This window comes from Gouania willdenowi, chromosome 13 (assembly GCF_900634775.1).
Source record: "Gouania willdenowi chromosome 13, fGouWil2.1, whole genome shotgun sequence".
Lineage (NCBI taxonomy): Eukaryota > Metazoa > Chordata > Actinopteri > Blenniiformes > Gobiesocidae > Gouania > Gouania willdenowi.
In genome coordinates, this window is record NC_041056.1 from 20748641 (window position 1) to 20892819 (window position 144179).

Genomic DNA, 144179 nt, shown 5'->3' on the forward strand with positions numbered 1-144179 from the left:
AGACTCTCTACTAACTCCCTCTAATTTTTTTTAATTTTTTTTTTTATATATACAGGTAAAAGCCAGTAAATTAGAATATTTAGAAAAACTTGATTTATTTCAGTAATTGCATTCAAAAGGTGTAACTTGTACATTATATTTATTCATTGCACACAGACTGATGCATTCAAATGTTTATTTCATTTAATTTTGATGATTTGAAGTGGCAACAAATGAAAATCCAAAATTCCGTGTGTCACAAAATTAGAATATTACTTAAGGCTGATACAAAAAAGGGATTTTTAGAAATGTTGGCCAACTGAAAAGTATGAAAATGAAAAATATGAGCATGTACAATACTCAATACTTGGTTGGAGCTCCTTTTGCCTCAATTACTGCGTTAATGCGGCGTGGCATGGAGTCCATGAGTTTCTGGCACTGCTCGGGTGTTATGAGAGCCCAGGTTGCCCTGATAGTGGCCTTCAACTCTTCTGCGTTTTTGGGTCTGGCATTCTGCATCTTCCTTTTCACAATACCCCACAGATTTTCTATGGGGCTAAGGTCAGGGGAGTTGGCTGGCCAATTTAGAACAGAAATACCATGGTCCGTAAACCAGGCACGGGTAGATTTTGCGCTGTGTGCAGGCGCCAAGTCCTGTTGGAACTTGAAATCTCCATCTCCATAGAGCAGGTCAGCAGCAGGAAGCATGAAGTGCTCTAAAACTTGCTGGTATACGGCTGCGTTGACCCTGGATCTCAGGAAACAGAGTGGACCGACACCAGCAGATGACATGGCACCCCAAACCATCACTGATGGTGGAAACTTTACACTAGACTTCAGGCAACGTGGATCCTGTGCCTCTCCTGTCCTCCTCCAGACTCTGGGACCTCGATTTCCAAAGGAAATGCAAAATTTGCTTTCGTCAGAAAACATGACTTTGGACCACTCAGCAGCAGTCCAGCTCTTTTTTTCCTTAGCCCAGGTGAGACGCTTTTCGCGCTGTTTCTTGGTCAACAGTGGCTTGACACGAGGTATGCGGCAGTTGAAACCCATGTCTTTCAAGCGTCTCTTGGTGGTGGATCTTGAAGCACTGACTCCAGCAGCTGTCCACTCCTTGTGAATCTCCCCCACATTCTTGAATGGGTTTTTTTTCACAATCCTGACCAGGGCGCGGTGATCCCTATTGCTTGTACACTTTTTCTGACCACAGTTGTTCCTTCCCTTTGCCTCTCCATTAATGTGTTTGGACACAGAGCTCTGAGAACAGCCAGCCTCTTCAGCAATAACCTTTTGTGTCTTTCCCTCCTTGTGCAATGTGTCGATGGTCGCCTTTTGGACAGCTGTCAAATCTGAAGTCTTCCCCATGTTTGTGTAGGCTTCAGAACTGGACTGAGAGACCATTTAAAGCCCTTTGCAGGTGTTTTGAGTTAATCAGCTGATTAGTTTGTGGCACCAGGTATCTTCAAAATTTAACCCTAACACAATATTCTACTTTTGTGACACACGGAATTTTGGATTTTCATTTGTTGCCACTTCAAATCATCAAAATTAAATGAAATAAACATTTGAATGCATCAGTCTGTGTGCAATGAATAAATATAATGTACAAGTTACACCTTTTGAATGCAATTACTGAAATAAATCAAGTTTTTCTAAATATTCTAATTTACTGGCTTTTACCTGTATATAGCTTGTTTTGTTCTTCCGTAATCAGCAGTTGAATAGAGGCAAGTTTCACCCAAATCTCCAGTTTGTGACAAAAAGCTGAGATAAATGCCTTTTTCTGAAAGAAAAAAAAAAAAAAAAAACTGTCACTGAATTTGAAGCAACTTGCTTTAGGGACACCTTAAGAATGGTTTCCTTCTATAAAACTACAAAAAAAACAAAGCTGAGATCGGGCTTTTGATGGCAAAATTGTTATTATTTTGCTATCTGTGTCAGAACTGAATGGATTTCTTACTGTATTTTGATGTTCCTCCAAGTCTCTCCCCCGTCATTCTCCACACACGCAACTTCCTCCTTCTCCCGGACATGCCGACTCTCACCGCTTGCCTTGTGTTTCTGATAGTTTTCTCTCACCATCGCCACACTCTCAATAGTCCACTTGTGTTCCACACATGCTCTGGTCGGGTGTGTGCTGCTGTGAGCTGCTGAGAACTTTAGCATCAACTCTCGTCGCGCCATTTTGTGTCTTGTAAACTTCTTTCCTCTTCTTCTGAGCTCTGCCCATTGTGGGTGATCTCTCATCTAAAGGTGCTCTGCTGCCATCTAATGGCACCAGTTGGTCACTACACCATGGTAGCTTGATATTCACAGGAGACCTTTGAGAGTCTTTGGCAGTCAACGTTACTCAACCAAATGACATCTTTAGACGTCAATGGCAGTCAATGAGTTAATATCAAAAGACAAATGAAAATATTGAACAAAATGTGTTATAGAGTAAAGTAAGAGAGGGCATGAAGTAAATAGGTGTAATGTTGGGCAATTCATGAATGGATAAAATGTTTTTTTAACTGCCTTTTAAAGAGTAAGTATATATGGATCTTATCGTGAGGAGGCAAACTATTCCAAAGCAGAGGGCCTCTATAGGATATGTTTAATTGGTGGAGTGATTTACTCGTTCATTCCGTCATTATGATCTATAGTTGTTTTTTCATAGAATTCTGAGCATGACGATGTAATCAAACAAAGGGGCGTCTTGGATTCAAAAATAAGAAAAAGTGGCTACTTGAGCCAAAACAGTTTGAGAACAACGGGTGTAATGTAGAACTTTCTTCAATGAGAAACTGTGGCTAACAAATTGTATAAACGCACTGCCGTACAGTCTCTAACTGACAAAAGCCCAAGTGACGGCAAAGGTTTTGCCCGACGTTGCCTGAATAACTAAATTACATAATTATTTTATCACAGATGAGCTTATATTAGGCCTGGGCAAAAAAATTATTTAATCAATTAATTGAATTTGTAGATAAAAACTATTTTTATTTTGCAAATTGGAGTTTAAAAAAAAAAAACATTTATTTATCTATTTATTTATTTCCGCGATGTGAGCCAGCCCCCTCTTTGTTTACACGTGTTTACCCTTTGAGTAGGATTGTTCTACACATTTTAATTCTTGAGGACAATCACAGCAATAAAGTTGCACTTTTGACAATATATCTGATGTCTGCAGTCATTTTAGGTGCATTAAAAAGGATAATATTCTAATTTTTCTTTAAAAAATCGGACATTTTTTTTGGGCAAAATCGCCCAGCCCTACGTTGAATATGAAATTAGTCACAAAAATACAACAAAGACCCTATGTGCTGCCTTAGCGTGTGTATCATCCATACAGTGTTTGTGTGTGACTGTGTAAGCATGTCTTGATGATCCATGGTTTGTCTGAGAGCTCACAGACAGGCCATGCACAGAAATCTGCTCACCCATAACCACGTTGATTTGCAGGTTCAGAGAAACCATAAACATCAGCACCGAGTGTGTGTGCGTGTGTGTGTGTGTGTGTGTGTGTGTGTGTATATAAATTTGAAGGGCATCCCTGCTGCAGATGAGGGCAGACTTTGATGATTGGCCGATGATCCATAGGGTCATTAATCTACAGTGCTCCATTGGCTGCTTGGGCCGAGGGGAGGGGTTAGTGCAGCTGGTCAGTTAACTGCTGTCAGCTTTCTAATCTGGAACATTCTTCATTATTAGGAGGGGTTCATAATTACGAACTGGAAACATTTGAAGTGCTGCATTTCTCTATTATGGCCGTTGTTTTGACATATCATTAAGGAGAACTGTTTACTGAATAATAATTGGTTTAATGGACTTTAATATTCATTATGTAAATCCAAAAGTCCAAAGGTCCAGCACTAAAACAACAAAAATAAATATCTAAAAATGCTATTTGATTTTTTTCAGCAGTAGAATTAAGATGAGGCACACATGACGTTATGGACGATCACTGTAACAATAAAGTGTTTATTACAAACCATTTGTCGCCTCATAATAGAACCAGCTTTATACAAATTGTCTATTATGTAAAATCATTAAGGGGAAAGCAGATTTTTGACAGGCTGAGGTCATCTTGGCCGACTTCCATGATGTTAGCAAGTTCTTCTTAAATGTGTATGTGGTCATTTAAGGTCCTACAAAAAAGATGTAGTAAATTTAAATTAAAAAGTGCCTAGCACACCATCTAAATCAGGCATGGGCAACTGGAGGCCCAGGGGCCATATACAGCCTTTGGTCTAATTTTGTGCGGTAACCAAAGTAAAGGCACAAAAAGTCTGCAGAAACACACAAAAATGACTACAAAAACTCAAAGATCCACAAAATGAGTGAAAAATGTATACTAAATGACAACAAAAATACACAAAACAACAACAAAAGACAAGTATTATTAATGCTCACATTTGTCTTTGTTCTAACTGCTGACATGAATATTGATAAAGTGGCCCTCAGATCGGACAATCACATTTCTGTGGCTCTCGCTGTGATAAAAGTGGCCCCCCGTCTATCGTTTAAGTAACGATAAGGGTGGGGCTAAAAATTAATTGTAGGAATGTGAGTCATGGTTCTTGGTAACGTGTACTAAAGAAAAATCCATGCATTGATCTTCAACGGAGTATGAACATCATGAACGTTAAATGCTATACTAGGGTTTGCTTTGTTTAACATCGTATCTTTGAGGAGGGGATTGGTTGACATCAGGGTGAACCAATCCAACCACAACAAATGTAAAACTAAAAGAAAAAAAATATTTTACGAACGATGCCTCCATGTATTTTTGTAAAGAAGGTAGTAGAGACACTGTGGACTTAACATTTGAGAGATACAATGAAATAAACAGCAATCCAGGTGTTAGTAGAGAAACATATTGCTGCCAAATTAGGATTTGGATTATAGGAAAAGGAAAGACGATCTGTGGATGAGCAAAATTAGGGCCTGATCGACCCAGAAACTAATAAAAACTGTTCTCTGATAACCTAGAGAGTAGATACCTTAGTAGAGAGTATTTACTCAGGAACCATAAAGGTAAGAAAAAGACTCAGAGTAAAGGAGAGAAATCACACACATGCACCAACACATAAGCTATTGTATGGTATACTGTGAAGAACATATGCCCACTCCCACTATTTATCTCACACATTTTTCATACTCAGAAACCAAATCACAAACTACCATCCTGTTCAATGAAAAAACAGTGTTTTTGTGAAGCAAGTCTGTCTGTGTGTGTGTTTATATCTGTATGTAACTCCCACTGTGCATCTTAGCTAACATCCTTAGCTATAAAACCTAAGTCTTGTCAACTTGGTCCTAATCAGTCTTCTGAGGCCTTTACAAGCATCATACTTTCTGTGCATCAGACATACCGCTCTGGGTACTTTAAATTAAACATTCTGGCTTTAAAAGGGTCGGCTCAGTGAAGCGCTTAAAAGCTGGACAAAAAGTCTGTACTCAGGGTCAACTTATCCCGAGCCGGGCCACCCTTACAGTGGATGATTTTATGACACAACTGTTTCATAAATGCCATTAATAATGAATAAGTAACGCACGTGTTAAAAGTCTGTTTTCACAGAAATGGAAAATAATCGCGTGAATATTCCAGATGTGACCTCAGCCTTTAACACTGTCCAGCATACAAGAGCAAGAAATGCCTCTTGTACAAAATCATTGTTTTTTTTATCGTTATTCTAATACATTATTGAGAGGAAGGCCTTTAGAAATGCTCAGCCCTTCCCACTGTAGGTGAAAATGATTTACTGCTATAATAATGGTCATCCAGGACCATTCCATGTTATCAGCTATAGTACGACTCTTATTATGATCTAAAATAAATCAGTCCTTTGCCGTATATTGTATTGCCAAAATTATGTCTTTAGCAGCTCTATTGAGACCTGGAACCACATATAAAGACATTTCAGACATTACTGGTTAGATGAAAATGCTTTAACTTGTGCAAAATAGTGCTTAAATATATATTACAGTTTTTTTCAGAACATCTGTGTACAATGACGTGAAAAAGTTTGAATATCTCACAAAAACAACCCAAGTCAATATAACATGCAGTTGCTAAATAATAGTTTTATTTATCAAGGGGTGGGGTGGATCCAAAGTCATCTGACACCCCCTTAGTTTCACTGGCCACGCCCAGGCTTGATTATAGATTGTTGAATCAAGAAATGACTTAAATAAAACCTGTTAGAAAAATTGAAGTAGGTTACAAGATCTTAAAATAAGACAGGATCCAATGAAGTTTAAGTACAAATGAGAAATCTTTCTGGAAAAGGTTCTAAAGTCATTTCCAAGGCTTTGGGACCACAGCCAATCACGTTTGGAGCCATTATCCACAATTGGAGAAAACTGGGAGCAGTGGTGAACCTTCACAGGAGTGGTCGACCAACAAACAATAATCCAGGAGTGCAATGACAACTTATCCAGGAGGTCACAAATGATCCCTGAACGACGTCGAAAGAACTGAAGGCCTCACTGGGCTCAGTTTAGTTCAGTGTCATGACTCAACCATAAGAAACACACTGGGAAAAAATGGATCCATGGGAGAGTTCCAAGGTGAAAACCACTGCTGGCAAAAAAGAACACAAAGGCTCACCTCACATTAGCCAAGAAACATCTTGATGATCCCCAAGACTTTTGGAGAAATATCCTGTGGACCGATGACACAAAAATGTAACTTTTCCATTACAGCTGGGATAAAAATAAGAGCATTTGAGAAAAAGACCATCATACCAACAGTCAAGCATGATGGTGGTGGCAGTGTGGTTATCTGGGGCTGCTTCACTACTTGAGGACCGAGACGACTTGCTGTGATTGATAAAACGATGAATATCAATTTGTGCCTTAAAGCTTAAGCACTCTTAGGTTGTGCAGCAGAACAATGAACCAAATCATACAAGCAAATTCACCTCTAGATGCTGAATGACTCAAGAAGAACCAAAGGAAGTTATTGGAGTGGCCACGTCAAAGTCTGGATTTCTATCGAATCGAGATGCAGTAACGTGACATTACAGACAGTTAATGCTCAAAAACCCTCAAATAGGCTGAGTTAAAACCATTCTGCAACAAAGAGTAGGCCAAATTTCATTCACTGCGATGTAAAATACTTGTCATCAAGTATTGAAAATGCTCAATTTCAGTTATTGTTGCAAAAGGAGGACATCACAAGCTATTAGGTTCAGGAGGCGATTACTTTTTGACATCGGTCCAGATGGGTTTGGATCCCCCCCTTGATAAATAAAATCATCATTTATTTACTTTGGTTGTCTTTGTGAGACATTAAAATTGGTTTCTCTGTGACCTGTTCATCTTTTAAGCTTGTGAAGCATAAAGTCAGTGTGATAGGGAATGGGGAACATAAGCTTTAGATTCAAGCTTCACCCTTTCAGTCACTAGAGACATTTAAATTTGTTGCTTCGTTTTATTTTTGATGACTACCAAAATAAACTCATTCAACACTTTCCCACTAATGCATTCTGCAGCTTTACAGGAAACAAAAAATAAAAGTCACCTGTCAATGCAGTGGCTCCTCATCAGAATTTACTCTCACCGTAAATGATGGAAGAAAAGCCCATTAGAGTAGGACGGTATCACCAATCACGTCAAAGACATTCGTTAGCACAGCTGTACGTCCCCTGGGAAGGAGAGAGATCAATTCTTTGTCTAGAAATAGTGACACAACAATAAAATAAATCCAGGAGAAAGAACAAACACTGTGTGTCTAGATTACAGTGAATATTAGGCAGCAAGACTGAAATGTTCCTCTATTGCAGTGGTTTCCAACCTTTTTTGAATTTTGACCCCATTTCGACATCACAATTTTCAGATGATCCCAAAGACATTTTGTTAGTGTTACAAACATCTATAGGATTAGTGACAAATAGCACCAGCTCAGAAATGTTTACTGTATTTTATTTTAACTAGATTTATTTTTGACAGGGTGAAAGTATTGAATACAATTGTTTAAAATTGTGTCGTGTTTTAATAAATGATAATCAATCAATCAATCAATCTTTTATTTGTATAGCGCCAAATCAAAACCAATGGTATCTCAAGACACTTTACAGTAGAGCAGTCTTAAGGACGGACTCTTCATTTTATGGATACACACATATGCATATATACATATACATTTGTACATATAATCATAATTTGTTATTATTATTAATATTTTGCTATCAAAGGTCAACACTACATGAAGTGCAATCTTTTTACGGCAGCAATGCATGTTTTGTTATTGCAATTAAATAAAATGATGTATTTTATTGCATAATTGTGACCATCACCAGCCCTCCCTAAGGAAGGTTAAGAAATACTTTATTAAAGGGAGGATATAAAAAGAGAGGCAGTGTTACACCTAGGTGAGGGGGAAGGGAACAGGGAAGATGGAGTCAGGGTAGGAATATGGAAGGGGTGGGGAGGAGTCGACTGTTTTCAGGTGGGAGTTAGATGGGATGTTGTAGTTGTGCATATTGTGCTTATTGTGTTGTGTAATCAGTTAAGGCGACCCCATTTAAATTCCAGGAGACCCCACATGGGGTCAAAAACAGTGTTCTATTGTGTGAAAAATGATATATATATAAATAGTTTTTTAACTGTATGTTTAAACATAATTAACACTATAAAATTTTTGTATATTGAGATTCTTTGGGCTACAAAATAATCATGTGTAAATAAAAACCTTGTAGATCTTTAAGTGATGCCATAAGAGAAAAAAATCCTTTCCACACTCAACGTTTCAGTCTGACAGTCTCATAGTATGTAAATCTAAGACAAATGTATAAACATGGATCTTTCATGATCCCGTCTTCCTGCTCACTGAGTTCTTTGATTCTTCTGGATTGAATGTTGATCCCAGTTATCCTCGACACATTTCCCTCTCCTCTCTCTCAACACCAACCTCCATTCTTTCCTCCTGTAGCACATTTATTTCTCCTACTATAAATGCTTTAACAATTTTCCCTCACTGCACACCCTCTGCTGTGATGGCACACAGCCGCTTCTTCTATGATCCAGGTGTTTATGGGCCAAACAGCCAGAGGGGATACAAGTCAAAGCTGAAACCCCAGAGAGTTTATATAAATTCAATCTGAATAGAGCATTATCGAACAACTACTCTGATGTACTTTAAACAGACACTGTATGAAATACATCTAAAACCCAATCTGTTGACAGTTGTTTTCTATTCTGACTCAAGAAAAGTACAAAAATAATGTATTTTTCTAGCATGTTAAGTGCTCCATTAACAATACGGCTATGTACTTTTTAATAGGTCAACACAGCTGTCCAAAAATCATTATGTCTTGTATGGCATTTAGGGCTACAAATGGATTTCAATTGTGTTTAATTGATGTGAGGATTATGAGGGGGTCCTGGAAATGTTTTCTCCTCTTTGAAGATTTTCTATATCCACAAAGAAACTGTGAAAACGAATGTGGCAAATAATTTATTATTTATATTTTGTTATTTTATTCTTAACAGAGGGGTTCCTTCTTGGCATTTGTTTATCTTAATATAAATGTAGATAAGGTGGTTGCCCTCATTAATCATATTTTTTTTTTTTTTTTAAGTTAAGACTGCTGGATTGGATTTGAAAGAGAGAAACATAACAATTTTAAAGTGAAAAAATGATACTCCAGTCTTAGATGTGGAATAACAAGAGAGGGAGGAAACAACTTTTTCAACTTTGGACCTCTGAATGAGGCAAAATACTTAATATTATTATTATTATTAATAAGTACAAAACTCTGTGTTTGGATTACACACAACGGCTTTACATTGCACTCAACTGTGTAATTTGAACTATCCAGAAGCCAAAAATCAGTGAAAGGTGAAAACTAGACAAATATTTTGTTGTTGTTTTGTTAATGTAACTATTTTACTTATAATGCTGCAGTGAAGCACTTAGACAGTGCTGAGGTAGACATCTGAAACTGAATCAGAATCACTTTGATCACAATAGTCATTCTAACACGGTGAGCCAGTGTGTGATGAAAAAACAACTCATTTTGTAAATACTTTCTATTGAAAACAAGCATTTAGCAAAGTGATTCCTGCTCCTGCAGCGCTGGTATTAATGTCCAACCTCTACCTATGAAATTAGAAAACATTTAAATGTATCGGACTGCTGTAAAAATGCTCAGCTTTTGGGGAATTCTAAAACATTATTTGGGCAACAAAATTATTCTTTTAAGTTGCAGGTGTGAATGTATTACTGAAGTGCAGAAAGAAACACAAAATATTCTCTTTTTCCTCCTTTTTCATTTCGTGCAGGTTTAAGTGCATTTGTCGAGCTCTTCCCAGTCGCCTGTATCCCTCCTCTCTCTACATCCATCCACAGTCGATCTATCTTTTTTTGACCCAGAGGGCTGCGCTTCGCCTAAATCCAATCCTCTCTTTGTCAAATCTGCTGTTCCATTTCGCTCCATTTTTGTCACACTGCAGTACACACAAAACACCCACTCCTCCTTCATTTCAACTCGTCTTCACTGACACACAATTTCCAAGAGTTGCACCCATTCATACACTCACGCAAACTGACACACACTTGCACAAGTGCATAAACACACCTATTTAGAGGTGAGGGGTTGAAAAATACCATTAATTAACTCATCAATCACTTTTGGTGCTCCAGGTTGGAGTGATACACAAACACACACATACACACACCTTTCAGGGCTCTTTAAAGTGACAGTGAGAACATCCATCACAGCCTCAGTGACTCTACCCAAGCCGACCCAGAGAGGCTATAGATTAGATTGACTTGTGCATATTGTGCTTCAGAGAAGGAGGGGTTGCATGTGCTCCGGGATCACACGCTGAGCTGCCTCATGCCTCCAAACATAGATTTAGTAAAACTGACTGAAGCAGTAAACTCAGGCCTGTAATATCTGTCGACGATGCGTGGTTCTGAAAAAAAAAAAACAAGGAATAGATAACTTGCACTATAAAATGCATTTTATTGCATTTATTCAAAACTACAATTGAAAAAGGAAAGGAAGTGTCTTTAGCTTTATTTTAGTTTCTTTTTCTATTGCCACCAAGCAATCGCTTTTCATTGCTTTCACACAAAATGCATTCAGTGACCAAAATTACAGGATTTAAAATAACTTTTTTCCTCAGTCACTTGTTCACCAACACTAAACTTTTTTCAAATGCTAATGCTTCTCAAAACAATTAAAAACACAATCCAAACAGAAAGATGGGAAAAAACTTTGGGAATGTCTGTTGCAGCCACATTACAGTAAAATATATTGAAAATTATATCAAACATATTGACAATAAAATAAATAAAATAATGATGCAATTCCAAACACGGACCACATTCTGATTTCTGAGATTCTGCATTTTTCTGTTTACAGTAATATTTATATTTTTTGAAAGGTCCTGAAGTACTTTTGCAAAAGCGCAAATGTTCTTGATTACTGAAAGTTGCTGCATTCCTGATTCAGTCTTGTTGCAATATATCACAGCATATACAATAATTTAGAACCAGCAACGTGCAAATGACTTATTTTATGCTAAAAAACTGATTTACCTGACAAAAATCATTCAAACTTGAAAGATAAGATGTATTTCATATAATGCTCTTGGTTGTTAATATTTTGTAGTTCAGTGTGCTCAGAGTGACACTGTGTGTTTTGTTAATGAGATACACTTTTGGGTGTGACAGTAACTGTTGAGCTGAGATCATGACGGACATGCAGATTGTGTTAAGAGTTTTGAACATGCGACTTCAGTTTTGACCAATGCTTGTTAGCATAGAATAACTACTGATGCATTCTGACCTCTAATCCCTGCAAATGTACTGTAACAAAGACTCCATTGCAGTATGAAATAAGCAACTTACTACATATTAGAATAATATAGTCTAGTATAGTCATCATATGCTTTTCCAGCCCAATGGACAATCTTACAACCTTTTTTTTTTGCAGTCAATTAAAAAAAGAGAAGATGCTAAGTTATTCCAGAAGAGTTGTGACAAACGTCCAGACTGAGATGAGGTTGGTGAGCTGTGCTTCAGTGTTGTTTCAAGAAGAGCGCAGCACCACTCTGTATCCACTGGTCGGGGTTTGCTCCACAGGGCAGAGAAACATGCGTGACAACATTTACTCTCTCGGAATTCGTGTAGAGAGGCAACCAGATGCTGTCGTCTGATGCAGTGGAGTCTGCAGCAGAATTCTGCACAAAAAAAAAAAAACAACCTCAAAATAAGTATAATGATGCACAGCAAGGGAAAAAAGGTAACATTTTCTGCAGCCTTAAAAGTTAATGGCACAAACGCTACGATTAAATCAAAGTTAATGATGTAATCAAATTTTCCTTAATCTTAACCCAAATAAATCGTTAGCAAAATCCTCTACCTGTGGCACCCAGGCCATGTGACATGGAGGGACAGCCGACACACTTGGAGAATCATGTTGATTCTCACAAAGGTGGACACCATCAAAACTGCAACCCTCCAACTGGAGACCACCAACCTGCAGACATGAAGGAGGAACAGCTTCAGGTTTCAGGCCTCGTTGGCGCAGTAGGCAGCGCGTCAGTCTCATAATCTGAAGGTCGTGAGTTCAAGCCTCACACGGGGCAGTTATTTTTGGACAGGTTATAGTGCAATGAGAATAATGAAGCAACAAAATGTCAAAGTGTTGCACCAGTACAAAGTCCATTGGTTGACTGATAACAATTCACTTTAATACCATGACCAGAGTTTTGTTCTTCAAACAGTTCCAGTTTGTAGAATGCTCTAACAAAATACATTTATAATGTAGTCATATCTATGCAAGTTCATTGGTTCATGTCCTCAGGCCTTGTTATAGCAGCAGGCAGTGTGTCTGTCTCATTGTCTGAAGCCTGAAAGTTCAATCCTTAATCCTGTTTCAGGGTAAACTAGTTTAATGAGAACAGACAAGGCACACATTTGGTTGATGGATAAGAACTGATCAGTATTGGTGTTGTACCTACAAACGTGACGCTTTTTGGTTTACATGGTTCTATAAAGGTTAACCCACAAACTCAAAATACAGAAAGTGTCTAAAAAAGAAGTATGAATGCAACTTTCATGTGATTATGTCTTTTGTAACCAATTATTGTCTCTTAGAAGTGTGATTAAATTGTTTGTGGTACATTTTTCCAAAAAATTGCCAAACAAGGAACTAGGAAAGTTTTTCTAATATTTATTAAATTGACTGATAAATGTTTTTGAGTACCCCCTGTAATGTGCTCCTGTAACCCTAGGTGTATTTGTACGGTACCCTTGCCCGGTAGCAAAAGCAAAATGTTACACCTACAGGCTTGGGTAGTGCAGCAGGCAGTGTGTCAGTCTCACAATCTAAAGGTTTTGAGTTGAAGTTTCACATGTGGCAGTTTCTTTTTGTTGGTAGTTGTTAGTGGGGGTATAAAAATCTTCAGTGAGGACTACGTCTAAAACACCAACCTTCACAAGGATCGGATGTTTTCATGTGATTTACCATGAATATAATCAGAGATTAATCGTAATTAACCTGAAAAGAGAAAATTTTGTATTTTGTAAACCTTGGCCAAACAGTCCAACTACAAGCCTCGTTGGCGCAGTAGGCAGCGCGTCAGTCTCATAATCTGAAGGTCGTGAGTTCGACCCTCACACGGGGCAGTTGTTTTAGTGTAATCTGTAGTACAATGAGAAAGAACATCATTGCACATATTTGGTGGGTGGAGAATAACTCAATTATGGTGGTTTTAGAGGAATACAACCCTCGACTGCATAAATAAATCCCCTTGAAAAGTAGAAGGCATGTGAAATAAAATAGATTTACATGCAGTACAATTTTAACGGCACATAAGGCACATATCACCATAATCAGTACACTCTGATTGACTGAAATATCCACAAATAGAGAGCTCCATCGCATTGGCCGCATTCTCAACAACAACAGAGCCCAAATGGTCCGCTTAGATCTTATTCATATTGTTTTAATAGTTCTACTAGTTTTATGTGTGATCATTAACAGTTTTTAAAAGTAACCAGTAGAGCCAAAACACAAGTACTAGTATCACAAACAACTCCAGAATGCAATATCACCAAAATGTTTCATTAAGAACCAAACAACAGCAAAACAGCAGCCCTACAGGCCTCATTGGCGCAGTAGGCAGCGCGTCAGTCTCATAATCTGAAGGTCGTGAGTTCGACCCTCACATGGGGCAGTTGTTTTAGTGTAATCTGTGGTACAATGACTGATATGTGATTACAGAATCTCTACTGGTCAGTTCTGGTCAGACTGCCCTAAGCAGGCCAGATACTATTGTACTGATAACATTTAACAAGGTCTTTCACAGAGACTCTGTAATTGTTAAGCTTAGCGCTATCAGCAACATAAAAAAACCCTGAGAGCACAGAACAACTACAGATTCATGGCACGCTCACACTGAAACTTCTGAATCCCAAGCTGGTCTGCCCCCAAAACCCTTTGACTAAATAAATCTTGTGTCAGCATTTGACTTTCAACCCTTCAACTTGACTCTGTCTTATTTCATTAAAAACTGCCACAACAGTTGGGGGCTCATCCAGGATCTAAATAAATCAGATAATGACGTAAGTGCAGAAGTTTCCTTTTTAACATTTCAGATGGAAATCTGTGCCCTGCCTGTTAAATGATTGACTCGATAAAGAACTTGTTAAAATCTTAATTTGCGGTGGTGAAATAGTGGGAAAATTTAAGAATGTTCCCGCCTAAAACAAAAGGGACGTGAAGCACTCAATCATGAAGGGTCTGTAAAAATACAGACTGTGTTGCTGGAACACATAGTCGGTATTTTTTACTATAAATCTTAAAATCCGCACAAAATGAGTGATTCCAACATTGGGCACTGATTACAGCATATGGGAGAGGAGCCTGTGTGGTACAGGTAGAAGACGGGTCCAAAACACAAGTACTCGTATCTCAATGAACTACAAAATGCAAAGGTATGAAGAAGCAATAGTACCAAAATGTTTCATTAAGAACCGAACCAACAGCTAAACATCAGACCTACAGGCCTCGTTGGCGCAGTAGGCAGCGTGTCAGTCTCATAATCTGAAGGTCGTGAGTTCGATCCTCACACGGGGCAGTTGTTTTAGTGTAAACTGTAGTACAACGACAATGAACATCATTGCACATATTTGGTTGACGGAGGTAAACTCATCTATCGCGGTGTTGCATGTACGAATGTGAACCTATTGAGTTTAAAGATGAAAAATCAATTGACACCATGGATGGTAAATTTATCAGTTTGTGTTACAGAGCCCAAATGTTCTGGTAGATCACATTGTCATTGACTGACCCTCACACAGGGCAGTCGTTTTAGTGTAATCTGTAGTACAATGACAACAAACATCATAACACACATACAGTTGACGGGGGAGATCTAATCTATAGAGGTTTTAGAGAAATACAACCCTCGGCTGCAAAAATAAAAAAAAAGTTAAAAAAAAGCTGAATTTATTTTTAAATTTTTGGCCCAGAAAAAGGATGGGAAAATAGGTCCATGGAATAAATTTACATGCAGTTAGATTTTAATGATACGGTATTTTCTTTGAACAGACATTGCTGTTAAGCGATTAACACGCATGTTGTGTACAAAGTACATGAAGGATTCAGTGTTGATGTGAGGGAATTCAGTCGGGTGACTAAATTCAGACAATAAAAGGAAGCCTGGCATCAATTCAGACAGAACCAGAAAAATACAAAATCACCATAATCAGTGCAAAAGTCACAGTCATGTGTTGCTACACAACAATTATCTTATTTCTCCTCCACTGTCACTCTAAGAACAGTATCTCCTTTCCCTCCCTGCAGCTACAGCCTCTTTCCATGCACCATCAACCTACCTGTCTCCTTTATATACTGTACCAATTTCTGTCAGCATGATTTAACTGAAACTATTGTTTGAATATAAATTAATATAAATAAAAACAACTAAAAAAAAAAACTATATCGCCAGAGCAGTTTCAGTTTGATGAGGTTTTGCCCATGACGTGTAAAATAAGCACAGTGGTTTTACGATGTCTATTGAAAGCACAATATCTATGTTTATCTATCAATGATCTATTTTTCTCTTTTTTTGCAGCTTTCATAGTCATCTGTTGTTTCATACATGAAAAAGTAAAATAAAACAGAGTTAAAAAAAAATAAATAAATAAAATGAACTATACTATTACTTGATATTTACCTTGACTTGTAGCTTTACTTGTGAAATTGGGCTCCTCCATGATGAGACAAATACCAAACTATCCATAGAACATCCCATGGACCTAAAAGCCAGAAAACAATCTTATTTTTCACCATGTTTTCCCTTTCAATCACACAAATCCACCCACTGAGAGTGTTACCTGGCAGTTTCTTGTCTCAGAGCATTAAGGAAGGTATCAGGATGGAAGAGCTCTGATAAGTCCAGGATGTTTGACAGAAGAGCATCTCTTCCTGCACGCTCCACCCAGCCCTAAAGAAAAGGTTTATGACACATTTAAGATGATTCAGAGATAATTAAGATGAAAAATAAAGAAGATTACAAGAAAAAAATGTTGACAATCTGACTCAAACTCGTTGTATAATTTAGGGAATAGTGAAAATATCGCAAATGTTAAAACAAAATATGATACAAATAAACTGTAGAGTTAAACACTAGGATTCATTTTATATTTTCACTGTGAACACCAGTATCAGAAAAACTAAAATAAATATAGCTTTTTTTTATCTTAAGCACCACTCATCTTTAAAGAAGCTGATACAACTGGAGCCCTAATTACAAAGTAATGGTAGCATCTGCTCACACACAGAAGCACAAACATAAAGTCCCATCTGAACAACCTTATATTCACAAACGTGTTTCAATGCACTCCGGAGAGGATTTGACCAAGGACACAAACAGATGACAACTACTTAACTCTGATAAAAAGACTTAAGTATAACAGGAAGGGTCAGAGATAGAGCCACTAAGCCTTACATAGCACTAGAATTTATATGCCTTCCTCAGCATCTGCTACTTTGATCGCATGAGCAACCTATAGTTTTGTCACTGCCAGTGATTTTACTTTGCACAAGCACATCTTAGAATCCCTAACATCCTGGATTGAAGTGTTTATGGTTAATGTTTGGAGAAATAGTAGAGTATAAATGTATGGTAGTTTTTTTTTAAAGGTACGACAGTTAAGATGCTTAATTGACACATTGTAGGCTACAGTGACCCTGCAGGATAAAGCTGTTATTTATTGTGAATAAATTAATGGAAAAAAAATGTGACAAAGAACAAAATGTTAACCTGTTATGTTAATAAGTACCGATAGATGCTCCGGTGGCTTTTACCTGAAAAAAACTATGACAAAACTCTTCTTCTGCTTAAAAAATAAGTGTGTTTTATAAACTCCTGTAAAAGTAAAAAGATCCAGTATAAGACACAGTCCACAGACGACTGATTGTCCGTGAGCACCCCCTAATGCATGATGATTTGTCATGTTTTGAAAAATTTCTTAAATTGATTTTGAACATTTGGATGTTTATTTTATATTAAGACGTCAACTCGTAAAAATAAAAACAATTTACTATTGTGCAGAATCTCTACAGTTAGATGGTCTATAAGTGTTGAGTAGACAAATAAGTGGAACCTTTTGGAAAATACAGATACAAGATAACTATAGAATATGTAAAAAATGTCAACATTTAGAATATCAACCAATCTGAGCAATAATACAGGAATGAACAGAGGGTGTGTGTGTTTTTGTTGTTATTTTGTTGACCAATCAATGGAGAGAACTGGCAGAGCGTCTTCACAAGAGGAACAGCTTATGATCTTAAACATAATAATATAAATCCATGATGACAGGGAAGAGCAACAGTAGTGCAGGAAGCGGAGCTTTTATACTCGCTAAGTTTAAATATTTGAAGAATTAAAATTAATAATTCAGACCAAAAAGTTATTAATGCAGGCATTGATGAGTGTTAATGTTTACATTTGTGAGATTATAAACAAAGAATAAACAGACATTCTGATAAGTTTCACTTTCTCTTTTCTTTTTAACGTGTCTACTGTGGCTGTGATCCTGCATTCATACAGATCAGCCTACATCATAAGGTGGAATATATTTATATTATCTACAGGACAAAGGCTCTAAGCATTACCTCAGATTACATGAATTAATTAATTAATTTATTGGTGTGAAAGCGCCTGATGCACGCAGGTGACTTATTTTATCAGTTCACGAGATATGAATCTTATTTTTCCTATAGGATGTCATCGGTAAATGAAAAGATTGCATCTCTCATGCTATCAAAAGTATCTGTTTGTAAAGGAGGGAGAAGACGGATGTTCTTCCCCCGTGTGGAGTCGTAAAAAGAGTTCGTACTGAATATTTCAAAGAGTTGGGTCAGTCTTTTCGGCTACGGTATTGGGTTCAAAGGCCGCATAGTGGGGTTAGCTATGCACCTCAAAGTTGCGGGGGCAGTTATTGTGTAAACAGTTTGTGATAAAGAAACAGGCTCCTTGGTTAATTCCTGCTAGGAAGAGGGTCTTTAGGCTTGATGTGGTTTGGTTCCCTACATCCTTTTGTGTATACTTCTGTAATTCTGTATGTTTTATTCTTTAACTTATTTCGTCATTTAGACAAAATTAAATCAAAGGCCACATGTGGCCCCCAGGCCGCCAGCTGCTTATGTCTGCTATACATTTTTTTGCTAACACTAATGCTATGCTTCTTAAAGGTTTTGCAAATCCTTATATAATGGGTGGCAGCCACCCTGCAGTCACCAGAGCCCAGTTTTAGAAACAGTGCTAAAAGCTTTTCTTTAAATAACCTTTAAAACTACTGGAGAAAAAGGTAACTGAAAAAAAATAAGATCTCATATCTATTTTTTCTTTTTTTGCACAATGTCTGCAGAATACAACTGATGCTTACATTCACATCGGTTTCCATGCTCACACAAGATCATATAAAGGCTGCATCAAGTTCTTTGCACATCTCTGCTTAGGTGTGTACACTATTCATTCTGCTTAGGTATGTAAACTCATCATTCTGCTTAGGTGTGTACACTATTCATTCTGCTTAGGTATGTAAACTCATCATTCTGCTTAGGTGTGTACACTATTCATTCTGCTTAGGTATGTAAACTCATCACTGTGCTTAGGTGCGTACACTCATCATTCTGCTTAGGCGTGTACACTATTCATTCTGCTTAGGTGTGTACACTCTTCATTCTGCTTAGGTGTGTACACTCTTCATTCTGCTTAGGTGTGTACACTCTTCATTCTGCTTAGGTGTGTACACTTTGAATTGGTTTGTAAGCATTTGAAGGTTTTCAAGGTCACTGTGCATTTGGGTGCTCTGCCAGGCTGTAAGCTCTTTATTCTTCAGCCGCAACAACTCCACCCAGCAGCTGCACCCAACGACTTCAGCTGTATTAGTCTGATGAACACAGAGCCACTGCTAACAGTGATATCACTCAGTGCTGATGGGCAGAATTCGACAGTTAAGGACAGTGCAGCCTCAAGACAGACACACATAAAAGCAGTTGGAATGCAGGTAAGACAGGAAGACAACAGAGGCAAACAAGTATGAGGCGCAAACAAACACACACACACACACACACAAATAGACAGATGGGGAGGCATGTCTGCAAGCCAAGACACAGACCACAGTCAGTGAGGCCAAATGGATAATGAAATGCATCCACACAAAACTTCACACCAAAATAAATAAATGTGGATGTGCGAGCGAAAATGTGAATTTTAGTATGCTGAAGCATATTGCGGTGGGCGTTCAGTCGGACACAGTTGAACGGATGCAGACAGGAGTGTCCGCCAGAATCCTTATTTGTTGCAGAAGATCCTTATGCTTTCTTGAATATTAACAGTCTTTAATCCATCAAATGTATTGTTTTTTTTTTAGGCTTGGGTTTCTTCATTACATATAGTTGATATGTTTTACCAGTTACTAAAGGAGATCTATGAAATATTTTGTAATAAAATTGTGAGAATTAAGTACTACAGTTATTTGTTTGCAGCCATTTAATGAATATAAATCTAGTTGTTACCTGTATGGCATAAGCCCTTGTGACTACAGCCCTGAGGTACTGCATTGGATCTTCAGGTCCCTCCCATTTATTCTGCCATGTCAACGGACACTGAGGAAGAAGACAAACAGTTTAGTCAAGGCAAGACAGCTTTATTTGAAGAGCAAATTTGATACACAAGGCAACTCAATGTGCTTTGAAGTAAGCGTGTCCCTTTTAAGCAGGCGTGTCAAGCTCCAAACTCCTGGAGCGCCACTCCTGAACTGAATGTTTTAGATGCATCTCTCCTTTACCTCACCTGATTGTCATGATCCAGCTCTGCAGAAAACCGAATAACAAGTCTCGCCTTTCAATCAGGCGTGGAGAGAGACATAAAAAATGCAAGACAAGTTGGCTCTACAGGACAAGTATTCGACAGCCCTTCCTCATGCTACTCTCGATGGGAAGGTTTTTTTGTCCTTTTGAAACTTTGGGGATCATGCTGGCTGTCACTCACTAGACTGAATCTGCTTCCTCCTTATTCATCAAAAAGTTTATTTAGCATGAGGGTAGTTAAATTGCCTGAAAGTTTTGGGAAGTTGTCTACACATTCTTTGAAACAACTAGTCCAAGACACAGAAGTGTAACATCGTATTCAGCAAGTAGATAGTTTTAAATATAATTAGACACATCCCCATTCTTCACTCAAACTTGTTTACATCCTGCTACTGTGATACCTTTGATATTTGCTTGTATATGCATGTGTCTGTTATTTACATTTTTTTAGAAGGGCTTATTAGGGGACTCTCTACGTAATTTATCTATTTACATGTTCACATGAGTACGATTGACAATTAAAAATCCTTTCTTTTGGTTTGTTCTAAGTACAGTAACTACTTCCACATTATGGGTTCAACTTCCTGTGTGATGGATGGAAATCCTAGAGTTAAAGACATCCCACAGTTTCTCACAAAAATGTGTCCCATATCTTCAGAAATTTGTTATATATGTCTATTCTCAAGTACAAAATATTTTAACTTATATATGTAATATGAACTTGTTAATAATATTTTTAAAATGCTATCTTCTATTAAAATCCTAGCTTAAATCTAAAGTTATTAGCGCCTCTCGCTGTTCACACATAACAAGTGTGCATCTACATTCATATTCACTGTATTGCATATATTAAGTAGAACATGTCCATATCTTAAATCTGGGATGTAGATTGTTCTGGTTCGATGCTTTAAAAAAAACTTGTTATGCAAAGGTGATGCACATATAGGAATATTTTTTCTTTGAGAATGTGATGATGACATGATTTGTATTTAATTTCAGACTAACAGAAATTCTCAATCTATGTTTTTGTTTTCTATTTGTAGAGTTCTACTTTTTCTCCTTTAAATTGGGAAAAAAAAACCATTTTCTTGTTTTGTTGTTGCTTATTATATATTCAATTTTAAATAGTTTAAACGGTCAAACCCATAGTAAGTATGTAACCTAAGAATACCCAGTCGGTTAAATAAAAGCATGGTTATTTTTCAAGCTGTAAATTGCTTTGGGTTTTTTTTTGTGAACTTTGTACGTATATCGTTCCTCTTTAGCATACAGGATTAGATACAAGTGCAAGGTTGATTAATGACCTTAATCACTTTTTTAGAGAGAACACAAAAATAAAACAAACATAAGATGGGTTTGTAGATAACAATACAAACCTCCCCATAAAATATGACCTCTAACTGTAATTTTATGTAGTCTATCTATGCCACTGGACTGTAAAGCAAAGATCAAAGAGTTAATGTAGACTTATGCAAAAAAAAAAGGCTAAGGGCTGATAATATGATGTTATTCAAGCATGGCAGTCATAATGTATCTAAAAAAGGACTTTGCATGCTCCGAAGCAGCAAGTTATTGACTTGGTTCAAGTCATGATATCGTGTGAATGTACAAAATGGAAAAAACAACAACAAAAAAAAAAAATGACAGGGTGTGATTATGACAATATAAAGTAATTTTGCTACAACATTTTTTGATTGAAAAAAATATAGTTAAACGCAAAAGTAGATGGCTTGCTGTACACATAGACCACAATTTAAAAAAAAAAAAAAAAAAAAAAAAAACCTGTTTCCATCCAAGGCCATTAAAATAGTTATTATTAAAATAGTTAATTTATCATCTCAATGTCATGATTTGTTGAAAAATCCATTGATTAAAAAAATTAGAGTTCGCGGCACATTAAAAAATCTGCAATCTCAGCATTTTTACCAACAAAACTATTCTGAGGTAATTGCTTATTGAGTTTTTATAAAGGCTTAGTTGTAACTAACAAAATAAGAATATTTCTTGCCAATTTATTGTGTCCTGAAACTATGAAATGACCCATTGGAGTGCTGGTATTCATTTAATTTTTGCAGTGCTGCTTGCCACTCTTCTGATGGGCGGCTTGAGTGGCTTCCAAATATCTAATTATTTTTTATTGCACAGCTGAGGAAAGGGCAGTGGTGCTGATCCCTTTAGAGCTATGACTGCCATACACATTACTACCTCAAATGCTTCTTTTTTCTAAGTATGCAGATCAGTTTCTCTCTCTGCTTTAAACAGGGCTGATCAGAATACTGTGGCTATACAAAAGGCTTAAAATCAAATCAATATGTGAAGACATTTAATGACACTTATGGCATCTTGTGACAAAAATGGGTTAGCATATGTCACTATATAACTATAAGCATTTATTAGTACTATTAGTAGAGGGTTCCTGCTTTAGCCAAATTAAATTCAAGACTTTTTAAGACATTTTATTGTCATTTGAATCTAATTTTAAAACCAACTTCACAGTAAACATAATTGGGGAAAAACGCCACATCAATTACATAGGGTTAGGGTCATTTTTAGTGCAGACGTGCAACTGGTGGCCAAAGTAAACACACAAAAATACACAAAATGACAGTAAAATACACAAAAATAACTAAAATAATCAAAATCACTCCAAAAACACAAGATGACAGCAAAAATAGCCATAAATCTAAAAAAAAAAAAACAACAAAAATACAAAAAATGAAAACCATAAAAAAAAAAATTTTCTTTTTGGACAGGTAATTTCCGTTAAATTTACATTTTCCCATGTTGTTTTTACAATTAAAAAAAATAAACACGCTACCATTTATTTTAAAATGTGAGACTAATTATAATTTTAAAAAAAATCATACTTATTTGTGTTAATATGTAAGACTTTTGAAACATTGATTTAAAACATTTTAATGACATTTAAGGCCTTATTTTGAAATTCATGAATTTAATGCTTTATAAAACTTTCTAAGGATCCGTGGGAACCCTGTAGTAACACAAAATTGTCCACGAGTAGACAATTTTGTTTTACTAGTAAGGTCTACATGTGCACTAGTGCCCCAAAAACCTTTACTAGTAAAACAAAACTTTTGTTTACTCGAACAACTAGCACACACAGGGGCGGATTCACTAAGATCTGAAATAAAGGGTAGTAAACCATGTGCATCCCTAAATCCTTTGGTGGCACTGTTTCTTCACCTGCTGTAGAGAATTCACTAACATATCGACGTGGTGTAGACCGCCCCATTTAAATGAACATTTTGCGAGTGAGTGCACAGAAGGACAAAATTACTTTTAAAGAAGTTCAATTGACCTTTTGCAAAAGCCCCGCCCCCTTATTTACTTTTGGGAGGTCCAACATTTCCCTGAATTACTCTCATTGGAATGGCTACCTGTGCATGTTAGCGAGTAGTGGGGTTATATTCAACATATTAAAACAAACAAAGAAGGGGACATTACAACTATCGAAGCGATTCACCAAATGGCCGCAGCAGCAGCAACTCCAGCTCACAACTGACGTTTTTCCCCTTCTTTTTTCTTCTTTTTACCTTGTTTACCTATATTTTTTTATTCTTAGTGTGTTCCTTTATTTCTTTCAAACATGCACTATTTTTTCTACTGCTTGTGCCTTCAATTTTTGCAATCATGTCGGGAAAAAACTGCTCAGATTGTTTACAGACGAGCTCAGTTGTTAGCACTCCGTGCTAAAGCTACGCCAGCCGACATCCCACGTGAACTGAGGAGGAAACAATGGGGATGTCGAGCGGGGGCAAAGCGCCAAGCAAGGAGGAGAAGACAGCCTGTCTTCCGTCCGTCATCATGGGGAATGTTAGATCTTTTTCTAATAAGATGGACGAGCTAGTGGCGCTAACCCGGCATGAGAAGGACTTCCGGGAGGTGAGCCTGCTGATGTTTACGGAGTAGTGGCTCACAGCGCTATAGGCAAGTGAATGTATAGTTAGCTATGTCACCTTATTTAATCAAAATCAAATCAAGTTTTATTGTCATTTTGCTGAACATACACATTAGTGAAGACAAAATGAGATAACGTTAAAAACATACACATCGTAGACATCATTCCAGTTGTGCTTTCGGCTTTGGAAACAGAAAGAACATGACTCCCCCGGAACACACTTTAGGGGTACCTGGTATCCGACCTCCATGAGGACACCGCTTCACCATTGTGCCTGCTCTGAGAATGTCGGACCCTGTTTACATAGTAACAGTTGCTTGGACAATGACTGTTTGTGGGCGGGGTTTTGCAAAAGGTCAATTGGAGGCAGAAGGACTTCTCTGTCTGCTGCACAAACATTTAATCATGTAGAAAGTTAAATAAACAAATAGAAATGTTTGATTAAAAAACAAAACAAAAAACCTAATGATTTTTTCCCCCTAATTTAATGTTGCTGTTCTGCCACGTTCTGTAACTTTGCTCTTATCAGACCATAGAAAACAGGCAGATTTGGACAGAAACCATCCTATTGATCTGTTGATGCCATTGATCTGCGTTTATGCAGCAAGAGTCTATCAATCAGTCGATCAGCACCATTGGAAGATGATCTACTGAGTATCATCCACCAGGTCTGAGCTCCTGAGCAACGCTTGTCACGCACACTCTCATTTGTGAAGATTACCACCACTGCATAAATTGTGGAGCTGCTCAGCTGATTCTGGTCTGATGCTTCTGTCATCAAGGCGACACAAGACTTTTACAGTCAAAACATGGAGAGAAAGACTGGAGCGACCGTGGCTCAGGTGGTAGTGGGTCGTCTTCTGATCGAGAGGTTGGGGGTTCGATCCCAGTACCTGACTATGTGTCGAAGTGTCCTTGGGCAAGACACTGAACCCTAAGTTGCTCCCAGTGGTCGACTAGCGCCTTGCATGGCAGTCCCGTCCCACTGGTGTGTGAATGTGAGAGTGATTGGGTGAATGAGCTGATGTGTAAAGCGCTTTGAGACTGCTTCAGTGTGGTGATAAAGCGCTATATAAAATCAAGTCCAAGTCCAAGTCCAAGTCCATCCATGGATCTCCGCGCACAGCATCCTATCTGCACCGCAGCCCCTGGACTCCACACGCGCCGCCACGGGTGTCCAGCTTTTTCTCTCTCACACACATGCACTCTACTCCGCATTTTATTATTCAGTCGCTGTTAATATTGACTATTGTTTTATTTCAATTATTTCCTCATACTAAAAAGGTTAACTGGAGTCTTTTTTTGTGTCAACATTTACTGCAGCTGATCTCTGCGTGTGTGTTTGCACCTGCTTGACAGTCGTACTATTTTCCAGTGCAAAAACAATCACCGCAAACATTTCCAGGTTTGATGAATTGCATTGCGCCCACTGCATTAATTTATTTGCATTTCCTCCTCATTTTTTGCGGCCCACATGAGATCCGCCTACTTTACATATTTATCAGAGGTAAACACGCTAAATGGATTGAGGGTGCATTGTGACACGCTGAAGACAAGCAGTCCTGATTCCCTAAGGTTTGCACGCCTTATTAGCACGTAGAGTGACGTTTGCACACGTTCCAATACCCCTAAACCTTTAGTGATACCTAAATACCCTTAGTATTACTAGCTTTTACTACCTTTATTCTACTCATACTACTAGTAACTCGCTGATTAATTCAAAAACAAAGGGGAGAAAAATGAGGAAGAAGAGATTACGCCTGAAGCGTCCGTCGGGAGATTACAAACACAGAGCGAATGAAAGGTTGAGTGTGAGTCTCTTGTTTTTCTCTTCATCACTTTCTTTGTCCTCACCTCAACGCCTGAGGACATATGAGAATACATACTGTGTTTACTGAGGGTCTACATGTAAGCGCTGGATACCGCATGTATTGCTGTCCTTGTGGCCTCAAGGATAATACAGATAAAATGTATTGTATTTTTCACAGCATAATAAATACACAATTCAAACAAATTCTCAAACAAAAGTGGGTGAATCGACAAAACACTGCATACAGAGCTTGTGAGTGAAGAACAGAAAGGTTGTAGTGTAAGGTAATGGATATAAAAGCTGTTCAATTAATTAATATACATTTAAATAAAAAAAGAGAACTTTCCCTTTTACAGCTAGCTTTCCTCTGTCGTCCTCGGCTTACCTCTTGATTTAGCAACGCACTGGCCAGTTTCTGAACTTCAGGAGTTAAGAGTTGGGTTCCTCTGATGACTTTGCTCAATGCAGACAGGGATTGATGGATACTCTGTGGAAAATAAATATACTGTTTATTTCCAGAACTTGAAGAAAAAAGTCTTTGAACAGCTCTAAAATACATTACAGTCAATATTTAAAAACTGTGACCTTGTTTATAACATTAAGTAATGTTTGGTCTGACTTTAATCTGTCACTTTACTTTCTAAACAGGAAATAGAAATGTCTTTGAGAAAACCTTCAGTAATAATGAAGTATAGTAACTGTAAGCAGTACTGTTTATTTATTATACATTGATTCCCCCATGTGTGATTCAGGTTTGACTATTTGTGTATGAGTGGGGTGAAGATTTGGGGATGGGTACAGGGATGGTAAGGAGCTTTGTGTTGCATTTTACCTGTATGAAAAGTGCTCTAAAAATAAATATTGATTGATTTATTAAACATTTTTCATGAAAGTGTTCAAATTCTACAAAAGATTAATTATGCTAAGTTTATGATTAAAACTCCTATTTATGCAGCTTTCCTCACTGCCAATTATTCTTCACATGCTAACATTGTCATTTATTTATATTGCGCCATTTGAATCCTTGTGCTGAAATGAAAACCTGATGAAAAACATAAATGGAATGAAGACACCACATAGAGATAATGACTCTCAGATAATCAGGTGTTTCTATACTTAGGAGGTAGAAGTAATTGCAGAGTTTTTCACAAACCTGAACCATGCGGATGGCATTAAACTGCTCCAGAGCAATAAAAGACAGGACAGGTGACTTCTGACCTTCAGTTGGTGGATCTACCTTCTGACGGATCAGGACAGAATCCTGATAAAAAACAGACAGAGAGAAATACGTGTTGGCAAAATAAATGATCAGGCTCTTACTTAGCTTCCTAATTTAAAGGGGTTGTCTAAACTCTTAAATAAGATGTTACTGTAAATAGACGGGGTTGATACAAAACAGATGAAAATTGCAAAGCCTTTTGTCCAGTTTTGTTCATCCATATGACATGAAAACCTTTATTTGTGTATTTGTCCAATGCTACCAGTAATCAGTTTAACATTTAAATAATTGCCTATTCTGTAGCTTGGTAAAGTTATCCCATTTTGTTCTGCAGAAATCCTGTGCTATTCATTCATATATATATATATATATATATATATATATAAATAATGATGATTTAAAAAATCCAGTTATTGTATCATCACAGTTTTACTGTGTAGCTTTAATTCTAATTTGCTTTCTGTACACTGACTCAGCAAATCCCAGAAGAAAGACACTGAGTCAGTGAGAAGCCTGGTAAGTTTGTGAGGTGGACAGCAAATATTTCTGAGTGAGAGGAAAAAGAAAGAAAAAAAACAAAAAGACCAGAAAGCTGATAGGGTTGGATTAATCTATTATTTCTATTCACTGTCAAAAACATCCAATGCTTTAGGGGTTGCAATTCATTTTTGTTTCTTGTACGATTTGCATCTTCTCACTAAACCTACATTTTGTCAGGTTACACTCTTTTCTTTCCAAAATGACAGCAAGTCTGTAAGTGAGCTAACCCTGTCATCGATTGGTGACCTGTGCAACTCACCAAATCTAGATGGATAGAGAAAAGTGGATGGATTGTCATGCACAGAAATTAGTGTACAACAATAAAAAATAATTATCAAATATCAAGAACAGTCATCAAAAGTAGCTAGAATTAGAGTTGTTTTTAAGAAGTTGACACAACAGCAAGTTCATCATTCTCCTTTTTATTTATACTGTATTAATCCACTATTTTCTAAATAAGGACACAGGTTTCCTTAGACTCTCTGCTTTTACATAATCAATTGCTGCACACACAGAATATCAACTTCTTTCCCAACAAGAGCCTAGAAAACCAATAGATAACTCATCCCAACTCACATTTCATGGTATACCATCAGCAGAACAGCTAACAAAAATATAATTTATAACATTCTTTTATTATGGTAGTGTCTGCTACCTCTTTAACCACACAGGAAGTTGTGCCCATAATGATATTAACAGCAGCACACTCATGAAAAATTTGGATAAGAAATATAATTTTTTGCTAATATTACACCAATGATTTTCTTATTGCAATACTATCGACTTTGGGAAAAAATTGAGGAGAGTCACTTTAGTTTGAAAGCACATAATAAAACACTGACAGCCATCGCTGCACCCTGGTTTCCTTTAATCATCAAAGATTTTCCTTTTACATTTCTTCCCAGCTCTACCATGGACATATGGAAATCTTTATTAAAATTATAGAAGGATGCATAAATTAACAATGTTTACATCTATTTTTAAAATACACTGTCTTCTAATTCATGTTTATTTCCTGTAACACATTGCTTAAGTAAGTATGTATGAATAATAAAAAGAACGGCAAACCTAAAAGTGAATATAAGAGAGCTGGTGTTAGAGGTCAAAAACACTGTGGTTGCATGATGTAATGTGCAAGAAACTGCCCTTCAAGTCTGAACATTTGCTTGTTTCCAAGACACAACCCAGTGTAGAGCTGTCTACAAAGGCTAGAAGGGGCTGTTCCACACACTGTGATAGCCCAAGGCTCGTTTGCTAATTTCCAATTACTACTTTCTGCTTTTCATCTGGAATAACTGCTGCAGCACAAGCCAAGTAAAACCTCTGTGGTAATGGTGTCTAAAAGATAGCTTGTTTAATGTTTAATCACGACAAGTGTTTTCAAAACATTCAACACATTTCTGAGAAAAGCAATTGTCGCATAGAGGCTGATGACTTAATTAACCTAAAATCTAACTTAAACCTGCAGCGATGCTTTAAAAGATCATGTGCTCTAGTCTTTTTTGGAACTCCAAATCTAATTTTCCATTTAAGACTAGCACTAATAAAGACAAACAACAAACTAGTCCTATAGATTTGGCCAATGTCATATAGCTGCAGAAATATATACTGTATATATAAAATAAAGGATGTCTATAACTGCGTACACAGTGTATTCACCAACAGTATGCAGCGTCACTACATCAGTGAAACCTTTCCAATAGCTCACTTTTTTTCTCCTGACATCTTCTTTTACTTTTCCTTGTTTTTATTAGATGCATTCCTCCTATATAACTCTAAATCTCTATTTAGGACACTAGTGGGAAACCAAAGCAGTTTGAGACAATGCTGAATTACAATGCTGAATTAGCAACCTTTAGAGCACATGTGCCAAACTCAAGGCCCAGGGCATCAAATTCAGCCTGCTCGTGAAATTAAAAAAGACAGAAAACACATGAAACATTTTGTAAATTACCAACTAATTCAATTGTAGATTTCTCAGCTCCTCCAAATACAAAAATTCAATTAAAATCCACTATATTTGTTTTGAAATTTTCTACAAAAATTTTTCCTCAAATTAGTCCACAAAACTTACCCAAATTCACAAAATCTGGAAAATTTAAGTGAAGCTCCTGCAGGGACTGAGATACTCCCATACTTTATCATTTATATATCATTTATACATAGAAGGGCAAACCAGAGCACATTAAGGTTGAATTTGCTCTGTTTGCCACCTAAAATCTGTGGCCTGTTTAAGGTTAAACTGGTCCATATTTGGATCCTGGACTAAAATTAGTTTGACACCCCTGCTTTACAGGAATGTACTCTCCAATGGCGACAATGCCACATTTGTTTGAAACCCATAAACCATGGAAGCCACAAAGAACTGTTTGTTAAGTAGAAAATTAAAGACTTTTTAGTTTTAAAATGCATACAAACTAAGAAATTTCAAAGTACGTCCATGAGTAAAATGCCTTGTCGATGCTTAGAGATGTAGTATTGACTGACCTGGTTGAGTGTTTTCCACAAGTTAAGGATTGGTGAAAGTCCATGGGACCAGAGCTCCCTGTCAAACTTTAGGCCAGTTGCTACTGAGCGGCTGAGAACACGCAGCTGTGAAATAACCTGTCAGTAGTGAAACAAAACAATTGGATTTAAGGTTAAATGGCATGTTTTGATTTTTATTTTTGATAATTAGCTATAATTAGCATTTGTAAAAAAGCATTACATTACAATACAATATAAACAGTTTAAAAACAAATGAGTATAAAACAAAAAAACGTGGGAAACAAAAAAGCCCAGCATTTTGGAAAAGCAGCAGTTTAAAAAAAAACATGTCTACTCCTCTTACACACCTAATCAAACACGCTTAGCTTTAAGTCTGGAGTGCTGGATAGGTCATTTATCCAAACTTGGACAGTGTGTGTCTGGATGAGGGGGATATATGTGCACAGCACAGTTTTTATAAAGCGTATGCTCTAAGGAAGGAATTGCGTCTGATTAATGGCTTTCATTTGGTGTAGGGGAACTCTTTACTAACACTTGCTTTATCTTTTTTCTGCTGAGGAGGGTGTGAAAATGTGTATAAGTGCAAAAGAAGTGAGGGAAACAAAGTGGGCATCTATGGAATTAAGATTTTCAAGTTTACACAGATTGGAATTAGAAAAAAAAAAGAGGTGATCACTATGAAATGCTTTCCAATTAATGCCTTTAGTTACAATAAGGTCAATTTATTGTAAACTTATATTAAATTGGGTGCCATTACTTTACCTGTGGTCATTTTTAAAATGAAATCCATATTCACAGTTTAGGATTATATTTCACATTTGTTCTTCTTTTGCAGAAGAAGAAAATATATAGTAAGTTGTAAATGTTTCCCCGTTCACAGGCACATGTAAGTCAAATATTTATGACATCATGCAGCTCAGCAGATAGCCTGGTAATAAGCAACTATTTAAAGTTATCACTTTTAAAGTGCCAAGCACCAGGAAGAGATGGGCAGCCATGTGCTATGAGAGGAGATTAGCTAAATTACTACTTGAATTGCCAATGCTATAAACAGACACACTATGCACAGACATCACACAATATTTCAATACTTAGAAAGTATGTCCTAGTCATGAGAACAGATTAATCATCTTTATTTAAGACATTTATTAGATATAAGATGTTTGTTTTGTTTAGTTGAAGTGCAGACACCTGCATTAACCACACATAATGGCATCAGCACCAGGCTTTACTCTCTGCTCTGCATTTCTGTGAAAATATTCATAGTTGAGCAGCAGAATGACCCCAACATGCCTGAAGGCCTTGCTTCTGCTTTAAGATTAAAGACTAATTCTATTCCTCAAAGTAGCCCGACCAAGGCCTCAAGGAACAATTTAGAATAAAAGATTCTTAAACATAGAAAGAGCCTGGTGCAGTAGTTCATTGACCTTTGTCATATTATGCAGGGATAACATGAGTTACCAGGCTGCACAAGACTGGAGGATGACATGCGTTTACCGTATTAGGAGGAAAAAATAACAAAAACTGAAACAAAACGCTACTGCTGAAATTTACATTTGTCAAGGAACAATCCTTTTACTCACACTTTAAAATCTTAATGTCTGTGAAGAGAAATACTTCATAAACCTTGAAATTATGATAAAATAATTAAACAGGGAACAACCATGTATGAGTGTTGGTGTATTAGTGTGTGTATTAGCACCTGAGAGCTAATGATTCTCTGGGAGGATCTCTCTATGTTGGCAGGCAGACCAAAAAATGCCGGCCTGTCGTCCTCTGGGAGATTCTCTATTATGCTGCGGTAGTCCTTGGAAGACACAGATGTGCACATATCACACATGACAAACTATTCACATGCACACACTTGTCATAGTTGACCGTGGCTCTAAGGCAAAAGGCGGTTTGGCTGCTGGAGTCAGAATTCGGCACTATGTAGAAAAAGCTTCTCTTTGGAGTGAAAACCTACCAGTATGGAGCAGGAGTTTGGAAGGTTGATCTGAGATGGAAATATTTGTGGTCCTCCTCTGCTTTTTCTTTGTCCTGCTGAGGCAGAAGATGACAGGAGGCGTGCAGAGAAAAACTGCTCCAGGTAGGAGTGCAAAATACGAAGGTCAGAGGGATTGTCAATGCGTCCGCCGTAGATGGCACTCTCCAAAAGGCCACGGACAAACTCCCATTGAAATTGTTTACCACCTTAAGGGGATGAAAACGCATAATTGCATCAGGATAATGAAAAACAGAAACATAGCAAAAAAATAACAACTGTTATTTTTATTAGCTTGATAAAAAAAAATTACTGTAAAAGGAATTACAAGTTCAGTTTGTGTTGCATAATTACAAAATAAAATACAAAAACCTAATCTCTACTTTTTTCTGTCATGTTGTCCATACCTTCAAAAAGTCGATCAATAATCTCAAAACCAGCACGGAGATCTGACAGAGAAAACTCATAAAACTTGGTCCAACCCTGAAAGAGGCATTAATAAGTGAGAAAAACATCATACATCATACAAATACCACCAACTTAACCTACTGGTTAGGGCTGGGTATCACAATATATTTATTTCATTTTCTTTATTTATTCTTTTGCCCACAATAACAATATTATCACGATTCAGCAGTTCTGCGATAATCAATATTATGCTAGAAATTTCATCCACAATACATTACGATATCTGTGTCACTGAAGAAATTCAGAATTTATTGACTGCACTGAATCCATTTCACAGGAATTACAAAACATTGTCAATCAATTTCACATGAATGACAGCCAAGTAAAACAAAGTATGGCGCACACACGCGCACGCGCACACGCAAATATCCACTCCTCACCTATTGTCTCATTGTACTATGTGAGTACTGCATTATCTCTGTGTATCATGTATACAGAGTATACAGTATATTGTTTTTGTCATGTCTTGTATGTTGCAATAAAAACATTTTTTTTTAAAAAATAAAATAAAAATAGCTATGTGGCGTTAGTGAATCGATAACGTATCGCAAGACAAAACCTTGCAATATATCGCATCAATATTTTGGCACACCCCTAGTACTCGGGTGTATTCCATAAAGGAAAGTCAACAAACTCTGAGTCTATCCATAAACTCTGAGTCAACATACCCCGCGATGGGAAACTCTGGGTATCTGATTCCATTACAGCTGGTATGAAGTGGGTTAATCAACCCTGAGTATGTTAACCTTAGGTTACTTACGTGCACGCACGCAATAAATAGCCATCATCAATGGATCAAAGGTTACACAAACTACCATGGTAACCAAAAGAAAAGAGGGATTTATTCACCCTGATGGGTGAAATAAGCCGGCGTTTGAGGAATATGAGCCCGTTCTAAAGGTGTCTTCACATTGAACGTCCCTTCAGTGACTATAGTGGCTTAAATCACCCGTGATTAGTCATGCTTTTAGGTCGCTTCATCACTTTATCGCTTCAGTGATGTGACGAGCGGGGAATAATATGAACGAAATGTGTTTGGAGAGACGTGGCAGCAGCATAGGATGGCTGCATAGAGAGCCCTCCCGTTACACTTGCTATAAAGACAGTGACGGCCGCTTCATATTGCATATATTGATTTTTAATGTAATGCTGTGCTTCCAAGAGCGGTGTCTAAATTCACTGCGCCACCATAACTTAAAAAAAATTTAAATGACATCTCCCCCTCTACATTTGCCACAGTTTGTATCCAGGGAACTTTACTACAGACGTCAGTGGATGTTTTAATGCAGATGAACCTTTCAGTGTCTTTCACTTAATGCTCTGCATCCACAATGTTATAAAGAAAACTACCGTTTGCAAAACAAAACCAAAAAAAAATGTAAAGCAACACAACATTAGTAATGATGTGAGCACGTCTGTGGTGGGTGATGTTACTAATGTGTGTCAGAGAAGAGTGTCAAGGTACATTAAAGTGTTCAGAAGCGATGTTCAGGTGGGCGGAGCCATGTAGAAACCCAGGATTTCTTTGATAAAACCTGCCAGGGAGCAGGTTTAGTTCACGGACAATGTTGCCATCGTAGCAGACTCAGAGAAGGACATACCTTGCATTCAGGAATGGAATACTAAGAGTTTGCCTCATTTGAGCCCAAACATACTTATAGTTTGAACATAACCCGCTTTATGGAATACCCCTCTTGTTAACTCTAATTTTATTTATAGTGAGCGAACATGTTTCTTCTGCATTTCACATTCGTGATTATCTGTTTATGGATGAGTTTGCATGTTTTGCTTACGCAGATCTGCATTAGTTTCATTACCTGCTTCTTTCTGCTGATTCAATGCATGAGTACTAAAAATACTGAAACATTGCAGTGTTATGATTGCAGGCACTTCAGCTTGTGTGCAAAGCTTGCACTCAAAGTAACAAGCCACTCATTACTGTTCTCCTCGAGCCATGCACACAAACATCACCTCATACTCTTACAAAAACATTTCGACATTTGTCCAGCCTTCCTTTGACGTTTTCTGATGAGTTAACCCCATTCCATTGTGTACGTTTCTCTTTTTGTTGTATTTGTCCTCAGAAATTGGAGTGGAAATAATGGACAGATTGAAAACAGAGGTGAGATGGAGATCATAATGATAATGAAGGATCAGATTAAAAGGAGCTGTGACTGATTTAATAATGAGGTAAACATATTCATGGATGTGGACGATGATCTTGGAAGCAACTGTTTGGAGGTGGTAGAGAATTGAATTGTAATTAGCAACCCAAAGAAAGGGTATTTTGTGCAAGATTTAAATTGTCAAAACAGGTAAAACATTACCAAACACATCACTGAAGTACATAGCAACAAAGAAGGGATTGTTATTTAAATCAAACAAAAGGAAGGAAGTTGCGTCACTTGACTAATCAATGATATTAGTTTATCAGGTAGTCTTCTCCTGGGTGGTCAATTACAATTTATTTATTTTTCTTACACAATTATATATTTAATTCTCAATGATTGTGTACAAAAACTATAGTTCTACTGCTTCTGCAGCCAAAACCACAGGGAATAAACAGACTACATGTTCTGTTTTTGATAAATCTATTCATTGGCAGTCATTGATTTCATGTTTTTGCAATGATTTTCCCATATTCAATTCAGTTAAATGCCATCAGTGTACTGAGTTAGTTTTATATCCTGAGGTAGAACCACGTTAAGTTAGCTGTTTGTTTTTTTTGTTTACCTGTGGTATGAAGTTTCGTCTCTCTTGACAGACGGCATGGAACCAAGCCAAACAGAAGAGAGACTGGGCTCTAGGCAGGACCCCTCCTACACCAATCAACAACATGTCAGTGTCATAAAAACAATGTTGACTTTTATAAAAGAGAAGAAAAACAGAAACATCACCTTTACTGATCTGCTCTGGTGTCCAAGACTCATATGTTCTCAGGAGATTTCGTTTCAACCCTGGTGGAGCCTGATTGTTGTGCAGGAAAAACATAACACTTTACCACAGTTCAAATGCCAAATCTACAGTATTTTAAAAAAAAAAAGATAGGCAGATCATGAATAATCATGCAATGCTGAAAATCTCTATTCTTAAAAATAATGTAATTTATTACAGGATTAGAAAAGATTCTTCTCATCCCAAACAATGCATCACACAGGTGAATTATGTTGCTCATGTGACTTTATTCGTTATGCAATGGTGGACTCTTCAGGGCAGTGATTTTTATAAATTTGTTTCACAGACCAAAATAGCTGCTAACTAGCATGAGCTAATTATACTCAGAACTGGTTGTGGATTAACTTCAGCTTTCGCTCAGCATTGCCAAATAAAATGAACAAACAAGAAAAATCAGTAGATTGATCATTATAGATCCGTCAGGTGCAGAGTCAGCCAGATTCTTAAGAATTTTTTCTTAGAAATTGCAGTTAAGAACAATACCAGGTTATGTCCTAAATTTGTGTAGATATATGTAAAAAAAGACACATGAAAGCATGTGTTGAGAGAACTGCAGGCTGAAGTGCAGACAGACAAACAGAAGCCCTAAGTGCAGGTTGGTTGACAGCTAACCTCATGAAAATGGCACACATCAGAAGCAACCAGAGCACTAATGTATTCATCACTGACACAAAAAGCTGCATGCATCTGTATTTCCCTATATAATAACACCCACATATCAGACAGTATATGGAATGGCTGCAGTAAATACTGGGTAGGTCTGTTGAATGGTAGAACAATAGTTTGCGTATAGAAAACCTTCTCAAGGACAAAGACCTTTGAGCTTCATCATGATAGTTTTTATCCTCTGCGTGCAGGTGTGTGAGCTTATGTTTGTACCTCATAGGTGATCTTCAGGCTGGACTGTAGCAGTATGGGAGTAAATCTGGGGTGAACTTCAGCTGTCAACCACAGACGATATCCAGATTTTGGACGTAGCACGTTGACTTCCTGAGGATAAAAACACAGCTTACATCATACACTTTATACGCACACACGTAAAACAAGTGACAAATTCAGAGAGGACTACATATGAAGTGTACGCAACAATTATATAGAGTATTTATTTCTTTAATCAAGATAAAAGTATATATAGATGTTAAACCTGTCTCTATGACAAATAAACATTGTCACAAAAACTTTGAGTCAACCTACTCTTAGTTTACCTTTAAATGATTATTCTGTTTATTTACTGAAAATAATTACTGGTGGAAATTCCTTATATATACACATTTCATTTTGTTCTTTATCTTGCATCATTATTTTTTCATTCAAATATGTAGAATATCTGGACTAACTTGAGAAAAGATAGAAAATAAACACAAGAAGAAGACAGTCATCAACATCCCCTGCCAAAAAAAAAAAATGAACAAGGGCAATAAAATTATTGCGTGCTTCTCGTTTTCGAACTCCATCAAGGTATTGATACCCTGAAGCCACACACCAAATTTGGTTATCCTATCTTAAACAGTTGCTGAGATAAGCTGTCCCCTTTAACTCGGATGCATGGATGGACGGAGCTCAAACCTACTGTATATCCTCCTTCCACACATTGTGGCGGGGGATAATAATATATGTAATAAAATAATATTTGTATTTTCAGTTCCTTACACTTTGAACATTTAATTCAAATGGAGTTCCGTCAAATATTCCGTACAGTATTTGCACATGCCTCACTTGTTTTTTCTTTACATCACTATCTCTCCTCTTTATCCATCCTTTCAACTTACATTGCAGATTTTTTTTTTCTCACTTCTTTAGTCACTTTCTCACTCTTTCTCAATTTCTCTTTGGGTTAAAAATAGCATTCTGCCACACAAGTGTCAGAAGCACAGAGGAAAAAAACACATGCAGCTACACAAAACTGTAATCAGTGTGGTATTGTGTTATTTAGATCGATTTTTTTTTCTGATCAAAGCTCCCACATAACTACTGATAATCAAATAATACATGAACATCTGTTAAAGGAAGCTCTGTCCTTATTTGTTGAATGTTTGTGTAGTTATGATATGTGCTGTCAATCTTAATTCTTCTGGAACAAATGATAATACAGGAAGATGAGAATGAAAGAGGAAAGCAGACAGGAAAAGACATGTGAGGTGGACGGAGAGGAGGGAGAGAAAAAGAAATCAAGCAGAAATATAACATTATTAGCATTTGAAAACCAACTTCAGTTTGCACATATCAATGCATGTCCTCTCCACCAGTGAAAGTCCCACCAGTCAAACAGAAACACACACACAATTTAACTGAATTCAGCTTTGTACCAAAACACCAGAAATAAGATTTACATAATACAATATTTCAACATGAGAGAATGTAACAACACAAGAAAAGTGTAATATCACATATTTGAAAAATCTGCCTTATATTGTATATGATAACAGAAATAAATACAAGAAAAAGAAGAAAAGATTGATTGAAGGACAAACAGATGAGTGGACAGAGAGGAGAGAACATCTGCTTTGCCAAGTTAAATTATGATCTCTCTCTCTCTCTCTCTCTCTCTCTCTCTCTCTCTCTCTCTCTCTCTCTCTCTCTCTCTCTCTCTCTCTCTCTCTCTCTCTCTCTCTCTCTCTCTCTCTCTCTCTAACTGACCAACTGCTTCAGTGAAAGAGAGAAGTATCAAAGAGACAGATGGCAGAAAGAGAAAAGAGCACGTACAAAAAACAAGACTGGAAGATGCAGGAAGCCTGAACAGATGGACAAGGTTACAGAAACACAGGCCCACATTAAACCTCTTTTCTAACATTTTCCACCTGTCAGCTGCAGCTCAGTTAATTTTTCCTACTTTCTCTTTTCACATTAGCCATTTCTCCTTTAATTTCCAAGCTCCCTGCATCCCAAAAACCCCAGTGTTGCTTCAGTTTTTCATTTCAAGCTCGAGTGCTGAGTTTCTAACCTCATTGGATGCTGTGCAAAGAGCAAGACAAAGAAACAAAAAGAAACTGAGACAGCACATCAGAGGGAAATAGAAGTGTTAGGGGCAAGTAAGAACATTGCTGAGGTTTGTTTTCTGGAAACGAGTGCCAGAGAGGAAAATCCGGCATAAAAAATACAAGCTATAACTTGAGGGGAGAAAATGGTGAGGAGTTAAGCATCCAACGGCAAAACCAGACGATGTGGAGTAGAATGAGCCATGACTTTAGCCACAGGAGCACAAAGTGGACAGTGCAATAGGGAATCCTCAAGGTTTGTTAAAGCAAGCAAAACTAAAGGTACAAACACATCAACAAAGTTTATGTATGCATTTATATAGAAGAAAAGACTAATAATAACGCACACAGTGCTGCTGCTTCCCTCTGAGATCTGATCTGTTCACACTAATCTAAACCTCAGGAAAAGTCCATAATATTACAAATCTAGAGTAAAATTCAACAAGTAAAAATGTGTGAAAAAATGTTTTTATGCAGTTAAAAAGGTAATTTTTATATACAAGGAAGTGGTGGCAGCCAGTGAAATGTGAATGTATGGTTAACAGGATTCAAAACAACATAATGGGCTTAAAAACCAACATAGACACAGACTGTACCTTTCCTGCATCAGTTCCTTTTGTATTTGTATTATAATGTTGCACTTAGAAGTTTGCCTATAATTAAGGCTCATAACACATAGATTCAGATAAGCAAATAATAACACCTCTAAATAAGGTTAATTAAATTGTATAATGTTGTTAATCATGTCTTGTTATGTTACCATTATCAATGAAAACAAAATGTAAAAACTGTACAACCTAAATCTCATTGTTTTTATCGTAGAGCAGACCAAAACCTCACATTCGAAAAACACTTACTTTTTCCAGGAGAGGTAACCATGCAGTGACAAGGTGAAGGTTTTTCAGGCAAAGCCATTCTCCATTTCGAGAACATTCTCTGAGTGTAGCTAAGGCCACATCAGCCTGCCCCTGGCCCATGGAGATCTATACTGACAGCAAGAGTGGTGCAAGTAAGAGTGGGTGGAAAATAAAACCAGTGAAAAGGAAAATGTCATTCTGAGTTAAGGCCAAATACAATGAATTATTATTGTAATCAAGTTCTTTTGTCAATAGGAAAAACTATTAAAAGTCTCACCAAATGAAATTAGCAGAAAATCAAATGCAAGACACAAAAATGATGTACCTTACAGTCATGAGGAGTGCTTAGGTTATTTCATGGTCTACCCACATCAGCATAGCGCATACAATATATTAGTTTATATGAGCACAGAGATATTGTAAACAGTATGTAAACAATGAATTATCTGTTTACATCACCTCATGATAGTTGTCCCTTCCTGCAGTTTCTGCTGCTAGTTCTGCAAGCTCCTGGGAAGGGTCAGCCCCTGGAGAGATGATGATCAACACTGGCTCTGATTCCATTGTCTCAGTGTACAGGCGACGCAAATTCAGAGGTGGTGGTGAGAGCTCTTTCATGTCTGCATAGAGGTGGGAAGATAATATTAAGTGTGAGAGAACACAATCAATAACTAAACTTTAAAAAATATATATATAATTAATTAAACCCAAGGTAAAGACTTAAGACTCAATTAAGAACATTGACTTTTATGAAATGAAAGCTACATGCTATGACGAAAAAAGAATGACAGATACTCAGTGACCCGAGCAGGATTGAGATATAATCAGGGATAACAGGTAAAGATTGATGCCACTTCAAAGTCAAAGCATGAAATGGAGATTTAGAGAAAAAAAAGGGGCATAATGAGAGAGTTAAGACAGTGGGAGAACGAAAGGCAAAAAAGAGCTACATTAGGAAAGGACTGGGAAGGTAGTGAGGGAGATAGATTAGGATGGTGATGTGCTGTGCATACTCAATGTAAGGTATGCTGCAGAACTCACCATACAAAGCATAAGAAAACCTCGTCAACCCCCTGGTGTTCAAAAGCCAGGCTTTTCCTTCATGGTGAATAAGTGTGAGTGTGTGTGAGACAGCATGTTCTCTTTCTACACACACACTCTCATCTCTCTGTGATACACTGAATTGCACACCAGAAGTTATGAAATACTTACATACACGCAGCGATTCAGACAAATAACTAAATTTGTGTTTGTTCCTTTGAGGTGATTTCTGAATGCATCAGTAAATATCTCTCTCTCTAACACACACGCACACGCACACACACACACACACACACACACACACACACACACACACACACACACACACACACACACACACACACACACACACACACACACACACACACACACACACACACGACTTCTTTGGTTGAAGTGACTGTCCCACAAACAGTCATTTCCCCCCATCTGCTGCCAATTGCAGACAGCAGTACCCGAGCACACATAAGAGCATAGACACAAGGCCTTGATACAGAACATCTCAAAGCAACCTTTTGGTGCATTGCCATGGTAACGCCGCAAGAAACAGTCATCTGACCACATGGCTTGTGATATCTGATTGTAGAAAAAGGGAGGATTTGCAGTACGTGCAGAAGCACAAATACATACATGATTACCTTTGACACGGCGAGACATTAGTATTCATGCTGCAACGCACCAACCTTTTCTGACACATGCAAAGTTCACCTTGGTTCTTTTTTTTTTGTCAGAGGAGATTAGAAATTGAAACAAAAACTGCAACAAAGCTTGCAATGGTTTATAGAAGAGGAGGTAAATTCCATTTAATTCAAGGGGCAACAACTGAGTTTGATCTCACTGGGAAAATTCCAGCCCAGTCTAACAGGGGATCAGAAACTGTCACGTTAATGAATTTATGTATTGTTTTGTGCATGCCAACATAATTGTCTCATTTTGTCTTTTGTGCTGCTTGGAGTGAATCTCAAAAGTTGTTTCCTTAACCTTAAACCCTTGCTGTTCCCCCCCAGCCCTGATCCTAACCAACCCCATTTTCTCCTCAACCCGCTCCTCCATATCTTCAACGCTCATTTTAGTAAATTTTAGCACTCATCTATGAAAGCGGAATTCTTCTAGGCACATTATACTCTATAACTCCAGTTAGTGTGGCGTCCGTCTTTCACAGAGCAGCATGGGTTATATTTCTGGTTTCTAATTTTATTCATTTGAAGTATGTTTGTTTTTTTTTTTATTATTATTTTAAAATTCCTGTTTTTATTTATTTATTTTTAATAATTTTTATTCTTTGTTCTTGTTAACCCAAAATATAAAAAATAAAAGGAGGGATAATTAGAAAAACATGTGTTTGAAATGAGTTCCAAGCAGCACATACAGTAAATACGTGGAAGTGGAAATCGTGAAACAATAGATTAATAGTTTGACACAGCTGGTAACTCTGAGCTATTTTTGTTCTGTAGAAAATATACAGTCTTTTTTTTTTTTCAATACGGTACCAAGGAAAAATGTTTTCACTTTTCTGAGAAGTTGAGTAAGGAAACCACTCTCCAGTGTCCTTCCACAGTCTCTCCCAAAACTGTCGGGAATATTTTTTGATGTGATACTAAATTGACATTAAGGTGTGTGGAGCTGTCATTGTCTTAGCCCTGTGACAGACTGATGAACTACCCCAGGTGGGCTAAACAGGATAAACAGGTATAACTACAGATGGATGGATTTAGGAACCTAGTGCAGTGTGTGCTGCTATGGTTGTGTGAGCAGTGCTTGGACTGCAGGGATGGAGAGATTAGCAGTAAAAGGATTACAGACCATTCCTCATTAGCATACTGATTTACTGCTAAAAACACATACATTCATAGTCTCTTCCACTCCTGTTCCTTTGTCTGTTCCACTAACATTCTATCACACTGTGTGATTACTACCTTGATCTGGATCTTCAGTAAAAAAAATAAGCAAACAATCTCAAAAAAAGTCATTAATGAAAACTGTTGAATCTTAGATACATTAGACTAATTTTTTTTTTTTTTTTTTTACTAACTCACAAACATACAAAACTATTTTGTTCAACCAGAAAAAAAATAGAAAAGATAGTGGAAGCATCTAATGAAACCCGAAGATAAATCCTCTGATGTGAAACTTGTAGGGCTCCTTGACACTGATGTTTTAAAAAAATTGACTTAGGTGATAACACTTTGGCTATTTTCACTATCATATACACAGTATAGGCTTGTAAAAGGATAAGAAATCCGATTTGGGTAGAAGTAGCTCAGGAGGTAGAGTTAAGCAAGATAAGCAACGGGCACACTGAAGCATGCTATCAAAGTTATGTCTGAGTAGTACAACAGATGGAAATCCCATTTTCATGCAGCTGTGATAATAAACTAACCATTATGAAGCAGTGTGTCAATGTCTAATCATTTAAAGGTGGGGAGTTCAATCATTACTCAAGACAGTCATTAAGTAGCTGAGGATGAAAGCTAGTAGAGCTGTGATGAAACTCATTGTCAAAAGTTCAACAATGCATATTTGCTCAGTCATAATTAGACAAGAGAGTCGCTGATACAGTATCATTTCTTGGTGACAAAAAAAGCAGTGCCGAATTAGGGACTTAAAATTAAAAGTTGAGGGTTCAAACATGAGTAGTACTTAAAAAAGGGGGGTGTTATTAAAATGAAACATGACTGAATATTATCATATTGTTGAACTGAAGCTTGTCCTAAACAACCTTACCAACTGTGGTTGTGCAGACAAGCAGAAATGTAATATTACAATGTGTATTTCATTAAAACAAAAAAATAGATTTTAACAAAAGATAGTAGTAAAAGGCTTGAAGAGAGGCCTTTGAACATATTTCCTAAGGTGTACGTGACTCTCTCTTGTTGGGAAGTTAATTTGATATCTATCAAATAAAAGAAAACATTCTGTCAAACAATTGAAGATCATAGTTGTAACTCTGATTTCTAAAGTTAGATATATCACCATTTGTTACATCAGTATAACTGAATCATACTGATTTTCAAAAACAATTTATTTATCTTGGGAGCACATTAGTCTGATAATCTGAATGTCATAACATTCACATAGTGCATTTGCTTAGGAAATATCTCCAAAATATAATGAGGAGGGAACCAGGTTACATGTAAAAATAATGCAATTATGCTATAATGCAATCAAAACCTGTATGAACATTTGTAAATAGTGTAACCCTACAGGGCGCGAGGATGTAATAACAAAATTAACTGTACAATATACAGGGCTCTAGCCTTCCTTGCACAGTGGATAATGCATTAGATATTACATTTTTCTTCACATAGGGTAGTACAATAGAAAGAGACAACAAGGAGGTAACTACATCCCAATGTGACAACAAAGCATAACCACTAACAGAGGAATGAAGCATCTGAAAAACCAACAAAACACCAAAGAGAGGCATAGAAAACAGCGCCAAACAGTATGTGGGAACATACAGGCAGAGGAAATAATGTGTGTGAGGGCACATGTGGCAGCTACTTAAAGTGTCTGTAACACACAATACTGGTGATAAAACCAAACATGTTAATGTCCAGATGAGGTTCTTATGAATGTAAATCGCAAATATTAGGACATTTGGATGTGTCTGTTCAGAGTCATAAGACAAGAAAGGTGATTTTTGAGCAGTAGTGATGTAAAGGAGGAAAACGTCTCAGTGTTTTACATGGATTTTACCAAAAGGAACAATGGCGTTATCCAGTGATGATTTACATTTTAGCGCAGACGTTATGAATTTTGGATCTGAAAAGGGAGAAGAGCTTTCTGAAGGTGATCTACAAGCATCAGACAAAGGGTCTGTGCACCTCAGGGTGCTTGGTTCATGTTTGATAAGGCTGGCAAACAGCCAGGTGATCTGAACAATGGCAGCAGAGGCAAAAATGGATGTGGACAGACACAAAATACACAAATTTTGTTCTAGTTTGTTCCTAGTATTATCACCTCAGTCTGCGAAACATTACATTTCGGCCAGGTTTGGATTTCTCCGTGTAAGCCACAAAAGAAACAATTTCATTGTTCTGCAACAACTTTCAGTCTGTGAAAACATCGTAAATTTGTTGGTAAGTCACTTTAACAGTGTCAAAATATTTTCACTGTTATCAGTTATACATGATGTAATTTATGAAAAGTTTAGGTTGTGGTGGTGGTAATACAGACCCTTTAAGACTAAAAACATTTTCACAAAGATTAAACTTATCTAAAAATGCTAACCAGAAAAGAAAATGAAATAAAATACTTTTTATTTATTGCTAACCTACATAAACAAAACTTGCTCATCACTTACCAAGAGCTTTGGAGACAAACGCTATCATGGCACTTTGTAAACGATCGGGTCTGATTGCTTGGACCAATAACAGCTGAGAATAGAAAAGAACAAAAGTTAATTGGATGAAACAAAAAAAAATGAGGACCAGAGTGTTTTAATGAAAAAACTATGCCATTGAATTTAAATTAGATGGTTAATGTGTACTTCTCTTGGCTGGAGACAAGGTAGATATCAGGTTCTGTTTAGTTTTGGTATTATTTAGCCCTTGTGGTCCTAACTCTTGTCCTTGTGTTTCAGATATTTCTGCACGTGACTCCACCCCCACTGATGTCAGTGTCTTTGAGTTGTGTTACACCCAGGTGTGGCCCATTCCCAATCAAGCCTCCTAAACTATTTAGTGAGTGTCTGGTCACTGTGTGATTGCTGGATTGTTGTATACAGGTGTTGTAAACCTCCTTGTGTCCCACTGCGTTTGTTCCCTGCTCTTGGGTCCTCCTCATCCACACCACCAAGTTGTGACAGTAGAAATCAAACTAGATTTTGGGCTGTGATTGACTAGTAAATAGAAAACTGGCTCTCCTTTTACAACAACAGCCCAGTGCAGGTCCTGCATTGCACGTCTTGACCTGTAATATCTACAATCCCTCTTGGGATTGGTTGATGTGTTTTGGGGCGAAAATGTTTGCCATCAAGGTTTTACACCCAGTTTAGGCAGAAAACACATCCATTATAAAATCAGACAAATCTCTGGCTATATGTTTAGTGATGCATTGAACCAAGTTTAAGATCAATAGACAGTTTTATGTACAAATGGTTTATTATACAGGTGATAATGATAATGATCTGTTAATTTAGCTACACTATTTTCAAATGATGGTCTTACAGCCTAAATTAATTAGAAGTAACTTCAACAATACTTAATTAACAATTCGTTTTAATTAGAGGTGTTACAATGAAATGTACAGCCAAGTGAGAAAAAATGCTAAATATATTAAATGTATTTCTTATTCTTTGTCTAAACGTGTATATTTTTTGTTGTTTTTTTTTTACACCATTCTGTATTTTTGATGAATGACTAATCAGAGAGTTTTATTTCCTTAACTTTTCCAAGGAAATGCTGAAAGTTATGCAAATAATATACTATTAATATTTGTCAATACAGGTAATGAGCTAATGTTGCAAAACCAACCATCATAGTCCCGTTAGTGAATTGTCTTTAATGAAAGGCAACTCCTGCACCCTTTAACCAAGGTTAAAAGGCTTCACTGTTAAGGATTTGATTGAAAGCTGACCTGTTGGAAGGGGGTAATCTTTTTGGTAATGGAAGATGGAATTTCCTGTTCACACTGTGAGCTCTGCTGGAAGGACAGCCAAAGGTGTGAGTCGTTCAAACACAGTGACTGATAGAGCGCTGGGAAAGTAATCTAAAAAAAATAAATAAAAAATTACAGAGGTTAGAAAAGCAAAACACAGGTCAACACATCTTATTAAGCTAGGTCAATATTAGTTTCTTAGAGCTGAAATTGTTTTGAAGCAGTAGTTTTTATTCAATTAACCAGTTAAACAAACCAATAACCTACCGGTATGTAATCATATCTATCTATGAATATAGTTTTTTGCTTATAAATTGATATTTTATGGAAAATACATTTGATTTACCACTGATTATTATCTTGTTCCTAAAGTCTACATACTTTTAGAATTGCCAAAGCTCCACGTCTCTCTGAGTCAATCCAAGAAGGAAAATCCTGGGAAAATAAACAGCAGCATTTATAAAAAATAAATAAATAAATACATTAAAAAAAAAAACAACAGCATTTTGTGGTGTTCTTACTGTTTAATAAAAATGCTAAATTTTACCTCTTCCTTTAACATTTCTCCCACAACAGATCCAGTGAAGACATCCCATTCCTTTGATAAACAACATTGTTGCTTGGTTGGTACACATATACTGTACATGTTCAACAATTAATTGATCTCTACAATCAATACATACATTTTCATGGAAGAGCTCAGGATACATCCCTTTTACGAAGTGCAGGGCAAACATCAGCTGGTCAGCCTTACATTGAAATGAAGAAGGAAACATGAAGCAGATTTTTTACAGAATATTTGCTTACACATGAACATAGAAGGAAATAATGACAAAGCTACTCAAAGAAAACTGTTCAGCTTTATCATAATTTGACTTCAAATAACAAACAGGTCATGTGGGGACAACAAAATAAAAAAATAAAAGCATTCTTGGTATATATGTGCATGAAATGCACAGGGTTGTGTGACATCAACACATTTGCAAAACTTCCGTCTCACACTGTTTACAAGTTTTCCTTGACAGGTAGTGAATGTCAGTGCACAAACTCAGATGGAAGAAAGATAAACAACTGCAGTGGCCTTTGCTTGAACACACAACTGTTGTTGAAGGTCAGCTTACGGATCACGATTTCATGAAAGGAAAAAAAGGAAAGCCGTTTTGTTCTGAGGTAATTGCGTTGTACTTGACCTTGGAGAGTTCTCTGCTTTGTGTTACTGTTGTTGAATCTTTTTCACCCAATAATGACTAAATAATAGCAATCACCATGGTGATACAGTCTCACCACCAAAAATTAAGTCATGCATAAATCTATAAAATCGAATTCTACGCACCTAACAATTGGCTGCCAAGGACACCCTAATTATACAAGCCACTGATTAGAAATATCTGCTTTCTATTGTGGCAAAGGGGGAATTACTATAGTGTATAGTGTTAATGATGATGATAGAAACAATCCAAATTTCTATTAGATGCATGGATTTTGCAAGTCAATAAATTTATAACATAGGGAGAAGATGAGCAAAGTGATTGCTCATAATACTGCAATTAGAGATACCGCATTAGATGACGGTGAAAGTGCGTATTTGACAAAGTATCCGAAGCAACTGGAGCCACAATAATGTTAGTGCTGCCTTTGCCATTCAACATTGGATGTTGTTTCTAAACATGTGGCCAAGTAATGCAAATCCCCAGAATGGCAAAACTACCAAAAACTTCTATTTAGATAGATACAACTTCTATGTAGCTTTTTTTTTTTTTTTCTCGCAGCATAGAATTGTGTTACGACACATAAAAATAGAATAATAAATCTTAATAAGGTAAAACCACACACATATCTACTTAAGAAGAGTAGATATTCTAGACAGACAGACAGCTTCTATTCTTAGCTGTCATCGTACAGCTGTACATCTGCAAGTAAAAAGTAAAGGGCTTTTATCTTGTTCACCTTTCAACTGCATTTTCAGCTTTTTGTTTACCACCTTGTTTAACTGTGTCAAAGTTTAAAAGTTGAAGCCTTTAGACTAACAACTTTCTAGAGGATATCTATGGGATATAGTTGTTTTGCCGAGCGACGCCCACAAAAATAGTCTCACTACCTTAAAGTAAGTTATGCATAAATCTATCAAATCGAATTCTATGTACCTAACAAGTGGCTGCCAAGGACAACTTTCTAGAACAGTGGTTTCCAAACTTTTCACAGTCCCGTACCAGTTAAACCAGTTTTTTAATAGGTTTGATCTCCCTGCACCTACGAGCACAGCAACCCCCACCCACCTAACCCCACAAGCCATCTCCAGCACAGAAGAGGACACCTCCCCCCCCCCGCTCACATCACCCACCATCACAGCAGCTCAGGTATGTGGAGAGCTGAGGAGGCTACGCCCTGGCAAAGCTACAGGTCCAGATGGAGTCTCCCCCAGACTACTGAAGACCTGTGCGCAGGAACTGGGACACCCCCTGCAGCGTATCTTCAACCTGAGCCTGGGACAGGGGAGGGTGCCCCAGCTGTGGAAGACATCCTGCATCATTCCAGTCCCCAAGAAACCACATCCTGGGGAGCCGAACGACTTCAGGCCGGTCGCCCTGACGTCCCACGTGATGAAGACCATGGAACGGCTGCTGCTCCATCACCTGAGGCCACAGACCCACCACGCTCTCGACCCTCTGCAGTTTGCTTACAGGGAGAAGGTTGGAGTAGAGGATGCCATCATCTTCTTGCTTCACCGTTCTCTTTCTCACCTGGACAGAGGCAGTGGTGCTGTGAGGATTACATTTTTGGACTTCTCCAGCGCCTTTAACACCATCCAGCCTCTGCTCCTCAGGCACAAACTGTCAGAGATGGGAGTAGGATCAGACCTGGTGGCATGGATTACAGACTATCTGACTGGCAGACCTCAGTACGTCCGACTGGGGGACTGCAGGTCCGACACTGTTACCAGCAACACTGGAGCACCGCAGGGAACTGTGCTCTCTCCGGTCCTGTTCACCCTGTACACGTCCGACTTCCAGTACAACTCGGAGCTCTGCCACGTGCAGAAGTTCGCGGACGACACAGCCATCGTTGGCTGTATCAAGAATGGACAGGAGGAGGAATACAGGGAACTGATCCAGGATTTCGTCACGTGGTGCGACTCTAACCACCTGCTCCTCAACGCCACCAAGACCAAGGAGATGGTGGTGGACTTTAGGAGAACCAGGCCGCACCTTGAGCCTGTCAACATCAAAGGTGACTGTGTGGAGGTGGTTCACACTTACAAATACCTGGGAGTGCAGCTGGATGACAAACTGGACTGGACTGCCAACACAGAGGCCCTGTGCAGGAAAGGACAGAGCCGTCTGTACTTCCTCAGAAGGCTGGCGTCTTTCAACATCTGCAAGAAGCTGCTACAGATCTTCTACCAGTCTGTAGTAGCGAGCGCCCTCATGTATGCAGTGGTGTGTTGGGGGGGCAGCCTCAAGAAGAAGGACGCTGGACGCCTGGACAAGCTGGTGAGGAAGGCAAGTTCTGTTGTTGGCACAGAGCTGGACAGCCTTACATCTGTGGCAGAGAAACGGACTCTGAACAGGCTACTGTCCATCATAGACAATCCACACCATCCACTGCACAGCGCCATCTCCAGGCAGAGGAGCAGCTTCAGTGACAGACTGCTGTCATTGTCCTGCTCCACTGACAGACTGAGGAAATCGTTCCTCCCCCACGCCATGCGGCTCTTTAACAACTCTGGGGGGGGGGCGATAAAATCAACCATAGAACACTGGACTTAATGCTAATCACACCATGCACACTCTGTCACACACGCACTTTATCACACACACACATCTACTGTATCTTGCACACTGTCATCTGCACAACTGCACTTCAACTGGACTGGCACACACTATACTGTATTTCGATATTATACCATTATATTTTACCTTAGTACTTTCTTTGCACTGTTTTAAATTTTTTTCTTAATTTTTAAATTTTTAAATTTCTACATTGTACTTTCCCTGCATGCCCCTGTGTTCCCATACCTGTAAGCTGCTGGAACTGTGAATTTCTCTTGGAGATGAATAAAGTATCTATCTATCTATCTATCTAATTTGAAGCCATGTACCCCCTACTCCCGCACACTTCAAAAACATAATAATGTAATGCAGATTTTATCAACCTTGGGGTCGTGAGTAACCCAATGTGGGGTCGCCTGGAATTCAAATTGGGTCCCCTGAAATGTCTAATAATTTAGATTAATCAAAAACACTGATTAAAATGTATTTCTAAAATGTTTTAATTATTATTTTTCAAATTATTACACCAGACACACACAAAAACAATCATAAAAAACTGTATTGTATACTTTCACTTCCTCAAATATAAAACTAGTTAAAATAAAATGCAGCATGAAAATATCTGAGCTGGCACATCTTGTCTCTTTGTGCACTAAATTAATCCTGGCAACAACAAACATTATCAAAAGCTAATTATAGAAGTCTCCGGAGACCCCAAAAATGTGTGATATTAAAATGCCGTCACGAGCCGAAAAAGTTGGGAACCACTGATGTAATGTCACATACAATGTAGCCGTACAGTAAAATGTGTGGATGAATTGGACCTATCCTGTTGAGGAATAATATATAATAATAAAAAATAATAATAATCTGTAAACATGGGTAGTCTTAAATCGGCTAATGTGTAATTTGTGGCAATGCATGGAGGCTCCTGACTGCTGGTCGATTTATATTCTAGTTCCAAATAAATTTTTTTTTTATTCATGTACCCCCTTTGACAATTTGCATACCCCTAGGGGTACCTGTACCCCACTTTGGGAACCTAGGTTCTAGAGGATATCTAAGGGATACATTTGTTTTGCCAAGCGACACCCACAAAAGAATAATGTTGCTATGTTTTACATGTATTTATAGCAGGACTTCATGAGGTCATCTACTGTATATGTTCCAAACAAGCCTCAGATTGAGAGGATCTTTTTAAAGTAACATGTTATACAAAGGATTGACTTGGCCACACTCTCATTTTAATTCCTCTCCTTTTTAAATGTCTTCACTTTTTGTAAATCTGATTTAAATAAAGCTTAGAAATTCGTTAACTAATGTGAAAGTTCCATACAGTATCCTTTAAATTATGACAACATCAAAAGTCTGCATGTGAACATTTCCTGTTCCTGCAAATTCAAAAACAAAGTAGTTTGCTTACATTTTAAAGTCTTAGCAATAATTACACAAGTGATACGATACAATCTAAGAACTGGTCTTGTTCAATCGATACTCTAGCCAATAGGTTAGATTCTGGTGGGATTTAGTTATAATAATTCTTCTAGGTATATTTAATTCCGTACTACACATCACAGTCATAAACCTACTATTGTTTATTGTTAACCTAATATTTCCTTGTTATCATCCTCTCCAGCTCATTATCTACCTTTAACTTCATGTTGCTAAAAATCCTCCAGCTCACTCCCCCTTTAAGTTATCTCATTTGCACAGCAGTGTTAGCAGAAGCAGCGATAAGCCAGTGAAATGTTTCCTCTCTGCTAATAACTAGATTGTTGTTATCTACATAGTTTTGCTGGCTGTATTGATGTGGCAGAGCAGATCACCTACAAAAGGTGATCTGCAGTTAACACACTCTCCAACACAATTATTGCTGTATGCTGTATTGTACAATATTTTATGTATAATCTGTGTTAAAAGGTTGAGTCAACAAGTCAGTGTTTTTGTAATTGTGCTTTTTAATCTATGGGACAGCTTTGATACAAGTTTAGACAGCACACCAAGTAAGGATTTTAGTGCGTTTGAAGGATTTGAAAATACAAGCAGTGTTGCTACAGATACCAAACAGACATAAAGCATTTTATTGTAAACGGTATAATGCCATGCATTGCAATTCAACAGAGAAGGCAAAAAACAGTGGTACTTACATTTCAAGAGTGGTGAAACGGAACTTTATGCTTAAATGATGATTTTTTTAATACAAGTACTGTATGTACATTACCTTAAAAAGTGACCTGCAGACGTATTCATACACCATATTCTTCAAGTTAGCCTCTAAAGCAGCAATCCTGGCTTCAGTGTTTTCTTCCTCCTAAAAGCAAAGCACAAATTAACAAAAGTGATTGTGCCAAATATGAGATAAGCATTACCAGTATGTCATATTTTTAGTGGTGCCAAAGGTAATACATTATCTAAATTGTGGCAGTCCAGTCAGTTCGTCAAACAGGCTGTTTCTTTGTTGTTGAATTGTTATTTATAAATAAAGACAAAATGGGCAAAGTGGGATTGCTGGATTTGGTGAGGCAGAGAGTCTGTCTACCTCCTCATATCTTCCACAAATATGGCCATTATATGTTTGCAAGGTTTTAATTAAAAAAATGTGTTATAATATGTATTTTCAGAGTTAAATGAATAATCAAAAGCCCCCCTCAAACAAAACAAATAATGAGAGAGGCAACCTAATTTCCTGACCACATGCAGCTAGAGTGAACACAAATCTACCTACATTAGAGTTGGGGTCAATTTTAATTGTAATTGCGTAATTGAAAACCTAATTGTAACTGAAAAATGTAATTGATCCCAACCCTTACATGCACACACTCAACGTGGTAACAAACTGCTGGTCACTTTTGGACGACAGCATTGGCTCTAACAACCCACACAGGTTTTGAGGAATTACTGCACAACGTTTAAAAACAGTGTGTGTGCGTGTGTGTGTGCGTGTGTGTGTGCGTGTGTGTGTGTGTGTGTGTGTGTGTGTGTGTGTGTGTGCGTGTGTGTATTTTGTAATCACAGAGCGTTTAGGAATGGTGCAGTGTGATAGGCAGGCGATGTTGCTCTGCAGCAGTGCATGTCACAATGAAATGAGCTCAATAGAGGAAACAAAAATAATTGAATAGTAAAGGTGACCTCAATAGAAGTCAAATCCTTCAAAAAAGACTAATACGATGTGTTCAAGAGACCAACTGTATAATAATAATGCTATTGGAGATATATTGGATCACATCATTATTCAGCTATAACTAGAATCACAGAAATATAATTTTTTTTTATCAAATGATGGCTAAATTATACCTTTTAGATGAAGGTTTTGTGTTTTTATTGTCACTTTGAGATTTTTAATGTCTCCCACGTTATTTGTGACTGTTCTTCCATGTTCTCTTTAGATGGCATTATTCTGAAATGTTTGTACAGCACTTTGTGGTTTCTACCTGTGAAAAGCGCTCTATAAATAAAGATTACTTACTTACTAATGTCCAGAGAAAAGAAGCCTTGTGTTTTTTTAAGGTAGATTTATTAATTAAGATAAGTTCCCCTTGTATAATTTTTATTCACACAGGTTTATTTGACAATTTATCATTGTAAGCTCATCTAAGCTTAATGGGTGACAATCCTAAATGCTGACTATCTTCTGAACGTTTTTGATGATCCAAAGGAGCTGTATCTTTGCTGTTCATTCAAATCGTGATTTACCTGCTCAAAGTAAACTGTATGAGTATATCTTAAATATCCCTTTGTACTGTATTTTACATTAAATTAGGTTATGGTATCTTGTATGTGACACCAAGTGTTGTATTGTGTACTTTATTGTTGTCAGGCACAGTGGCTACAAAAATATTTGCCAGGTGGCCACTAATGATCCAGATAAAGTAAAACATCTCTAAAGTCACCTAACAGCATAATTAGTTGTGAAGCAACCTCCCCTTCCAGATTGTTTTTGAGCACTCAATGATTCCATATTTTGTGATATTCTGTAAAACTGTAAAAAGATGAAAAACAAAAAACAATAAAATACATCATTTGTGAGAGTCGTGTTGGATACATTTACCGTTTTGGTTTGCAGAGCTCTCTGAAATAGGCGCAGAAATGCAGCAAGGCTGAAACGGTACATGTTGTTGATCTTTGACAGGTCTGTGATGACAAAATACATCTTGCTAGCACTCTCTGCCAGAGGCAGGTATGCATCCCGCTCCTATGAAAAACAAGACAAAAGCAGTTCAAAAATCAGAGGGAAGAGAGAGCTTGAAATGAACCAATTATTTTCAATAGGGTTACATAAAATGCAACATGTCTGATATAAAGAAACAACTGTTTATGTCAAATAAAGGAAATAGGAAAAGGCAAACAGAGCATGGAAAAGAGTTGCATTATAGAAATGAAAAGAATAGGGTAAATAAATATACAAGTAAATCATAAAATACAAGTTAAAAAAACTGTTGTGCAGTCAGCACCTACAAGGGGTGAGTGTTCATTGTGTTTGCAATGTGTAATTGGCATTCTAATGTTTGCATATCATTAGTGATGGATATGTATCTATGTGTGTTTGCTTAGATTGTGCATGTATGTGTGTGAGAGATAGACGGACAAACAATACCTGGTTCAAAGATTCCTGCAACCTGTGTGATTCCAGTAGAGACTCTTGGATGAGAGCACTGCTCCCTTTGGTCTGGTTCAGACTGTCTATCAGCTCCCTGTTTTCTAGAATATTCCCCTGAGCAGTGGCCAAGGTCTGATGCAACACACACACACACACACACACACACACACACACACACACACACACACACACACACACACACACACACACACACACACACACACAGATGATTACTCTATTTTGATGCACAGATTGCAAACATGGGTTGGACTAAATAGAAAAGTAATGCAATGGTTTAAGTTATACTTGGAGGAGCAAAGTTATTTTGTAAGCATTGGAAACTTTGAATCTGACAGATTACCAATGACCTGTGGGGTTCCTCAAGGCTCTGTTCTTGAACCCCTTCTGTTTAGCCTTTATATGCTTCTTTTAGGACAAATTTTACAGAAATGTAAGGTTGATTATCAGAACTATGCAAATGACACACAACTATATCTATTACTGGACACAGATGACTATGGTCCCATTGAGGTGTTGTGTGACTAGTTAGAAAAAGTAAACTGCTGGATGAGTGAAAAATTCCTTCAACTAAATCATGACAAGATGGAGGTGATTGTTTTTGATAACAAGGAAAAAAGGACTGCTATCGGCGAGTATCTTGAGTCTCGATCTCTAAAAGCTAAAGACCAAGTCAAAAACGGTGGTCTTCTGATTGACTCAGATCTGACATTCAGCAGTCAGATCCAATCTATTACAAAAACAGACTTCTACCACCTAAGGAACATCTCCAGAGTGAAAGGTTTAATGACACAGAAACATCAAGAGAAACTGGTCCATGCTTTTATCTCCAGCAGACTGGACTATTGTAATGGTCTTCTGACAGGAATCCCCAAAAGAGCATCAAACATCTACAGCTGGTTCAGAACGCTGCAGCTCGGGTCTTAACCAGAACACAGAGGTCAGCGCACATTACTCCAGTTTTAAAATATTTACACTGGCTCCCAGTCAGCCTCAGAATAGACTTTAAAGTTCTACTGCCGGTGTATAAATCTGTGAATGGGTTTGGTCCAGAATACATCAGTGAGATGTTAGTCAGGTATGAACCCAGCAGGTCTCTCAGATCTATGGACACAGGTCAGATAGTGGAGCCCAGTAAACATGGTGATGCTGCTTTTAGTTGTTATGCTGCAAAGAAGTGGAACAAACTGCCAGCAGAGCTGAAGTCAGCATCTAATGTGAACATTTTTAAATCAAAGTTAAAGGCACTTTTTTTCTCTACTGCATATGATTGAGAGGAATATTTTTGGTCATGTTGTTGTTCATGCAATGTTTGTTGATTATTTTAAATGTTTTTTGTTTTTGTTTTTATTGCTGCTGATTTGAATGTTCTTATTGATTGTAAGCTGTTGAATGTTATCTGTTGCACTTTTTGATCATGTAAAGCACATTGAGTTGCCTTCTGTATGAAATGTGCTATACAAATAAATTTCCCTTTCCTTGCCTACTAAAAAGTGTAAGTGACACATAGAAAAAACAACTATTATTGGTACATATTTGCAATAATCATATTGGTCATTGTATTTGTCAGTTTGCTGAAAGTAGTGGTTTAGATAAAAGTTGAAAAAGTAAAACTTTAGGCATTCATTCAAGAGTCGTGACTCTCCAGCCCCATCCTCTGGAATCTAGTCTCTGAAATGAGGTGATAAAATTTATTCAAATAAATTCAAGTAAAATGATGAGAAAGCAGTAGAGCATGGAAATGTCAAGTCGAATATGCTCCTACAATTCTCAAATAATTACATGGCTCATCCTGCTGAAGCGCCAACATCCTGCTCTTGGTATTAATTCGTTTTGTGTCCACATTTTTTTTGGGACTGAATGCGGGACAGGATTTCACAAGTTACAAAGTATATTATTGAGAATATGTCTTTGATCATTATATCGTCCAAGAATTTAGCTCTGCTCAGCGATGTTTTTTTCCCCTCAAAGATGTAAACAAGCAAATGTTAATGTTGCACCGTACTGTGTATTATAACCACTTTTCTGAGTTTTGGCTTTGGGTGCCCAATAGACACCCAATATAGAGTACTTAGGAAACATAACATTAGTCTTTCCTCTTGCCTGGTGTGATTACTGATTACATTTCTACAAAACACTAATCGGATAAACAGCGTGACTTTATAACAACAAGGCATTGGAAGCAAAGAGCAGCTAAAGGATCCTGATTGTGAGAAAGGAAATATTTATGTTTCAAAGCTTTATTTTTTACCTCTAACAAAGACTCCTCCAACTGAGCCAGCTGTATCTTCTTGTCTTCTTCTTGTTGTAGAAGTTTTGTTTTTTCAGTCTCCAATTCAGGCTTCTCCTGCTGAATGGTCAAGGCTAGCAGCTAAATTATAGATGGAAACAAACAAACACAGTGCAGCTAGATTAATGCATAGGGAATGAAATTGGACAGCTCACACTATAAATAAACAGTTATCCTATGTAAGTGTACATTCACTGTAGATTTCCTCATGATGCAGTAAAGATATTTCTTTTATTTGAAAGTTATAAAGATGAGATTCACATAAAACCACATTACAAAAATGTCAACCGTTTGTTCTTTGCTTTATTTCACAAAGCACATAAAGTCTGTGCCTGTGTGTGATTTGGTGTTTTCTCTTTGAGTCAAGTGCATTACCTGTCCTCGCAAGCCTGCTCTGGTGGTGGTAAAATTAACCTCTGTAACCACGGATACAGCATCAGGAGGGATGTAAGGACTGGGATTACGAGTTGCCAGGAAAAGTCTAAAGTCTTCATTGTAATCAATAATCTTCTCTCCAATTTGTACCATGTATCGAGGACCTGATGGACAAGGAAAAAAATCAAAACATCGGGGGAGACTTTAGACAAAATCCCTTTCATTATAAAGACTGCATCAAATGAAACTGAAAACACATCTACTTTAACAGTTATGTCTTCATTTAGGTCTTTGTGAGGTCTTCATTTCAGCTGACTTTTTCCAGATATTGCTGAGCATTTTTTAAAGGGGATCTTATGAGAGTAATTACTATATACAGTATGTGATTGGTACGTACTTAAAGCAAGAAATTCAAAGAATTGCACAAGCTTTAAATACAGTTCAATGGTAGCTTGAATTTTCTAAATCAACTCTTGGTAAAAGCTAAAAATGACTCCAAAACCCCCAAAAAACACACAAAAATACACAAAACAAAAGCAAAAATAGACAAAATGACTACAACATTTAAACTAAATTATTTCAAGAACAGTAGAACACACATTATGACATGATTAATGCACAAAATGACAGAAAAATATACAAAACTACAACAAAATCACACAAAACTATACATGACAAAAATACACAAAAAAATTATATGACACAAAAACACAAAAATTGCAAAACAGACAAGAAGACAACAGAAATACACATATTAACTCCAAAAACACAAACAATGACAAAAAAAAAAAACAGCAATTAACATTCCACTTAAACAGTCACAAATCTATTTTTGTATACATTTGTTTTGCCCGTGAACAATGTAGAGTTAGAATTAGGTACCTTGTGCAATTAGATCCTTCCTCAGCAGTGGATAAAGCACAGGTTCAACTCCGTCCATCTCCTGGATAATCAGGGTTTTTCCAAATCTGACCGCCAGCTCCAGGGACGTCATGAAGTTGCTGTCCTATAGAGAGCAGGAGTACTTTACCTTGATACCAAAGTTTATAGACATCAATCCTTTAGCAAACAGATCAATGATGACAGCGGACAGAAGGTTGTGAAAAAAACAAAACTAAATTCTTCTACTGGCAGTAGGGCCAATTCTGTAAATAAATGCATTGCTTTGGTTTTATTTATTTTTAAAAAAAAAAGTGTTAGTGAAACAGTAACTTATGATTATGATCAATGGGAAATGTGTGTCTTGCAGTGTGTTGATATCACATTAAAAGTCGTGTGTCTTGTCATAAAATCTATTGAGGCTTTGTAACCATCAGTCCTAAAAATGACTCTGTGGACTGAATTACTTTCAAAAACAGAGAAGAAAAACAAACAAACTTTTGTTTCAATACTATTGAGGTATGTGTGTATGAAAACTTAGCTTTATAAGAAAAATAAAAAGAATGATGATTTATCAAGATGTCTCGACAAAGCACTTCAACAGTGTACAAGAGAAACACATCTCTGGGTCAACTAACACTACCTCCCTCATCGATCAGAGTAGTCAATAAACTTCCATATTGTTTGTATGTGTTTACCTGTTGGTTGATGACTTCTAGTCTGTGTTGTTTGAGATGTGTGCATAACCACTCAGTGGCTCGGGATGACGGATCAATCAGGAATGGACAGGCAACACTCTGAGTAAAAAAAACAATAGGAAAAATATGTCAGTGGTTATATTTTGTGTGTGTGTTTGTGTGTACGTGTGTGTGTGTGTGTGTGTGTATGTGTGTGTGTTGGTCCAGTCCTGTGCTGTCATGCTTATCGGCCATCTTCACTTTGATGTCAGACAAAGGAATGCAGTTTGCACCTTCCCATAATTGATGCAGTTCTCTATTTCATGGCTTCTTGTTCAGTCATTTTTCTGTGAGAAACTGTTTATAAAAGGAAGTCTACACAAAAAAACACTTTGTCTGTGTCCCAACTTTAGGACACTTAAAGACTGGCCAATTAACCTGTGCCATATAGGGCATGTTTTACCATTTGTATAAATCAAGTAAATAAAACAACAAAAAACTACAGATTAAACTGCTGTTTCTCTAAGTTACTTATCACTTGCAATCATTCCTAGAACACTTGTTCAAGAATATTCAATTGAGGTTAATGTTTTTACAAAGTGAACCTGCAACATTGGCACATATTTAGATGGAAATGTTTCTTAATATGCATTGTCCTTCTGCCCCCTCATGCACCTGGCAAAGATGACAAATGATCATTGTTGTTAGCGAAACAGAAAAACAAAAACAAAAAATATTTAGTTGCTTTCTTGATTTAGAACATGATACGATTATTTTTTGCCCCAACTGTTCTGCCAGTGAGGGATAATAAAAGACTCCAGTTTGATTGGTAAAGGCAATAAACAAAGAAAACAAACAATAATTCTGTGTGAAGGTACAAACAGAAAGTGAAAGAAAGACAAATACCTACAACAAACAGGCACTGGGGATGAATGATGGAGAAACTTACTTGTAGCTGGAGTGCATTGATCTGACGGCAGCAATGATAAAAAAAAAAATACAAACAAAATGTAGAAACATGGAGGACAGATAAATGTCAGAAATGGCAAAAAAATTTGTAGTCATGAATACATTAAATACAGTATGTATACTAAACTTAAATGGTGAATGTACATATAAGTGCCCATATAAAAAAAACAATTCAAATCTGCGTTTAAAAAAAGAAGAAAAAACAAGTATCCAAAAAAAAAATTAAATCTATTCATAAACCAAAAAATACTGTGGCATTATTTCCAACGTAGTACAAATGTATGCTGCAGCCTAACCTGTAGAATAACCAGAGCATTCTCCATGGACAGATCATCTGATGGAAGCCCTTCACTCTTCCAGATCAACTGCTCGCTTTCAGAGCACAGGAACGATCGCAGGTCAAACTCTGTGAAAAATACACAAAATAAATAGATAATAAATAGACAAATATTTCTATTTTTTCATTTGGAGTAATTATTTATAAGTAAACAGATGACTTGAAGAACTATGAACATTTCTCTGCTTAACAGGAGATGATGATGATAACGATTGTAAGGCAAAACCAAGGATTCATTAACATTGTGTATTTACGTATCAACACTCAATTAATTGGCCTGGAAGTTTGCTTCTGTGTATGAAGTGTGCATGACACTGTGCATGGGTCACAGTTTTGTGCAACAGTCAACATAAACTGGTGCCCTTGATAAATGTTGCAGAAATAGGTTTACTTTGCAGTCCAGACTGAGCCATCCACGTCTCCAGACAGTGTCTTCTACGGTCCTCAGACGCTGCAGACAGGTAAGTGATGAAGGCTGCAGCAAGAAGAGCCCTGACGGGGAGGGTATCCAACTCATTCTTTATCTCAGAAACCTATTTGGAAAGCAAGAGAAACAAAAAAAAGTAACCAACAAGGAAGACCGAGAGGGAGACAAACAAGTGCAATAAGGCAAACATTAAATGCAAGAAAGTGAAAGGGAGAAGTAAGCTTTGGGAATTTTAGGGATGAGAAAGGTTAATATGAAAGAGAAAACATGAAGCAAAAAAGTTATCCCCATTATGGCTTTTAAAATGTTTTCTCTCTAATCTATCTATCATATAGTATATATATATTTGAGTACAGAGTCGTAAACCGGCTCTTTGGTACAAGCCTTGGGGAGGCAGTTTGTGCAAGTAAATGTGTCAGGAAGAGATTGAGTGTTTTAATTAAGGTTACAGACAGATGCTGTGAAGAGGAGTAAAAACAGCCAGAAGGGACCCAGGATCCATTCCCCTGTCACTCTCTCTCTCTCACACACACACACACACACACACACACACACACACACACACACACACACACACACACACACACACACACACACACACACACACACACACACACACACAGGTAAAAACTAAAGACCTATATTTTTAACTTTGTTTGTGTAACCTTCCAGACCAATACTAATATTAACACCCTTGTACATCAAAGTACCTGTGCAATCCAGCGTGTGTGTTCACCATCCAGCTGTGAGATGAGCTGCTGGGCAGCTGTGATTGTGTCCTGAGCCTTTACCACCTCAGCCTCCAACTTAGCAGCCTCAGCAGTATGACACTGAAACCTGAAATAAAAGTGGACCGGAGAAGTACAGATTGCTCTTTTTACATTTGACATTTTCCTGGATGTTTGTTTTTTTTTATTGGCAGAATACATCTTTTCACATCATAGGTAGTCAGTAAATGTCAGCTATGTGGCTTTGTGAAGAACTAAGAAAAGCAATGATAAGAGGACAGCTCACTTCCACTAACAGAGTCCCCTACCCTTCGAGCAATAATGACTATTTATATCAATTACCGAATGCCTGCATTGTCAAACAGTACAAGCAGAGGTAAGCATTAAAAGCCCAGCAGTCAGTGAACTCAATCAGAAACATTAAGGAGATTCATTCAAATAATGTTATTTTTGACTTGCTTTTTCCTTCTACTGAAATATTTTTTTCATTCATAATATCATGCACAGTCTTAGTGATGTCTGGATGGTCACATGAGTGAAGTGGTAGACTATACAATTTTACATATATATCATCAAATACAGCAGCAGAAAACTAAGTCATACTTCTCTTTCAATTCATTGACTTTGGCTCCAACAGAATTCAGTTGGTCTTCAAGTTTGTTCTTCCGACTCTCCGTCTTCCTGAGGTTTCTACAGAAAAGCGAAGCGTACATTTAATGCAATTCAAAATGTGAAAAATACATGTCACTCGTGTGTTTCTATGACACAAATAAAAAAGATTTGACGGTTTGCTCTCCTACTCCATCAGTCCAGCCTGCTCCCTTTCCAGTGGCTCTATCTTCTCTAGGACAATGGAGTACTGGACGTTGGCTTTGACCCAGGCAGCGAGAGGAGCAGCTGCTGCACTTGCACGTTTTGCATTCTAAACATAACAATAACAGCATCACAAAAAACTGATTAGCAGCCAGGACTACCATAACATGCATAGCGACAACATCAATGAGAAGAACTCTTCACAAATGCGATTTTCATTCTAAAACCATTGTGAGTGGACCTTGGGGTCAAAGGAGGCCTTGTTCCTGTTAAGTAGCTCTTCCACACTCAGACGAATTTCAGGAGTAATGTTTCGGGCCTCAAATGTAGCAATGTCCTCTCTTACGCCACGCTTAGCCAGGAAGCTGAAGACGGCAGCAAGAACAAAACAATTAAGTGACAGACTTAAATGCTGCATTTGTAGTTAAAAATAATATTGTAATGAGCAAAATCTTTGAAAACTGCATTCAATAAGACCTAAGATTTGGCAGGTGAAGGGGATGTTCCTTATAGACTCATGATGAGCTAACTTAAGAGCTAACATGAACATATCCACATCCTCTTTTAGTGCAGGACCATACACCTAAATATTAGCAATACAAATGTAATAAATCTGATATTTATTTGCTAATAAAAAATTATAAAAAAAACACTTGATTTTTCATTTTTTTTGGCAAATTATAATGCTGGTTTTAAAATGTACTATTTAAAGTATAAAAGTAATGAAATATTAACTTGTTGTGGAAGTTTAGTGACTTTGATATAAAAACTTATGTTGTCTTACATTTTTGCCCTGGGATGACTTTACTCTAATTACCCTTTTGTTTCCAAATCCTTTTAACACTCTGTCAAATTCTCCTGAACCCAAAAGGTGTTGGAGAGCCTCGTCAATCTAATTAATACCAACAGCATAACTATCTTGCCATCCTTCTTCTTGCATTATTTTTATCCATTCTTTCCCCATTTTCTTCCCATCATTGTCCCTCTCACCTCTTCATGCTGACCCAGGAGGTGTCAAAAATGCCCATCAGTCTGAGCACTCCCTCCAGGATGTCTCTGATGACATCAGGGGGCATACGAAGGGAGCGGATCTCCGACAGTGATTCGGGCCTGATGTTTCCAACGGCACGCTTTGCTTCATCTACTAAAGGCTAAGGACACCGGAGTAGAGACCAGAATGGACAGTTTTAGGTGAGAGATAAGCATCTTGGAATTATTTTCCAATAACACATCATGTTGATAAACTTACCTGCACTTCTTGTAGTTCAACATCGATTTTGTCTTTTCTCTCTTCAATTTTGGACACTTCCTGGGCCATTCTCCCTTTGATTTTTTCCATCTCTGTCTTTTGGTCACTGGCATTCTGAAATGCACAACAAATCAATAATGGAAAAATTGTGATATACAGTATATTTGAGGATATTTTAAAGTGTTTTAAAAAGAAACAAATAAGTTATTCCTTTACAATTATCCTACACGTATAGTATAGCCATGCATCCCTGTTGTGTGAAGTCACGTACTCTTTAATATCATGGGCCCTTCATAATGACGAGGGTCAATATAATATGAAACTTTCTAAGAGGTTGCATTTTGTTTCAATTTCCTGTGTGACATTCACTAATTCATCTAGCTCTTTGTCTCTTTGACAGGCTAATATTGTTGCACTAGGTTGCCAAAACTGTAGTGCACCTTTGTGAACATCTTTCAATGTTACTGTAAATTTGGATTATCATTCATGGTTTATTTTTTAACATACTATAATTAAATGTCCAATAGCTCCCATTTAACCATAATAAAACATATTCAAGTCAACTTTCTTAAAGCCTATTTTTTGGAACAAACTGTTTCAGAACATCTGATTTCAACACAATCTAAATCTAACAACAACACAAGCATGTATGTAAGCAATGAGACAAATCAGATATAAATAACAGGGACACTCAGATTAACACTAAAAAAGACAGTTTGAGCAAAATGTTCAAAATCTAAGTCGTTAACAAATAAGAATAATTCTATTTTAAATAATACATTTAATACACATTAAACAACTCATATACATATACCTAATAAATCAAATACAGCAGACACATTAGACCCCTAAATGATAAATAATAATGAATCAATCAAACATCTTGAAAAAAAATTGTATTGCTTTATATCAGCAGTAAATGTCATCTTTAACTAACTACAATAACTGATTGTTTGATTTCTAAATGTAAAACATCTTCTAATTAAAAGGATACTGTTAGAAATAAACTTTTGAAATCTATGCTTTGACCCATATAATGTGTATATGTCTTTATCTTTGATGAGCTCATGTTTGACCCTGACAATCATAAATGTCTTACATATTATAACAAAAGAAGACATATCCCAGCCATGTGACAGCCAAGGGAGGAGAAACACTAATTAACAACATAGAATAAAAATGCTGAGAAAACTACATTCGGGACCCAAAAGTGAGACGACCCTGAGGCCCACTGCTGAGTTTTAGATGAGTGCCTGTTATATTCTATTGACTTGATTTTGTTGTTGATTCCTTTCTGTTCATCTGTAATAAATTGATTGAGTATCTCAAAACTCTAACATTGCCTAATGCCATTGAACTTTACCTACCTTTAACCATTTTCCATTTGTGGCAAAACTAACATTGTACTAAGTACTATAAGTCTACGACAACAGTTAACTTCTTATTGCGCTCTAAAACAACATAGTGGGCACAAGCCATTTAAAGCTTGGCACAAGTTGCACTCTGTGTTGCGAAAACGCCACATGTTGAGCTGTATGAGAGTCTAATATAATCTTTTAAACACATTCTTTCTCATTTCCTTTATTCCCTCTGAATTCCTCCCTCTTTGCTCTGTATTGCTGAGTTTCTTATTTTCATGTCTAAACCTTTCTTCTATCTTGTTGATTTCCCTCTTCATCTTATTGTTCTACTTTCTCTCATTTTTCCTGCCTGCTGTTTCCAGCCCCCTAGGCAACAAAGCTGCTGCAGACCAAAGACACAAGACTAGCTAAAAAAATGAGGATTGAGAAAACAATACATAAGTTGCACAAGCACAACACACACAAACACATTTCCTCTGAATAAACAGTATCTTCCCAGCAGGGAGAACACATCCAGGGTAAATTCTGAGAAAAGTTTACATTGCAATGGCAAAGTGAGAGAAACAGAGTGTAGTATAGAGGGAGAGAGAATTTAGGGCAATGTGAAAAGACACAAAACCCTGCAGTGCTTCTGTCCTCGGTCACGTGAAAAGGCCTCAGAAGTCACACGTACATGTGTGCTGAGTCATACACACCTGCATTGAGGTGGTAATTTCCTGCAGGGCAGAATCTGCCTCTTGCTGTTTCGTCTTCAGCAGTGCGCTCTGCTCTGCCGCCCGCTTTTTCAAATCATCGACTAATGCTTTAGCTTCATTCAGCTTTGACACCCCAGCCTGCAGTTACAAGTCAATCAGAAACAGAAAAGAAATATATCATTTATAGTAAAAAAAACAAAAAACAAAGAAAGCACAGCTTGTACACAAACATTTCTGCAATGATTTTTGTCTTCTTAAATTCATAAGAATTTGTACAGGGTTAGCTGGGCAGTGCAGGGCTTTTCCTTTGGACAACTGCATGTCTATTACACATCAAAATAACAGAAACACACAATTGAAAGACTCAGATTATTCTAAAGTACTTTTGTGCAAAGGACACACTGCAAAACCAATAAAACTCAGTTCCTAGTTTAGCTTAATTACAAGCTACAGTTTTTAAGTCAATTGACACAAAACTTGGGAAAGAAAAACCCACTACCATCTAGAAAAAGAGCTGTATGTTCTGTCTGTTGATCAAAGAGAAATGTCCTGTTTAAATGAATGAATGAACAAATAGCGACCAATCATGTTTTCCCACCAATAATACCGATTCAACCTTTGGATTAAAGTTAACAACGCTGAAGAAAATAAGGAAAAGTTGAGGCCAAGTAATATCTATTAATGAAAATGCACTATGGGCTGCACTGCAGTGAGTATTTCACCTGTAAATGATGTTGTCTTGTAGTAAGCTGATTTTGCTTCCGACTGTAAATTGCCATGTAAACATGCAGAAAGGCCATGTACTGACTGGGGGTTGCACCGTGTTCTCTGCATGATTCATGAACCAATAGGAACAAGCGGCAGAGTTCATTCTGTGCTGATCCTGCAAGGACAAACAACAGGAAGAAAAATACTGGTGTGAGGACTGACTGTATAATCACATACAAGGCACACTTGTGCTTTTTTTTTTTAATTGCTACAGCATCTGTCTAGGGCCTGGGAGAGTTTCTTAACTAAATAAAAATGTATGAATTTATAGTGCATAAAAATACTATTACAATATCCTTTATAAGTCATTATGTTTAGCTTATCAATAATGTGGTCTTACCTGAGCTTTTTATTTTACTGCTCTTTTCTTTTTCTTTCTGATCAACTCCAGGTTCTGTTTTTTCAAGAAGCAGCTCAGGAATCTACACACACACACACACACACACACACACACACACACACACACACACACACACACACACACACACACACACACACACACACACACACACACACACACCAGTGTATGTCAGATTGGCAGCACTGTTGCAATATTTGGACGTAAATACTGAACCGTTTATTAAATTATCAATTGAAAATAATTGTCACTGGGTCTAACTCACGTTAGATTTTCTTCTTCTCTTCTAGCTCACAGTCTAGCCCCCATAACCACTAACAATATGCATGCAAATCTATGAGTTTAGTTTTCTATTACCTTCTTCATACTGCTTTCAGACCATCCCTCCATCCACTGCACAGAACATTTACGATAAAACGCTGGGTTGCTCTCACAGTTGATAGTAAAGTTAGAGTTGGAGCAGTCCATGATCAGAACAATGTGAAGGTTCTGCTGGATTCCTGAAGTACAGAACAGACATACATATTAAAAAAAGATAAAATCCATCTGAAATTGCATTAACTATAAAACTATTTGTACGATCAAGATCCCTGCACGCTGGTTGGAAGAAAGAACTTTTGGAACAAGATGTCATAATAGGAATACAATATATTCAAAAATAATAATTACAGAGAAATTTTTGTCAGTTTCGAAAAAAAGATCAATATTTTTTATTTTAATTCTTGTGATTAGGGAACAACCAAGAGTTTTTAGTAACATGCCTGGCTTTAAAAATGCACGTTGTTCATTGGACTTTTTACACAGTTTTGTATGCTGACTGGTTACTCTAAATGTAAGCACTCTTTAAAAAGCACTGTATTCATTTTACAATGAAATTAAATAATTAAAAACCATATATGTAAGTATGTATGTTTGTATGTATTAATTAATTAATTTAGATTTTGCCAAAGAAGCTGCAAGAATCAACTTAAATTTGCAAAAACTACGCATACATGTGGATGTTAAAAATACGTCAGCACTAAATGAAACAGTGTTTGTGTCCCTGACAAGCTTGAATTCAGCTTGAACCTTCCTTCGCAGATTTGGGCAGTCTAATTGAGCATGGTGCTTTTTAAATAATGAGGACAATAACAGCTATTGATTGGATTTTCAAGCAGTAACTTCAACCTCTTAGTGCCATACATAAACAATACAGACAAAAGCACAGCAATGAGGCAGAACTACATGGACAGATACATTACGTTGGGTCAAGCTTGTAAAAAGAAGTGAATAGAAGAAGAATGGAGCAGTGCAAGTGAGTATAATTTAGTGAAGCAATGATATGATAGAGAACAATGTATCATACTGTTGACTAAAAAGATACTGACTGTGAGAAAAGTAGTTGTAGAGTGGTCCAGTGAATCCATCCTGAGAAGCTGCATCTTTAAGCGAGGAGAGCAGAGGCTCCAGTTCCTCAGGAGTATAAAGACCAGGAACTTCACCTGAAATACACAACTACTTCATAAAACCACCAATTAAAGATTTTAATGCCACTTTTCCTTAGATTTTAAGACCAGGGACTATATCACCAAGATAAAAAAAATGTGGAAAATCAAACAAAATATCTGATGTTTCCGTCACCAAAAACATTTAACAACAGTATAAGAGTTACAGGAAGAAGGAAATACACACCTGATGATAACAAACTGTTCACCATCTCCAAAAAAGCTGGATGAACAAACTGACTGTCCTCCAACAACAGCACCACCTGTTGACCATCCAGACCTGCCACCTGCATCACCTACATTTATTTATACAAAAAGAAAACGCACAAACTATAGTCAAATGATCTTATCTATGTGTGAAACAATAGGTAAACAAACAGCCTCCAAATAAATACTCATTATTTCTAAATGTTTTGCAATAAAAATGAATAGCAAGTCATAAAGTGGCTCATAAACTCTTTAAAAGGCTGCCTCGTCTTACCGTTTTGAGGTCATTGTTAAACTGCTTGAGAGAATAACCACGAGAGATTTTGGGAGTGAACAATGTGTATCCATGCATGTGTGACACCAGGCATGCGGCTGTGTGTCGACCCACTCCGCTCCGCCCTGCCAGCAGCAGAGAGCCACCAGGACGGCTCAGAACTCGATCCACCCGACACACAAACTCATACACTTCCCAAAACAGCAGAAGATCCAGCTCTTTGTTGTCACGGCTGTACAGTGCTACTCCCTGGAGAACAAAAAAAGATTAAAAGCCAGGTGTGAAAATTTTTTTTTTTTTTTTTAATAAAAACGTTACAAATCAAAATAACAAATAAATAAAACAACGTATAAGTCATGTGCAGTATATCAAGAGATTTATTTAACGATACTGGCTAGTGCTTACCAAACCATTAATGTGTTTATTATATGCATGATTAACTAATTTTACAAAAAAAAAGTTAAGTAATGACTCAAATAGTTATGTTTTTTTTTTTTCATCAGTTAAACTCAATTGAAGTAGCCAAACCAAAATACGGTACAGTAGTAGAGCAATGAACTGTCACACATAGATGGGGTTATTATGTGAACTTAAACTTGTAAACTAAGAGCTCTAATCAATAGCAGTTTCTTAACACATACTTTTTGTATAACTTGTTTAAGGTCAGCAGAATCCAGTCGTCCCAGTTGTTTCCCATGAGGAGGCAAAGACTGTCCGGGAGCCATTACGACGCCCTCAGAGGCACCCCATGTCACATAGAAACCATCTTACAGATAAGGGACACATGTAGAAAGTGTAAGTTACACATCCAGAGGATTTTATATGAGATAAGGGAGCATCCACATCAGAGAAAATACAGAAATTACAATATACCTCAAACACGGAAATATATTTAAAAGTAGAGAAAGTACCATTGTCATTTGCATTTTAATTTGTTCAACTAATACAAAAACTGTGTTAATCTGTAAACTGAATGAAATGTGTTAAAACAAAGGCTTGAATTACAAATTAATTAGCCAAGCAATAAATGACAAATACGACGAAAACACAGATGTAACGATAAAACATTAAGATTCCTCGGCTTCAAGGACATGGGCATGGGATTTTTTTTTTCTACACAGCAACAAGAGTATGGTTAGGTTAGAGTCATTGATAAATAAATCCTGGCAAATACATAAATCTGTCCGTTTTTGCCAAGGCATTTTGAAGAGGTCATTCATACAATGTGTATGTGTGTATTACTGCTAATGGATTACATTTAGTAATGCAGGTTTCTCAGCAAAGACAAATGTTAACAACGCTGAAATATTTCATGATTCTTGTATTTCATAACTATAGCAGAAAGCTTTTGACAGGAATCTTAGATATTGAATTTGTGTCAACAAACAAGAAGCTGAAAAACTACTTTTTTAGCTACTTGTCGAAGCAAAACCGAGTGAAAATGGAATAACAGGTGAGAGTGGCATGCAATCGAACCAAGCTAGAATATTTATAACATCAGGGTGAAATAGAATCCACAAATAAAAAATGAACAGAGAGGTTATCATGTGCAATCCTTTCAGACACAAACAGCTTCAGTTAGTTCACATTTAAACATTTTGGTATTTGTCTTTGTTTTTTTAATCTAGCTTTTAAATGTCTATCAAGGGAAGACCAAGGTCATACCAGACATGTTGTCCAAAGCGTCGGATCCCCAGTCTCCCCGTATAATGGAGGAGAGGATATTATCAAACGTGTGAATGTCTTTGGTGGAAACTAGCCGGTCTCTGAATAGCCTTCTGGCCTCGTACGCCACAACCTCCAGAACGCTGTCTGTTACAGTAGATTGAGCTGCATGGAAATAAATGAGACAAATACACCAAATTACAAATAAAGCAGCAAACATTTTCAAAAGTTGACATACCAAGTGGTATTTGAGAAACTTGATGGCATTTTCTATTTGGTCCTTCTACATAAAATTCAGAAAAGCATCTCTGATATTTACCTTATTTGAAGGAAAGAAAGACAGTCTTATCAATTTCTGTGACATTTTATATTTTGAAGAAACAAGTTCAAGCATGGCCAGAACACATAGGCTTTAATGAACCAAAACAATAAGCCCAAACAACAGCTAATATAAGGAGCACATTCCCATATTGTATTTGTATGTGCTGGGGTCCATAATGATACCCAACACATCTAACAAAGACTCAAACAATGACTGCACAGGACTGCATTCTCATACTGAATGAAATAAATATTCAAAAAGACATGTTTACGTACCAAAAGAGGACGAGCAGCAAGAAGGGCAAATGGAAAGCAGAATTACGAGTTAAAAAATGATGAGCACAGGAAAATAGAAGATTATCAGCTGATGTGTTTAAATAAAATAAATGATGGTGGGGCTTGCTATCGCAGTCGAAACACATTGCAAATGGAGGTAAAATGACAGATGAGGAGATGGAAATAGAGCAAAGGGAAAGGATGATGTAAGAGAAAAAGACAAGGGAATGACAGAGAGAAACTGGGGAAAGAGAAGAGATTTAAGAGAGTGTGACAGAATATACGGAAAGGTGAAAGTAGAAGCAGAAGAAACACTGACAAGATATCAAGCCACCTGGTGCTGTCCATTTAATTCAAGCCTCAAATATATCTTTTTTTTTTATTCTCTGACATGTTTTAAATAACCCGAAGGTTACTGTATTCAAACTTTTTTCTGTTGCATTCAGCTGTGCATTGAAAAGGAACACGGATGGTCAAGTTCTCAAGGAATACTTTACAATTGCAGTCCTTTCTTACAATTGCATCACATACATTTGAAATGTTTACATGATGAAACGTACACAAGCTGTTGTTTACCTGCCGTGAGGTTGTATCTGAGGAGGCTGAGTACCCACTCAGTGAGAATACATGGAGTGAACAGGTAGTGACTGTGGTCATCCACTGTGAGCTTAGCTTTTATCTAAGTGGACAAAAAATGACAAGTATTCAAACTCCACACTTTAACTATTATCTACAAAGAAAACATTCACCTCAAAAGAATAAGCCTTAGTTAGCTGTTCCTCTAGAAATTAATTTGCCTATTTCCCACACTTGGATTTGCTGGCATTTTAAATGCACAGGTAAGAGGACTTTTACATTACTGTATTAATCCAATGAACAAGTAAAGTTTTACAATTACTTTAAAACTAAAAAAACACTTCATTTAATTGGTCTGTGGTTCAAGAAAGATGGAGAAACAATCAATCATTGTGTTCACAAAGGATCCGATTTGCATTGAAGAAATGCAAAGTCACAACCGCTCTCCTTCTCTGTATGCAGAGGAGCTTTCAAGTACAAATGTCACAAAATCATATATCTTGTACTTGTGGCCACATTATCTCTCATTACTAAGCAAACAGTTATTTCATACATCAAGGTCTTTAAAGTCTCATTTACATGATGACTTTTTCAGGCAGTTAATTCAATACCTGCTCATAGAGCTGCACGAATGACCCTGCCAGCTGGTGTGTTTTCCCTGTGCTGGCCCAGGCTGCTTGGCTGCCCAAACTATGCTGGAGAACTGGCTGCAGGTAAGCTGAGTAGATAGTCTGCAGCTGCTCCCTGTCTGGATAGCTTAAGCATATTCAAAAGAAGCAATGTTAAAACGTCTAGGAGGCAAATTAATCAGTCATAAATACAGTTAGAGTATACAGACAAAACTTTACACAATGTATGATCATTAGAAAAGGTGGTCACACTTTATTTAAAGTTTTATACATAAAGTGGACATTACGCTGTCATTAGCATGAATAAGGTGTCATGAAGGCTGTCATTAACTCATTCAGTGCCAGCCATTCTGAGATTTTCTACCCCCCTCAGTGCCAACCGTTTTTGAGCATTTTGACTGATTTTTAAAGACCAACAGCATATTTTCTACTATGACTATCTGAAATCTGACACCAGATTCTGAAAGATTGAAGCCTCTACTTTCATCAAAAAAAATGTTTCTGGCTTGTTTCGTTCTTTTGTAATCAGCCGTTGAATAGAGCAAGTTTTACACAAATCTTTTTTTTTTTTGCTTTAGTGACAACTAAAGCATATATAAAACCTAAAAAAAAAAAACACACAGACCGGGCTTTTGATGGCAAAATTATTATTATTTATCTATCTGGGTCAGAGTTGAATGAATTTCTTACTGTATTTTGGCGTTCCTCCAACTTTCTCTCCCGTCAGTCTGTACACACGCAACTTCCTCCTCCTCCCAGACATGCAGAGGGTCACTACTTACCCCATTTTTTATGGTTTTATCTCACAATCGCCACATTATCCATGAATTCCACACTTGCTCTGGTTGGAGTGTGCGCTGCTGGGAACGTCAGCTCTGCACGTAGCGCCATTTTCTGTCTCGTAAACGCCTTTCTTTCTCCCTCTGAGCTCCGATGAGCATGGATGATCTCACATCCAAAGGTGCGCTGCTACTTCCTACATGTCACCTATTATTTTGCTATCTGGCTCACAGGCTGGGGGCATTTTGTACCCACCTCCACACCCCCCCTCATAGAGCCATAATCTCACTTCTTTTCCTGCTTCTTCCTCCTTTGCTGGGTAGCATCAGTGGCTAATCTCTCATCTAAAGGTGCACCGCTGCCATCTTCAGGACACAGTTGGTCACTACAACACCCCACAGCTTAGATATTGATGAGAGACCTCCGCCAGGATGTTTTCTAGTAATCCCCGTGACGAGATATCTCGTCAATGGCACTGAGCGTATGGATTTGAAATGACGAGATATCTCGTCAATGGCACTGAGTGAGTTAAGTGTTGTTCACTAAATTATGACACCTTTGGAGCTATGTTGGCATTTTTTGGGTTAGGTGGAAGGATCTAGTGGGGTTAGGGGTTAGGGTAACCAACAACTCTTAATGACAGCCTTGATCACATCTTATTCATGCTAATGAAAAGTGTTGTGTCATAATAATGACAGATTAAAGTCAGCCTTTATGTATAAAACTTCAAATAAAGTGTTACCAAAAAGGCTATTCTGGGGTTTTTTGAGGTTATATGACACCTGGGCCACGCTTACTCTATGGTGCAGATGCGAACTATTGAAGAGAAGCGGGAGGTGAGTGAATGGCTCCCGACTGAACTCCCCGTTGACATAGAAGTCACCACCTGAATGCTCTCCAGACTCACCCACTCCAAGTTTTCATCATAAAAACCTTTATATGTCAGTACCTGTAGAAAACAGAGTGGCACAAAGACTTCCTCTACATCTATTGGTTTAAAAAAAGCTCCTTTCTTTTCTGAGGGAACATTACCAGTTTGATCAATGTATTCAGTTTCTACTCTACCTGTTGCAGGAAGGCAATTAGGTTGCTGGTTCCCCATTTGTCTGGTTTGGGGAGGTTGATGTCTTTTAGGTACAGGACCAGGTTTTCACAGTCTTTTGGCCTAAACACTCGTCCAGTGTTGGAGCTGAGCAACAGACATGTCTGGCTGAGCTTCTGTAGAACATGACGGGATGAGGTCTGTGCACTGCAGTGAACCACTGCAACTTGGGTTGAACGAAGCCGGGAAAAAGCGTATCGCAGGAGCATACTAGGCAAAAGAAAGTACAAGCCAAAACTACAAGTCAAGTAGGTATTGTGTGTGACCAAAAAAAAACTAAATCTGGCAAAAACCTGAAAAAAAATTGCAACACTGCAATATCTATTCAGAAATCCAGTTGTTGGTATCTTAATTTTTATAACAGGTAAAGAAAGACTATCATAAACATGCATAGATAACTACAGTTTCAAAGTGATCAAGCATTATGTATTTGTGTATCTTTACTGCAGTAGATGAGTGAATGCAACAAAAATCTGTAGTTTTTCTATTAAAAGCATAAGCTCAAAAACTGTGTGCCTCACTGTCACAATGACCTTTCAAACACAATAATAGCAACGACTAAGAGCTGGAGTGTAATAGATAAACTATGTGACCCTTGTACTTTGGGACCCTGGGAGATGACAGTTACTTATGTGGCATCCACCGAGTGTGTACACACTACACACAGACTGAATGGAAAAAGTGTGACATAAAATATGTATGAGATCTACATTTGTAAGTTGTCAGTGCTTTCATAAGAAAGGTCAAGTCGTGCATAAAAGCTGCTGTGATGAGTGTTAATAGTGTAATTGTGTCAATGTGAGAGTTGGCGTACGAGAACATCTGTCAAATAAGCCAGAAGTAATATATTTCCACAGTGGTCTAAGGAAAACTCTTTTTCTTAATGGGTGATGTTAGCTATTTGGTACACAATGAAATCTGTTAACACGTAAAATACAGTCATGTCACGTGTGAAATTCATCAAATCTGGCCCTTCAGAGCATCCAAATCATCGTGTGAATGACCAAATAGTTCAGATGTAGACATCTCAGCCCCTTCAAATTCTCCTTTACATAATTTGGAAGGGCTCACAGTTTTCCACCACATTCATTACACAACTCCACTTGTTTTTAATTGCAATATAATCAAAATTGTCGAAATAATTCTCATTTTCTAAAATCCGGTAATTTCTTCAAAGAAATTTGCATACTTTGATTTAAATTTGGAGATTCATGCATATTTGAAAATGTGTGAATCCAATTGCTACAATTTCTTGAATGTGATCTTCTATTTGTGAAGTGTGAAATGCTATCTATTTCTCTTTGTGGATACGTCTGCATCAATCAGTAGTTACCCCTTTCCGCATCCCTCTGGCCCAAGCACCATGAAGGGCTGCCTGTGCTGGGCAGTGAGCCACGGGAAGAAAGAGTGCAACCCTCTCTGCATGCCAGGAGTCTCAATGACGGGTAACATGTGGGTGTGGGAGAGTTGTTCTAATGTGAGACCCTCGGGACGCAGGAACGTGTAGGCTGCTAGCTGCTCCCTGTCAGAGTCATAGTAGGTATCCAGTGGTCTTTTAGGGTCTGGGGGGCTTTCCCTAGCCCAGCTCAGCAACTACAGATAAATGATTGGGACAACAAGACATTTTTTTTATGTACTGTATATGACAAAAGAAAAGGAGTTTTTTTTCCTTTACAAACACCAGAAATGCTCTCACCTCTTTGGCAAATTCTTTTCTTGTTTTAAAGTTGAGGTTTCCTCCCATACCTCTCAGAACACCAACAATGAACTGACCTCTCTCTGACACAGCATTGAGATGTGATAGACAATTGAAGACTGTCCCAATGAGGCTGGTTTCCACCACAAAGTCATTCTGATAGAGATAAAATAGACAAAAAATAAAGAGAAACCTGCACATTTAGTACAATCATCGTCTACTTTTTTGTAATGTTCACATGCATGCATAAAAAAGCATATACATTTCTGAAATCATAAGCATCACCTTCATACACAGGGTAAAAACTTTAGATCTATTGCTCAGCACTGTCTGTCAGATACTCCTAATAATACCTTTTTGAGGACCCAGTCCAAGGCTTTGTGAAAGTAGTCTGACAGCCAATTTTCGAGGTTACTGCGACACTCCTCTGGCTGACCTCTCAACCATGATTTTACCAAGGCACCTACATCAATGTCTTCATCACTATGAAAATATAGTGATAAAAAATCAGCCATAAACATAAATAATCCATAATCGCTTACATTCAGTAATATTTCAAAACAAACTGATTGACTGACTGACCTGAGAAAGATCATACCCATACGGGATATGGTGGCTGGTGAAGCACAGCTTAGATCGTGTGTCTCAAATAAGAAGTTGACATTGGGGCCAAACTGAATGCGTTCCCCACTTGGCATGGTTAATAGTCGATTATCATCAAGCACAGAGTTCAGACTTTCAATCCACTCAGGGTCAATGTCACCGTCACACACAATCCAGGAGTTGACCTCTGGAAAATAACAAAATGTGGCGTCAAATCCAGCCTGAGGCAAAATTTGACACAGTTCCCATTTAATTTGTGCAAAAATTACTGGCTTAAATTAGAAATATATATTCTGCATCATCCTCTTGACTGTATTAACTAACAACTTGTACAGTATTTAAGTGAATTAGAACTATTGATGATCATAACCAGGGTTAGGGTCAATCATAATTGTATTTGCATAACTGGTCATTAATGAAAATGATGTAATTATAATTAAATTTGTAATTGAAAACTCTGTTGCTGTTGTTATCATACTTGAAATATAATTGAGTTCAGATCATTGACTTTGTAATTGTAATTGAAATGGAAGTTCTATAAAAACTGTCAGCTACAATTACACTTCTATGACTTACACATTCGTAGTTAACAATTATTAAAATGTCTTTCATATCAACTTTTCCCACTACATGTCAGTTCCCTTAAGGATAATTTTACCATAAAAAAAACAAAACAAAAAAAAAGAGAACTATACTGACTGAAAAAAGGCTCAGACGCTCACACCAAAAACATTCATACTAATATTTTCATGGATATGAAAGCCTAACAAGGTAATAAAAAGATGAAAAATAATAACATTTATTAGTGTATTTTACAGCTGATTTAAGACATGGGTCAAAACCGACCTGTTATCATAAGAGATGCTAACGGAAAGCTAACACATGAGGAAGATTACATTTTATGGGGTAATTTAAAGGCTCAATAATTGGGATTAGATGTAACTGAGAACGTAGTTGTAAAATAATAATTGTAATTTTAGTTGTAATTGGAAAAAATTACGTAATCGTAATCGTAACCGAGTTTAATTGAGCATTGATTATTGAAGACGTAATTGTAATTTAAAAGTGTAATTGAGCCCAACCCAACTACTTCTTGAAATTTATGTTTATATCAACATGTAATGCAGTATTGATACAGTATATACCGTAGGTAAATTAATTGAATAAATCTTTCGAAATTGGCAGCATGTAAATCCAAGGTCTGATGAAGACAAAAATATCTGTGATTTTTTCTTAATGGTCTTACCTTGTGTTTCTCTAACTACATTCCTGGCACTGTGTGTGAGGACACCATCAGCCCACTCTCTGGTGTCCATGTCTATGTGTCCCAGCAGCTGTTGCCTGGGCATGGCTTTAGGATTCATTGTGTATTGTTTCACCTGCAAATATTAAGCATCAACACATTAACATTTGAAAATAGAAATTTCTTTGTTTATATGTTCAAATTTAAGTAATATTAACTGCAGATGTTTCTTAAGCTTGTATTTTTTGACTCACCACTTTGCCTGTTTTGTTTAAAGCAGCCCGCAGCATTTTCCACAGAGTGGATTTGCCTGCTCCACTTGGTCCAACGATGACTACGCCCATGCGTTGCCTCAGCTGCTCATTTAGCTCCAGCGCCTTCTTCAGCTGAAACAATTTTCCAATAATCTCCTTTATTTTAATCTCTTTTTTTTATTGGTTTTTGTATCATTGTAATTTGGCACTGTTTCAAGCTTTTCGGTGTGACTAAGAAAAGACACCAGTCATGTTTCTATACACACCTGGCTGGGTATTAGTTCAAGTTGGGCCTCCTTGTAAACTTGCTCCAGTGCTTGTGTGAGTAACTGATCCTCTACATTAGTGAAGCTAACCCCAGAAAAAACGTCTTTGACAAGGGAATCAAAACGGGAACTGTCAGCAAACGTCAGCTTTGACATGGTGTTCATTCTTAACGCCTGCACCACCAGACTGTTCTCCTGAACTGCAGAGATACAAAAGAAAAAAAATCAAGTTGTTTAAGGTGATAAAATGCTTTCTCAAAATGCAAAACAAACAGGGAAGCAATTATAGGAGAAATGCTTAACTCAATCAGATTAATAACACAAGGTTATGAATCTAAAGTTGCTGAGTAATTACTGCTTTGCTCTTGTAATGCCTGCGGTGAAAAACAGGCTAATTAAGAAAGCCTGTCATTATTTAGAAGTTAATCAATACTTTAGTTCTCTTCTGAAGACAATGGCCTTCCCTGGAGGCACAAATACAGATTTCTTTTTTTTTTTTTTTTTTTTTGGATAACAGAGTGAAAAACTTGGACGGACTACACTCAGTGATAAACATTAAAAACCTCAGGGACAAATCGACTGACAAGGGGAGACTGTTGTGTGTGCGTGTGTGTTAGAGTGGATGGTGGAAGGAAATGAATTTGAAAGTGGGAGATGGATAGACTAAAGAAAACACAGAGAAGATACTCAAGAGAGAGAGAGAGATAAGGGGAGGTATTGAGCAGCTGAGACTTGAAGAGAAGATGTGGTGAAAAGGGAAGGTGCTGAGGGGAAAAAGGTGCAACAAGGGACAAGTAAGAAAAAGACAGATAACAAAAAAGTTAAAAGAAGCAGAAAAAAAGGAATAAAGACATACCAATCCAACTCTAAGTATATGGTCTTGAGAAAATCAAGTAGGACAAAGAGAGTCAAATAAAACCCTTGTATTTGGGATGAAAGTCAAGTCTGTGTTGGACTTGAAGAGGAAGGAATGGAAGTGGGTTGAAAGAGGATGCTTGTCGATAGAGATCTGATACTTCACTGTGTCTAAACGTTGGCCTAGCAGAAAGCATTTAACTCATTGACTGCCAAAGATGTTTTTTGGTTTAGTAACGTTGACTGCCAAAGACGTCTATAGACGGTAATTGTGTTTTTCGGCTGGGGTTGCTAGGAAACAGTGTGCGAAACTCTCCTGTGAATATATTACTTGTATCATGATGCAGTGAGCGACTGGTGCCATGTAGGTGGCAGCAGAGCACCTTTGAATGAGAGATCACCCATGTTGGGCAGAGCTCAGAGGGAGAGGAAAAGAGTTTGCAAGACAAAAAATGGCGCTACGAGAGTTGATGCTGAAGTTCCCAGCGGCTCACAGCAGCGCACACTCCACCAGAGCATGTGTGGAACCTAAGTCAACTATTGAGAGTGTCGTGATGGTGAGAGAAAACAATCAAGAAACAGGGCAAGTGGTGAGACTCGGCATGTCCGGGAGGAGGAGGAAGTTGCATGTGGGGAGAATGACGGGGGGAGAGACTTGGAGGACGACCAAAATACAGTAAGAAATCCATTAAATTCTGACCGAGATCGCAAAACAATAATAATTTTGCCATCAAAAACCCAGTCTGAGTGTTGTTTTTGTAGTTTTATAAAAGGAAACCAATGTTGAGGTGTCACTAAAACAAAAAAAAAAATGCTTCAAAGTCACTAAAAGTTTTTTTTCAGAAAAAGATGTTTTTCTCAGCTTTTTATCACAAACTGGCAATTTGGCATTTACGGAAGAATGAAACAAGCTAGAAACAAAATTATTCAGAATTCAGATTGTCATAGTACAAAATATTCTGTGGGTCTTCAAAAATCAGTGAAAGTCATCTAAAATGCCTGGCATAATGGGGTTGGCTGCTCTGAAAATGGCTGGCAGAGAATGAGTTAATACACACACATCAAGTACACACAAAGAAAACCTTCAGTTCTGTCATAGTATGACTGTCGGAGGCAGAGCAACCTCCCCAAACCATTTGGAACCTGTCACATCTCGGTGACCCTGTGAATGTCTCTCTGAGGCATATTTTAATGACAAGTAAAAGAAAAGTGTTGCAAACCAATTATAATAATAATCAGGGTCAAACCTATGTTGGTAGGAGCTGCACAAACCATGCGCCACAAAATTTAACATAAATACACATTTGTGATCTTATTTGCAAAAAAGGATCCGAGCCTCCCCAAAAAATTAGGAAATTGAGTTTAAATCTAGCTCTCACATCAACCATTTTTTGGGGTGTTTTATTGTTTTTTCATGAGTACACACAATCTTATATTTATTGATTGATTAAAATGCTTGACTTGATTCAATTACGACAAATCTGCCTGTTAATATGAAAACTGATGAAGTATTTGTCCTCGGATTTTACATTTGAAGATTGATTTACAACTAATTTACTATGCATTGAGACTGTAAACACGTGGCAAATCTAAAGGTTAAGACAAGATCAACAAAAATCACAATTGTTTGAGATAACTGTGACTTTTTTCTGTGTAGTCATGTATGCCATTCTATGTGCTATTATAACATTTTCAGAGATTACTGATTAGCAGCTTTTAAAACACCCCTCACAACTGCAGTAGGTAAATGTGTTAACTATAAAACATCTCACGCTTCTAAAATAGAGCCTATAGTGTGAAGATTGCATGTTTGTTTACATTGAGTGTGAATGTGTTTCTTATTCTTCTTCTTAACAGGCTCAGCCTGAACAGCCTCCCACTACAATTCAACCTGATTTCATCCATATGAGAACATCATCCTCTTAAAACCATAAACTGTGTTTCCCTTTGGCACTTCTGGCATCAGAGAAGCAATACGACATAATCAGCTGAGATCTTATACAGATTTGAAATGTTGGCTTTAGACACAGACCTGGAGCTGACGATGGAAATCTCATTTAGACCCCAATGTTCAGTTAATGGCCTCAAAAGCAAATGTAGTCACAATGAATTGTGACTCGGGTAATAAAAGGCAATTGATTGTGTCTTCAGATTTAGCTCAACAGAATAAAATGAATCAGGACAACAATACCCTCATTTTCAGGTTGTTGTTTTTGAAACCCTTGTTGAAAATAACTGGCAATCCTGAATTTGAGGTTATAAATCAGTGATGCCTACTACGTTGTAGCATTTGTTGATTGTAATCAGCAATTTACCATTTGTATGTTTTTTTTATGATACATATTTTTTTTCTTTTAAGGGATTCGGAACTTAAACCTTTTCATTTGATTTTCAGTCTAATGCGTTGATCACTTAATCACCATGGCTAAGACCAGAGGTAAACCTTTTTTATTAACTTACACCAGGGTTGGGGTCCATCACATTTTTCAGTTACAATTATGTCTTCAATTATCCATGTTCAATTACAACTCAAATATGTATACTGTGACCGGCATTTTTTCCATTTAAAAAAAAATTAAAGCCGCGAGAGGCTGATATTGTATTTCAAATGCTTTAGGATTAACATTAGCCTAGCATTAGAATTAACCGAGCAGTAGCATTAACCTAGAATTAGCATTAGCCTAGCATTAGAATTTACCTAGCAGTAGCATTAACCTAGAATTAGCATTAGCCTAGCATTAGTATTGGGTTAACATTAGCATAAGCCTAGCAGTAACAATAACTGGCATTAGCATTAGCCTAGCAATAGCATTGACTTAGCAATAGCATTAGCCTAGCATTAGCATTGGTCTAACATTAGCATTGACCTAGCATTAGCAATAACCTTGCATTAACATTACCCTAGCAATAGCATTTACTTAGCAATAACATCAGCTAGCAATAGCTTAGAATTAGCCTGAACCTAGCATTAACATTAATGTAGCAATAGCATTCACTTAGCAATAGCATTAACGTAGTAATAACGTAGCACTAGCCTAGCAATAGCAATTATTATAAGTATGACGCGAATCGGAAAAAGGCCCTCAGACTAGTTCGCGCAAATGCGTTTCGCCATTTTTGACCTTTGACTCAAGATGGCTGACTTCCTGTGTGGTTTTAGGCAGGGGTCATCCTGGTGTCAATAATATATGTGGCGATATTCATAAGTATCGTCAAACCTGCTGGTCGTGCGGTTCCATCGCATTTTTTGCATCTATAATGCACGCACATTTTTTTACTGATTTTTTTCCTTGTGCCAAATTATCAACTTTTTCAGTAGGCCTGAGGTGCGTGCAAATTTTGGTGAGACTTTGGGCATTCTCAGGGGGTCAAATTAGCGATCGAAGGGGAACTTTAGAATAATAACTGCAAAAACAATAGGTTCCTACGACCCATTCTGGGACTTTGGACAGAAATAATAATAAAATGATTAGTAAATTCGAGCAATTACAATAGGGTGCTCCTGGCTATTCTGGCCTTCGGACCCTAATAATAGCAATTAGAATAGGTTCCTAAGTCCCAGTCTGGAACTTCAGACCCTAATTACAGTTACTATTTTTCTCTTTAAAATCAATTACAATTACATTTTCAATTACTAAAGGTAAAATTTGATTAATCACAATTACTGAGCCTGAAAAAAACAACTTATAAAAGTCAGTTTTGACCCATGTCTTAAATAAGCTGTGAAATACACACTAAAAAATATTCTTTCCAATTTTTCCAATTAACTTTTCATCTCTTGGTGACCTTGTTAGGCTTCCATATCCATGAAAATATTCTTGGCGTCTAAACCTTTTTTCTATCACTATACCCCACAATTTATTTATTTATTTTTCATGATAAAATGATAATCAACTTTTCCTCTTGAGACATATTTTACTGGTAACTACATGTAAGCCATAGAACTCGAACATGGTTCCCCATGTTTGCAATTAATAAATGTTAATTGACAGTTTTTTATAGAATTGCCATGTCAATTACAATAACAAAGTCAATTATCTGAACTCGATTGCAATTAAATTATGCAACAGTTTTTTATTACATTATTATTAATTACGTAATTATAATTATAATTGCTCCCAACCCTGCGTTATGCCACTTTTGTACTTGAACCTGAGAAAATGTCTTTAAAGAAACGTTCCACAAAGAAAAACTGTGTTACTCCCCAGAGGGATTCCTACTTTTGTCCTTGTCGTGAGTCCGCCTCAGCTGCTGCAGGAGACTGCCACAGGCCTTCAGCACCGTCTTCAGAGCACGCAGACCCCAGTCATAGTGCTGCTGAGGAGTCAACAATTCCCTAGACAGAAACACAAGCCTGGTTTTACACCCACTCCTGCAATCTCAATGGACCGTAGCACTCAGTGCTGGAAAACAGCGGATCATTTATTCACTAAATCAATACGCAATTATGGACTGCAATGGCACTTTAGATAGTTTCAGATACGTGCAAAAACTGACTTTATGACTTTTCGCAGACAAATAACACAACACACACTATTATCTATTCTGTTAATAGTTTTTGTGAAAAAATGAAATCTATTCTATCAAATCAATCTATAATCTATCGTCGAGACTTTACCTGGCCAGGTTAAAAATTGCAACCAGTTTGCGTCCGAGTGTTTCTCCATTTTTGAAGCCCTCAGAATAGAAGATGACTTCGGCAATGAGCTCGTTGTCAGGCCTACTCATGGCCACAGGCCTGAACAACTGCTTCAGGTTGTCTGGAAGTTTCTGTCTGCCTCCATAACCTTTTCCTGCAGGGTTCATGGTGATGAACACACCCGAATTGGGATCAAGTGCCACCTGACAAAGCAAGTACAAAACTTAAGTTCTTCTAAACAAGAAACACAATATTTTGTAATCACTTGTTGATTATAAGCTTATCAAGTCCATCTTTACTTCACTAACCCATAGAACACTATCGGCGGGTGATTATTTTCATGAAGTTATGTTTCAGTGTTTTAGTGTCTTGGGGTCCAGGGTAACTTCAGCATTTTCTATGATGCTTTAGAAGATGTGGATATTCCCCTACTTCAAAACCCACTTTTTCCTACAGGCCTTGTTAGGGTGATTTTCACCCGGCAATAGTGTTAGCGTCCCGCCATTACTACCCTGTATGTACTGACTGTATCCAAGCAAGAATACATTAAGTATAAGTGGTCCTGCTATCCATGCTATCTTTATTTAGTCCACTAGTTGTCAATAAATATCAGAAAGTGGTGATTTCCAAGGAAATTTATATGGAAATAAAATTATTTTAGTCAGGTGATCATTTTTACCCAATGTCTGTTCCGCTCTCCTGCAGGTGTTCCTGGGTAGACCAAAGATCAAGTTTCCAGTTTATTTATTTATTTTGTTTCTTCTAAGAATATCATGTTCTTACATTCCTAATTTTTCAATAATTTTGGTTCATATTTTTAGAGTCTAACTATAGTAGTTTTTTGTATTATTGTTATGCATGACATAGTTGAAAATAAAGCAACACAACTGTAATTAGCCATTTATTGTCATAATTTGCTATATATATGATAATGACTTTTTATTGGGTATATTATATCGGGTTAAAATCACCTGGCGTTAGTGATGGTGTTCTAGGGTTAAATAGTTTGCACAAAGGCTTAGTGAATGCATTAACAAAGTGCAAGTTTAAAAATATACAAAAACAAAAAAGGTGAAGCTCTACACATTAAAGTTCTTAAATTATTCATTAACTGACCTCCTGTCCCAGCAGTTCACATGTGGTCTTGTGATGTTTAAGGGAGTCTTGAATAGCCTGAATCTGCATGGAAACTGCAGATAGCACAGCTTCCTCTAAACGGTTAAACTCATCAAAGCAGCCCCATGCTCCACACTTTACCAAGCCGACAAAAATTCTCCCCATTGACTTCACATCAATACCCTGGAAAATGAGCAAAACACAAACCCTGCAGTCATTAGTGTGGTGTGTCAATGCAGCTGTGTGTATGAAACCCGTTTGCACATGAAATATGAATATTGATTACCTGCATTCCACTCAGAGTGGTTAAGTGTGTTTAAGTGACTAAGGTAATTTAAGTCATTTTGTTAAATTGGCTAATAAAGTAGATGCACACTGAATGTTTAAAGTGTAGATTTTAACCTCACTCATACCTCATCACAGTTGAACACCAGCACCTGACGTCCAAACAACGCCCCCAGGGCTTTCACTGACTCTGTCTTGCCCGTTCCAGCTGGGCCATAGGGGTTCCCTCCCAGGCCCATCTTCATGGCCTGGGTCAAAGTTAGGTAGCACTTATCAGTCAGTGGAGTGTGAACCAACTTTGCTGCATTTCCCTGAAAAACAAGAGTGTAAAGATAAAGATAACAGTAGTGATAGGAGGCATGGAATAAAAGTTATGTTTGGTTTAAAAATTAATAAACAAAGACAATGAAGGAAAGAAACAGCCCAGGATGGAAGCAAACAGGCATGGAATAGGTGAATACCAAAAGGCATGAAAATTTAATTAAATAGTGCAAAGAAAGAAAGCTGTGACATCCTGTCGACTAACTGCAAATAACTGCAGAGAACCAAAGAATCATCATTGGTTATGATTTCTGTACAAACAGCGCCCCCAATTGGTGGATCGAAATCACAAATTATTATTCCTGAGTGCCTCAAAAATACTAATTTAACCCATAAAAACTCTTCACGCCACTGAAAAATGGAAAAATGTCAGTGATACTGTGTAAAGACTGATGCTTATGTATTGGTAATAATGTCATCACATTGGCTTTCAGAGTTCAGTATCAAACCTATAGTAGATGAGATGCATTAATTCAGTACATCTAAAGAACGTAGTTTCAAAATAAAATGGTTTGGTTATGAAATGCATTAAAAGCAGGAAAACATTTACACTTGACACCATGACATCAGTAAAAAAAAAAACAACTTTTATTTTGTGTAGTCATCCACCTGGTACTCATATGTGTAGCTGAATTGTGCATCCACCATTTGCATGAAGCAGCATTTGTCAGGTCCCATGTAGAAGCGAAGCTGTTTCTTCCAGGCCCAAGCATCAATAGTGGTAACGCCCTCCTGGTTGAGCTGCTTCACCACACTGATGTTATGAATAATGTCTAAGATCAAAGCCTTGAGCTTCAGCTGCAGAACACTAGACTCTACAGAGGGACGTTCAAGGACACAAAAACAGGGAATGGTAAATATCAAATATTCAATCATATAAAGGACAACATACTGGGTTTTACAGTGTGCAGAGGATTTTAACATCTTAGTCACAATTTTCTATATTTTTTACACAAAAAAAAACCCAAAATGTTTGGCATTGTCATACAGCATTTGTTTTTGATGTGCTTTTAATAGGATTTTAGATTTTTGGATGCAATATAATTTACTGAGTTGTAATTTATAAACTTGAACATAAGTTTTGGAAAAAGAAGGAAAAAAAACTTGAAAAAAAAAAAATATATATATACTGTATATATATACAATTTATATTTTTCTATCAATTCTATCTATATATCTATATATATATATATAGACTGGCTATGGATACCATCAGTCACCTCCTCTACATGGATGACATCAAGCTATACGCTAAGAATGAGCAAGACATAGACTCGCTGATCCATATCACCCGGATCTACAGAGCAGACATTGGGATGTCATTCGGACTAGAGAAATGTGGTCGGATGGTGACTAAGAGAGGGAAGGTAGTCCACACAGAAGGGGTCTCACTCCCAGAAGGAACAATAGCAGACATTGAGGACAGTTACAAGTACCTCGGAATCCCACAAACAAATGGCAACCTCGTAGAGGTGACTAGGATAGCGGCCAAATACCTCCAATAAACAATAAACAGCTACGCCCTGCCAGTAATCAGATACCCTGCAGGAATAATAAGCTGGCCAAAGGATGAGATACAGACCATAGATGTTAAGACACGAAAGCTCCTGACCATGCACAGAGGCTGAGGTCTAGTGAGCATGAGAGCCACTATCCAGGATGAAACATACAAGATCCATAAGTACATCAAGGACAAGGCTCCAACAGATGACACGCTCAGTGAATGTCTCAGACAATGGGGAACAGAAGATGACGTGCAGGAGGTTCCGTCATGGGAGGACAAGCCCCTATATGGGATGTACCACCAAAACATAACTGAAGTGGCGGATATCAGGAAATCGTACTAATGACTAGACAGAGCTGGACTGAAGGACAGCACAGAGGTACTCATCATGGCTGCACAGAAGCAGGCCTTGAGCACCAGAGCAATAGAGGCCCAGATCTACGACACCAGACAAGACCCCAGGTGTAGACTGTGCAAAGAGGCCCCTGAGACAATCCAGCACATAACGGCAGGGTGTAAGATGCTGGCAGGGAAAGCTTACATGGATCGCCATAACCAAGTGGCTGGCATACTGTACAGAAACATCTGTACAGAGTATGGGCTGGAAACCCCAAGGTCAAAGTGGGAAATACCTCCAAAGGTGGTAGAAAAAACCGAGCTAAGATCTTGTGGGACTTCCAGATACAGAACCAACCGGACATTGTGGTGGTGGACAAAGAGCAGAAGAAAGCCATTGTGGTTGACATAGCAATACCGAGTGACTGCAACATCAGGAAAAAGGAACATGGGAAACTAGAAAATTACCAGGGGCTCAAAGAAGAGCTGGAAAAGGCCTGGAGGGTGAAGGCATCAGTGGTGCCCGTGGTCGTTGGGGCACTCGGGGCAGTGACCCCCAAATTGGAAGAGTGGTTACAGCAGATCCCAGGAAATACATCAGACATCTCCGTCCAGAAAAGTGCAGTGCTAGGAACAGCAAAGATACTGCGCAGAACCCTCAAGCTCCCAGGCCTCTGGTAGAGGACCCGAGCTTGAAGGAAAAAAAAAAGAGAGACTGCCTGCGGTGGGTGAGGAAGAGATTTTTTTCAATCTATATTTTTCTATCAAGTTTTAATATATATATATATATATATATATATATATATATGTTTATGAAATGTAAACATACATTTCTCAAATCAAAATGTTTAATGTCTTTTAGTTGCATTTTATTACCACATTTCTTTTGAGCTGCTACTATGAACTGGCATATCTATTTTTGGAATACTTTCTCTGCAACAGAAAGGAAGCCACCAACTCATGTCTGTGTTTAAGGTCATTTATGCAGTAATTAAATTACCCTTCTAGCCATTACTTTAGCTGCTTTAATCAGCTCCACCATTCTACAGCCTCTTTAGTGACCAGTTTTGTTTTAAGAGAGATGGTGATTTAATGAAATGGTATTAAAGAAAATGACTTCTATTTCATGCATGAGTGGTGGTGACAGCATTCAACAAATGCTCTTTGTGTGTGTGTGTGTGTGTGTGTGTGTGTGTGTGTGTGTGTGTGTGTGTGTGTGTGTGTGGAGACCAAATGAACTACAGCATCTGTAAGCGTTGAATAGCTGCCATTACTCTGTCCTGCATTCATGTCAAAACTTCTAAATGTTCTTCCGTTTCACTTGTGAAAATAAGAACTGTTCACCCATTCCTGGATGTCACACAGACTCTACTGTGATAAGTGGGTATAAAAACTGATCGCATGTGGAATGTAGCAGAATGTCCTAAACATTATGTCTCTGTATGCTCTTAACTGAGATACTTTGATTTTAATATAAAAACACCTTGACACAAAGTTACATAGACAACAAATGAGTAGCTTTATAATAATAACTGGCCATCAAACTAATCTATCAGCTGCTCCAACCATAATGTGAAAGAGTCTGCCGTTTCATTGTATATGAGTGGATTTACACAAGCAGAATCTATTCAGTCTTTGGTTGTTATCTTAATATAAACCCAAGACTGCTGAGAGAGTAATTACAACAAAGAGAAGAGTCTGATAGTACTCTAGTCCAAGTGCATGTAGTTTCAAGTAGCTAATATTTACAAGGGCAGTCAGAGTTTAATTTCCTTTGAACTGAGTAATCTACTGCCAATCTGAATTGGCAGTAGAGTGCATGACTTCAGAAACACTAATTAAATGTTATATATTTTTAATACTGAAGGGTTCGCTCAGGTTTTTTTTTTTTTTTCTTTGCAATATACAACACAAAAGACAGGAACAAACAACAATGTGATAACCCAACAGCATACATCCAGGGAACAACATTTACAATTTCTTTAGAGCACAAAACAAAGCCTAAGAGAAGGTAAATGCTGCATTGTCAAAGCGCTTTCATCCTTTGGCACAGAGTTCATTTTTTTAACTTAAAGTAGTCACCAGTCACATTTATTTAGACATCTCTATATCTTAAAAGACATTTTTAAGGGAATTATTATTTAACTTGGTAAGAATTCAGGCATCTCACAGACCTCAAACCTTAGGTCTTCATTTGTTTCTCTTAATTCTGAACGCATGCTACTCTAAAGGCCTGCTCAAGGTGAGATGTGGCATACAGGTACATGCTGTACTGTTTTAAAGCCATCAAAACAATTGTTTTCCCAGAGACACAAAAACAAATCACTTTGATGAGTTTTAAAGACGAACAAACAATTTTAGTGATCTGTTCTTCTCAATGATTAAATCCTTGTACTTGCATGAAAACAAACTGTCTGTGTTTTCATACATCATAGTATAAAGATAAATATTACACTCAGCGCATATCAATTTTAAAGCCCCGAGAGCCAACTGATGAATAAAGATATACCCCGAAACAGAGCTGGGGTAAATCATAATTGTAATCACGTAATTGATCATTAATTACAATTACCGCATAATTATAATTGTAATTTAAAAAATATGTTGCTGTCGTAATCGTAATTGAGTTTAGATAATTGACTTTGTAATTGTATATGCCATGAAAATTCTATAAAAACTGTCAAATTACAGTATAAGCTGTCAATTATGATTTAATGCAAATTTATTTACAGTTCTAGAGGTATAGGGCTATACTGACACAAAAAAGGCTCAGACAACCATACCAAAAATATTAAAACCTATATTTTCATTGATTAGGAAGCCTAACAAGGTAATCAATAGATAGGAAAGTAACTAGATGCTAGATAATTGTTTTTAGTGTATTTTGCAGCTAATTTAGGACCAGTTATCATCAGAGCTAACAGAAAGCTAATGCAAGAAAAATATGAACTTTTATTAGGTTATTTATTTCAGGCTCAGTAATTGTGATTAATTGTAATTGAACTTCAGTAATTGAGAACATAATTGTAATTGACTTTCTGAGGATAAAAAAATAATTTGAATTTAATTGTAATTGTGAAAATTGCTGGTCACTGTAATCGCAATTGAATTGTAATTTAACATGGGTAATTTGAAAACGTAATTGCAACTAATAAATGTAATTGACCCCAACTCTGCCACAAAATGTGCAAAAACCCTACCAGTGTTTGGCTTTTCATCTGAACTGGTGTCCACTTTAGTGTAGTGTTCCAGCTTTCCTTTCAGCTCCAACTCCAGCTGCTGCAAACTTTGCTCTCTGAGAGATTTTTCCACATCCTCTGTGAACTGAATTTGTTCGGCCAGACACAAGATCTGCAAATAAAAACAGTTTTTTTACTTAAGTTACTTAATTAAATCATTCAAGAGAATGAATGATTGTCATTTTAAAATAATCATAATAAAAACAAAAAAGCACAAAATCTTCGAACACGACTGAAAGGACAAAAGTGTTTGACCTGTGATGGGAAACGTGAGGGGTCTACTTCTCCCTTCTTTCCAGCAAACAAGCATTCACAAAGCAGGTGCTTCAGAGTCTCTTTCATTTCCACAGAGAGCTCACTCAGCCATGCCTGGAAAGAAGAGAAAACATTACAGGCGCAGATATCAAGATATCAAATATACAGTGAAAATCAAATTAATTAACTGCTTTCTGACAAGTCAGCCTTACCTCCACAAGGCTGGAAATGCGTACAACGTTTCGAAGAGGCACCACCTCTCCATCCAAAGAACGCATGGCAACAATGTGCTGGGACTCCCCGTCAAACACAACACTGTGGATGCCTTCAAAAATATCACACAGGATGAATGTTAATACCTTATAAGAAACTGCACAGATTAAAAAATGAAGAGCAAGTAATAAGAAAATTAAAAAATGCAGCATAAAAACTTTGTTCAGTGACCTGCAAAGAGTTTCTTGAGGTGCGATTGGATGACATTAGGGTTGGTTGCCTGTCCAAGAATCTCTAACAGATCATCGTCTCCTATGAAGTAAAACCGTGGGAAGGCCGAGCGCTTTTCCTGTACATCACACACACAAACACACACACACACACACACACACACACACACACACGCACGCACGCACACACACACACATTCTAAAAAGCCTGTAACATTTAGGCCCCTTGGCGCACAGAAACATTCACACTTACCTCCAAAAACTCATTGAGTGACTTTTGGCAGCGCTGCAGCTGATCCAGGATGGCGACCAGGGAGGTTCTGATTCCAGCTCTTGAGCTGAGAGAAACCACTCTGCTGTCCCTCTGGATGTCAGACATTATTGACCTGTGGCACAAAATGACAAAAATGTGGCTGTTATAGTAAGTGATACTATTCTACTATTTATGAATACGTACCTGAAGTCTTCATCAACTCGTTTAAATCGAGCTTCCTCTCGGGGCAATGCTCCACGACCAAAGATAGGCTCCAGATAAACCCAGCGCCTCTGGATGGCATTCAGACTGAGTAGATACTCGTCTAAATCTGATAGGCGGACCTCCCACAGACTGACCTGGATACCAACAAATATCATTTCATGGATCAACACAGCTTTTAAAAAAAATTGCTTTTCCACAAATCCAAGGAATAGGCACTGAAAATATCCTGAATTTATGTTTTTGACATGACCTTGTCTTTGAAGCTGTGGTAGTAAGGAGAGTCTTTCAGAGACTGCAGCAGACAGCGGTTATCTCCCACCTGGATAAACAGAACACTGATAAAACAGAATCATTCCACAGACGGTGTCACTGAATGTAACTTCTAAAGAATATTCATTGTGTTCTCTAAGCTTCTTATATAGCAAAAAGGCAGTTTACAGGTAAACACATTTGGTTAGTTTCAGATCTTTGTTTACAGGGTAATAAGATGAGTGCAAGAGTTCTTTAAACGCATGCACAACTTTTCATTGACTCATTGCATTCACTCCTACCACTTAAAGTTAAAAAAAACACATCTTTACTTCAACTCTTTCCTCACTAACTCAAAAAAAAGGCTTAGAGCAAATACTCATCAGGTTAAAATGAATCTTGTTATTGATTGAAAATTTAAATAAGAATTTTAGATCACAGAAAACAAGAATCATTGTGTAAAAATTCCCAGTAATTCAGTCGTAGATAACTCAGCCCTTCCAAATACATACATTCAATGAATATCCACAACATTTGCCAGGGCACACAGTTTTCCCATGCTTGTATCATTTGATGGCAGTCATGTGATAAAAATACATTTTTATCTTTCCAAATCCTACAATTATATTAAAATTATTCCACAATTTCTTCCCAAATTAAATTAAAATTGTTCACAAAGTCAGGGAAATTGAAAGATTGGATATTGTCTATAACTTCCATTATTTTGCATATATTTAAAGGGCAAGATAATGTTGAAATTGCTCATTTTCTTGTCTTAAATCTGCAGTCCACTTGAGATCAAACTAGTCCATATTTTGACTTTTAACTAAAATATGTTTAACACCCCTGATATACAGTTTATATCCATCATAAAGTAAATAAGGAAAAAATCAAAAAGTTCTAATTGTGTGTTTTATTCATGTGAAGTATTTGGTGGGTTTTTTGTGTGCATCCCCTGCACCTGGTTAACAATGTCCTTCCAGTCCTTGATGAGGTTAAGGGTGCGCATACTGCTGTCCTTGTACTCAGTGAGGGTGAATGTGGCTGCAGCTCCCCATAGGTCCAGCTCTCTGAGGGCTTCTCTGATCGTCACCTCAGCCTGAGCACGACTGTTCAGGTCCTACAGGAATGCACAGGCACAAAAACATACCTGAAAATAAATCTTGAGGCCAACGTTTTGACTACGCTGCATAGCATGTGGAAATAAACTGAATAAATAAATAAATAAATCAAATAAAAAATAAACAGTCCTTACAGCAATACTGCATGCTCAAAGTGAATTATTTCATATCTGAAATATTTGTAATAACACATCAATTAGTTTATTTCTACATAAAGTTTGAATGGTTTCAATACATGTACATTATCCGTTACAAACATTAAAAAAAAAAACAATTAAATATCCATGTGCTCCTATCACTACATGAGTGCCCAGTATAAGTGTGTTTGACGAACCTTGAGCTCCAGTGCTTTTTCAATAATGATGCTTGCTACACTAAGGAGGTCGTTAAATGTCAGTCTCTCTAAGGTCGTCCCCCGTGGGAGTCCTAGTAAACGAAACATGTCCAGCCAATGGTCCTGAGAGAGGTGCTCCCCACGGACATACTTCAACACTGGAACTACGTTCTGGAAAAGGACAGCAAGAAAGCACATAACACTACACTTTTAACCACACTGCAACATCTCTGATTTTGTGCAATAAAATCTATATTATTCAACAGTAGATTCTTCTGATTTATCATATCTAGACATTAACAATGCATTACGGCATTCATGTACTATATACTGTACCTTGTATTTGTCTATTTCCACTTGTAGTTTCACAGACATTGCAGTTGGCTGATCCAGTTTCCTTAGTTTATCCTGCCATGTAAACAGAAACTCCTCAAATATGTATGTCTTGCTCCTGCAAATCACAAAAATATAATGTCAACACTAAAGGAAGCAAAAGAAAAGGAAACAGACTGTATTCTTAAATTAATGTCATACCGAAATGTGATCCAGTCCTCTTGAGCTTTCTCTGCAAAGCCCTGCTGCCACTCCTCATACAAACCCCACATTTGGCTATACTCCTCCATGTCGCGTTTAGTCTCTTCAGCCAGAGAGAAATCTGGAGTCTCAAGATCAAAATAGGAGCAGTCCTCACTGTGGAGGAAAGGAAAGGTCAAGATAAAGGACTGTCTTTCTAACCATTATTTCTTTAGTCTCACTTTAGGAAAAAATTTCAAAGGACAAAAGTGTGAAGCTAAAAACAGCCAATGATTTAACAGTCTTTAATTTGTTGACTATCAAACATTTAGTAATATTATTAATGAAGGTATTCATGATTTATTCACTGTATATTGACCCACCCACCAGTATGACTGCTGGGTAAATTAAATATATTTCTCCAAAGCGCTTTAAATGTTCACATATTTGTTATGAAAAAAACTCATATAATCTATGTAGCATAAACTTTTTCCTGAAACAGGATGTAATTAGTAAGTAAATATTCAAAGAAAACTTACATGAGCTTATTACGCACAAGCTCCAACTCCTGGAGCTCCTGCTGTTTGTCTCTGATCGTTTGAAGACATGAAAGTAAGGCAGCCTGATCCCCTGTGTCAAGAATGTCATCTTTCGGTTTAAGTTGGTCCCAGCGTGCCTTAAATCGCTCCAGATCAGCCTTGTACGCGGTGACACGATCGGCAACGTGACTTTTCATCATATCAACCTATGACAGGTAAAGAGTTACATACAGGAAAGAGAAAAACAAAAGCACAATATGTGAAACACACGACTGAAAAGAACAAAGACATCTGTTGTACCAAAGTCATAGTTTATTACCTGTTCTTTAATCATAAGCTGATGACTCTCCATGACAAGCTCGAGTTTGTCCCACTTTGCCCTCAGTGAAGACAGGGAGTCCATCCCAGCCCCAGCAACAGCACGCAGAAGGCGGTTTTTCTCTTCAGCACATTGGAACTGAGGCAAAATCTGAACAGATGTACAAAAATGAAAACATTAATAAACATCCATTCAAATGTAATGAGGCAAATATGATTAAATAATTAAATAAAACACTTTTGATGCGTGGCATGTTTACTTGTCACTTGAGTTTTACGTAAAAGCTCATTTGAATAACAGGATAACTATTTTGTCACTGTTTAGCACCTACTGTGTAAACAAGAGTTTTAACATATCAACACTCAACTGTCCACAAATAAAAGCCCACAAACATCAAACTACAATTTCAGAAACACGCTTATAAATGCATGTACACATGAATATACTATTTCATATGCTACATTGTCAAGGAAAAGATTAGTGGGATAATGGAGGGAGTTTAATAATGTTTTGTTGATTGTTAAATGTTTACAAACCAAATATTTTGCTCCTTAAACTTCTAGTTGAGTCTTACAGAAAGTAAAACAAAAATATTTCATGAAATATTGTCACTAGATCACTGCCCATTTCTAATCATGTTATTTTTCGATAGGTAAAAACGAATTCCACTCATTTTTTACTGAGAGGCAGTGCAGTGCTAGGGTTTAGAAGTAAGAATTTCTTACCTCAGGCTTGCTTGCAAATATATGGTTATATTTGCTATTAGCAGCACCGATCTCCTCCATGCTCTCTGGTCGATTGCACAAAGCCTCCATTGAGTCAGATATAAAACTGTCTATGGTTTGTGTGTGGCCTGAAGGAAGAGCAAGTATGTTTGTTGTTATAAAAAGACATTACAAAGAACAGAACAAACAATTAAATAAGAACCTCAGTTTGGTCAATTGGATCATATCGCCAAAACAACAAACACACACACAAAAAAATTATAATTCAAGACGTTTGTGTTTACCTTGTATTGACTTTCGGAGAGAAAGGAGCAGAATGTCAAAGAGCTTCTGGATGAGTTCATCAATGACAGCTTTGACAGGCTCGCAGTTCACTGTGATGCAGTCTACTTTCTCCTGACTATCAGAGGAAATAAACAAACAACAAAAACACCAAAATCTTACTGTCAGTCAACATGTTCTCTATATTTTGGTGAAAACTACCATGAAATGGTCATAAAAGCTTAATTACCGAATGTTCAGAACATGCAAACTCCACACATTCTAGTTTTATAAACATGGTATTTTATATTGGTCTTTTGTTGCACTGCATAGTGAATATTACAGTACCTTGGTAGACGTTCAGCCTCTTTTCCTTTAGCTTTCAGAGCCTTGAAGTTTCTCTCCCAGTCTTGCATGGAAATCAAATGCTTCTCCACCAGCTTCTCTAAATCTACCTGTCCCAACACCACCCAATCCTACAACACAGAGACACACATGCATTTAATAACATCAAAGTGGAAATCAGTTGCTATTTCTGAGGAGTAAAAATGAAACACTTGTATCTAATGGGTTTTATAAACATGGTGTTCTTTGTCAAAAAAGCTGGGCAAACAGCAATAAACGTTAAAGCTGAGACAATACTTTTTCTATCAACTAAAAACCTCATAGAGTTCTCATAGATCAAACAATCAAAGATCCTTTGTAAAAAGTTGAAATTGCCACTTGAAGGTTTGCAAACTATAAACACTCTCTCATTGATGTTGTAGAAAAAGTTCTGCGCATTGCATTGTGGGATTTGGACTGAGTACCGTCGACGGATGCATAGAAGTTTTTAGTGTTTCTTCTCCAGACAAGTAGGACAGTGTTTCGCTTGACACCATTTTGGTTCTAGTTTGTTCCCGGTATTTCCCGTGGTATCACCTCATTCAGAGAGACATTCAACTCAGCCTGAATTGGTTTCTGTATAAATCCAAAAATAAACATCTGCCATTGTTCTACTGCAACTTTCAGTTCGTGAAAACACCAGAAATGGGTTGGGAAGTCACTTTAGCAGAATTTTTTTTTGGACAAACACAAGAAATGTTGATTTGCCTTGACGTATATGAAACACATAATGCTTTAAAAAGCCACTAACGGAATAAAGTTAAACAATGGATACACATTTAGACATATTCAGGGTGGGATTCAACGTATGATGTTTCAACAAATTCATCTTATTACAGATATGGTGATTACCAAGGATAAGGATACATTTTTATATCAGACATAAAGGAGGGAGTAAAGTTGTCACAAATCAGCTGTGGTGCAAGCAAAGAATATAAGACATGCAAGAAAACTTTGAAAATAATCATTAACTGGTTGCCCAAAAAAGGGGTTGCAGTGAATGACTAGTGTAGGTACTGTATTGCTATTGTAAAAACGAGCTGTTGTTTACATACTTTGAACTTGCGTTGTACAGCCTGTAGGCGTCTAAAGAGGTCCTCGGCCTTGCTGAAGATGGTGAGGAATCCGGAGGCATTTCTGTCAATCATGATGCTGAAAATTATCTCCTCCCCCTGAGCACTGACACCTTTAAACTGGTTTGGGATTGAGATAAAGCGCTTCATCTCCCTGAAATATCGAGCGCGCACCTCCTCAAAAGGTGGACGGAACTGTAAACGTCCTTGCCTTATGAGACACAGAATAAAAGAACAACATAAAATGCATACTTGAATCTAGTGCAAGAAGCAAAATGGCATTAGTGTATGTAGTGCACCGACTTGAAAGTGAGATCAATATGTATCTCAGGTAAATTCTTGTTCAGAGCTTCCAATCCAGTCTGATACTGATGTTCTAGCGCCTTGTAAAGCTGATGGTTCCAGTGCTGGCGCCAAGCTTGCATGTCATCAGGCCTGAAGCCCTAGACACGGATGTAAAAAGGTAGGACATGCATGTAAGTGTGCTAAAGCTAGCTTAGTGTCATGAGCTGCAGGTGTGATTCTGTTGCCTGAAATAAAAAAACAGTGCTGTCTGTTTTTTTAAAAACAAACTGCTAAAAAGAGCTGCAAAATTGATCGAGACACTTCTTAAATCCAGTTTTCCAGTCTGACCAATGAAGCTATGTATAAAACTTACATTTATCTGAGTAATTAAATAGGAAAAAGAATTTAGAAACTCAAGATTACCTGAGCCTCGAGTGTGGCAATGCCAGTTCGCAGTTCCTGAAGGCCATCCTTCCATCGCTGCTGATGTCTCAATAAATCAACGTTCATTAATGTGACCACCTGAGAAATGTGTGAGTTAACGATACAAAAGAAAATATAATAAGGATATGATCTCTGATAGGACATGTTAAGTAAGGAAATTCTGTAAGAAAATAACAAATTCTGAGGGATATGACAGCTGCTCCCACCTTGTCGATGAAGTCTGTGTGCCATTTTCGTAACTTTCTGTTCTCAGTGGAGAGTTTGTCTGCGGCTGTCTGCAGCTTAGAAATGTAAACTTCCAACTCTTTGGGGTTGTCCCAGGTGATCTGCAGTTTGCCTTCTGAATCCTTTGACTGAGAGCGAGGGTTCTGAAGCAGAAATGCAGTTTATAGCCAGTGGTGTACAATCCATGCTCTGCACAATTTACTCAATAAATCTTTATTTACCTTCCTCTACTTTAGGAAAATATCAATAATATATTTCACATTTATCTAGAGCGGTCAATGGATGATTTGGTCATCGGATTTTACGTTCAAAATAATATATTAAAAACAAAAATCGAGTTGTCATTTGATTTTCATATCAAAATTCAAAAACAAAGATTGAAATTCAAATCAATCATGCCTTCTTCCCTGTGACACATTATTGTATTGTTTCTAAAGAAGCAATGTATTGATGTCCATCAGCAACTTCTGTTACACAGCACCGCCAAAATTCTTTCTCTCCCGTCAGCTCCATTCTCAAACACGCTCTTATTTTGAAAACAGAAACTCTCAGTCGCACAATATAATGTTTTGTTTCTCCCTTCTCGGCCCTTATGAAGAAAAATACTGTAAATTTCAATCTTAAATTTTGAATGTAAAATAAAAATCAAATAACCGCAAATTTTTTGTGTTTTAATGTCCTTACTTTTAAATGGAAAATCCAATCACCAAAACATACCTAGAGCTTATGTCTTTTAGAATTAGCCCTTCCCTTGTATTTAAAAACAAAAAGAAGAAGAAATTAATTCAATCGGGATAATTAGTTTTTAGGATTTGGGCAGTACCTTTATGACCTGTTCAAAACCCAGCGCTAGACCCAGCATCATAGGTCTCTGAGAGCGGATCATCTGCTGATCAATGGTGTTGTAGAAATGAGCCACCTACATGACAGAAAGTTTTTAATATTACAGTAGCCTGAATTAAAGTGACATAATAAAAACATGAGGATGTGTCTTTATCTGCATACTGACTTGTTTTAAGATGACAGCCTGTCGGTAGAACTTGTCTGCAGTGTTAGCAGCCTGCTGTATCTTGGCTGGAATAGGGAAGCCCAGGGCAGAAAGCTGCCGAACCTCACGAAGGAGACTGACTAGTCTGTCTGAGTACAGAATCTTCAGCCTGCCGTCCACATGATCCAGTTCCATTACATGATTACTAGCCTGTAGGCTGTTTCAAAAGTTACATTATTAGGGTTTATCCTCCTATGCGCAAAGTCAAAAAAGCTGCGCAGTGGCGCTGTTTCTGGCTGCGCGCTATTCTCCCCCGTACTTAAATCAGTCACTGCGTGCCTTCATCCATCCCTGTTATGCACTCTGGGTGGAGCGGCCCTGAAATGTGGGCGTTCCTATTCAAATCTGGCCTTACGCGCATTCTCCTGTCTGCTTAAGTTCTTTTCCTCTCACGTGCTTTTGAACCTGGAATAAGTGCAGCTCCCCAATAAGGTGAAACATTGTCTTGCACTAAAAGGTTGGACTTAGTTACAGTTTAAGCCACACAGACATATAATATTGCAGAAGATACTCCCAGAAAGAATCTAACCAAAGTAACACTGTCATGCTGTTATGGGGGTGGGGGGAATCACACAAGCACGCCAAAGGATTGGCCATCAGCACTTCTAATATGTTCACATTTACCAGTTCTAGATGGGACAAAATGTGTTACATTTCATTATATTTTATCTGTGCCGTCCACTCTTTTTTCTGCTGAGACGGTAGGTCGTGCGTCATAGAGCTGATCAGCTGTGTGCCCCCGAGCAGCGCCTCAGCTGCTGCCGCTCAATAACTGAAACTCTGACAGACGTCAGACTTCTGTCCGTGTTGGTCACACTGATGTCCAACTATTTTCATACTATGTCCAACGTAAAGCCACAGTTTGATCCACTACAGAATAAATAAGTGAAAAAAGCTGTCATATGCGGAGGTTAGAGAAATGCGCATGAGAGGATGGACCAGAAACTGTTCCCACACATATTTAAATGAGGCTCAGCTTCAGTTCGGACTTGCTCACATCAGCTCCGTACGGCTTTAAACAATTTATATTTAAAACGGCGTATTATGTGAAAATCCACTGGTTCTGTTTCAATGCCAACATCTGTGTCTCCTCTGTATTAAAGCAGGACGCTCTGCAGGATTGTTTCCTCAAACCTCCAGCACATCACACTCGGTCACGCTTTAGAGCAGGTATAGTATTGATGACAGATGATGATGATGCGCTGATCATTTCTGAATGCAGGAATGGAAGAAGTTAATAAAATCAGGCTTTCCACACAAATAAACATTAATCTGTTGTTAATATGAGAGGAGTAATAGGAGAGATTTTAACTGTGACTCGGACAGAGGAATGTGGCTGATCCTCACACTGCAATAATCTGATCAAATCAACCTGTTACATTGTTAATCAATGAAGGAGTTTCAAATTAAAAGTGCGCTTTATCGATTTCACAGATTTCAATGACATTCACAAGCGTTGGGAAAACTCCAAGTTCCATGATTCCTACACATCCCCCAAACAAAGGCATCATGCCCCAATCCGCCTCCTTTGCTTCTGACCGTCTTCATTCACAGACTACGCACTTTTTGGTCTACTTAGGCGCGGTGGGCGTGTCAGGAGCCTGGACAAAAGAATAAGCGCAGGAGAGAAGCGCGTAACTGCAGGCGTGTAAAAAAGCACTTAAGACCAGACGGGAGAATAGGGCCCTTAGTGAATAAGAAATAACTATATCAATATGAAAGATTTAAAAAAAAAAATACAAAGTATTGATTCTACTATAAAATGTATACTCTGTGACCCTTTTAACTAGATTTAACATAGGATTTTAGGATCATTTTTAAAAGCTGTCAAAATTCATTCTTAGAATTTTCACTTTTTTTGTAAATGTTTTCAATTGAAATAAGGCTGTAGTGTTTCCGACCTGATTCCTGACTTTGTGTCAGCCAATCCTGACATTATGTCTCTTGACCAGTCTTCAAACTGCTCCTGTTCATACGCCCTCAAAACTTCCAGCAGATCATCACAGACACGCAGGAATCCTTTGAACCCAGACAGGTCTGACAGCAGAGCCTCAGCAATGCGAACAGAGTCTTCCACCTAATTTTGAAACAGAAGAAAGTTATTGTTATTTTTACTCCTGTAGCATTTAACTGATAATTAGAAGAGTGCTAGCTTACCTTGTGTAAAAGCTGTCGAACCCAAACTATTTTGTTCACCACCTCTGGGAGATTCCTGCCAATGAGCGGGCCAGATTTCTCTCCAGGGGCTCCATGGCAACGGCTCTCAAAGTCAGTTTTTAGGCCTGAGAAAAAGAAAAAAATCACGAAGCCAAAAGGATTAAAAGTGCCAAGGCGTCACCACTGAAAAAGATTTGGTTACTATCTTACTTTAAGATGTCCTTTGCTGAGAAAGACGTGTTTTTGGACAAATTATATTAGAGGCCAAAACAAACACAGAATGTTAATCGTTAAAAAAAATTTCAAAGTTTTGATGATTAAATAAATGGGTCGGGCAGGGTTTTTCTTTGTGGTGTTTAAGCACTAATAAGTATTAATAGCCTAGTATTAATAGTTTAACAGTTTATTTAAGCTGTGTGTCACCAAATTGGCCAGTCAGAGAGCGCAAACTGTCACCAAGTACCAAATATACTCTGGATCAGTGATCGTTCACACTTTAAAGGTTTAGATGAAATATATATTCTCATTAATAACAATACAGTAGGTAAAAATGTGCAACCCATTTTCTTTCTATTCTGATCCAGATGAAACTCTCTGTGTTTATTGAGGAACCAACCCATCATGAATGAGTCATATTTCATAAAGATTGATCAATTACGAACCAAGATACGAATTTTTTTTGATTTTGTAAAAGATGAGGGGGATTTTTTTCATTTTTGAAACTGATCCTTAATCTGCATATTGATCTGGATCCCCTCCAAAATTTAATGGAATCTTTCATGACGTGAAGTCTATCTTTGGTTAAAATATTGTCAAAATCTGTTAAGCACTTTTGAAGTAACAGTAACAGTCCTATTAACAGAAGAACAAAGAAATGAATAAACACTGGTGAAAATATTACCTACTTAGCCTAGATATTACATTAGGCCATTTGTTATTGTAAAATAAATTACTCAACACATTTGTAAACATGCAGCTTTAGATCAAGACAAAGCTCTGTACCTTTGTTGTAGTCTAATAGTCTGGCGAGAAGGTTTTCCCTCTCAGACTGCAGCTCTTTGTTGATGGTGGGGCGTCTGATTAACTCCTTATGCTTCTGGAACACCTGCAGCAGCTGAATGACAAACGAACTTCAGGATCAATGATCAACCCAGTTCTAGAAATCCCCTAATGAGCAGAACCCCTACCTGAGCTGGGTTGTCCTGGACATCAGAAATGTAGCTCTTCAGTCTGCCTGCCACCTCCTGCTCAGATGGGGCCATTAGGCGTTCAAACTGAGCCACAGCTGCTCTCCAAAGAGGCTAAAAAATCAAACAACTGTCAGTTAATGAGGCTTTGGAAAAATCAAATCAAAATAACAATTAGTTATTCATCTGAGTTAGATAGAATACAATTAAATACAAAAATGTTGAAATGTCAACAAAAATCATCAGATGGGCCCAGTAAACTACATATTCATTACGTTTAGCACAACCAACCTCTGTGTAGGGGTTGTAATGTAGAGGGTGGAGCCCTGAGAAGGGTTCAAACACACAACTGGAAGCCAGAGCCTGTTGCTTCCCTCCTGGTAGCAGACACAGCAGTTTCTCATGAAACGTCCGCAGTGTCACAACCTGGTTAACAGTTTAACGGTTAAGGTGGTGTTAATCAGAATAATTACAGAAAGTTTCTATTGGAAAATATTTATACATCAAAAGCTGTACATTTGTATGCATAATGAAAAGGGGGGAGTGTTCATTTTGTTTTATCAAACAAAATGAGTTTTATAGTACTTTTGTGATGTGTTTTAAAATATTGTAGCAGAAGTGCAAGCAGGCTAGCATTATTAATGGCTAAAACCTAACATTATAAATGGCCATTATAGTATGATACCAAAAGAACAATGTGGGGGAAAACCCTTTGTAATTAGTAGATACCTACAGTGTCAAACTACAAATCATAATAAGTGAACTATTAGCTTAAAAGTATAGTTTTATCAACCCTTTACAGTTTACATTTCAAGCAGTAAGACTATTTATTATGATGTATCATTGATGTTTATGAACATATGTCCCTTTGAACACTGAACTAAAGTTAGAAATGAACATCCAGTTACAGTGTCATAATTTTGCAGTGGATGGATGGTTAGCGATTCTACCTCATAGTTTTATTATTATTGTTATTATTATTAGTTGTGTATTTATTTTTACGTACATTTTTACTTATTCTCCAGAGAGCATTAAGTAACACCCCCTTCCCTTACAGTATTGCCCTTTTTACATTGATTTATTTTACCTCATTTAATCTCTTTGCGAGGGAGTGCAGAGTTTGTGGACAATGCTTGTTTCCTTTCCAAGGATATGGAGCTTGTCTCTTCCATAACTGGAAAAAGATTTGGAGAAGTAATGAGAATAGACAGACAGCCTCCTTTACATTTACATGAAAAAGGTTTACATTTTCAAATTAATTTTGTGAAAACCTTTAGATATGGGATTTTTTCGTTTTTTCATACCTGCCCAGTCAAATGCTCGCATGCCACCACCCACTGTTCACAGATGGAGACGCCTGTCATCAAGTTCTCTCTCACAGACACAAAAGACTCCTCAAAAATCCTAAGACCACTCAGCTTCCTCTGGACATATCTTCCCAATGCTCCACCTTAATGCAAAGAAAAAAATTAGGAAATAAAATAATGACAATTTCAATGTACTATCATGGATGGCAGGCAAACCATTTTTAAATTATTATTAAAATACTGAGCACATAATCAAATAGAATCTGCTTGATTGAGGTAATTGCATCACTAGTACCAATAACATCCATGAGTCGGACCATGCGCGTCTCTGGATACGGCTGATAATCAGTCTGCCTCCACACATCGTCCAACGTGTCTCTGCTCTGCTCCACCAGATCCACAACATCTGACATGGACAAGCTATCGAGGCCTTCATACTCCTAATGGAAACACATTTTAGATTCTTACACATTTGTTTCGCTTAATGAAATAGTTTTATATTTAAATGCTACACACATTTTTGTTTAATTTCTAACTTTAAATATTGGGAGACTAATAATTTGATACTTAAACAATCTTAATTGAAATTTTGCTAGATTTAAAAAAATTTACTATTATTATTTTAGGTATATAAATATTTCATTTAATTGGTTTTGTCCAACTACTGGTTTGTTTACATACCTTTTGTATGGACCCAAATAAGTCTGTAAAATGTAAAGCTCTTTCTCTCACACTGCTTTTCTCTGCAGACTTTGAGAGGTCGGTCCAGTACTGAAATTCATCACTGGGAGTCAGAATGCCTGTACAAAGAATGCCAACTATTAAAACACTGCATTACACACTGGAGATTAGACATAAAACTACATGCTTGGTCTCTTGTATATGCAAATGTGCATTAAGTAAATAAACACCCTTCATTTTAGTATAATAAAGGATTTCTATTTACTTTTTGCACATCTGCATACATATTATAAACATATACAGTATATTAGAATATTTCATCAAAATAGTAGTAATTACAATATTCCTGTTCATGGTATTTCACTCTGATAAAAAAAAGCCATACCTAAGACATCCTCCTCTGTGTTAGCCTTTTTGGCTGAAGGTTGTGCTCCTGACTGACGAACCACTGAGCCTAAGCCAAGCTCCAACTCACTGAGTAGGTCTGCCAGCTTTGGGTCGAAAGATGAGCGCCAACGTTCATCCTTTTGAGAGCCAAAATAAAGCAAAATGAGTTAGTCTGTGCAAACAACATCCTTAACCCTTCCGGCAGCTGAGCTGACAGCAGCAAAAGAGCAGAGCGGAGCTCACAGAGGAATTTATTTACTAAACATGAACTTTTTCTTCTGAGAAATGATACGATACCTCAACATCAAACTCTATCATTTACCATCTGACTCTGGCTCTGAGGTAATCATCTACTGCTTTTTTATTTGCTGGCTCAACTGGAAAGCTAAGTAGCAAGCTAGCTAGCTACAAGTAGCAAGCTAACTAGCAGAAGAATGGCTCTTTCCACAACAGAATACAGCAGTCTTCTCCAAAAGATTACTGAACTGGAGACTACAGTGCGAGGAATACAAGTAAACATTGAGGTTAATGGACACTGTGGATATGATAATGATACGACTGTGCCGCTGTTTCAAAACAGCGGAGTGGATAAAGCTAACTCGCTACCAGCCCGTGCTAACAAAGCTATCAGGCCTAGGGAGGATCCTGTTCCCGTTGATAAGCCAACAGGTGCGAGTCCTCCCTGGAATACTCTGGGAGCTAAGCCTAAGAAAAAGTCATATCCACTTCAAAGGCTAACGGGCCGAGCAAAGCGCCATGATATCAATAATGAGACGGACTGGCCTGCACTGGCTTCGCAGACTGCAGCCTCAACATCAACTCCCTTGTCTGCCCAGGCACAAAAGTGGACATCTGCTAAAGGCAGGAGTATCACCAAGTCACAAACCCAGTTTCATGTAGAACTGGGTAATCGATTCGCCCCACTGCTGAATGACCTAGGATCTGGCTCTAATGAGGTCAACACACAACCTTCTGGAACTGCGAAGACTGAAAGTGCTTCAGGAAAACAAAAGCGACATGGTAGGCCAAAGCAACAACCTCACACACTGATAGTGGGAGACGTTTCTGTTAAAGATGCTCAGAAGATGTTTAGCAGCAACGTGAAAGTGATCTGCTTACCTAATGACACAGTATCAGACCTGGCTGACAAAATCTTGCATATCGTTGCAGATTACCCACATTTGAAAAATGTTGTGATTCATTTTGGGTTAAATGATTTAGCCAAGGAGGAGTCTGAGGTGTTAAAGCTGGATTTCACCCATCTGCTAAAAACTGTGAGCTGTATAAAGCCTAAAGTGTTCATCAGTGGCCCGATACCTCCAGTCCGCAAAGGAGATCTGAAATTCTCAAGGATTTACTCTTTGAATAAATTTCTGTCTTCGGCTTGTGCTGCCCTTTCACTAAATTTTATAGAAAATTTTCCTATTTTTTGGGAACGTCGTCATCTTTTTAGAGCAGATGGACTGTGTCTAAACAAGGCTGGAGTAAAACTCTTCACATCCAACTTGTTTTACTTCACCAGTCACACTGCTATCAGTTCTGATAAAGACAGAGGACAACATGTACCATCGGAGAACAAAACAACAAGGAAAGAACATGGAGTCAATGAGCTTCCAGCAAGAAATAAAAATCGCCAAAATGAAGAGGTCAACCCAACCCCCGCATCTCAGGACCCACCTGCTTCACCCCAAAATTCACCTACTTCCACCTCATCCAGCTTCTCTCCTACCCCTGCCTTCTTGGATTTAACTGCCCAGATGAACGAGCTGGTTCTGGCTGGCACAAGACTAACACCCCACCCTTTACCCCACCATGGTCAATCTGCACCACCCATCCCTCCTCGAAGATACCAGGCTCAGGATCACTCTTCTCCTCAGGCCAGCTGTGTTCAACTTAGAGCGACACAGGCCTGATGTGTGCTGGGTCCAGACTGCAATAGCTCTATTTTTAGGAACAACCAGAAAAAGTCAGGGCCCTATGGAGTTAATGCAGCTTCTTTAATTCCTGTGGTGACAGGTAACACAGGTAAAATTGTGAAATTAAAGAAAAGCAAAAAGCTTTATAGAGATAAAAATTTGACTCCTATAACATGTCATCCAAAAAGTCCACCAGTGTCTCCAGTAAAGTCTTTAAAATTAGCTCTTCTTAATGTTAGATCTCTTGTTAACAAGTCACTAATAATTAATGATTTTATTTTGACACATCACTTGGACTTTTTATTTCTTAATGAAACATGGTTGAATGATGGTATCAGTAATACTATTCTCAATGAAAGTGCGCCACAAGACTTTATTTATTTAAATAAGTGTCGTACTTGCAGGAAAGGTGGTGGAGTTGCTGCCATTTTTAAATCAATATTTCAGTGCAAAGAAATAACATTTGGTGATTTTATCTCCTTTGAATATATGTCATTCTTACTGAAGGGTGATTCAAGAGTTCTGTTTTTAGTCATTTATAGACCCCCAAAATATTCTGGAGAATTCATGGATGAGTTCGCTGAACTGCTGTCAGTTGTATGCACTGAATACAACTTTTTAATAATAACAGGTGACTTAAATATTCATGTAGACAATAACATGGACAATACTTCCAAAGAACTGTATGCTTTAATGGATACTTTTGGTCTTACACAACATGTGACTGGTCCGACACACACTCAAGGTCACACTTTGGATCTGGTTATCTCTAAAGGTGTTGATATCTCTGCTGTTGATGTAAGAGACTTAGCTCTATCTGATCATTTCTGTGTCTTTTTTGACCTAGAGACTGTAACATCTGTTCCCCCTAGTTATGTGTGTTTAAAGAAAAGGTACATAAATGAGAACACAAGTGCACAGTTTATGGAAGCCATAGCAATGACACCAACATTGAGTGCTGAGACAGTTGATGATCTTCTGGATGAGTATAATAGAAACGTCTGTAATGTCATAGATGTGGTGGCTCCAATCAAAACTAAGAGAAAACCAAACACACAGAAAACACCTTGGAGGAGGACTGAGATAATGCAGAATTTGAAATCTGACTGTAGAAGAGCTGAGCGTAAATGGAGATCAACAAAACTCCAAATTCATCTAGAACTATACAAAATAAGTCTGCGAAAATTCAATGATGGCTTGTTCAAAGCAAGGCAGCAATACTTTTCTGAAATTATTGCCAAAAATGTCAACAACTCTCGCACGTTGTTTTCTGTAATTGAAAAGCTCACAACCCCCCCAGATCAGATAGCCCCTGAATTACTGTCAGCTGGAAAATGCAATGAATTTGCTGTATATTTCAATGAAAAAATACAATCAATAAGGTCAAACATCAGAACAAACCAGCAAAATCACAAAAAGCTTGAACAGCTTCAACCACTGAGGGATGAGTCAACTACAATGTTAGAGTTTATTACAGTGAACCCAAAAACAATAGAGGAAACTGTTCAGCAGCTGAATCCATCAACGTGTTGCCTTGACACAATACCCTCAAACTTCTTTAAAACTGTTGTAAAGTCAATTGTCACTGATCTGTGTCAGATAATTAACTGCTCATTCCAATCAGGCACCGTACCAAAATCCCTGAAAGTAGCTGCTGTGAAACCGCTGTTAAAAAAGAGAACACTGGATGCCTCTATACTGGCTAACTATAGACCAATCAGCAACCTTCCATTCATGGCCAAGATCATTGAGAAGGTGGTCTTCAACCAACTGAGTCAATTCTTAACATTCAACAAAATATTTGATAAATTTCAGTCAGGTTTTCGTTCTCATCACAGCACTGAAACTGCTCTTATCAAAGTGATCAATGACATAAGGTTGAACACTGATTCAGGAAAAGTATCTGTTCTCATTCTGTTGGATCTAAGTGCTGCATTTGACACTGTAGATCATACAATTTTGTTGCACAGATTGCAAACATGGGTCGGACTAAATGGAAAAGTAATGCAATGGTTTAAGTCATACTTGGAGGAGCGAAGCTATTTTGTAAGCATTGGAAACTTTGAATCTGACAGATTACCAATGTCCTGTGGGGTTCCTCAGGGATCTGTTCTTGGACCCCTTCTGTTTAACCTTTACATGCTTCCTTTAGGACAAATTTTACAGAACTGTAAGGTTGATTATCAGAGCTATGCAGATGACACACAACTATATCTATCACTGAACCCAGATGACCATGGTCCCATTGAGGTGTTGTGTGACTGTTTAGAAAAAGTAAACTGCTGGATGAGTGAAAACTTCCTTCAACTAAACCATGACAAGACGGAGGTGATTGTCTTTGGTAACAAGGAAAAGAGGACTGCTGTCAGCAATTATCTTGAGTCTCGATCTTTAAAAGCTAAAGACCAAGTCAAAAACCTTGGTGTTCTGATTGACTCAGATCTTACATTCAGCAGTCAGATCAAATCTATCACAAAAACAGCCTTCTACCACCTAAAGAACATCTCCAGAGTGAAAGGTTTAATGGCTCAGAAAGATCAGGAGAAACTGGTCCATGCTTTTATCTCCAGCAGACTGGACTATTGTAATGGTCTTCTGACAGGAATCCCCCAAAAAAGCATCAAACAGCTACAGCTGGTTCAGAACGCTGCAGCTCGGGTCTTAACCAGAACAAAGAGGTCAGAGCACATTACTCCAGTTTTAAAGTCTTTACACTGGCTCCCAGTCAGCCTCAGAATAGACTTTAAAGTTCTGCTGCTGGTGTATAAATCTGTGAATGGGTTTGGTCCAGAATACATCAGTGACATGTTGGTCAGGTATGAACCCAGCAGGTCTCTCAGATCTATGGACACAGGTCAGATAGTGGAACCCAGAGCTCACAGTAAACATGGTGATGCTGCTTTTAGTTGTTATGCTGCAAAGAAGTGGAACAAACTGCCAGCGGAGCTGAAGTCAGCATCCAATGTGAACATTTTTAAATCAAAGTTAAAGGCACTTTTTTTCTCTACTGCATATGATTGAGAGAGAGATTTTTTGTCATGTTGTTGATGTAATGATGATTTTACTGATGATTTTAATTGATTTTACTGATGATTTTAATTGTTCTTATTGATTTAAATGTTCTTATTGATTTTAAACAATTGAATGTTTTATCATGTAAAGCACATTGAGTTGCCTTGAGTATGAAATGCGCTATATAAATAAATTTGCCTTGCCTTGCCTTGCCTTGCCTTGCCTTGGAACACTTCAAATTGAAATAGAAACTGCAATAACAAAAAAAAATTAAAAATTGTGACATACTTGTCACCATAGTAAATCTCTCTTGTTATTTTTAAACATTTGTGGTTCTTTCTATTGGAATTTTAATGGATGTTCTAAAACTGACCAGATACAAAATGTTTTAAAGCAGAACTAAGTAACTTGTACTTAGCGGTCGCCCTAAAGGTCCCTTTTGGTTATGTCACTGTCGTAAACACTCTGCACCCCCCGCCACCAACCCCACCCCACAGCTACATGCGCACTTTCCCAAGATAGTAGAAGAAGGATAACACGAAGAAATGTCTTAAGAGATGGGTACAATCGAACATGATCTAAGAAAATAAGTAATGTAAACAAGTGCCAGTTTGTCTTTCCTTCCCCCAGTGGATTTGTGTTTGAGCCCTCTGTTGATCCGATTCCTGTTTCTTTTTCCTCCCCTCCTCAGACATAGGTCTTCTCTGCCTTTTTCTTGCTGGCCCCGCCATGATATAAGTTTGACAAAAGTTAATTTGTGGACAACTGTGAGCAGCCACGGGGCTGGTGATAGTCTAGCATTAGTTTGTATTGGGCTGTCATAAAGCAGTACGTCTTGCCAAGAGAACAGACCTGCGAGACTGGTACCGATCCGGAGGCAGGGAAAGTTGCAAACGTGGTTTTCTGGCCAAAGACAGCAGGGGGGGATGAAAGACCCCACGATTACCCCATAAACACTTGTATTACCCTCAGAGGGACTACGAGAAGGATTTCACAGAAGCGGTTCTTGCACAAATATCAGTCATGGATGCACTGGCATTCCTTGGGCTATGGGATAAGATCGTATTGGGCTTAACCTTAGATACGTTGATCCCAAATACCAGTTTCAAGCTTAATCACGCACTTCTTCCCTCTGTTCACGGCCACCTCCATTATAGTTAAGCTAGGTGCTGCGTCACCCACATCAATTTCTCCACACTTGTCACCAGACTGGCTGAACTGATTATATAACACAATATGCACAACTACAAGATCACATTGCACTCCCACCTTAAAGTCGACTCTTTCACACCCCTTCCATTGTCCCATCCTGACTCCCTCTTCCCTGTTCCCTTCCCCCTCACCTAGGTGTAACACTGTCCTTTCTTTTTATATTCTCCCTCTAATAAAGTTTTTGAGGGCTGGTGATGGTCAAAATTATGCAATAAGATAAAATCCTTTAATTGCAATAATAAAACGCAAAAAGATTGCACTACATATAGTGTTGATCTATGACAGCATGTACAGACAAGGCAAAAAAATATGTAATAATATTGAGTATGTGACTGTACACTTCAATAACACTTGAGTAGTAACGACCAGACTCACCTTAAGCAGAACAGGGGCAAAAACCTGTTTAACAGCTTGGTAAAGGGTGTTGATAGGAGACTCCAGCATAGACGACACAAGGAGACTCTGATGAAGATTATCTTCAGTGATGACAGTGGGATACAGTTTGAAGAACACCAACACTTTCTCTTTGCTGTGAGCCAACGTTTCAATCTATTGGAATATTTCAACAGAAATATTAGCATCGACACATGACAGGATTTTTTTCTCCATTTTTAAAGTAAAAAAATAGATGAAAACAGATGTTATTAAATCATCCTTTTTGGAAATATAATGAGAGGCCATTAATGAATAACATGTAATGGATAAACCAGTATGAGAGTTGGGAGCAACCCATGCAGGAAGAGGAAGAACATGCAAACTCCACACATGAAGGTCCCAGGTCCCCTCAGCAATTAAAACCCAGTGCTTTGTTGTTATACCATCTCTGTGCTAACAGATAAAACCTCATAATACAAAACATTTTTTAAACTACAATATTATAAATTAATTTAACATACTTTTTAATCCTGTACTAATGTCTTAGTGGCTTTACCTTGTTTGACAAGTGAAGGTCACTATCATGTCTGCTGACAGACAAGACAAATTCATTTCCATCATCCAAAAAACTATTGAGCTCCAGGCTGTTAGACCATGATGACGTCGGCTTTATTCCATAGAAGTTTGCAGTTGTGTTCAAGATAAAGCTTTTGCGGGCATCTTCAGAACCATGGGGCATCTTTTGGCTGAAAGAATATAGAATACTGTGTACAAAAGCAAGTAATAATTTTTTCATGTGGCTTGATTTTGTGGCCCATACTTTTCATATAAAAAAGGCTAGTGCATCTAAAAAACAACAAATAGAAATAAGATAAAACTGAGCCTTTTCTTAAAGTTATACAAGTAAAGATCACCATCTCTTCGAAGTATGACAAAAATATGTACAACAAATACTGTTTATTAATTTCCAGGAATTGTTTAGATCAATATATTGTATTGTATTGTAATTGCTTATGACACAAGACGCACAAGAACCTATAGCTCATTTAGCTAATAATACATCAGAAATCTTACAGGTACCCATAAACAAAAATGCTACTCATGATTATTTTAAATGTTAGAGCAGCTTTATTTAAAATGATTCCACTAAATAGATTTTTAGTAAAAGTTTTTTGTGTGAAATTGGAATAATACTTGGAATAATACTCATAGGTAGTATTTTACTTGCTGTAAAAGTTAACTCATTATTAAAGGGAAGCATGAAATAGGTCATCTAGAATTTTAAATGCAAGAAGATTCCAGAGTGGTTGTGTTTTACCATTACCTGTGTTTTGGATCAACTGGTTTCCCAGTTAATCAATGACGTACGGTTGGAGGTTGATGATCTAACTCTGCAGAAAAAGTGGATACAATTACAATTGCTTCAACAAACCAACAAATACAATGAGCATTCTTTTTCATACTTCCTGTCTAAACAGCCAGCTCAAACATTAATTTGCTGATCTAATGTGACCACTTATTCATGTACAGACTTGTAAGACGTTAACATTGATACTGCATCTTGTGGGTCACTTTATTTCTGCCAAAGAAGGAACTGCATTGTTTTATGCAAATGGTATAGTTTGGTAAAGTCTTCATAAAATACTAACTAACTTGTTTATCCTGCAACATTCAGACCATGGGGCAACATTCAAAACCAGTTTGATATCAAAGGAACCAAACCAGATAAATCCAAGCATTTTAATAAAGAAAGTAACAATGATTTTACCCAGGGACGGCCTTCCCGACAGGCAACACAGGTGCCAACTGCTGGAGGGGCGCCAAAGTGTCCCTCCCCATTTTTTGTTTTTTAATAATAATCTAAAAAGGTATAATAAGCGTGAAACACACCCTTTACAATCACTGTACGTGTTTTCTCTCAATTGAATATTAATATTAAAAATCTGTAACCTGCTAATCTTCTGTCCATATTTATATTAATCTTATTTTAAATCTTGTTCTATTCTATATAATTCTGTTGTGTTGTTTGCACATTGTGTTCTTTGGTTTTAAGATTTGTGTTAATGACTAGTAAAACCAAACAGGAAAGTAGAAATGTCTTTATACTGAAACTTTTATATCTTATTTTAAATTTTGATTGCACTGTTTTACATTGTTTTCGGATTTTGCACCATTTTTTTGTTATTGTTTCCCAAGACATTTGCACCAAATGACCTAAAGCTGGCCCCTGTTGTTGAGATGTTCCAATTAAGAATATATTACTTGAAAACCTTTTTTCTTCAAACATTATTTTTCTCTCCCCCATTTTATACAGTTTTGATGTTTCAGATAAGTATTTATAACTTGAAAACCTTTTTTTTTTTTTTTTAACTTTGAATATTCTTCTTAATACACAGTTTTGATGTAAGATAAGTATTTACTACTTGAAAACCTTTTTTTTTTACTTTAAATATTCTTCTTACTACACAGTTTTTATGTTCAAGATAAGTATTGAAAACCTTTATTTTTTAATTTGAATATTAATCTTATTACACAGCTTTGATGCGCCAAATGTATTCTATTTCATCTGTTTTTTTTATGGGAATGTTGATTTTTGTACGTATTTAACTATTCATAATGTTTTACACAGTCGTGGATTTCCCATAACTTCACCTTGGGCACCAAGAAGGCAAGAGCCTGATTTTACCACACTGTGCCAATGTTGATATTAATTTATGTCAAATGACCACTTAAATATACACAATAACCTGCTTTGACAGTGCAAAACAGTGACAAACAAACATCTGAAACATTTTTATATAGGGTTTTACTTCATAATTCATGTTCTTGCAGTGACTTTCTCTTGAAATTAGCAAATTTAGATGCATGATGGGTAAAAAATGGACCGTGCACATTATTAACACATAGCTCAGTTCCAATTATCCATAACTGCATGCACTACACCTTAGGAAATGTATTTACAGTGGCTGTTTGCATGTGGAAGTGTAACAAAAAAGGGCACAACAATATAGAACCAGTATGTTTCTGGTTTGGCTCATTTGAGACAGAACTGGGCCTAATATTGCCCTTAAACTACAATTATTTTCCCACCCCTGTGCTGGATAATTAAGCTAGCGTGCGTAAAGAGACGCATACTACCTCTACATACAGTAATAAGCCATTAACAACGTTATCCCGACGAATGTCTGCTTATCACGACATGTATTATTGATTTAAAAAGATTATGCAGGCGTGCAAAAAAATGTGTACGTAAAAAAAAAACGGGGTTATGCAGTATGACGACGAAAATTCCATGAGGAGATAAATACAACTTAAGCTAGTTGGCTAGCTTTAGCCACGTTTGCATGAAGTGATAAAGTATCTGAGGTGTTATTAAGTCCAGTACACACTACTGAATATTCTGGCGTCTTACCGTTTAAGCATTTACGGTCACACTCTGGTTATTTTTGTAAATGTAAAGCATGAAACGCAGCTTTGGCGAGGTCGCAGATAGCCCAGTGTGGATGTGCTGCTCGTCGTGGAAGCTATCGTTGTTGCCTGGAAACCACGACTACGCAGTACCACGTGACCAAGACTGATACGCAATTTGCGTATCAGTGAATAAAGTGCGTATAAAGCGAAGCACTGCTACAAATACAACAGAATGAGCGAAAAAAAACGTCCAAACAAGCAAATTACATACTCATTTTGATGGAAAATGTCTTGAGGATGGCTCTATATTCTCTTTTTATGTTGTTTACTGTGGTGTTGTTTTACATTGTGATATGGATCTCCTTAGTTTAAAATAATTATTATCATGTGCACTCCTATTATTAGAATAGAATAGAATAGAATAGAATTGAATAGAATAGAATAGAATAGAATGGAATAGAATAGAATAGAATAGAATAGAATAGAATACACCTTTATGAATTACCAGAGGGGAAATTCACATATGTAACAACACAGTATATACAGTATAAGAGCAGAGAGTAAGAAGAAAAATAAACATAAATACTAACATAAGATAATGGTGCGAAAATTATTATTCTTCGGGTCTTAACCAGAACAAAGAGGTCAGAACACATTACTCCAGTTTTAAAGTCTTTACACTGGCTCCCAGTCAGCCTCAGAATAGACTTTAAAGTTCTGCTGCTGGTGTATAAATCTGTGAATGGGTTTGGTCCAGAATACATCAGTGACATGTTAGTCAGGTATGAACCCAGCAGGTCTCTCAGATCTATGGACACAGGTCAGATAGTGGAGCCCAGAGTTCACAGTAAACATGGTGATGCTGCTTTTAGTTGTTATGCTGCAAAGAAGTGGAACAAACTGCCAGTAGAGCTGAAGTCAGCATCCAATGTGAACATTTTTAAATCAAAGTTTTTTTTCTACTGTGTATGACTGAGGAGGAGATTTTTGGTCATGTTGTTGTTGATGTAATGATTTTTTATGTTTTTATTGATGATTTTCATTGTTTTTGCTGCTGATTTTAATGTTTTTATTGATTTCAAGCTGTTTAATGTTTTCCATTGCACTTTTTGATCATGTGAAGCACATTGAGTTGCCCTGTGTATGAAATTGCCTTGCCTGTACTTATTCTCATTCTTCTTATTATTTGTATTTGCATTATTATTCTTAATCTTCTTATTATTCTTATTCGTGTTATAATTTTAATAATAATAATAATAATAATAATAATAATAATAATTATTATTATTATTATTATTATTATTATTATTATTAGTTCAGGTGATACGAGTCATTAACCTTTATACTCACCATTGCTTTCTGTGTAGAATAATTATTTTTTTCTTCTTTTCTAAAAGTTAAGTTAAGTTTGATGCAATACAGCCAAACAACCACTAGGTGGTAATCAAGCACCATGCAACTAAGATAAAACTCCAGCAGCTCATAATGGCATTTGTTAGTATAAATATGAACATTAAATACATCCTGCATAATACAGATTTGTTTCCCCTGTCCTTCAATTTATCAATTCAGAAACCAAACATTTCTACGGATTTGATCAGAGCAATGTGATCACTGTGATGTTAATGGAAAATAACCTAAATATATTTATCTAAATATATGGATGAATAGACAAAACACAACAATAGCAGCGACATTATAAGTAGACTACATTTACATCATTTTTTGAATCCCCGTGTTGTGTATATGACTTGTATTTATTTGATTTTAGGGACTTTTTCCACAGAAAGATCACTTTTATAAGGCACCCTCTTCTTTCCCTCTCACTGGCTCTTTGTCATGAGTCCCAGTGACAGACTGTCAGTCCACATCTCTGCCCTCTGTTTACATTGGGCAGCAGAGCAGCACCAGGCTGGTTGCACTTCAGGAATGTAACCCCTCTGTCTCTGCCCTCTACTTTTTCGTTCTGCCTTCCATCTCCCCCCATCTTTTTCTTTCATTCCTCTAGCTCAGGCATACCCGTTGTTTTTCTTCTCCTGACTTCCTTTCTGTTCCATCTGCTGTCATTCAGTGTTGGTCCTCTCCTAATGTTCTGCCAATTATCCTCTCCCCATACTCGCTCCCCCCAAAAACCACTCATCCGTGGCTCCCTCCCTCATCTTCTGCCACTTGTCCATCCTTTCCCCACCCTTTCCTCCATTCACGGCCTTTCTCTCTCCTCTTTTTCTTTTTTTTCATTTTCCTTTCTTAATATTCACAGATCATTGACTGAGCTCATTCACACCCCCTCCTATCCTGTTATCATCCCCTGAGCCCCCACTCTTAACCTCAGTCTGCCGTCCAACCAAAACAAACCAGGGAGGACTTTCCACTGTGGTGGCTTCAACATAAACATTAGTCAATTTGAGATACCACCAATGGATTTGAGGGGTTTTAATTTAACATGAAGCGGAAAATATTATTGAGAAATTGTCGCACTCGAGCCAGAAACTAAATAACAAAACACCCGGTGCATACATGTTCAAATTAATCAAATAAATTCATTAAATCTAATGTGAACATTTTTAAATCAAAGTAAAAGGCACTTTTTTTTCTCTACTGCATATGATTGAGAGAGAGATTTTTGGTCATGTTGTTGATGTGACGTATTTGTTGATGATTTGAATTGATTTTACTGATGATTTTAAATGTTGAGTTGCCTTGTGTATGAATTGCGCTATACAAATAAATTTGCCTTGCCTTGCCTTGCACTGCCTAAATACATTGGTAAACTTTTCTTGCATTTTTTCCACAAGAACAAGGTGGGTCACTTTTATATTTAAAGTCACACCAATTTTTTATATGTGTAAAACCATTCCATCAAATCCTAATTGTATTCAAGGGTCTTTGATTTCATGTGTAAGTGCTAAAGGCCGCATGAAATGAATTGATAATTCACTTGTGTGTTTTCCAGGGACACAGTTGTAATCCTGGGCCTCATGCAGAATGCTTTCAGCCAGAACAGAGTCCTGTGGTTTTTCTCAGCGAGCTCTATGTGACCACCGCCATACTGTTCTGGTTGGGATTTATGATCAGATTATGCTAGTTATGAAAGTCAACTACATTAGTTTTAGTGCAGGGAGCTGGAGAACAAAGCATTGATTCACAGCAGGAGAGGGAATCTGATCAGCTCATGGGAGATTAGTCTGTTAAGGTTTTCAAAATACACAGCGAACACGGAGTGTGACCGTGCAAACAGTGGGTATAGGACCTCTCAGCATGACTCTTACATTCAGGAGCACCACGTGCAGTTTGGTGCTTATGTTTTAGATTTTAGTCAAACTAGATGTTTTCTGCTGGTGCTAGGGGAAACTGTCAGGCTGACAGGGTTCAGCTCCAGTGCTCGTGTAGTTGCTGTCACAGCAGAAAGTTTTACCCTGACCCGAAAAGACGGGAGAGCTGACCTGGAAGCATTTATCACCTCTGTGCCTTCTGACCCATGACCTGACATCTGAGATGGGGAGAAGAGTCAAAACATACATGAGGGGCTACTGAGCTGAGATTTAGAAAAACTAATTGGAAAGAAATGACTTTTTTGTGGGAAAAAAGTTCACATAAAAAAAAAAAATTAATGAATCTGAATTAGTACAGTGGAAGGTTGTTTAAAAGCTGAACTTCTTTTGCAAGTTAGCATGAGAAAAAACACGTGTTGTCTCAGTGTGGAAGGAATAGTAGTTAGAAGCATTCACATATTTGTAATAATTATTGAGTTTACCCAAAGCTCATTAGAAAATGCTATTTGTTTTATAAATTAGTATTTTAATTTTGTTATGTGTGTCATCATACTGGTGGTCATGGATGTGGAGAAAGCACTATATCAGTCTACAGTTTTCCTGCTTCAAAGCCCAAATACAATAGAGTTGGAGTTGTTCAGCTGTGATTTTTGCACAAAAAATCTCTTAATGCCAATTCTTTTGAACAACACATTTTTGCTCTAGATCATTTTTTGTAGTAATTAATATTTTGTGTGTGTGCCTGCGTACGTAAAAGGGTTCCAAATAAAACAATTATATAAGCAATAAGTAAGTAATTTTAAGTAAGTAATTTATTTATAAAGCACTTTTCGCAGATAAAATCACAAAGTGCAGTACAGAGCTGTGGGGAAATGAATACAAGTGCAACATCATAATAGTATAATAAAACATAAATATGTAGGAAGTTGATCCTACATGACTATAATGTGCTGTGAAAATGTTAAAACTTGAATTCACTTCCTTAAAAACTGTACTATTTCCTTGTCTATATTTGCGCTTAATATCACTACTTTTGCAAATAGACTGAAGACGATATTATGTTGTCATCCGTGTTTGAAAATCAAAATGTGTTCCAACTTCCACTTCATGTTATGTCTGAGTCTCAGACGTGTGAGGTATATGAGGAGGGGCATTGCGTAAAGATGCTAATGTGGAAGAAATGCAAATACCCAGGAGAGTGTCATATATGCTTTGACATGTTATGGGTGCTGTGCTGACTGGGAAAATAAGGGTGTCTATAATGTGTGTATTGAGTGTGCACATTAAGAGACATCTGAGACAGTTAGAAGGTCATTCTTGGAGTCTGGTCACATAGCTTTGATCATTTTTCTCGTCGCCTCAGAAATAGACTAGAGCGGACAGCACTACTAGTGTGTGTGTGTGTGTGTGTGTGTGTGTGTGTGTGTGGGTGTGTGTGTGTGTGGGTGTGTGTGTGTGGGTGGGTGTGTGTGTGGGGGTGTGGGTGTGTGTGTGTGTGTGTGTGGCCCCAGAGCCTGTTTGTGGTGTGCTAGTGCTGCGAAGACTCTGCTTTGCATGACTGCACAAACTCTTTTCCACCGATAGCTTTGTTTTCCAATTGTGTTTATTGTGTGAATCTGAATCCCAATAGGTGTAATCTGTTCATGGTCATGTTTTTTGTTTTTTTTTTTGCAATAGTTTGGAGCTCATAGAATCAATCATAGATCACTTAAGAACCTTCTTTGCGCTTTGTTGTGATAGTTAGAGTTCTGGTGAGTCATGTGAATGCATTGAGTGAGCAGACCACATCTCAGTGATTACTATTGAAAATTCGATCAAAATGTACTTTCAAAAAAATGGGAAATTGTGAGTTTTATTTTGCTCTCCATGTGCTTGAAAGGCCTTTTTTATTCCAGGTTTAATCCAACAGTCCGAAACATGTATGTTAGGTTTTTTAAGGTTTATAATTTGGCCATCGGTGCAAGTGCGTGTCTGAGAATGATTGTCCCCTTGATAAACTGACGTCTTTTACATTGTGTACCCTGTTTTGCCAAATGTAAGCTAGAATAAGATACGTCAGATCTCTGTAAACCACAGGACAAAACAAATGTTTGAATTTCACAGAACGGATAATATGTGTTTTTAAGATAACTCCGCCTCCTAATTGTACATTGAAAGTAAAACTGTGAATTTACTTTGCTGAAAAAAACCCCCCAAAAAACAAAAAACTCTCCAAACACTTGAAACCTCACAGTTTTAGAACAAATGGGAGTAAGTTGGTTTACTCCATGTGTGGTCCTGTGAATTTATTTCTGTTGTCCATAGTTTCACTTACTATCAATTACAAAGTTATTCTACTTTGAATTTTAAGGACCTCGTCTTTTTAAGAAATATTCTCTAGAGAAAGAATTTAGTTTGCTTTGGAGCCTTACATGAAAAAAATATGCTTGTTTGTATAAATGCCTCTGGAAAAATAGCAGTATCTTTGTTGGAAAACTCCTCAGAGAGCCTGTTTGGCCCACAGGCACCATGAATCCATTATAAAGGTATTGCAGCATTTCATCTTTCTTGTAGCAGAACTCTAGATGGGGGAGGACATAGTGCATGCTGGGCCAACTTTCTTAACAGTTCCAGTGAGACTAATTTCTGGCCACAGAGCCGAGACGGTTATAACAAATCACCATGTGATGTTGTTGGGCTCACCTTTGTGTTTAACAATCCAACAAATTGCTGAAAACTGTAACTTTCCAAAGATAAATGCAGGCATATTTTCTGAGGTGAAAGCAAAAAGAAATCCCAATAACACAGGGTTCAGGTGTAAATCAAAAGCCAGAGGATATAAGAGTCCATTGGGATGGGAAGGAAGACTGAGGGAATCTATCATCACAGGAGAGCAAGGGAAGAATATAGAGGGCATATTGATGAACTTGTCTACTTCCAATCTGATTTTTATTTATTTATATTCATTCTTCTTTTAAGGCATTGTTCACTGCATTTGGAGGATTCTGAGATCCTTGGGATAGAGAAAATAAGAATTTCTTGTTTAACTTAGATTTGAACTTGAAAAATATGAACAAATCAGGCTTTGAGACGAAAGAAAAAACAACAAAGAATTAGAAGCGGGAGGAAAAAACAAGGCTGTAATCATATATAAGTCTAATCTGATAGTCCCCTGATAGAAGTGCATTATTCATATTTAAGGTGGTGATCAATCCTTTGCCCTTAACAAATGTGAGTACAGTATATGCAATGCGATCCTATGAGACAGTGGCTACTGCTTGTTCGAGGCTCATACATGTTTTTCCCATTTTGCTTGGTGACTTTAAAGCTTTTCTACTGCTTTCAGCAAGTTTCCCCTTTTTGTTTTCATTCTTTGCGTGTGAGAGAGGAGGTCGGGGAAATGAAAAATATGTACTGCATACCTTTCCACCAAATCAAATGTTGAGTGATTATAGGGCTAAAATCGTACAGGGCCAAGGGCTGCCAAAAGCTTTCCTTTTCTTTGTTTTGTTTGCAATACATTTGCCTTGTCGAACAAATAATCAGGATAAAATTTGAATGCATGTGTTCTGTGAGAGATAGTCAGTGAACCTCTCTCTAATGCACACCCGCAAAAACACCACAAAACCCAAGAAATGTAAATTAATGTTCGAAAGAAACATCTAGGCATTTGGGGATCAGGAAACATGAAAAATATATCAAAGAGTGATATTGATTTAAAAACTAGGGAGGCAAGAAGAAACAAGAAACTACCAAGGGTGAACTGTGCTCACATGAAAGAGTGTCTAGCCAAAAGGTATGTGTTTTCGAAGCTCGAACTACTATGCATTTGGATACTCTGTGAGTTTAAAAGAGCATCTCTGTATCCTTAAGCCTGCACACACCTATTGCTATTGGTTATTCCTTTGGGTAAATCAGCGTACAATGAAAACAGAATAAATGTGGAGATTTTAAAATTTAATAACAGAGGCGTTTTTATAGGAGGACCATGAATCTGTGTTTTTTTTTTCCAGTGCAAGAAACCTCCAAGGCTATCTCAAAGTCAGATACACACACACAAAAAAAAAAAAATTCTAGCTTTGGAAGACTGTTATCAACATGATCAAACATTAAACTCCCTTAGACATCAACACTGTTGAATTTATTGTCTGTTTAAAAGCCGTGGTGCTCAATTTAATCAGAAGACACCCTGGACAAAATATATGGTATGTCTCTCTAAAACATGACAATGCAAAATATTTGCAAAAAACATTGCAAAAGACATTTACACAGTTAACCTTTTGAAAATGTACACAGATGAAGGTGATACTTACATTGCTTCTAGCATTCCTGAAGTTTTAAAGGAGTGCAGAAGACTATCAGATATCTCCCTAACAGAAGTAACTGTGTACACAATTCTGCTGATAAGTAGCCATAGCAAGGCAATAAACAAGATTTCATTCAATGCACCTTCTATAAAATGCGTCTATAAAGGAGTGTCTCTGGCGGCACTGAGGAAGTTGTTTGGCTAAACCAGAGTCAGCTACGCCCAGAGATAGGAAACCACCATGTTCAGAAATGTTTTTATTGATTTCAATAGATTTTATGCATTTTATATGTTTTATAGTATTTTCGATGAGTATCTGTGTTTGTTTGCTGTCCAATGTTATTATTTCCTACCTTTATTAATGTAAAAGAACACTGTGGACCTTTGATTATTTCTTTTTTCTTTTTCTTCTTCATTAATTAATATGCGTAGATGCAGATATGGGAGGGGGGTGTTATTTGAGATGCAACATATAGCATATGATATCCCTCACTTTTAATACTTTTTTTAAATTAAACTATTAATTGCAATCCCACTTTCTCTGCTTTTACCCCAGAGATGAGAGGATTATTAAAATGCTGGCTCAAAATACAAGAAACATCAGTGGCTTCTGCTGAATCATATTAATATACATATCTATTAGCTGATATATATTTGAGATCCCTACATTTACAAATCACCACGTGGCAGATAGAGGTATTATTTTTTATTTGCATGCCTGGGCAATTCAATTCCCAATATGTTGTGAAATGTTTTTGGTAAGATTTGTGTGTTCAATTGTCGCAAAATGAAACAATATGTTGATTATTTTTGGTTAATTGTGGCCGTAACCAGCCCTCCCTAGGAAAGGCTAAACTAGACTCTGTTAGTGGGAGAGATAAAAAAACAAAACAGAGATTGGTGTTACACCCAGTGAAGGGGGGAAAACAAGGGAAAAAGAGTTAGGGAGAACACTAATAAAGATGTTAAGAGCGAAGCCATTTTGGCCATGGGGCTGGTATTGCGTAGACAACTCTCTACACAACAAAATTTGTAAAGAAAAAAAAAAAAATGCATTCTCATATAACTTTTGGCAAGGCCATTTTCAAATGTCTTGCTTAAAATAAAATAAAAATCTTAAAACAAGAACCTGATGTTGAAAGTTTCAAGTTTTACGAGGCCTCCAAGGAGAAGTTGATATCATCTGGAGCTCTTAGAAGCATTGTGGAACGTGTGGAGTGGAAGGTTCCAGCAATGTCGATATTCACCTTAAAGCTGATATCTGGATTTTCTGAGAAAACTATGTTTATGTATAATTCTTTTGAAATGCAAAAAAATACCTAACTTGTCTTTTACTATGGTCTACTGCCGTTGGTCATTCATTTATATTAATGTATATACTGTAAGTCCCTCCTTCGTTCAATAAACCCCTATACAAATGGAAACGATCGCCGAGTGCGCTCAGCCAATAGGCTTCCACTTCCTGTTTCTGAGACTGTCAATCAAAGTGAATGCGGAACTTTGCACGGAAACAAGGCCGCACGTCACAACAGCAAACAGGTAAATATGATTTTGGCTCTTACCTGACCCATAGACTGATATCAATGTGACCCAATGTGCGCGGAACATAACATAAAAGTAGAGGCGTGGCTTTTGGAAGATTAGTAGAGGCAGTGGGAGGAAGTGAGGCGGTTTAGGGCGGGATATTGAGACGTTTCTCAGAAACTCCAGATATCAGCTTTAAACGATGCAAATTAATTTTTAATTGTCAAAAAGCAAGAAATGTTGTTAACGTACACATCTGATTCACATCTGGTAGTAGTGTGGACAATCACTGATGCGGAAAATTATCTTTTTCGATTGTTTCATTGGAAAAGTCAAGTTAATCTTTGCAGATTCTCATCATTCCTAAAAAAGCTTAGTTTATCAGAGCTCCTTGTTAAGAGCAGATACGCCTGCTGGCTTTTTGAAATTCCATTATTTGTTTGCAAACCTAGCAGCCATGACACAAATTCTGTGGTACAAACTTTTACAAAGTTTTCCAAATTACTCACAACCACCCTTTCCGCAGTGTCAAACATGATTGGTACAGAGTTGGAGCAGCTGGCAAACATTCTCCAACATTTCGGCAGATTCTGCCTTAAGTAGTATTAACTAGCTCTCAGAGGGTTTGCTATGACTGCCAATAATCACCAAAGTCTCAATATTATCTGAGCATGGAAGATTAGCTCATTTTTATGACTATGACTCTTTCTCTATGGATTGTGGCGATCGAGTCCTCCAATGTCATCAGCTGATGCACATACAGATATGGTAGAATATATTACATTTCTATAACTAGGATTAAACCTACCTACTCACCTTTAATAATTTTCCACTCTCTTTTTTTACAGTTAAAGGCACACTGTGGACTTATTGACCTAAAGAGTTGGCCCATATAAGTTATTTTAAATGATTCCTCAGGCCAATATACAGCGCTTGACAGTGTCAATGCTCCTAGTGGGGCTTCCCTCTTGAAATACCGACTATGTAAGTTTGGGGAGACGGACCTTCTTTCACCAGGTCATGTGATCTGGAGAATGTCTGGAGAACGTTTCATTTTTTAGCAGTCACGTGACCACAGGCTCGGATATATATAGTTCCCATGTGAGGTCACAACATACGGGCATTTCCAGACCCAGCGTCATTTCTGTGGGCAGCTGAAACAAGTTAGCCTCTGTTTACAGCCAAAAGAGCACAATATGGTAGTTTAGTGTTGGGTTAATGGTGCACTAATCGCTGCGATAGTTCAGTCACATGTAGATTCTTTAGTAAGGGAAGTCGGTAAGTCTGATCCGTAACTTCGGGACTGTAGCCGTGGCGCGAGCCCAGCCCGTTTCCCAAAGTTCCAGGTCAACTACTGTCTGCATACACAACCAAAAGACAAGGGAGGCAGGCCCGACTGACTGTTGATTTTTGCGACAGTGCTGCGGCCCTTGTAGCCACTAGGGGCGCTTGCATGAAAGTTACCGGTCTAGCACCCTTAGTGGCCATAAGTTACACAGTGTGCCTTTAAGACATATTTACATGATTGAATAAAGACTTTCAGTCAGAGCATATTTTACAAGCCAGCCTTTCTTTTTTTCTAAATTCAAGACATTACGATTCTAAAAATATACTGTTCACATAAACTCACGTCTCTGTTAAAAAATCTTAACTCTGGTGTTTCTTCAACTTTATCGTAAAAAGAAGACTGCATGAGAGGAGGTCTGAGCCAAACCATTACAAAACCACACAGCCATCACAATTCTATCATAATAAATAAAAAAAAGTATCTGAAAATATGAATAAAGTATTACACTGGTGGGCACTGAGGCCACATTGTTACAGTTTAAGTTTCTTCTGTAAAAAAGACAAAATACTGACCCTGGAATAAAATACGGACAGGAATGGGCTTCAAGGACGTTTAACGTAGGAAAGGTATGAAGATACACAAAGAGATTTAGTTCTTTTTTTCTTTGTTCAAGACACATTACATTTCTAAAAATATACTGTTTGGAAAATTCACAGAAACTCACATTTCTAGTTCAAAAATCTTGACTCCGGTGTCAACTTTATTGTAACAATAATGCTGCCAAACCATTACAAAACACATAGCCATTAAAATTATTTCACAATCAATAAAGAAATATATCTGTCAACCTTTCAAATGTGAGGTTTTTGTGGGTTAGCAGTGGTCTTGAAAGTTAATTTCATGAAACCACAGTAATCACAGAGCTGGATAGCAAAAAAACTGATAAAAACCTAATCCTAGCATCTAAATGATAGTTGGTTTTGCTGTTTAGGAGGGTTAAAACTGGCCTGAAAGTAAATTTAACTTGTCAGTTTATCCAGGCTTCTTTCCTGTCTGTCCAAACCGGCCCCCTTCCCCCAGGATCAGACAATGACCCCTCCCAATGCTCCCCCCCCCCAAGGCAAACCCCCTTGCCCTCTTGTATACGGTCATTTAGCGTGACAATCCATTATTTTGATGCTTCCAGTGAAAAAAGAAAAAGTGAAAAAAGACACAAAGTCAGACAGAGTTTGAAATTTGACAATTTTTAATTCCCTACATTCTCCCTTCTTTGATTTTTTTTCTCTTTCAAATATTTCCACTTTATCTTCTCCTCATGAACTTCTCATTTCCTCCTTCCTGCACCACCACTTTTCCCTCCTACTTAGAGTGCCTCCATCCGCACCTTTTTTTTTCCAGCATGTGTGCTCCGTCCCAATCTTACTCCCCCCCAAGGCTTTTTTCCCCCCATATCCCATCGTATCCTCCACCTTCTTCTCTCACTCCCACAGGACCCCTGTTCACTCTCACCCCTGAAACCACACGACACCCCTCCAGCCAGTGCATCTCTTTTTTGGCCCCGGATTGCTTTGTTGCTGGCAGCCGTTTTGGAAACTTGATGAGGCCCAAAGAAAGAGTGGAGCCAGGGTTTAAAATGTCTCAAAGAAACCCCTCCTCATTCAAAACAGCCTCCACTTATTTCAACCTTGCCCCTTTCCCACTCCACACTAACACACACATACATGAGCACACACACACACACTCATATCCTCAGGCATCATAGTTACTTAGGTTTTCTGAAGAAAATCTTCCTTCAATGGGATTTACAGTGACATATGCTGTCAAGATTTTTTTGGAGTAAGAAGAAGGTCATGTATCTCATTGGTCCCCAACCACTGTTTAGTCCTGGGCTGCAAAGAAAAATAAATAAAGTTTAAAAAAAAAATGTTTTATTTTCTTTTTATGTGTGTTCTTGTCATTTTATTTTGGATAATGATTCACTTGCGCTCACATCACTTTTACTTGACCACAATTAATTAGACTTCGGTCGAAAGCGCACGGAGACGTGTAAACATAAGTCCCCACGAGACCCACGGGCAAGCCTCTCTGGCATTGTTGGAGGGGAGGGAGGGGGGATCTTGGGTTTATATTTCATGTTTATGTTGCTTTGGGACATATCTTTGGTTCAGTTAGTTAAAGGGAATAAGTGGTTTGGTTTCTGTCTTGTAATTTAAAGATTGTGGGTTTCAACCAGGCGTGGGGCCAACATTTGGTTTGTCACCACTATTTTTGGGGATTTCACTTTTAGCCTCTCTCTCTCTCTCTCTCTCTCTCTCTCTCTCTCTCTCTCTCTCTCTCTCTCTCTCTCTCTCTCTCTCTCTCTCTCTCTCTCTCTCTCTCTCTCTCTCTCTCTCTCTCTCTCTCTCATTTTGTATTTATTTGCCATTAGGTTCCCTGTTTTTAGACTTGTTTTGTTTCCTATTTGTGTGTGAGGAGAAATTGTGTTGATACCTCCCTTCTGTTTCCACTCAGGTGCTCCCCATCCTCTGATTTCCTTCTCTGCACTCCTTAAGAAGTGTTCAAACACTCAGTAAGGTCTGTTGCCTTGTCTTTGAGCCCTGTAGAGAATGAAGCAGGTACAGAAGATGAATGATTGAGTAACTCTCATATCAAGTGTTGCCTTTAGTCTCAGACCAAAGTCAACAAGATAGTCAGTGCGATGAAAAAAAATATATAAAACTTTCCTCATACAAATCACACCACACCTCAAACCCCTGGCAGTTTCTCTCGAACTGTAAAATGTCATGCCAGATCCATAGAAGTGTGGCCAAAGCATACATCTGCCACTGTGAAATAATGTGCTACATTTTACCTTCCCCGCAAAAATCTGCACACTGGGAGTTCAAAAGCTCAGGCCTTCACTCATGATACAGTGCAGTTTCAGTTTCAGCTAATGTATACACATCTACAGTCATTACTGGCCTGATTTGTCAGAATTCAGTTTTAAACAAACTTAGATCAAGTTAACACAGACTACATAGACAACATACAGTAGATGTTGGTGTTGTGGTGGAAAAACTCACACGCAGACACTCCAGTCAACAGTGTCCATGATAGTGACAGAAACTAGTAATACATGGGGTCCAGTTTCTTCTCTTTTTTTGTTTCTATCTCTGGCGTTGTGTCATGTTTCAGGGGATAATAGGTGTCAGAGTAAGACCCCTTTGGTCCTAGCACTCTGGGGGACTCTAATGACACCCACACGCAAATACACACGCACACATCTCATTCAGCCAAGGTGAGCACAAGTAGCTCATTCTCTGGACCATGGGAACCACAGATGACTCTCCCCTCCTTTCATCTGTCTCCAGTCCTATTTCGTTCTCTTTCCTTTTCACTTTCTCACTGCCTATATCCTATTCACAAAATTCTCTTTTCTCACATTTTGACCTGCATTCAACAATGGCATTAGGCTTTTGAAACAAAAATAAAAATAAAAAAAATCTTATTTTATTGTTTTTATTTGTTTTTATGCAAAGGACGCTAAATCACCCTTTTTTGAATTACAAATAAAAAAATAAAGAAAAACTGTCTTCATTGAATTCATGACTCAGAGGAGTATTACATCCCTGAGCAGATTAAGAATATTTTCAGTGTTTATTATATTTTTTACAGAAATCTGTAAATATATAATGTTAATATTACAATATTTGTTCGGTTAAGACAAAATAAGCCACTATTGTTTGTAAATCTTTGGAAAAAACCTGAAATATTCAATAAAAACCACATAAATAAAAGAGAGAGTTACTATACAATAAAAATGGAAAAGTAAAGAATTCTATAAAAAAGTTATATAATAATTTTTCTTTGGTAACCTAGGTTGACAGGCATATGATGAACTGCAATGACCTACACCTATATTACCTTTCATGTATTGTATTACGTATACTCTTCTTTTCCTTTCTACTACGACAGATGGAGTGACAGCTACTCGGCCACAAGGCAGAAAGAGGGAGGGAGAAAGTGTGTAAGGAAGAAGAGGTGTTTTACCTGGAGGTAAAGTGCAGGAGGCTCCAATATTCTCCTCCTCCTCCATCAGCCTCCTCCAACTGGGGGGGAGCGGGGGGGGGGGGGGGGGGGTTGTACTTTAATCCTGTGTGTGCTTGTTGTCAAAATGTCTTTATATAAGGTCTGTAATAGAAATTTAAGCCACAGAAGCCTCTCATTTTTCACTCCTTCCACACAGCCTGTCCAGGTGAGCTGACATTAGCCAGTATAACGTGACTAATGTCTGCAACATATACTAATCCACTCCACTTAACTCCAGCTGTCTCAGTTGTGATGTGGAATGAAAGATCATTTTCCCCGGCCTACACACCATGTCGCAAGTCCCTTGCAGGGCTACAATGGGGCCCTAATTTGACATCAGACAAAAGATTTGCAGATTAGCAGAACATAACTGAGGTTAGATATACTTATAAACTGATATAAATCACAACACTCAATATTTTGGTATGGAATGGCAAATCATTTTAACATAGAATGCCATAAATTGTTAATTGTGGATATGTTTTTATCCAATTTTCATGCCCCAAAGATACATCTTAAAAACATCTGTTAACTAAGTTGGTCATCAATATTTAGGGCTTGCTGATATGCTTGTCAAGGTTTCAATTAAATCTCTTTCCAATGTTAAACTTCCTTAAAACCCATCTCTGGCTTTCCCTATTTTATCCAAGGGTCAATTTTTCCACAGAGGAAACTTAAACTAAATTGTAACAATGTTACCCTATTTGTCTATTTCCTCCCTGTACAGTGTGGCTTTAATTCCCATGTAATACTTTATTTATTAACACTTTATCTTTTATCAGTCTCACCCTAAACAGGACCAGGACTCATTGACCTTAGGGTTGACCCTTCTGATGACCACCTCCCCCAACTGTATATTGCCGTGAGGTCCAAGGATTAGTTGCTAAGGTAGCAGTAGCCACTTATATCCTTATGCTTTTGTTTATATTAGATCTTGAGAGAAGGAGCGAGTGTTTGACTTGAGACAGAAGTTGGAGTTATTGGGTAAAGGAATGTTTGCATAGGCATGTGTGTGTTTGTGTATATGTGTGGGGTAGGTAGTATGGAAAGGCAACCTGACTGAACCCTGGATTCTTGTTGCCTCACCGTCAATCTAATCACTCCCAGCAGGAATAATTGGTGCGCTGCTACACCCGACATGACACACAAATGCATTTTAGAAGAGCTATGTCCGCTTGTGATTTACTGTGTTTTGCAAAGGGCATTACCTCCCACATTCATACACAGAATTCCTTCTTTTGTGGTCAACTTTAATGCTCTCTCATATGATATATACAGATTATCTGCACACATACAGAAATGGTCTGGATGAGCCGGTTCAACAGAAACAGGACATGGTAGACCCTGGACAAGGTTACCATTCCAATGCAGGGCTAAAGCATCCATTTATCCCTATAGCCGATTATAAGTACACAAAAAACAATAGAGCCGTTTTTGTCCCAATTTGACCCCTTACCGACCAAGAACGGCAAACGCCAAACGTTATGTTTTGTAAGAATACCCTATAAGATTATTCTGCATCTGTGTCTGAGGTGTGCTAGAGTAAATTTGTTGACATTTGGCTCTGAGATGGATCAGGGTCAACAATTGTGAATATTAAACCTGCTCTATATTTACAACCAAAACTCTGTGTGTGGGGAAAGCCGACGACTCACGACCCCGTGATTTGTGATGCTGAACGGAATGTAGTCAAGCATGAAGCAAGCTGATTAGGAAACATGTAATGCTGTGTTCAAGGCAACTCACAAATCAGCCATTCCAAGTTTAAAATTCAAATCTCCGACTTCAGCGGCAGCATGGTGAAATGTCTCAAACATGGCTGGCCGGTATAATAGAAATTTTTCAGGACTTTACTAAGTTGGAGCTTGAACTTAAGGTGGCGTCCCAAGTCTCAAATACAAAGGTTCTATTTATTCTAATTACTGAGGAGTTACTGAGTCTAAAGCTTGGTAGTATTTACGCTAAACACCTACACAAACAAATTTCAACGCTAACACACACATGCACACACACACACGCACTATAAAGACCTCGATACTTGTAAAACATATTAAGTCAACTGTGTTGGAGGCCTGTTGCTTGTCAACCCATAGGTGGGGATCTCTTTGTGTACTGTCTGATCCAGCACGGCTAATAGAGTGCCAGGAATTAGTGGATTAACATAACAAAGGCCTGCTGTGATCCGCAAAGAGACGAGATAGGAAATAAGTAATCCTCAAACAGCACTTATTGAACCAGTCAAGCCTTCTAAAGAGATGTCACTTCAGCGTTTGAAACATTTTCTTTTCAAATGTAAATGTTGCTGCATTTGGCCCTGTTTATGATCCAGAGACAAAAAATTATATTTTTTTATACAAAGGTGAACAAGGATGTGCAAAGGTTTATCAAAGGACACATTTAACGACAGGAAAATAGCTTATTTTGTTTGTTTAGTATTCTTTTCTATAGCTTCGGGCTGAATACAATCAGGTGGTTAATTACAATTTCAGCCTACTTATTATAATTACAGTTTGATAGTTTTGTTTTCTATGTGCAAGGTATAAGTCATTGCCCCATGTAAAACTAAACTGAAGTTAGCATAAGACATTTTTTAACTATACCTTTTTACAGTATGCTAGCAGGGTTAGCATTAGTGGATCTCATCATATCAGTGCATGTGCTACATCTTTTAGCTAAAGTTAGCCTGCTGCTTTGATTCCATATCAATTGTTTGATACCATTGATTTTGACATTTTATTTGGTAAATTGCAACATTATGGTGTCAGTGGGACTGCGCTCAGTTGGTTCAGAAGATACTTATTTGAAAGGGAGCAATATTTGCAAATAAATAACAGCAAATCTCAAAGTAAATTTATTAAGAGTGGAGTTCCACAGGGCTCCATATTGGGACCACTTCTCTTTTTATTATATATGAATGCCTTTGAGAAATTATCAATAATTTTCCACATAGTAATCTTTGCTGATGACACCAATTTATTTCTGTCACACAAAAACCCTGACAGCCTCCTAACTATTGTAAATTGTGAATTAGTCAAAGTAGACAATTGGTTCAAATGTAATAAATTATCCTTAAATATAAATGAAACAAATTTTATTGTATTTCATTCAAATAGAAGCAGTAAAAATATTGAAAAGATGCAGATTAAAATAAGAAGTAGAGCAATTAAGAGAGTCGAGAGCACTAAATTCCTCGGAGTATACATAGACATATACATAAAGATGGATGATTGAATTCAAAAAAACACATTGAATATCTAATGAATAAATTATCTAAATGTGTCGGCCATTTTTCAAGTTGAGCCATTTTCTTCCTCTTGAAGCACTCCAAACTCAGTATTGGTCTCTATTTCGACCACATGTAATTTATTGCAATGTCATATGGCGTAACACGTATCCTAGTTATCTTGAAAAACTGGAGTGTTATATCATGGGCAAACTTTAATGCTCCCTCGGATCCTCTTTTTTTATAGGTTCAAGCTTCTGTTATTTTCGTTTTCCTTTTGTAATTCTGTATTTTGTTGTTCTGTATTTTGGATGTATTTGTATTTTAACTGTGGGTCCCGGTACATAAGCGTTGGTGCTCCTGGGGATTCATCGTTTTACCAAACGGACTTCAATAGCAACAAAATTGAATGTTATAAATTGTCACGTTTTGGAATCATGGTTCCTTCTTGCCTTTCTTTCCTTATTCAGCTAGTTAATAGATTTTTGGCAGCTGGTGGTTATTAAACATACTGCGTCCTTACTGATTAGGAGTGGGGATGTAGCAACATAGCACATCTGCCTCACAGCATGAAAGTTCATGGGTTCAAGCCCTGGGGTTGACACTAAGGCCCTTTCTTTTTGGAATTTGCATGTTCTCTCTATGCTTGTGTGGGTTTCCTCCGGTTACTCCAATTTCCTTTCACAATCCAAAAACACGACTGTTATATTGATTGGAGTGTCTAGATTACCCTTAGGAGCGAATGGGAATGTGAGTGGTTGTCTATATGTCCGTGTGTATATTCACCCCCAGCCGGCTATTGCCCAATGACAGCTGGAATAGGCACCAGCAGACCTCTGCAACCATGAAAAAGAGTAAGAGGGTCGGAAAATGGGGGATGGATATGATAAGGAAAAAATGTATATTCTGTCATTAAAGTAAACAGACAATTATATAATGCTGCATTCCAGACAACTCAGAACTTGGAATTTCCAAGTAAAAATTCATATTCTTCAAAAATATGAAATATCTCAAAAACATGTATGACCAGGATCATTTTTTCAAGAATGGAAAAAAAAGTTTGTGCGGCTGAAACTATGTTTATTCAGATCACTAATTGTTATTGGCCTATTAAGGCTCGGCTTTGTTATTCAGCACAAAACAAGGCATTCAAAGTAATTCACCTAAGGCATTAAAACATTACCCTGGGCACAAGATCAATAAAAAACAAGCATTTTAAATGCATTTTAAAATAATAAAAAACAGAAAATTTAAAATAAAAAATTAATAAATCAAATACAGCGTATTGCTCTGCGCCACAATATTAGTAAGTAGTCTGTAAACATACTGAATATTGTATGTCCTATCCATTTTCTGACCCGCTTGCTTCTTTTCAGGGTCGCAGAGATGAATATTGTATATTCTTAAAATTTTTGGCATTAAAAATGCTTTTCATTAATGTTTTACCGCTGACAGGGAGGTCCTGCACGGATGCTGTCATTGTTGTGTGACTTCAGACCTCTAGATCTCAAAGAAACCAGTATAGATTTTATTATCTGACTCGGGAGGTCCGACATCAGGTGGCCGTCCAAGTCACTTTTTCAAGTAAGAAGTTGGAAAATCCTTAGTTCTGAGTTGTTTGGAATGCAGCATTCATATTGGGATCCTTCACTTCCTTTCACACAGCTACTGTAGTACTCACATCTATTTCCTAACATACGAGGGTCAAGGGGACAATTTCTTTACTTTCTTTCTCTTCTCAGCTCATTCCTTATCCCTCAAATGGAGTCACTTTCGCAGGGGACAGGTGTGTTCCTTCCCCCATTTTTTACCAACCATGGCCTGAGTGGCACCTAAATGACAGGTGTGGAGTATCATGGCCTTACAGTGACCTCCTTTCCTCTGGGATAGTCTGAAGCTTCCATTCTCCCACCATTCCTCATTTTTTGTCTTCCTGCACCATAGTCCTGCCCTCCACCTGCTCCAACCCCACCTGCCTCCAACAGAGTTGGAACCAGAACAGAGTAAACAAGAGAAGCCGACAATGGTGTGTGTGTGTGTGTGTGTGTGTGTGTGCGTGTGTTGGGGGAGGAATGATTAGGTAAAAGATCAAGAATTAGAAGAATAGAAAGAACTGTAAGACAGGACGAATGTGGAGGAGTCACCCATCTCCCGGAGTGAATATACTGAGTGTGTGAGTGAATAACAGAGTAAAGAGACAGACAGAGTGAGACGGACATGTGATACTCCACAGCCCACCAGTTTCCTTTGTTCTTCTTTTCCAGCAACTGACAGACAGGACAATAGCACTGGGCATTGGTCCTTCTCTCTCTTTATCGCACCTCCCCTCTTTAGCTTTGCATTCTCCTTAACCTTCTTTCTTTGGCTCCATTCATCTCCATGTCATTCCACTGCACACAGTGGAAGCTTTCCTCCAAATTGTGTTTTGGTAACGCGGCTTGGTTAGGGTCACGCAAAGTTTTTACTTCTTTTGTTGTGCACGTGACTAAAATAATATTTAGCTATGAATCAGAATAACGATTCATGAGAGTTTAATCTTTAATGACTAATGCACAAATATTTATTTATTCCAACCGTTCTGATAAAAAAAGCACTTGATTTTAAAGACGTTTTTTTTCAAAATTTTGAAAATCAAAGTGCAATAGTTAATGACAAGTGGCTCCCTATTGACCCATTTCATGTGACGTATGCATACTAAATTAGGTGCAAGCGCGTGCAGGCTTGGTGCAAAACATCCGGAGGACTGCATTGTACTACGATCGGCACGCAATTGAAACACTTTTGTTTTCATATAAAAACAACGGTGTAACAACTATCCAGGACTTAAATTTTACAACACACCGGCTGGTGGGCGCCCTTTTCAGAAGAATAGACGAGACTTAACAGAGGCTGACCGCTGACGTATCTGACACACACACAGAGAGAGAGAGAGAGCGCTGAAACACCCCAGATAAAGTAAAAATTAGTTGGTTTATGATATGAATAAATAAACAGCATAAAGTTGCCAAATAACATTGCATTTGTTCAGAAAAGATCGTGTCAACGTAATCACTGCTGAGGCGATGGTGCACGGGGAGTGGACGGAGTGCTGTATCAGTCTGGATCCAGTGAAAAGTGGCCATAAAAAGCTGTAAATGGACTGATATGCAGACGTGTGACAGTGAGGAGGAGACTTAATGTTGGGATGGAAACTCATCCATTGAGACTGATCAGAATATGCAGAAATACACAGAAACCTTCGTTAACAGGGGTACAGCAGCCGTCCTTCCTGCCCGTTCATAACAAGTGCTTATATGCATCTAGAGACTTAATGCTTTTAGGTTTTCTTTTGTAGATACACTGGGTTTTTCTATTAGATACCGTATGTAAGAATGTCTGGCCATGGGAACATCGGGCCAGGAGCTCACATCGAGCCAGGAGCTCACATCGGATGAACCCTCGTTTCCGGGAATGATGCATGTGTCACACAATCGTTCACCTGTACTTAAAGTGAGTTTCCTTAATTAAGCAGCCGAGTCCTCAGGTGACAAGTTTTCTACATACTATGAACTGTTTAGGAGCCTTAACATTGGTTCATTTAATGCCATTTTTCAATTTTTCAAGCGTCACATATGTAAACAACATGGTTTCTGCACCGAGTATGCGAGTGCATGTCAGTCACGTGTCCCATGTTTGTCCACATTGAAATAGGTTTATAGAAATTACTCTTTACCTTTTTGCTGCTCCTGACATTGTTTCATTAGGGTGAATGGAAAATTAAGAAATATTATAGCCAAAAAGATAAAAATTGATAATAATCTGGCATTTTACACTTTCAATGTTTCATCACATTAAATATAAAACAATAAATTAGATTTAATAAAAACAAAAGCCTGAAACACAACAGCCAAAACACTGTTTGAATTCAATTAGTCTTCTTCTCTGCATTTAAAAAGAACAATGGGCACTAAAGTGTCACAGATGTAAATCATAAGTTGGTTCAAAATGAGATCATGTTACAGATCAGAAGGACAACTGCTCCACTGTGTCACATCTGTGAAAGGTTTTGAAACGATGCATCTTAGCTGCTGTAATACTGTTGTGATGTTGCATAGCACGGATTGCCAAGGATTCAACTACCCGTACTGTGTGAAAGTCTTTCTTGACAATACTAAGATACGGAGTTAACAATGGAGCGTGTCACAGGTGTCATTTTAAACTTCACTACTCATTCACATCCTCACACACCTGCTCTGTGTTCAAATGCACATAATCTTTTAAGTCTGATTTCACACCGGTTTAGTCCCGAACTCTGTCCGGATGGGTGTAGGACAGCTGATAATTTTATCACCTTGGTTTGGCTCGGTTTGCGTTCAGAGTGCAACTTTTGATCCGCTCCAAACAGCTTCTGGTGCAGTTGCATGAGCTAACCGCTCGAGGGTGCTGTTACTGAATGATAGACTTCTCTAGGCAGAAAAACAGAAACCAAAGAAGAGTAATGGGTCAAGAAGAGTGCACAAAAACTTTTGCTTGTTCTTTCACAACATTCGACAATAGAACAGCAAAAAGTTTCCGTGCTTTTGGTGGTTTTAAAGCCCTGTACGTCATCACAGTTACTTCCTGTGTTTGATCTGCTCCAAGAGCGGTTGTGTTCACGGCTCTCTTAATTGCTCTAAGCTTGGATTGGAAATGCTCCAAGACAAGCAGAAACAATTGCTCTAGAATTTGCCTGTTTGATCTGCTCTAGACTTTGTTTGCATGTTCACACCGCCTAAAAGGGGCGGATTATCCAGGCAAATAAATCCTAGCTTTAAGATCCGTTGGTGTGAATGCACCCCAAGAGTGCACGGACTCATTTCGGCCCCTTTAAGACATATAAGAACAATGGAGAACTGAAAATGTTGGATGAATGCAAAGTTAACTTTGCAGCCTTGATAAAGTGCTGTTAGTGTATTACAATAAATAATGAGAGAGTGGAAACCAAAGTTTGTAAGGGCCTCTTCCCACCGTGACACTCCTGAGACTTATCCATTGTCCTGTGAATGCGTGCGTTGGATAGAGAGAGAGACAGGATATCCCCGACAGTCTCTGAAAAGCAAATTTAAGTCACCCTTTCTCCCACCTCAACGAATGTAGGAACACTCACACCCATTCCTGTGCATTGTTCCTGAAAGAGAAGTGTATGTATTACATATAGTTGACTGAGTGTGTGTCTGTCAATGAACAGGGGAAACAAAGAAATGCATTTGCTCTTCATGGGGATGGAGCACATGTGAGACACTTTTCATCAGGAAGAGTTTTTCCAAGGCTGAGAGTCAGGCAGACAGGACGGTGGGAGTCAGGCACAGTTGACAAAGGGACTGAGAGAAAAAGAGGAGAGATGGAAGGATAATGACTGATAATGTGAGGAACAGGAGAGGAGCCAGTGAAAGAGATTATCTGGTCTGACTACACTCCATACAACAGAAAACACAGTAGACACAGGGAAAAACAGAACGTTCTAGATCAGGCTTTCTACACGCACACTATGTGATATCTTGAAAATCTGAACATCAACAAAGTGTAGGAGCCTGCTTCTTGTCATCAAGCTGTCTGCAATTGTAGAAACATGTTCATGTTGTTGCATAAGCGTTCAGCTTTTAAAATGCCTTGTGAAGCTGTGGAAAATCTAATAAAACATTATATTTTGAAACACAGAATGTCAATAAAATTTCACAAAATTAACATTTTAGCAGGTGCTACTAAACATCTTGAGGAACTTGCCATGGTTATTTGTGAACTAATGTCTGATGTTATCGAATTTTCATTTTCCTATTTTTTGAGGATTCAAAAAAACTGCCTTTATGTGTAACATCTTTGTTTTTATTAACCCTTAAGTAAGAATGGGTTAGGTTGACACATTCCTGCCTAAAACAACAACTGCCTATCTCTCTCTAGCTGTTTCCATTACGCTTGGATGTGTAAAATCTAAATAGTGCAGTAAAAACTGATGATGGAAACACCTGAATAAAAAAAAAAAAAAAAAAAACACTCATATCTTGCTAAAAAGTCTTTATGCTTTCATAAGGAGGAATTTCAGACATTTCGATATTGAAATGTGTCACAAAAGTGCCATGATAACACTTTTTCTGCAAATACACGTCACAGAATGTGACGTACATGGTCACAAGACATGAGGTACCAGTTCACATGACCACTTCTCTCCGAGAAAACATGGCACGGTAAGTGTAAAGCGAAGAGGAGACAGAGACATTTCTTATCATTATACTTAATAATGAATAATGGCAAATTATATGTGAAACAACAAAGGAATACAGAATGTTATATGGAGCGTCTTTGGAACGTCCGTCTTTCTGCAGCGAAGTCTCAGGGATGAGATTTCACGGGAGTTATGAGGCTGCTATCCAAAACAACCTTCAATGGAAACACGTTCAAAGTGTATACTTTGTCTTTGTATATTGCTTTTATTTTGCAAAAATCTGTAATGGAAACCCAGCTTCTGATGCACTGAAGGTACAAAACAGTAGTATGAATTTGATCCTGATTGATTGAGTGTTAGTGTATAAGCACAACATAATAACTTGTACTTGTCTGCGCTCCATTGTTACTCTAGGGTGAAAAGACATTTCTTCCTTGGAAGTTCTTGTTAAAATTGTCCAGAATATTTGATGAAAAAAAGGTATGGGGCAGAAAGATGTAATTTATTTAAACGTATGGACTCTGACCATGAGAACTCCCGCTACAGTGTGAGCCTGGCTCTTTGTGCGCTATAGCTATTATTTTTTTCAATTGGACATGATGACAAACGCGTGTGTGGCCTCTCTCTTTCTCCTTCTCAGTGAATGTGTGTACTTAATCCATAGATAATGAGAATTGTGTGTGATGTTGCATGGGCTTTAGCCGTAATGACAGACATGTTTCTCATTAAATCATTAAATTTGTCTCATTGCTTTTCTTTTTCAATCCTTTCATTTCTCCTTAATACTTCTTCTTCATCATCCCCACTATGTTTTAATTTATTTCATCACTTCATTGACTCAGTTTCTTTCCTGTAATGAACGGTTCTCTCACACTAGTCTTTTTTTTAATTTTTTGCTTTAACATCATGTTTTTCTGCATCTTTTTTTTTTGTTCTTGTTGATGATGACAGCCACGAAGAGGTGGCCATGGCTGACATCTGAAAAATGTACCTCTGCAATTACTACTGCTCTCGTGTAGACACACATAGAAGTAACAGAAAGAAAAAAAAAAAAAAGCAAATTCCTCATTGGGGGAAGATCTGTTTAAAATTTCAACACTTAACACTCAGGTGTACTTACAGGGGTCAGAGTAGGCATTATGGCATTATGTGTGATGACAAAAGGGTGCAATACCTGTCCGTGTGAAATGGTGAACAATAAAGACATGCAATCCACATATCTTTTGTAGAAAATGCATTTTTATCAGGCACATTTTTTTTTTGCTTTTAGATTTAAAATAAACCACAAAAAAATGAATGGTGCATTTTGAAAGTAATATGCATTTGAAAGCATGTCATTGAAACAGATGCAGGCTTCTAATTATTTGGAGTTTCTTGTGTTAAAGGGATCCTCCACTGTTTTTACAAATGTGGCCTAAAACCATTGAAATGTCCTTGTTTTGTTTCATATTTGTTTTATTTTTGAGTCTGTGCGCCGCCATGTTGAAATTACATCATTGGTGACCCAAATCACCCCTTCAGTTTATTGAGTTCTATAGGAGTTTAAGCATTCAGAATCATTTAGTAGTTTTTTCAGTCAAAATGACAACTTGTGCTGCTTTGGGTTGCTCTAAAAATCAGTAAAAGTAAAAAAAAAATTGATAAACAAAATCCGTGAGCTGAAAAAAATCTGTGACCGCAGAGGGCGACAGTTCCAACTCTGCTGTTTCATAGACAGCATGAAGAAGAGAAGAAGAGCTCTGGTTGCATGTATATACAGGCAACCAATGTTGGCAGATATTTGACGACATTAATGTGTAAAATTGTGACATTATACAATATTAATGCATCGGATTATAAACAGGCAGCGCTCTGATCAGCCAGTTTAACTTTACTACAGGGCAAACATGTTTCTATTCACGTAGTCTGCCTCAATTGTTCAAATAATTTTATTTTGAAAAAAATATCACTTCATTATTGGGATCTACTTAAATTGAATGCACTTAATTAAACTCATATTTACTGTGCATATGACCCTGTGTGATTTTTGACATCCCCACCAACAGTGACACAGAAAGTAGGGGGTAGAGATGGACAATATTATCAGCACGCCAATGTTATCTGCTGATATTTGCCATGAAATCTCATAATGGTTGACATCGGTATCGTTTTTTCCAACGATATTGAAAAAACAATGTGTACTGTTTGAGACAAAGTGTTGAAAAGACTTTTTTCAATTACAGAATTTGAATTGGTTTTCTTATTTTGCCCAGATGTTGTTTTATGTGGAATACATCAATCAGTGCATCACAAGGCCTAAAATTAGTTTGAGGGAGTGGGTTTACATATATATATATTGGTAGGGATTCATATTGGAAATTAAGCGGTGGACAATGATGACATTGGCAAAAATTATTATTGAACTGCCATAAAAACCATTTGGTTTGTAGCGAATGACCTTTAAATTGCAAGGTAGCAGTTTAAGTAAAATTTTCATTAATTGCCTTTCAAAATGTTTTAAATAAACAGTGTTATAAATACTGACATGGCATGTTCAAGCTCAGTTTCTACAGTCATTTATCTCTTTTTGAAGTGGAGGATTTCCCAATTGTTTTCTATGTGTCTAATGCAAAGATTTTAAGAAACCATCTTGACCAGTTGAAACTCAGTATCTGTTTAAATCTTCATAAAGATGTGTAAAGCTGCAAAATTACTTGTTAACCCTTTTGTGGGCACTTCCACATTTTCCACATGTATTGTTGATCATTTGTATTATAAATAATGAGCTGAAATAGCTTTAAAGAAATCTTCTGAAGTTGGCCCTCCAGACCCCTCATTTAACTGTCTGCTAAAGACATTAGATCATGAAGGATCCAACATGAAACCACAGTCACCCTCTCATTTGTAGCAGTGCTTAGAGAAACACTTGTTTTTAGCCACAGAAAGTGAGCCCAATGGAGTCACAGAAAACATTGTTAGAGCAATAGCGTGTGCAAACCGCCTTCTTTCATGACAATGGTACCAGAAGAGCAGTGAGCCGTTTTAATTGCCCAAAGCAGTCCGTCCACCCTACAGACTGCCATATCTATCATTTCAATCAACCAACACCTTTTCACTCTTTTCACTTCTACTCGGTTACGTCTGTGCTTCTCTTTTTCTCAAACCCCCTATATCCTTCTCTTCTTCTCCTCCCTCTCCCTTAGCTAGCTCTCTAATTCTTTGCCTTCTGAGACTTTATCCCATTCAGGCTCCCCCTGTGAAACCAGCAAACTACTAGATCTCCAGACAAATTGGCAATCAGCTGAGGACAAAGACAAGAAGAGAAAAGAAACTGGTCCTCAATAGAGCCGTTCGCTGTTTTACTAAACGCTCCTTCAGAGGAGGGGGGAGATGGAAAAGGGGGAGGGGCAAATATATAGATGAAATGCTTTTAAATGTGTGTTTGAGTGTATGTGTGTGTAAGTGTGTGTGCGCATGTGTTTTCATTGGGACAGTGTGTGTCCTCATCACCCCCCTCCTGCCAAGGTTCACCACTCTCTCTATGCGGAGGTTAACGACCTTGCCGTCCAATCACATTCTCCTGTCAGGGCCCCGTCGCCAACAGCAACAGGTGGTCTGGCCAATTGGTATCCTGTAGAGCGGAAAAGTAGAGGGAGAAAGACAATGGGGGATGAAGGATGGAGAAAAAGTAAAAGAAGCCAGAACAAGAAAGTGCGATTTCCACCAAGTACTAAACAAATAATTGGCCTGTATTTGCCAACTTGTTGTCCAGGTTTTTAAAAACAGTTTGAAGGCATATATTGCTTTTCTCCCACCAAATTTGTTGTTCTTTTGCTTTGTAATTCTTTTTTAGCTGATGTCTGTAGCAAAAACAGGTGTGAGGTCAGATATCAAAGCCTTTTTGTTTCCGGTAGCAGCAATTCTTAGTGTAAATGGCCACGTTTACATGAGAGACAATAAAAGTTAAATCATCTTTAAACTGACGTTGTAAACACTTAATTCCAAATTAAACTTAAATCTCAATTAGGTGGATGATTAATTCCGATTTTAATTCTCAATTAAATAATTCCTCTATCTTGTAAACGTTTAAATACGCTTTAAGTTAGTTCCAGTCATTTTGAGCATGCCCGGCCAGTCGTGATGGCTGCCCAGACCTGAGCCGAGACTATTTATTTAATAAGAGCCTTAAAAGACACATAATGAAAAGAGAGGATGGACGGAAGCATAAACATGCGGAGACTTACACAGACATGGACAAATTTGCCATCGGCCAACGGAACAGGCTTCATCGGCGGGGTGACTGCATGCACAGGCTGTAGTATCACCAAGTTTATCATTGTACCTGTTGTTAGAGCTACTATCTTTAAAGGTCCCATGTCATGCTATTTTTCACCCATCTTCATTTGTTCTAAGAACCCCAAAAACATAGTATTTGAGGTACATTTTCCCAAACTTCATATTGTATCATGACAGGATTATTAAAATTAAACAACACAAAAAGAGTTCAATAGACCCAATCTGATCTTTTTTTTTCTTCTTATTCTCAAACCATACCAAGACGTGGCAGGTACATGTGCTTTGAGCCAAAGCTGACTCACATTTTACCCTCCATTGCCAAAAAACAAGTGAGTGGACTGACGTTCCCAGCACTCGTAATTATAATCAGCCTGAATCAGATGCCTTCCTGTGGTGGAACTTTTGCCCAATTATAATCATGTTGAGCTGTCACATGACTCAGTGACTCCATGTCCTTTTCAGCAACATGAACAAATCAAGGCACCTTCAAATGAGCACTAAGCCATTAGAGCTCAGCATCTTCAAATTGCTTTGGTGGACTCCTATTAAAGGTAGAGCTTTTGAATAGTTATATATTATTATAGATTGTTTTTGTTTAACAAAAACAATAAATGTCCAAATATGTCTGACACACATACTAGTAGATAATTAATTATATGTGTTCTATGTTATTTGCTTCCCTTATCAGGCTAAATTCCATATATGGGAAAGACTTTCTGGGGTGACTGTGGATCAGGTGTTAGAGGGGTCGTCTTCTGATGCAAAAGTTGAGCGGTTTGTCAAGTTTATCTCTTTGGCAAGATGATTTCACCTCGCCTATCACTTTTGATAGGGTCAAACTAATGGTTGACTCCCCCTCTCATCTACTTCCGTTGGTGCTTCTTTTAAAGTCACGCCCCTATAAGCTTGAACATGCATCTGATGTAAAAATAACAAATCCCTCCAAACCAAAACAATTAATTACCCATCCAACAGAAAGACAGCAGGATGAGACATAAAGGCATCTGATTGGTTCTTCACATTCAGGCCGAATGGCAGGGATTGGTCAGATTTTTCACTGAATTATAGCTGCTACAGAGGTCAAACTCTTTCTGTTCCTTTTTTTCTTAATATATAATGTATTGACTACTCCCAGGATGGAAGGACCATTTCACCCAGTATAACAAAAAGTGTTTCTGAACAGGATTGTTGACTCCACCTATAATGCTGCTTATCTAATGGAATACCTGTATATCTACCTGCACTTTTCATTATTGCAATCTGAGCAATAATTTTGGATTTCTTCTTTTGGTAACACTTTAGTTTAGGGAACATCTATTAACCATTAATTAGTTGCTTATTAGCATTAGTAACATATTGGCTCTTAATTTGTAATTATTAAGTACTTATTAATGCCTTATTATACACTTAATGGCAGTCTCGCAGTCCAAAGAGGGTTAGGGTTAGGATTAGGATTAGGATTTGGGTTGACCTTAATCCTAACCCTAATCCTAACCCTAATCCTAACCCTAGCATGTTAAGATTGTAATCCATATACAACAACTTCCTTACTTAATACCAATAAGTAATAATTCT

The 144179-nt window shown here is 37.6% G+C and overlaps 1 protein-coding gene and 4 non-coding genes across 7 annotated transcripts; 4 read left to right on the forward strand and 1 right to left on the reverse strand.

Annotated features, from left to right (window-relative positions):
• Window positions 1–8682: 8682 nt before the first annotated feature.
• On the reverse strand, window positions 8683–114615 carry dync2h1 (dynein cytoplasmic 2 heavy chain 1). 3 transcript variants are annotated; one of them, XM_028464242.1, is made up of 99 exons: window positions 114493–114615; window positions 112405–112471; window positions 111637–111826; window positions 111081–111254; window positions 104564–104702; window positions 104179–104297; window positions 103793–103937; window positions 103495–103640; window positions 103278–103364; window positions 102482–102616; window positions 102191–102304; window positions 102006–102117; window positions 101004–101128; window positions 100748–100923; window positions 98808–99003; window positions 98622–98717; window positions 97780–97941; window positions 97553–97651; window positions 97148–97287; window positions 96827–97055; window positions 95736–95863; window positions 95411–95526; window positions 95127–95254; window positions 94402–94551; window positions 94083–94288; window positions 93565–93720; window positions 93367–93481; window positions 93031–93201; window positions 92537–92695; window positions 91577–91645; window positions 91306–91460; window positions 91102–91234; window positions 90850–90967; window positions 90618–90730; window positions 90406–90519; window positions 90112–90262; window positions 85681–85886; window positions 84879–85061; window positions 84466–84648; window positions 83329–83552; window positions 82931–83046; window positions 77856–78055; window positions 77590–77721; window positions 77339–77471; window positions 76072–76279; window positions 75843–75972; window positions 75490–75645; window positions 75127–75386; window positions 73757–74003; window positions 73489–73640; window positions 71894–72038; window positions 71283–71385; window positions 70110–70274; window positions 69086–69210; window positions 68445–68693; window positions 68151–68259; window positions 67847–67960; window positions 66837–66979; window positions 66462–66543; window positions 66076–66236; window positions 65354–65491; window positions 63298–63411; window positions 63039–63199; window positions 62290–62413; window positions 62036–62157; window positions 61839–61925; window positions 61218–61344; window positions 60472–60613; window positions 60040–60149; window positions 59724–59744; window positions 58796–58894; window positions 58101–58224; window positions 57219–57382; window positions 56805–56924; window positions 54533–54667; window positions 53987–54130; window positions 52160–52249; window positions 46852–46917; window positions 46716–46766; window positions 46550–46603; window positions 46148–46279; window positions 44874–44946; window positions 39986–40146; window positions 39527–39652; window positions 36574–36684; window positions 35637–35706; window positions 35473–35558; window positions 32679–32754; window positions 32254–32480; window positions 31990–32094; window positions 30288–30404; window positions 27195–27302; window positions 26427–26528; window positions 20019–20108; window positions 16325–16434; window positions 16165–16246; window positions 12342–12458; window positions 11965–12159; window positions 8683–8893 (listed from the first exon to the last, which is right to left on the reverse strand). In XM_028464242.1, the coding sequence occupies exons 3-98, from the start codon at window positions 111817–111819 to the stop codon at window positions 11998–12000; spliced, it is 12933 nt and encodes a 4310-aa protein (XP_028320043.1). In that variant the 5' UTR covers window positions 111820–111826; window positions 112405–112471; window positions 114493–114615; the 3' UTR covers window positions 8683–8893; window positions 11965–11997. The 3 variants fall into 3 exon arrangements, with proteins under 3 accessions (XP_028320043.1, XP_028320042.1, XP_028320044.1); XM_028464241.1 differs by lacking the exon at window positions 8683–8893 and having other exon boundaries at window positions 11101–12159; XM_028464243.1 differs by lacking the exons at window positions 8683–8893; window positions 59724–59744 and having other exon boundaries at window positions 11101–12159.
• Window positions 12495–12567, forward strand: trnam-cau (transfer RNA methionine (anticodon CAU)). The gene has a single exon. It is a non-coding gene; the product is annotated as a tRNA-Met (tRNA).
• Window positions 13537–13609, forward strand: trnam-cau (transfer RNA methionine (anticodon CAU)). Its single transcript has one exon. It is a non-coding gene; the product is annotated as a tRNA-Met (tRNA).
• trnam-cau (transfer RNA methionine (anticodon CAU)) lies at window positions 14088–14160 on the forward strand. Its single transcript has one exon. It is a non-coding gene; the product is annotated as a tRNA-Met (tRNA).
• Window positions 14991–15063, forward strand: trnam-cau (transfer RNA methionine (anticodon CAU)). The gene has a single exon. It is a non-coding gene; the product is annotated as a tRNA-Met (tRNA).
• Window positions 114616–144179: the final 29564 nt, after the last annotated feature.

Bases quoted from the DNA above. Each gene is read 5' to 3' on its own strand.
- dync2h1 (XM_028464242.1), bottom strand. From the start codon at position 111,819: ATGCCCCATGGTTCTGAAGATGCCCGCAAAAGCTTTATCTTGAACACA. The intron at 101,129-102,005 runs GTACAGAGCTTT...TCTTTTTCTCAG, and splicing joins ACTATTAGACTACAACAAAG to GCCTAAAAACTGACTTTGAG. The intron at 97,056-97,147 runs GTCGGTGCACTA...GTGTCTCATAAG, and splicing joins CATATTGATCTCACTTTCAA to GCAAGGACGTTTACAGTTCC.